The sequence below is a fragment of the Mytilus trossulus genome, chromosome 4, assembly GCF_036588685.1.
Source record: "Mytilus trossulus isolate FHL-02 chromosome 4, PNRI_Mtr1.1.1.hap1, whole genome shotgun sequence".
In the NCBI taxonomy this organism is placed as follows: Eukaryota; Metazoa; Mollusca; class Bivalvia; order Mytilida; family Mytilidae; genus Mytilus; species Mytilus trossulus.
Window position 1 is genome coordinate 48818090 of NC_086376.1, and position 144179 is coordinate 48962268.

A 144179-nucleotide genomic window follows, 5' to 3' on the forward strand; every position below is an offset into this window, starting at 1 on the left:
ATCATTCAATACTCTAAATATAGCTGACCTATAGCTTATAGTTTCTAAGAAACAGACTTATTCAAGAAAACTTAACATTGACCAATGAACCATAAAAATGAGGTCAAGGACAGATGAACTATGCCAGACAGATTTTGGTCTTTTCTGGATAGTTGTCTCATTGGCAATCATACCACATCTTCTTTTTATATGTACAGCTTACAATCCTTTTATACGACACATATCGTTAACCTATTGCTTATAGTTTAAGAAAAACAGTCCAAAACACGTAAACTTAAAACTGAGCAATGAACTGTAAAAATAAGGTCAGGGTCAAACAAAACCTGGAAGACTGACATTTACATTATAAAATATGTCCATACACCAAATAGTGTTGACCTATTGCGTACAGTATTAGAAAAAAGACCAAAACTCAAAAACTTGACTTTGACCTCTGAACCAAGGAAATAAGGTCAAGGTTATATGACACCTGCCAGTTGGACATGTACACCTTAACATCATTCCATGCACCAAATATAGTAGACTTATTGCATACAGTATGAGAAAAATAGACCAAAACACAAAACCTTAACTATAATCACTGAACAATGAAAATAAGGTCAAGGTCAGATGACACCTGCCAGTTGGACATGTACACCTTACAATCCTCCATACAAGTGTACAAGCTTTAATAACAATGTAACCTCAAGTTTTCTAAATATATTATTAAAACCCCAAATAAAAAAAAATGATGCTTAGAAACTCCAAAGATATATGTCTATGACACAGATTATTTGTACTGCAATAAATTTATCATTGCCCAATATATGCTGTACATTCAGATACACATCAGTGATATACAATTGCAAAGATGGAATAGGGTGTATAAAATTTGAAATATGGAATAGGATGTAAACAATAAGAATAAAAATAACTTCAACGGAAAAAGTAAAATCACAAAAATACTGAACTTAGAGGAAAATCAATTCGGAAAGTCCATAATCACATGGCAAAATCAAATTACAAAGCACATCAAAAACGGATGGACAAAAGCTGTCATATTCCTGACTTGATACAGGCATTTTCAAATGTAGAAAATTGTGGATTAAACCTTGTTTTATAGCGCTCACTCTCTCACTTTGATGACAGTCTCATCAACTTCCGTTATATTTACAATGATGCGTTAACCAAACAGACACAATAAATAAACTAGTCAAAATTTGGGTACAGCAATCCAGCCTTATAACAGGCGAAGATTATACTGTCCATGGAATACCAGTTGTCTAAAACCTCAACAAAATTACAGAAATAAATTGGTCGTTCTCTCTAAGAAACGTTTTTTCGGTTTATTGTGGAGAGTTGTCTCATTAAAAATCATACCACATCTTCTTATTTACCTATTAGCACTTTTTCCAACCTTTAAATTCAATTTAATGGAATTGATAGTACTCATTTAAAGAAAGAAAAGTTTGAAACCATTTTTCAAACTTTTGTCCGCATTAAATGCAAGATATATTGTTGCTATACACTTTACCAGTATAGATAAATAGTTGATAGGTTCTTTTCCTCTTTAAATGGTTACTAAGAATTGTGATCACATTCACTCATGACTTTTGAGGTAAGATCTATGTATTAATCCATAAAGTCCAAATTCAAAACATGTCTGGTTACAAGGTACTTTTGTATCAAATAAGTATGGTTGCTTATCACTTTAAATGTCAATTTGACTTCTTACAGTTGCCCTGTAATAATGGCTGTAATCGTCCTGAATATTTTTCACATATATTGTATGATTATTTCTCTTATCATTTCTAACAAGGACCAAATGATATACACATCACAAATTTTTTCGTACTTTCAGTCATCAAATCATGGCATTTTTTTCACTTTAATCCATATGAGCTACCAAGAATGTGTAATGGTATTTCTGCTTGAGATTATTTTCATTCTTAGATAATTCAAATGAAGCACATTCAAAATATAAACAAATGTATTTCCTACATTTAGAAAAAAGCTAATACATATTTGATTAAAGATTAGTCAAAGACTGCTCTGTAACACCCACTGAATTACATTTATTTTTAATCAGATTAATGTTGTTATTTTATTTCCCATTAAACGCATGAAAATTTTGTACTTGGCTGGTTATAACAAGTTTGTTTGGTGTTAAATTATTTCCCCGTTTGAATGTTACAACTTTAAAGGAAAAAATGGATGAATTATTTTAAGTAACTTAATTTGACATAAAGCGTTGGTATATAAATAGGAAACTTGTTGTAATTCTGGTCAAGGTGCTGAAGCTGCACCATGGAGGGAATCAAATTTAATCTGTGCCTCTTGTGTATATTTACATGTGACGTCTTGGGTAAGCAAATTGTTTTTATTGACCATAGTAATTGAACTCATTTTGGTTGATTAATATTGACTAATTGAAAGAAAATGCATGACCAAAAAATTTTTACAGTATAATTTCATTCCCCTATTTGCTATTTTAGGCTTAGAAATTAAGAAATAAATTTGGAAGGGGTTTACAAAAAAATGTCAAGTAACACACTGTCCACACAGGGACTATATTCGTTTACAACGAAAATTCAAATGACGAAAACTGTCATCTAATGTGACGCTGTGTTCCCTGATCTAATATCATAAAAAGCAACATCACATTTGTTGTAAAAGATTGATTTTACATGTGGAATATACGGCAAACATATGTAGATATCATTTGCAGTATTTAAATATTCCTGGTATAGTTAAAGCTGTGAATTTTTGAAATACTAAGCCTTTTCTACCTCAGGAATAGCTTACCATAGCTGTATTTTGCAAAACTTTTAAACATTTTTTGGTCCTCAATGCTCTTCAACTTCGTACTTTTCTTTGGCATTTTTAACATTTTTTTTTATTCGAGCTTCACTTATGGGTCTTTTGTAGACGCAACGCGCGTCTGGCGTAGATATTAAATTTGAATCCTGATATATATGATGAGTTTATTTAATTATAACTATACCACAATACCACAGTTTATCACTCTTAGAAATACCATCTGTTAATTTTGTTTTACAAGAAAAAGCTAATCAACCTTCACTTCGAATATCCTATTTTAACACTTCTATTCAAACATATAAGTTTCACAAAACCTTCTATTTCTATTATACTAGAACACACCCGTGATATCGCGGGTCCGTGACTGAATTAAAGTTGATAACTATGTGCAAGCCTTATTTTAGTATTAGTATTGTCATCTGATAAAGTCATGCCAATTAAAAGATACACAGTTTTTTCTGCTTTCAAATCTTTCTTTTTGAACCCGTTGAACTGAAACTTATGTATTATTGGTAATATTGATTATTTGGAAAACAAAAGGTCCTGCAATGGAGTATGTTTTAATCAAAAGCATTGTCCTTTATTAGTTGAATATAAATAAAGTACAAAATTTCGTATACATTTAAAAAAAAAAGAAAAAAAAAGGTCTTCATAACAGAAATTTAAACATGTAAATTCCAACTTAAACGTCCCTATGCGATATACTCTTTACTACCCAAAACGATTTTGGTCTTCACAAAATATACATTTATATTCATGGAGCGCAGTTCTTTCAGTAATGGTAATTTTTCTTTTCTACGTTTTTGTATTTTTAACGGTAATTGTTTATATATTCCAAAGGTGGAATCTTTCAAATTATTCGAACCTTTCTTTACAGGATCCCGCATCTCAAAATTAAATTTGTAAACTTTACTAGGATTGGTCTATTTTTTCGGGTTTCTTTATCAATCTAAACGAATCCCGTATTGTAATCTTACTTGCAGGGTTTTCAATTTTCAATTTAAGTCTTTACCACAAAATTCCAAAACTACATTCTAGCACAGATCTGTTTGATTTTCCACAATGTTGTAGAATATAATATCATTATTATTATTACGGACATCAGTTAACTTGTTTTGTAACCTATCATTTTCCTTTTTTACTTGGTCTATTGTTTTGCTCAATTTATTCATCATTCACATGGTTGTTTTTCAACTTCTTTGCTAATTTTCCAACCTCAGTTTTAAAATTTGATAGAGAGTTTTTTGTGCTTCAAACTCGTAATTGATCTACTGTTTACTTGACTCTATCTGACCAAAACGGTCGTCTAATGTCTTTGCTGTTTTTTTCTAGTTTTATCACTTTTGAATTAAAACTAGTTACCTACATGCCAATTTGGTCTTATTTGTTTAACTTATTATCAAATCTTTATATTCTACTAAATAGTTTGTCTATCCACTGTGGTCTTGTTGCATAGTGGAATGAGTTTGGGGCGATACGTGCTGTATAGGCATAGGAATCATTTCAGTGTTTGGCTTTGAACACATCTTTTGACTTTTACTTTGACTAGGAAACATATTATTTACATTATGGCAGAACAAGTAAGTGTCTTGTGAAATGTTAGACTGATTCATATAGTTCATCTTTTTTGTGCAATACATAAACTGTTTGAATCGCCGTTATCAAAGTAATTACTATTTAACTGTTTGTTTATATTTGTAATGTCACCTGTTTGTCGCTTTCCTTAGGACATTTGATTGAGTTTAAATTTTTTGTTTCGTCTTCTGTTTCTTTGGTTTCTATTCATCAAAATGGTTTTAACACTATTGTCACTGTTGTTACTTACGTTATTTCTTTTCTGTCCCTTTTTTGCCATATTCAACATATAAACTCATAGCTTTGTCTCTCGACTAAAAACCCTGCCTGTTCATTAGATATCACGTGACGGGTGATTGAATGACAAAAAACACACGTGTATGAATAGAAAACTGTCATTTATTATGAAAATGACGAAGAAGTAACAAAAAGATAAACATATAGAATTAAAACAATAAAATATATTCATAAACAACATTAACAACTTATGTGTTCATAATGACAAAATCTTATTATTAACTCGATGGGGTTACACTAGTCTTGAAGACAACACTCACATATTGTATAACATAGTAAAATGTATAAATGTCCTTAAGGGGCACTAGCTACGAGATATATAAATATGATTTTTTTGGTTCAAGTAAAGTAATGAAATAATAATTCTTTTTAAGCAGCCAGTATGGTTCAATTTTGCCAAGCTAAGACACACTGATAATGAGTTATTCACTTGCAAGTGAAGAATTCGGTTTCATCGTTTCCGTATCATGTGAACTTTAATTTAAACCTTGGCTTGAGAGCGATAACACATGCGTTGTGCGTGATCGGTTATATTAATGCAAATGATGTCAATATTGAAAGTAAAATAAAGGTAAATCACTTGATTGACTGGTTCGAGCCACAAAAAAAACAGTCTTATACAGGTAAAAAATATGATTAATATACATTTGTAATCTGTGTTCGTTATAATAGCATTTTTCACAGAGTTTATATGAGTGCGGAAAGTTAATAATCAAAATTTATGAGATTCCAAACTTTCATGACAAAAGTTGCGTCTAAAAAAGTTACCTCTGTTGTTGTCAGTTTATTTTTTTTATTTATGAATTTGAATGTCCATCTGGTATATTTCGCCCTCTCTCTCTGAGAATTGAGGTAAATAGGTATAAAGTTGCATGAACAATTGGTGTAAACGCAACAATTCATTTATATAATGTGTTAAGTTAGTGATAGAAAAAGATTTTGTATATTTTAAATATTATAGTCTGAAATAAATTATATAAATGTTTATTCCACTGCACAATATCATCTGGTTTTAATTAAGATTTCTCATAACCCGCAATCTTTATACGTGTGCATGAAAACAAATTGATTGGTAGAGGGATCTAATTACAGCACTAACAACATTTTTCAAATGACTAAAAAAGTAAAAGGTATATTCTAACAAAATGCATTCAATTTGACAAAAAGGTCGAACAACTGATTTTCTTAAACTCTGCTAACTGTCATTGGCGATTGCCAAATAGATTGATCACGAGATGTACATGTAACATGGATCTTAATTATTACTTCAACACCAAACAGAAAAACAATAAACTTACAGAGAAGAGGGTATAACGCAAACATAAGGTGAAAAAAATGTGTAAACCATATCCGGATTTCGACAATTAATGTCTCCTCATTGATGTTAGGGGTCGAAACAGTATTTAGAAGCCCATATGATAAACCTTATTTGAGGGTAGACTCTTGGATTTTAAAGAGTCGAAATCGGATTAACGGTTCATATAAACCCAAAGGAACATATAATACAAGCCCAAACGAAAAAATATAAACAAGTCACAATTGAAAACAACGTTCAAACCTTGCATCACATTTCTATACGTATGAATGTAAAATACATTTCTTGGTAAAGGGGTCTAAATACAGCACAGACAATATTTTTCAAAAGACGAAAAAAGTGAAAAAATGTATTTTTAAAAACGCATTTGACTAGCACGTCGAATAACTTATGTTAATTTGGCAATCGCCCCTGGCAGTCAGTGGGGTTTAAGAACATTAGAATTTATTTTTTTCACGTTTTTTTTTTCTTTCGAAAACTTGTTTATCCTATATTTAGATCCCTCTTCCAAGAATTTTTTTTAGCATGCGCGCTCACATATAAAAATTGCGGGTTTTAACCAACGCAATCATAGGTTTGAACGTTGTTTTCAATCAGACTTGTATATAAATACAGTTATGCAGGTCAGTTATTCGACGTGCTAGTCGAATGCGTTTTTTTCGAAATATAAATTTTCACTTATTTTTGTCTTTTGTATATAACTCAGAATACGTTTCCAAGTATACTAAGTCTCTAAACTATTTCTTAAATTTTGAATTTTTTATTTGTACCAGGTTTTTTTTTTGCAAGGATCTATTCATTTGACAGGGATGAACAAGTACGCAGTTACCTCCAGCGAACTTACCTTTGTCGACATTTATTTTTTTGTTAATTAGTACCCATCTGCTATTTATTTGTGATGTTTTAATACGCAGCTTCTGTTATAATTACTCTACCGTTGTTAAATTTGGAAAAATATACCAGCTTTGATTGACATGTGGTGTGTCTTGGAAATGTACTGTCACGCAATTGTTGTTTTTACATCTGAACTGTCGTCACCTTTGAAATTTCAGAATCGTGCCAGTTCGTATCGCACATTACTATTTTTATCTGAAGCATTTCTTTGAAGTCTCTGTTGTTAATAGCTGTATAACTTTATACTCCAATTTGACCGGTACAATGGGCAGGGCTTGACTATTGTATTCTCCAGGCCTCGTATGTTCGTATGTTCTAGAAAGTCACTCTTGTTTTGGATCTTCGTTTTTTAGATTATTCCATTGATGTGAGTCAATGTGTAAAATTGTCGGATGCGTTATATGACACTTTGCACACGTAGCATTGTGTTGGCAGATAGCAAACATATTCCTTTTATTTTCAAGAAACGTTTCTTCAAATCCTTTAAAAAAAAAGTTATACGGTTGTCAAGTGAATGATTCGTTACCTTGCAAATTAAACATGGTGTCATAAATACAACTCTCATAGTTCTTGTAAATCCGACTGGACTCTTTCTCGTGTAACACTCAACTACAAGTACTGTAAACCGACTTATTTTCGCGGATACTTTATTTCCCTTTCTATTCAACTTCGCAGCGATATAATTTCGCGACTTTCTTAATTATTTTATTTAGTTAAATAAGGAAAGATCCAAGTTTTACAAATTCTCGACGATTTATATTCGCGTAATTTTTCTACTCGCGAAAGACGCGAAAATAAATCGCTCGCCAAAATTAGTTGGTTTACAGTATCATGCAAAGGGAAAATCAAGAAAATAGTGAAAGTTTCAAACAGAATCCTAAAAAATATTTAGAATAGCAATTCAAATCATTATCCCCCCTCCCCCTAAAAACTACAGCCTTAAAATAAACTCCCAAACTATGATACGTTTATGAATCTTGCAATTTAAAAAAAACTATATTTTTCAGGTTTTTCAAATGGTAACATATACAACGCTCATGGCTCAGCTTATGCAGGTATGTTATGCTTTCATTTTTTAGTTTTGCTTGTTTTAAATTTCACGAACTAAGAATGCCTATCTAAGTTTGTTTACATAGTAACAATGTTTACCAGGCAAAATGAAAGAGGAAACCATCTTTTAGTTTTAAATGCATGAATAATCAATACATTTTTGGAAAAATAAATTTATGGAGTGTTCGAAGAAGAAAAATATTGCTTTGAATTGAAATAATTGTATGTGTAATCGTGAATCGGTAAATGTGATGAATATTTTCAACTCTACTCCTCGACGTAGACGCAGTCATGGTCATCTCCTTAATTATACATTGTACATCACCTACTCTGCATGATGTCTCTATTAATTTCTTGCTGCCATTTATACATAGGCCGTTAGGTATTCAGCACATTCGCACCAAACTTTATTTATTACCCTTTTCTAAACTTCATTCTCTGTTCAATTTATGTTTGGAAACCACTGCTACAAATTCTCATTCAAACCAATACAAATTTATAGGATATTGCAAGTCACAGACTTTTCAAGTCAGTCTGCATTGGAAAGATGAAAAAGAACAAATATCTTTCCTTAATCTTTCATTTGCCAACAAAGGTCTCGATGGCGTCAACTTGGGCAATATCCTTCATCATAAATTAGTTCAATCGAAAATACCTCCTTCTTTCAATGATCAGTCTGTACCAATCATTTTTATACCTATACCAAACCTTTTGCAACTAAAGTTTTCAATACAAACAGGTTTTGCATGATCTCAATGTTGACGACTTCAAGTCTAAACCTACTGGTTGCACTTGTGCATGTTCCCAATTTACATATAATCCGGCTGGCCACGTTATAACCGGTGATCTCAACATTGTTAATAACACTTCCCTACGAAATGTGTTATCAAAGGTCTGAAATATGAGCCTAAATCCATTAATCGGAAATACAACTTTAAAATTTTGATGGATTCAGCCAAGCAATGGGCTAAGCGCGAGAAGGAAGGTGTAGACACTGTTTCAGAATAGATAAAAGTAGTGAAGTCATTTATTCAAATCAGAATTAAGAAACTAAATGGGTATATCAATGCCCATGCTACGTCAATCTTTAAAGACCCAAAGTTTGCAAAATACTTATCCTATCTCCATGATAAATATGTTGTTGTCCCCGAACGGTTTATTGCTGGGTCTTTCGAGTGCTCCACGAAACCTTTTTCTAAATTATTAAAATCTATTTTATCGGCAATCAAAGACGGCCTTCAAAGTTTTTGTGAAACTGACTATTCACGCGGTGGCGTGAATCAGAAGTGGATACTTAAAAATTCCAAAGATCTTTTAGAGTACATACAATCTAACTCTCTTTCATCTTGTAATAGTATTAAAACATTTGACTTTTCTACACGTTACACAAGTATTCCACATTTCAAACTAAAAGACAAATTGAAAGAGTTGATATTGCTTTGTTTCATAAACAAGAATGGCCAACGTAGATACAAGTATCTTGTCTTCGGAAGGGAAATATCTTACTTTGTAAAGGTTTACTCTGATTCAAACACAACATTCTCTAAAACTGACATTATCAAGATGCTTGATTTCTTGATTGACAACATATTTGTTACGGTCGGAGGACGCGTTTTTCAACAGACTGTCGGCGTTCCAATGGGAACAATTCCAATTGAGCCCTTCTTCTTGCTGACTTGTTTCTTTATTATTATGAGGCTGGCGTCATACAGGAACTTCTTAGGAAGAAAGATAAGAATTTAGCGATATCTTTTAACTCTACTTTCCGCTATATAGAGGATGTTCTTTCACTTAATAATTCAAAATTTGATGACTATGTGGAACGCATCTATCCTAACGAACTAGAGATAAAGGATACTACAGATACAGTTAAGTCGGCTTCATATCTTGACTGACATCTAGAAATTGACAATGAGGGTCGGTTGAAAAAAAAAACTTTACGACAAAAGAGATGATTTCAGCTTTCCAATTGTGAACTTTTCCATTTCTAAGTAGCAACATTCTAGCAGCACCTGTATACGGGGTATACATCTCCCAATTGATACGATATTCCCGTGTTTGCATTGCCTATAGTGATTTTCTTGATAAAGGGTTGCTGCTCACAAGGTAGCTATTAAACCAAGAGTTCCAAACGGTGAAGTAAAAATTATTCCTTCGTAAATTTTACGGACGCCATCATGAGTTGGTTGACCGTTATGGAATAACCGTTTCACAAATGATATATGATATGTTCCTTACGTCGTAACTACAATCCCCTTCCCTTTCATGAATGTGACCTACCGAATTAGACTATTTATCGGATTTTTTATTACATAAGCAGCACGACGAGAGCCACATGTGGAGCAGGATCTGTTTACCCTTCCGGAACACCTGAGATCAACCCTAGTTTTTGGTGGGGTTCGTGGTGCACATTCTTTAGTTTTCTTTGTTGTGTCATGTGTACTCTTGTTTGTCTGTTTTTTTCTTTCATTTTTTGCCATGGCGCTGTCAGTTTATTATCGATTTATGAGTTTGACTGTCCCCCTGGTATCTTTCGTCCCTCTTTTGTAGTAGATTTTGAAATAGTTAACCATTGGTTGTTGAATTACATGTTTGTACGATTGTCATGTATTTAAAAAAAAACTAGTTCAATTATTTGAGAGAAAAATTAGACACTAGCTATAAGTATATATGAAAAATAAAGTATGACTTTTTTCAATAAAAGTTAAATAATGAAATAAAATGTTATCACAGAGATATGTCTCGCTTTTTTGTGATGTCAACAATCTTAAAATAAAAGAACCATGAACCATGACTGAATGTACATTGCTAAAAAATGGAAATGGAAATAAGATGTGCCAATGCTTATACAACTGCATACTAAATACATCATAAGTAGTTCCCTTAGAACAAACCTAATCACAAACTAATACATGTTAACTAAGCAAAGCAAAAAGTCAATAGACCGTGAAATAGGGGGCGGGCAAAATATTCTTCATGGAAATGAGATGTGCCAATGCTTATACAACTGCATACCAATTATCATTAACTTACCACTAGTGGTTGCTCATAAACTGACCTAATCACAAACTCATACATGAAAAATAAGTACAACTTCAAAGTCAATAGACCATAACGGAGGGGGCGGGACCAAATAATCTTCATGGCAATGGGATATGCTAAAACTAATACAACTGCATATCAAATATCTGTGACCTACCACTAGTGGATCACCACTAAATACCCAATCACAAACTAATACATTGTTGACGCCGCCGCCGATGCCGGACACAGCATACCTATGTCTCGCGTTTTGGCTCCATCAAGCGAGACAATAAAAATTCGCTTTTAGCAGCCATTTTGGTTCAATTTTGTCAAATCAAGCAAAGAAACATTGTTAATGAAGTATTCACTTGCAAGTGACTAATTTGACCTAATTGAATCCGTATTCATGTGAATTTCGATTTGACCCTTTGGCTAGGGATGGATAACAAATGGATAGTGTGCGTATTTTGGTTATTTAAAGGTAACAATGACAACATTGACAGTGAAGCAAAGGGAAATCATCCGATCCAAACAAAAGCATTCTTATACAGGTAGAAACGATATGTTTGATATATTTTTTATATCTTTAATGTAGAATTGATTGATTGTTGTTTGCTTTACGACGCATTAGCACAAAAAGGCTACTATCGCGGCGATATAATATAAAATTCAACAGACCGGCACGATTTCACTTTCTATTAATTTATATATTGATATCTATTTTTTTATATTGCTTACATGACCATCAGAGGTGTTCGTTAGTTAATTAGAAAGCGTCAGGACTAAAGTATACACGAAACGAAGCTACATATTACCAAGTACATGCCCTGTAATTGTTTATTTTAAACTTTTGAAAATTCTAATAAATGTTTTACATGGTTATAAATCAAATATAAAAATTTGAGTCAAATCTGTGAACAAGAATTTGACAACTTGTGCCTCTTTAAGATCATTTAAGAAAAGGTTATTTTCATTAAATGATCCAATATTAATGCTTGTATTAATTATATTTTGTTTGTGAAATGGATAAAATTACTTTTGCTGTAGAATTAAACTATTTATCATTACAGGTGCAAGCGCTGGGGCTTACAACACACTGCCTAAAGCATATCCATACGGTAAGGTTACTAAGATAACTATATATGTTGGGATTAACTTTTATAGTTTTATATTTTTCTGGAAATCTAAAATTAGTATACTATGGAGCGCATTAATCCTCAATTTGTAATACAAACTCATAGACAAGTAAATTTTGGCTCAAAATGATCTAGACATATTTCTCTTTCACCAAAAGTTTCATTTCTGCAAATTTGTTGGTTAGAAAGATGGTAATGGTATACCAAACACTATATCAATGGTAATGGTTATGGTATACCAAACACTATTTCAATGGTAATGGTATACCAAACACATATATCAATTGTAATGGTATACCAAACACATATATCAATGGTAATGGTATACCAAACACTATATCAATGGTAATGGTATACCAAACACTATATCAATGGTAATGGTATACCAAACACTATATCAATGGTAATGGTAAACCAAACACATATATCAATGATAATGGTATGACAAACACTATATCAATGGTAATGGTATACCAAACACTATATCAATGGTAAAGGTATACCAAACACTATATCAATGGTAATGGTATACCAAACACTATATCAATGGTAATGGTATACCAAACATTATATCAATGGTAATGGTATACCAAACACTATATCAATGGTAATGGTATACCAAACACTATATCAATGGTAATGGTATACCAAACACTATATCAATGGTAATGGTATACCAAACACTATAGCAATGGTAATGGTATACCAAACACTATATCAATGGTAATGGTATACCAAACACTATATCAATGGTAATGATAACCAAACACTATATCAATTGTAATCGTATACCAAACACAATATCAATGGTTATGGTATACCAACACTATATCAATGGTAATGGTATACCAAACATTATATCAATGGTAATGGTATACCAAAGACTATATCAATGGTAATGGTATACCAAACATTATATCAATGGTAATGGTATACCAAATACTATATCAATTGTAATGGTATACCAAACACAATATCAATGGTTATGGTATACCAACACTATATCAATGGTAATGGTATACCAAATAATGGTATCAGTTCTTGTGACTTTAAAATATTTGTTTATCGTGCAATGAAACTAAAATAAGGACCATGCATTGACATTTCCAAAGAAGTGCTTGTTTATACTGGTGCATGGTATGATCCTATTTGCAGAAATAATTGATTTAAGGTTCCGTTAACTTCCTTTTTTGACTGTCCCAATTCTTATTGATTAAATATTATACAACTTCTGTGTTTGAAAAAAACCCACCTGATATTCACCGAGGCCAACGACCGAAGTGAATGTCACTAGGTTTTTCAAAAGTCTGTCAGATATTCGGACTCCTCTGTGTTTTTTCATACATTACAAGATAAAATATTTTTCTCCATACATCCCATTTACCTTTTCATATAAGACTTAATAGCTCACAAAAGGTCATTTAACAAAATTTAACCAGATTTTTTATTTCCTTTCTTTTGATTTGAGGCTCAAATAATACCGCTGCGGAAATAAGGTAAAAGTCTAAGTAAGCCTTTTCCCGCCATATTTAATAAATCAAATATCTCGAAAAGAAGATCATCACCTATCAATATTTTTAGCTTATTTTGATCCTTAACAAATACTGTTCTAGATTATAATATCAATTTTAAATTCGTGATTTATTTAATTTCACCTAAGATCACCTTAGTACACTTACAACACATCCTTAACATTGTTTTTTTCTCGTTGGCTCTATTCAATAAATCTTGAATTGACATTTCGTTACTATTAGAAGTTAACTTATATCCACCTTTATATGGATACAATAGCTGTTCGCAACATATATTGATAAACAGCTTAATTGCAAAAAGTCTTAAAGTGACTTGTACTAGAAATGCACAAAACAAAATATGTAACATTTCTTCTTGATTTCATGTATTCTTTTGATGATGTTGAAACCTTTTAGACTTGCTTTTGCCTTCTACAAATTATATTTTGTAGTGTAATTATATGATCTACGCCCGTGATATTTATCGTTGGTCAATTTTTAGACATTATTTGTGTTTCAGATTCCAGTTCAGCTCGGGGAGGAAGTAACGAGTCTACTCTAACACCGTTAGGTTGATTTTCTAGGCACTTTATATATTTATCTTAGGTATATAGATGATTGACCAATGTGGACCTTATTCAGTTCAAAATTCCGTAGACTTCTTTTTATAGTCTATTGAAGGAAAAGTGTTCATCATCATCTAAAAGGAGTAGGTCCAGTAAGACCCTTTTTTGGCCCCAAAATATAGCAGTTTTACAAAATTGTTAAAATGTAAACTTTTAGTTATCTATTGGACAGTAGAATCCTTCTGCTACATAAATATGGGCTGATTTTGACAATACGGTGAACATATACCGGGTACTAGCACCATTAAGTCATGCAAAATAACTAAAATCTTCCCAGTTCTAGCATTTTAGTTAAATTTTAGACGGTTTTTGTGTAAAACGAAAGTGGCCGCATTTGTGTTCCTCCTTAATATTGAAATATAAGTTGTATTTGATGATAATACAAAACATATATAAGGATGAGGATAAACACGGATGCGGCCACTTTCATTTTTGACAAAAACCATCTGAAAAGTGACATTTTTCGGCATATTTGGTAGATTTTTCATATTTGAGCTTGAATCGGATAGTTTTTAATGACTAAATCAGTTAAAATCTTTCAGATAAAACTAATTGATTCAAATGAAATAGACGCCTTAGTGTTTAACAAATGGTCATAATCTTTCGTCAGATGAACCTGAAATTTGAGGCCAAAATCGGTCCTTACCAAAACTACTCCTTTTGCGAATTTTACACACTCTATGTTCTATTTGAAATTGTATTTATCGACCTTTTTCCATTTCAAAGTTATGGTCAGTTATACGGAATTTTGTTAAAAGTTGACGACTGTTAAAATTAGCCATGGCTTTTACACTTTCGGACACGTAAGACTATATCCCAAGGTTCTGGTAGCAACAATTGGTTTCTCGATGTTAATTTGACATTTTTGAACGTTGTTGTGTGAAAGTTTTGATTGATTTACTCGGAGCTTTACCATTCTAAGGAAAACGTTTGGATCATATATTATTTTTATTATTTGATTGGATCGTATTTACATATAGAATGTTTTTATATTCAAAACCTGAGCAGAAATGTTATATAGTAACATTTGGATTCATCAAACTTTCTTTCAAGCACTTGTTATTTTTTTATTTTCGAATGTCGGAGGCCCGCTTGACAGTCTTCCGAAAGACCAAAACATTATATAACCTAAATCAACATATCAAAACATAACATCATGTCTTTTTTAACTTTTGAAACCAACAACTTTAAAACATAACAATATTAATCGCTATTTTACGAAATTTTCATTGGATCTTATTGACTGATAATTTCCTTTCTCAGTACAACACAGTGTTATGAAAAATTATCGCTAGAAACTAAGGGCGCACGTGTCCGTTGTCAATTAAAATAACAACATCGTCATTAGTTAAAGAGCGATAAACAGATTAGCGTTGGTCATATCAACTCGTTTGCTTTTCTTACTTTCGCCTTGCCGGCTCAAGCGAAAAAATCAATCTCCTCGAGATGATCGATAATCTATAGATATAGCTACACAGATATGAACACTCACTGTCCTACATTCTGGTGACTCCTATATTTTTGCATTACACCAGATTTTTTGACCCAATACAATATTAATGTATGTCAGTATATATCGTTCAATTATCTGGGAAATTCGTCTTTTTGGCAATCATACCATTTTGGTCTTAGATGATTCTTTTTATTAGTTGTTATTAGTTTTAAAGTAAATGTCAGTAATTGCGAGTTCACTCAAATCTGTAATGAAAAGTAAAATCACAAAAATACTGAACTCAGAGGAAAATCAATTAGGAAAGTCCATAATACATGGCAAAATCAAATAACAAAACGCATAAAAAACGAATGGACAAGAACTGTCATATTCCTGACTTGGTACAGGCATTTTTAAATGTAGAAAATGGTGGATTAAGCCTGGTTCTATAGCGCTAACTCTCTCACTTTAATAACAGTCCCATCAAATTCCGTTATATTTACATGATGCGTTAAATAAACAGTCACAATTGATGAAATAGTCAAAATATGGGTACATCAGTCATCATTTTCTTCCTGCCACGTCTGATGTATTTTTGTTAGATGTTTTTGAACTTTTGACTATTCATTGTCGGTCTTACGTTGTACTGTAACATCACTGTCCAAGATTTAGGTAAGACTACTTCAACCCCGTCACATTCTGTATGTGCCTGTTCCATGTTAGAAGCATAAAATTTAATGATTTTCGTTTGTTGTTGTATCATAAAAAATAAAATCACAAAAATACTGAACTCCAAGGAAAATTAAAATCGGAAAATCCCTAATCAAATACTGTGGATTCATTATTATTCGTTGGATACCAATTTTCGTGGATTTCGTGGGAGCAGTGGAACCACGAAATTAAATGTCCAACGAAAGACAAATTTTATCATGGCTTGTATGTAGACTTTGGCAAAACCACGAAATCAAATATCCACGAACATGTAAGTTTTCCTCAGTCCATGAAAATTGGTACCCACGAAAATAAATGAATCCACAGTAGCAGTAAGATACATATATCATATATGTTTTTTTCGGTCATTGTTTTGTACAGAAATCAGTCCAGATGTTTTCTTGTTTTCTTTTTTTTACATTTTTTTCATTTTGGGTCCCTTTATTTATCTAACTTTGCTGTATCTATTTTGTTTGTTATCTAAGGCCGTACGATGACGTCTAAGTCATTTGGTCTCCGGTGGAGAGTTGTCTCTTGGCAATCAACCAAATCGTCTGAAATTCTTATATAAACATCTTGATTCTTAAAACTAACATTGTGGTTTTTTTTTGTAGGAGCAAAGCATGAACCAGTATACAAACCTGTGAAGACAAGTTATTCGTCACCATATAAACCACCAACATACCAACCACTCAAAAAGAAACCAATGGACTATAATAGTTCTCCGCCAACATATGGATCAAAGACAAACTATCTTGCAAAGAAGCTGTCATCTTACAAACCTATTAAGACAACATATAATGCAAAGACAAGTTATCCACCAGTTTATAAACCTAAGATGACTTATCCTCCAACATATAAACCAAAGCCAAGTTATCCAGCAACTTATAAAGCAAAGCCAACTTATCCATCAACGTATAAAGCAAAACCAAGTTATCCTCCGACTTATAAAGCAAAACCAAGTTATCCTTCAACTTATAAAGCAAAGCCAAGTTATCCTCCAACTTATAAAGCAAAACCAAGTTATAAAGCAAAACCAAGTTATCCTTCAACTTATAAAGCAAAGCCAAGTTATCCTCCAACTTATAAAGCAAAACCAAGTTATCCTTCAACTTATAAAGCAAAGCCAAGTTATCCTCCATCGTATAAAGCAAAACCAAGTTATCCTTCAACTTATAAAGCAAAGCCTAGTTATCCTCCAACTTATAAAGCAAAAAAAACAAGCTATCCTCCAACTTATAAAGCAAAAACAAGTTATCCTCCAACTTATAAAGCAAAACCAAGCTATCCTTCAACTTATAAAGCAAAGCCAAGTTATCCTCCAACTTATAAAGCAAAACCAAGTTATCCTTCAACTTATAAAGCAAAGCCAAGTTATCCTCCATCGTATAAAGCAAAACCAAGTTATCCTTCAACTTATAAAGCAAAGCCTGTTTATCCTCCAACTTATAAAGCAAAACCAAGCTATCCTTCAACTTATAAAGCAAAAACAAGTTATCCTCCAACTTATAAAGCAAAAGCAACTTATCCTTCAACGTATAAAGCAAAACCAAGTTATCCTTCAATTTATAAAGCAAAACCAAGTTATCCTCCAACGTATAAAGCAAAACCAAGTTATCCATCTACGTATAAAGCAAAACCAAGTTATAAACCAAAACCAAGTTATCCTTCAACTTATAAAGCAAAGCCAAGTTATCCTCCAACTTATAAAGCAAAGCTAAGTTATCCTCCATCGTATAAAGCAAAACCAAGTTATCCTCCAACTTATAAAGCAAAGCCAAGTTATCCTTCAACTTATAAAGCAAAGCCAAGTTATCCGTCAACTTATAAAGCAAACCCAAGTTATAAAGCAAAACCAAAATATCCTCCAACTTATAAAGCAAAGCCAAGTTATCATTCAACTTATAAAGCAAAGCCAAGTTATCCTCCAACTTATAAAGCAAAACCAAGCTATCCTTCAACTTATAAAGCAAAAACAAGTTATCCTCCAACTTATAAAGCAAAAACAAGTTATCCTCCAACTTATAAAGCAAAGGCAACTTATCCTTCAACTTATAAAGCAAAGCCAAGTTATCCTCCAACGTATAAAGCAAAACCAAGTTATCCTTCAACTTATAAAGCAAAACCAATTTATCCTTCAACTTATAAAGCAAAACCAAGTTATAAAGCAAAACCAAGTTATCCTTCAACTTATAAAGCAAAAGTAACGTATCCTTCAACGTATAAAGCAAAACCAAGTTATCCTTCAACTTATAAAGCAAAACCAAGTTATCCTTCAACTTATAAAGCAAAACCAAGTTATCCTTCAACTTATAAAGCAAAACCAAGTTATCCTCCAACTTATAAAGCAAAACCAAGTTATCCTTCAACTTATAAAGCAAAACCAAGTTATAAATCAAAGCCAAGTTATCCTTCCACTTATAAAGCAAAAACAAGTTATCCTCCAACTTATAAAGCAAAACCAAGTTATCCTTCAACTTATAAAGCAAAACCAAGTTATCCTCCAACTTATAAAGCAAAACCAAGTTATCCTACAACTTATAAAGCAAAACCAAGTTATAAAGCAAAGCCAAGTTATCCTTCCACTTATAAAGCAAAAACAAATTATCCTCCAACTTATAAAGCAAAACCAAGTTATCCTCCAACTTATAAAGCAAAACCAAGTTATCCTTCAACTTATAAAGCAAAACCAAGTTATAAAGCAAAGCCAAGTTATCCTTCCACTTATAAAGCAAAAACAAGTTATCCTCCAACTTATAAAGCAAAACCAAGTTATCCTCCAACTTATAAAGCAAAACCAAGTTATCCTCCAACTTATAAAGCAAAGCCAACTTATTCATCAACTTATAAAGCAAAGCCAAGTTATCCTTCAACTTATAAAGCAAAGCCAACTTATTCATCAACTTATAAAGCAAAACCAAGTTATCCTTCAACTTATAAAGCAAAGCCAAGTTATCCTTCAACTTATAAAGCAAAGCCAACTTATTCATCAACTTATAAAGCAAAACCAAGTTATCCTCCAACTTATAAAGCAAAACCAAGCTATCCTTCAACTTATAAAGCAAAGCCAAGTTATCCTCCAACATACAAAACAAGTTACCCTCCTACATATAAAAAAAAGATCAGCTATCCATCACAATATAAAGCGAAGACAAGTTATCCCCCATCATATAAACCAACAAACAGCTATCATTCTCAATATTAAAAGTGTTAATTAAAATATTCACATTACTGTTCTACACATTTTAACGTTTGTGTTGATGAGGACATTTGAAAGTAATACATAATCGGGGTTAATGATTTGTTATATTCAATCTTTATGTTTGTGATTGGTTATGTTCTTGATGTTAAAAATAAATGTTTATTCTCTTCTGGTTGTGGCCTGTTATGCTTTTTCTAACACGAACTTCTAATTCTCGTATAACGCAAAACGAGGTGTGATATGTCTTATATTCTTGTCAACAAAGATTTATTATTATTTTTTTACTAATATACAAAACACTGACATGTTTTACCATTACATATTTTTTGGTCGAAAAAGAAAAAGAAACGCACACCAAAATAACAACATAACAAGGTTCAATTAATAGCGAAATTGACATTGACTCAAGTGCACCAGTTATTTTGACTATTAAAAACAAAGAAAGTATAATAGTTTGTGTCTTATGGGTACATCGCTACACAATAAAAAAAACAACAAAAAAACAAAGATGACATTCACACATATAACTTTGAGGTATACTGCAAAAAATATTGAATAAACGATATTATTGTATAGCAATATAGTATTTCCCACAGAACGTAACCAAAAGTTAGCGTGCAATAAATTCTAATATTGCACTAGTGCAATATTTCTTCAATATTAATTACGTCATCAACGACAAAATCTTAATTTAAACCATTATTTACTTTCAAGCTCGTGCAATATAAAATTCTACTCGGGACAATATTCCCCAATATTCATGCAATAACCCTATATTATTTATTATCTGAAGTAAACACCAAGAGTCAATGCTGAAAGGAAAAGCAGTACTTATTCTAAAATGCAGATGAGTAAAACTCGTACAAAAAATAAATAAAATAATAGATTTTTATCTTAAACGGTACCACACAATATACAATTCTTGTTATGCTCAGTGCAGGCCCAATAGACCATCTAGGCTCATATTAAAGAATAAATACATGTGGCGACTCATGTGCATATTCTAATTCCACATATTATCATTGGGCATGCTTTTAATTTGCTTTTACGTGAGATGAAAAACAACGAACATGCATACATTTTAATTTATTTCACGGAATTTGAATTTTCGTATTTCTTATCTTATTCAGACAAGACAGTAAGAGTTTGGCATGTGACTATGAAGTATGTTACTCGCTAAGGCATTTTGACGAAGCAATAGTCATCAAAGGTACCAGGATTATAATTGTAATACGCCAGACGCGCGTTTCGTCTACATAAGACTCACCAGTGACGCTCATATCAAAATAGTCATAATTAGTATGGCGTTCATTATCACTGAACTAGTTTATATTTGTTGAGGGGCCAGCTGAAAGACGCCTACGGGTGCGGGAATTTCTCGTTACATTGAAGGCCTGTTGGCGACCTTCTGCTGTTGTTTTTTCTATGGTCGGGTTATTGTCTCTTTGATACATTCCCAATTTCCATTCTCAATTTTATAAAGCAAAACAAGTGCAAAGTTGAAGAGAATTGAGGATCAAAAATTCAAAAAAAGTTGTGCCAAATACAGCTTAGGTAGTCTATTCCTTGGATAAGAAAATCCTTAGGTAATCAATTTATAAAAATGACCATTCCTGTATAATAATTGGATTTATTCAACTTGCTTACGGAAAGGAGTAAGGGCCGATGTTGGCCTCGGGTTCATCTGACGAAAGATTTTGGTCACTTTTGAAACACTTAAGTATTTCAGTTGATTAGTTTATGTGGAAGATTGTAACTGATTTAGTCATTAAAAACGATCTATCTAAAGCTTGAATAGGAAAAATCTATCAAATATGCCCAAAAAAATCACTTTTCAGATGTTTGTTGGTCAATGAAAGTGGCCGCGCGGCATCCGTGTTCATCCTCAACTTTTGTATATGTTAGTATTATCATCAAATACAACTCACATTTCAATATTAAGAATGAACACAAATGCGGCCACTTTCATTTAAGACGGAAACCGTCTCAAATTTTACCAAAATGCTTAAATTGTGTATATTTCAGTAATTTAGCATGACTCAGTGATGCTTGTACCCGATATATGTGCATTGTATTGTCAAAAACAGCCCATTTTTATGTTGCAGAAGCATCCTACTTTCCAAAATATAGCTAAAAGTTTACATTTCAACAATTTTGTAAAACTGCTAAAGTTTGAGGCCGAAAAGGGGTCTAACTGGACCTACTCCTTTAAAATGTTTTATGAGACCAAATTAATGTTACGTATATATATAAGAGGTCCTAATGAAGCTTGTGTGTTACACAACCCCTCTTTTAAGTTCAGACAGCTGTGATTAGGGGTATGCAAATAGTTGAAGGCATCAAGAAACCAAAGTATGAAGGTATGAAATAAATGCATCTAGATCATATTTAGCAAACACAGTGCCCACATTTATATTGAGGCAGGTCTATTCAATTTAAAATCAGCCCTTCGTTAATTTTACGAGCGCCATCACGAGTTGGTTGACCGTTATGGAATAACCGTTTCACAGATGATATCGGATATGTTCCTTGCATCGTAACTACAATCTCCATCCCTTTTCATGAACGTCACCTTACGAATTAGACTATTTACCGGTTTTGTAATAACATGAGCAAAACGACGGGTGACACATGTGGAGCAGGATATGCTTACCCTTCCGGTAATGTTGTGATGTTATGCTATTGTTTCAGAAAAAGGCAGAAGGTTTGGGCCCATTAAAACGTTTAATCCCGCTGCAAATGTTTGCACCTGTCCTAAGTCAGGAATCTGATGTACAGTAGTTGTCGTTTGTTTATGTAATATATACGTGTTTCTCGTTTCTCGTTTTGTTTCTATAGATTAGACCGTTGGTTTTCCCGTTTGAATGGTTTTACACTAGTTATTTTGGGGCCCTTTATAGCTTGTTGTTCGGTGTGAGCCAAGGCTCCGTGTTGAAGGCCGTACTTTAACCTATAATGGTTTAATTTTTAAATTGTTATTTGGATGGAGAGTTGTCTCATTGGCACTCACACCACATCTTCCTATATCTATAGACTAGCTTCTCAATTGTGAACTTTCCATTTCTATGTAGCTACATTCCAGCCGCGCCTGTAAACGGAATAATTATAGCCAAGAAAAAGAGTTAAATATCATAAAAAAAACACCAAAGTCATGTAATTGCAGAAATTCCGAATACACCTATGGCCCCATTTCACATGTCATAACAGGAGACCTTAACATCGTTCGCGACCGATAGTTAAAATCATTCCTCAGTCAAGGACCTAAATATCGTCCCCTGTCAATTTTTAATTGTAATGAGTGTCGTAATATCATCCACGACTCACTCCGTACCTAGTGTTTGAAATTGGTAAAACGGGAAAAAAGCTGATAAAAAATCTTTGGACTCCTTATTTAATTCAGTAATGAAGATAGTTGATATTCGAATACAACTTTTTTTACTCTTAACAACCCTATTTCACGTATCAAGCATAAACTCAAAGAACTAGCCAAGGAATTTGTTTTGTCCCGGCTGATAAAGCTGCTATAAAAGAAATATCATTATTGTTTGACGTAAATTTTATAGAGAGGTTCTGCAAAAGGAAATCACCAATTCACCAACATTCCCACTGACTTCATTTTCAGAAAACGACATCTGTAACAAAGACAAACTTTTACCTACTTCTTTACAAGCAGAACCAAATAAAATGAAAGTCCCAACTATGTACTGGCTTCCGAAGCTACACAAAAAACCTTACAAATATAGATTTATTTCATCTTCAAGCCATTGTTCCACTACTAAACTGTCTGTTTTACTTACTAGTACACTGTACAATAAAAAAAAACTGATAATAAATTGTTCAAATAAGGCCTTTGAAAATAGTGGAATTAACTACTTTTGGAGTGTCAAAAACTCGTTGGAAGTACTTGATAAATTCCTATCGTTAATTATCCATTTTTATATGGTGATGTTCCTTGTCCATCTTATGGTGTTTATATATCTCAACTTGTACGATTCGCTCGTGTATGTAACAACGTATTAGATTTTAGCGAGAGAAATTTATGTATTACTGAAAAATAATTACACCAGGGTTTTCGATATCACAAACTAGCCAAAACATTTACTAAATTTTATTACCGGTATAAGGAAATAATTCGTAAATATAACTCAACATGCAGACTTCTTGTATGTTCATGCATTTCACATCCATTTTTTATGGTAATATTCTTTACAAAGCACAAAAATATCAGTATTCACCTAAAAAGCTTACTAAACATTTAAACAGACTTATTAAGAAGAGACATAGTTACGATACTGTTGTCAAGTCATTAAAGATTGCATATTTTGGCTTTAATATTGATTCAATTATAGGGTCTTTGCATCGGAACTAAACACATTTATTTAAAAAAAAACAGTTGTTGGAATGACACGGGTATGTTCTTCTCATATATTTTATGATAGTATGATACTAAACCCCTAACGGGAGGGATTGTGCCTGATATTCATATGATGAAGACATAATCTTTCAATCAGTTTAATTGAGGTCTGGAGCTGGCATGTCAGTTAACTGCTAGTAGTCTGTTGTTATTTATGTATTATTGTCATTTTATTTATTTTCTTTTGTTACATCTTTTAAAATCGGACTCAGAGTCTTGTCTTGAACTGAGTTTTGTTATGCGTTTACTTCTCTACATTAGCTAGAGGTATACTAGGTGAAGGATAACATGTTTAACCCCACCGCAATTTTGCACGTCCCAAGTCAGGAGCCTCTGGCCTTTGTTAGTCTTGTATAATTTTAATTTTATTTTTTTTGTGTATAATTCGGAGTTTAGTATGACGTCCATTATCACTACTAGAATACATATTTTTAGGGGCCCGCTGAAGCCAGGACACCTACGGGTGCGGGAATTCTCGCTACATTAAAGACCCATTGGTGGCCTTCGGTTGTTATCTGCTCTATGGTCGGGTTGTTGTCGCTTTGACACATTCACCATTTCCGTTCTCAACTTTATATATCATCATGTTGGAATGTATTTTCTATCATAATTTCTTTAATAGAGGGTAGCTATCAAACATTGAGTTCAAAGTGGTGAAGTCATCCCTTTGTAAAATTTTCGGACGCCATCACGAGTTGATTGACCGTTATGGAATATCTTTTTCACAGATGATATCGGATATGTTTCTTATGTCGAAACTACAATCACGTCCTCTTTGAGCGATTGCAACCTACATAACTAGATTTATAATTACTGATTTTTTACTAAAATTAGCAACACGACCTTGGCACATGTGAAGCAGGATATCTTACCCATTCTCGAACACTTGAGACCAGTTTTTGGTGTGATTTGTGTTGCTCAGTCTTATTTTTCTATGTTGTGTTTTGTGAATTATCGTTTTTCTGTTGATATTTTTCTTTTTAAACGTGGCGCTGTTAGTATAATTTCTTCTCTCGAGTTTGAACGTCCCTCGTGTATCTATCGCCTCTCTTTTATAGATAAAAGACAAAACAAGTACTAACATCGACTTTAGCGGTACTCCTTGAGTTTTACGAATACTTGATATAAATGCTATGAAAGTAATGCAAATGGAAATAAAACACTTGTGAGGGTACAACAGCCAATATTGAAAGTACAATGACATTAAGCATTAATTTCCGAATTTGTATAAGAAAGAAACGATTGAAATATTAAATACAATTTTAAACCACAACTTTGTCTGATATGATATATAATGAAATATCAAAGAAACATCAACAAACACGCTTAATTATAAATAATATGGAGAACACATTATACAGGTGTTGAACAAAAATGGTCCATTTTATAAAAAAAAACTTCGAATTTTGTTACTTATTTAAACAACCCGCATCATAAGCAAATCAAAATAACTAGTACTTATAGGACAGCATATAAAAAAAACAGCTTGGTAATGTCGTAAAGGAATATATTGAAACATATTTTGATAGAAGGTGCAATATCTTGTCTCTCCTGTATACTATTTCAAAGGAAATTTTGGGTTATTAGAAAAGGTTAATTTTAAGCTTATTTTTCGTAGCCAATAAAAGATGGTCGAAAGATACCAGAGGGGCAATCAAACTCATAAATCGAAAATAAACTAATAACAACATGGCTACAAAAGAAACAGACAAACAACACAAATCACAACATAGAATAAAATAAAGACTAAGCAGCACAAACCCCACCAAAAACTGGGGGTGATCTCAGGTGCTCTATAAAGGTAAGCAGATCCTACTTCACATGTGTCATCCGTCGTGTTGCTTATGTTAGTAAATGCTGCATCCTCTACACTGTGCACAGTGTTTTTGTGTGGTTTTTTTTTTATATATAATTGAAAACTTACTTGTGTTTGCTACTTTTTTTCGAAACAACAAGCTTTTTAAATTGAACAACGCTAAACTTTTTTGAAGACTAAGTAATACGAGAAAATAGACCTATCAAGGTAAAATCAGAGCTTGGATATTTGGCTGTTTCAACTGCCATTTAAGAAATGTGTGCTGCTTTTGCTTTTTGGTTTTACACATAGAAAGTCAAGGTAACCACTCATATAATTTATGCTGTCAGATGCACCAAACGAAATAGTACGACATTATCGATATAATGAATGAAAAAACATCAAATCATTGTTACCAAAACTAACAACAACACGGTATGCGACCCCTCTCAACACAGACTGAACATAAATGTTGACACCAACCAAATTTGAACAAATATAAGATTGATATGTCTCCCTTTTGCAGGTTTGACAATAAAAATGAAGATGTCATGGGTCTTTAAAAATATAATTCACTTATTTAGTTATCCAATTGCTATACTTTTTTAATGTTGGATCTTTTGAGAACTTTGCTTTTCAGTGTAATTTTTTTATCATGACAAATATATCATAAATGTGCACTTCAGATATTAACATCAAGTCCCTGCTTACCATCTATAATGTAATGTTACACATTTATGTGTCTGAAAGTTATCAATAAATCTTGAAAATCTTGAAAACTTATACAATACAAATACAAATACAAGTAATTTAATTATGCAATGAGCACCCCAAAGGAGCAGAAACATAAATTCCAACACAAGCACAAATTAAACAAAACACAAAATTCAATATGGATTGGTACAATATTGATAAAGTTATTAATAATTGATATAAAATGGCATAGGGAAGGGAACATAAAAACAGATGCATATAGCAATGAAATAGATATATCACAAGTAAAGTGATTCAATTTAAGTATTCAACAATTTGAACTTTTCATTCTTTCAGTTGCATATTAATGTATATAATTGATTATATATATAATGATCTTCAGAGGACATTAACCATATCAATTTTTTAACACATTTTAGCTGATCAAATAAATAACATGTATAAATAACATTTAAACAGAGAAAAAATATATATCTAATATTAATACTATAAAATTTTACACAACACATACACACAGAGACATAATACATTATATGTCTGATACAAAGTTTCTCTTTCATACATAATTTTTAGAACAGAGACATAATCATTGAATATGTTAAGTTATATCTTTGCTTAACTTTCACAGGTTCTCTCTATCAAAAGGGTTATTTAACTAGAATTTCAACCAAATAGATACCCATTTTCTTTTCTTAACAATTAAAAATAAGTTAAGTCCTTTATTAACAAATGGGGAACTCCATCTTGGTCCTGTAACCCAATTATTGTCCTTTGGTTTACAAAACAGCCCCTAGTGTGGACAGTGTATAACTTGAAAAAAATAATGTTTCTTTTGTTTTAAGCTTAATATAATAAGGAAAGGGGATAAAAATACCTGTAATAAAAGTTTTAATTAAGGTTTTGTAATTAATCATGAGGGGATGAAATTGGCTTGAAGAAGTTGATGTTTTCAATTAGGCCAAAATACTACAAATATCACAGAGAAATAGTTGTGATAGAATCACTAATACAAATAACTTCTTGTTGATACATCACATAAATTGACAAAGGACTAATCTATCAAGAATGCATTTTGTTGTAACTTGAGTTTTGGTCAAATTTTCTTAACCGTTTGTAACAAGTTACTTTTGTTAACATCCTTAAAAGTTTTTGTGTCTAGGGATTCAATGTATTCAATTTTTTGGCTGCAGAACATTTTGAATCCTAGTTTGCAGCCATTGGTTTTTGTCATACTTTTATGTCCGAAAAATGCATAAATTGTTTTTTGATATTTATATACCCCTACTGTGAAGCTTTGACTGTGCTCTCATACATGATTTGTTTAAAGTAGTTGTAGCGGTAAGAACCAGAATTTCAAGGCTATTTTTGGCATTATAGTTATCCTTTAACAGTCTGCAAATAAGTGGAGACCAATGCACAAATCCAATGGTTGTTATTATACAGTTTACACTAGTTATTGTATAATGACAATTATCCACATTAACTTTATAACTACTGCAAGCATAAGTTATTAGGACATATTTTGTCAATGATCCCTTTCATTGGGTGGTCTGTATGGTACACCAAGAAGTGTCATCACAGATTCTTCAGTGGGAGTTGGTATTACAGTTCCTTCATAGATCTTCTGTGTTCCCTAGGAATAAAATGGAACATTATCAACACTGTGTATAATAAATTAATTTAGAAATTAATTATAAAGATGATACTGTCTTTACATTGTTACTAAGTTTTTATTCAGTAATCATTCTATTCTATAAAAGAGAAGGAAGAGAGTTGAGTGCTCACAAATCATCCAGCCACATCCTTGTTGTGCCTGTTCCAAGTCAACAGTCTTTAATTCAGTGGTTGTCGTTGGTTCATATATTGTTTATTTTTGTAAATTTGGTTGTTATCAATTGGGCAATTAGTTTTATAGTTTCAATTGTTTCACATATTTTCATGTAGTGTTTCTAATAGCTGATTATACTTCTGCATGTAGCATGATTTGACTTTTTCCTATACTACTTATGGTCGCTAATGGAGTCTTCTGATTTGTATTCATACCCTATATTCTTATAGTTTAATAAATAAATTATAGATTTTTCTCATTGTTGAAGGCTGTTTCATTACATAAATTTGCTTATATCTAAATTATTTGAAATCTGGTGGAAATATAGTTGTCTCATTGGCAATCATACCTTATTTTCATTTCTGTTACTACAGACATAAGTGTGACAAACTATTGAGTTAATTTAAAGTTACGTTTTATAGTTGGAACTTGAGTTAAAAATGAAGTTAACTTTGAATTAGAGTTTAGTTTATAATTGTAATTCAATCAAGGTTAGAGTTTATATTATGAGTTAGTTTTGAATTAATTTGAAACATCTGGCATTTAACTTTTCTGTAAGTAATTGTTCCTCAATGCTATTCAATTTCGTACTTTGTTTGGCCATTTCAACATTTTGGGAATCGAGCACCACTGATGAGTCTTTTGTAGACGAAACACCCTTCTGGCGTAAATACAAAATTTATTCCTGGTATGTATGATGAGTTTATTTAAAACCACAGCCACTGCTGATGGAGTTTTAATTCCCCAAGGGTATCACCAGCTCAGTAGTCAGTTCTTTTGTGCTGACATGAATTTTAATTGATATTGTTATATTTATAAATTACCTGGTAACAAAACTAGAGATAAATTAAGTCCATTTATAAGTAAAATACAAAAACAGGTACAAAATTTTATTCTAGAGATTAGCGTTTGATCACAAACAACATAAACAAGCTTTCATTCAAGTTTGATACAAATCCAGGGTAGTTTAAGAAAGTTATAATAAAGATAAATAAAGCTAGCAGGAGCCTGTAATTCAGTGGTTGTCGTTTGTTTATGTGTTACATGTTCGTTTTTCGTTATTTTTTTTACATAAATAAGGCAGTTATTCTGGTTTGAATTGTTTTACATTGTCTTAACAGGGACTTTTATAGCTGACTATGGGGTATGGGCTTTACTCATTGTTGAAGGCCGTACGGTTGTTAATGTTTATGCAATTTTGGTCTTTTGTGGATAGTTGTCTCATTGGCAATCATACCACATCTTCTTTTTTATATCTAAATTAGTTTTTAAAACTTTAACAACGGATTGAATGTAAAAGTTTCCTGGCAGAAAAACTTCATCCATTTATAAGTAAAATACAGATTTGATTTTTATTTTACAAAAATTACTTCTTGATACTATCTTATGATCATAAACAGCTTAAATAGATTCTGTCCAAACTTGGTAAAAATCCAGGATAGTTTAAGAAATTTATTGAAATTTTAATAAATTTAACCACAGAGTGAATATTGATCAATATTTGTGGACACCTCCTATACAACGACGACTTTGAAGGAATGTAGGATTGCTATGTCTTCAAAATTTGAAGGCTCTGCAAAAAAATGTTAAACCCAGACTGTCCCAAGTCAGGAGTCTCTGGCATTTGTAAGTCTTGTAAGATTAATTTTAGTTCATTTGTATATTTCTGAGTTTAGTATGCCGTCCATAATTACTGAACTAGTACACATTTTGTGTAGGGGCAGCTGAACCACACCTTCAGGTGTGGGATTTTCTTTCTGTATTGAAGGCCCATTGATGGTCTTCTGATGTGTTCTGCTCTTTAGTAGGGTTGGTGTCTCTTTGACACATTCACTGTTTCCATACTCAATCTTGTTTACAAAGAAAACTAAAAATTCAATCAATAAACCATGAAAATGAGGTAAAGCCAGAAGAGCCTTGGAAGACAGACATGTGAATCTTTCAATAATCCCTTACACCAAAGAAGAGGACCAGACTACTTCAACTTAACATTGACCAATGACCTATGCAAATAAAGTCAAGAACAGATGGTACTAAACTCAGAACTCTTACTCAAATTTAAACCATTCGTTAAAAATAAATCCATTTCACATTAACAATACTGCAATTTGAACTCAAAAGCTTAAAAACTGTAGTTCAGACATAGCATAAATATATAACTTACATGTTAGAACATAAACAAGACCTGAACAGAGTGAAAAACAATAATCTATACATCACACAGAAAAACTGAAGATTGAAGTTTAACCATAAGATTGTATACAGCCAACCTAATAAATTTGTATACAGCCAACCTAATAGAGAGCGGTGGTGTAGTGGTTAGTGCATCGGACTACTAACACAAAGGTTCCTGGTTCAGGAACTCAATTTTCGGCTCTCCCTTGACACCATTTGCGAGTATGGTCTTGAGGAAACGATGATAGTCCGTCGGACGGGGACGATAAATGGCTGGCCCTTGTTAAGAGAGAGCCATATCTCTTGCACGTTAAAGACACCCTTGTAGATTTCGAAAAAGAGTAGGCTAATGCCGCTACCAGGCAGCACTCGCACCCGCAAAGTGGAAAGGGATTAATATAAGTTGTAAAACTTGTTTCCCAATCCACTATAAATAAATATGTTTAAACTAACCTAATAAAAATAACATATTTGAAGTAATAGAGGCTACAACAGGGCTAGAAGCTCCTGGCTTACTAATGATACGTATCATCTTTATCAGTGACAAATGAAATCACCTCCTAATTTCTTAAATATGAAATCATTTTATCAATGTATATTTATGTTTTCATGTTATGATTTGAAAATTAAGATAAATATTTACAAATACCTTTCTAACGACATCTTTTCGTAATGCATGGTTCGACAGTGACATACCACATTTCTTTGCAAGGTTCCGAAGAGATCTGTTGAAATGAGCTGAACCCGTAAAGTACACTAATGCACAGGCATACTCATCATATGGGACAATAATTATATCTAAACGCCGGTGCTGTTAAGAAAAATAAGAAAACATTTACATATTCAGGTTCTCAAAAATAGAACAATTTTCCAAATGAAATAAAAATGAGTAATACACTTGTATCTTTTAAAACAAAATGTTACAAACTGTTCATCAATTGTGCAAATTAAGGATTTTGAATAAAAAAGCATATTCACCTGAGAAAGTGTTATTCACCGCACTAAACGTCACATGCTTTTACATTAAACATAATGGTAAAATATTTTATTTGAAATTTGTTTTGGTATATGTTTGACATTAAATACCTTTTCTTCTCTTGGAATATGGAATAAAACAATTACTGTCTTTTGTTTCAGTAAATATGGGGTTAAATTGACTTTTGAAAAACTTATATTCACTTCGGCCGTCGGCCTCAGTGAATATCAGTTTTCGAAAGTCAATAAAACCCCATATTTACCGCATCAAAAGACAGTAATTGTATAATATTGTGTTTAATATATCATTATAATACTGCATGTACTTATAAATATGTTATTATTATTTTGAAGACTCTCAGGAAGATTAATTTTAACTAATGGGATCATCCTCTTGAAATAAAGATTATTTATTTATATATATTTATTTATTTATCTTATTTATTGTTACATTATAATGTAACCGTAGTCAGTCAGTGACTTTATTTGTACTGTTTTAACAAAGAACACTTACTAATCTATTTTTGCCAGGTAACTTACAAACTCCTAAATATTTCTGTTGATTACCATCGTTTTCACTCGACACTAAATCATCTGTTATAAATCCTATTCATAAAAGAAAAAAATATTATTATTTTATTAGAATTTGTATGTTTGTGTGTGTACACCATATACATTAAACCTATCTGCATACCATAGCCCCCCCCCCCCCCCCCCCCTTGTAAGTGACATAACTTTTTATTAAATGTCTTTGCAATTTTGGGACATTTGGATGGATAAGGTTACAACGTAATATCCCTTTGCTAAGGCAGGGCAAAAAGAGAAAAGACGGTCAGACAAACAATAGTACACCAAACACAACATAGAAAATTAAATACCGAGCAACATGCATGATCCACATCGAACTGTAACACAGGTCCCTTCAGGAAAGTAGAGGCTCTCAAGAACTCTACCTTGGATTTTGAAATCATATAAAAAAAGATAAAATCATAACAGAGACTTAAGTAATGATTGAAGCCAAATTTGGTTTAATATTGCATTCTATTCTGTGGTTCTCTATTGAAAAGAAAACTTCAGTATGTATTTCTCATAGGGTCCTATGTTAAACTCAGTCCCCCACTGGCAGTCATCTTGGATGGTGAATCAGCTACAAAGTAACAACACTCGGTCAGCACCTCATAAAAAAAATTCATGCTATGTTTGGTTTCATTTCATTCAGTGGTTCTCTTTAAGAAGACATTTGTATGCATTTCTCATAGGGTCCTAGGTTAAACTTAGTGCCCAACTGCGGACCATCTTGGATGATGGATCGGCTACAAAGTAACAACACTTGGGTCAGCATCTCATAAGGAACATTCTATGTTTGGTTTCATTCCATTCAGGGGTTCCCTAAAAGAAGACATTTGCATGTATTTCCAATAAGGGTCCTATGTTAAAATAAGCCCCCTGTTGGGGCCTATCTTTGATGATGGATCAGGTACAAAGTAACAACACTTGGTCAGAATCTCATAAGAAATATTCATGCTATGTTTGATTTCATTCCATTCAGTGGTTCTCTAAAAGAAGACATTTGTATGTATTTTTTCATGGGGTCCAATGCTAAACTAATTCCTCTGCTGACATTTGTATGTCAGTCAGGGATACTACTTGTACAAGTTATCTGCAAAGGGCAGATAATTTAAAATTCTATCAGAGCAAAGAAATCATAAGAATTCAATAAAAGAGGATTGGATGACTTTTTTACTTCTACAAGTAAAATAATCTGAATGTCTAAGGGACATAACTCATGCAATATTTTTTTTCACCTATACAAGTAAATAAAATTCACTTGTACAAGTATCCTTCAAATTAACTTACATAAGTATATCAATATTACTTCTTCAAGTAATTAAAAATAACTTGTACAAGTAGTACCCCTGACTGTATGTATTTCCCATAGGTTCCAATGTTATACTAAGTCCCCTGCTGGCAGTCATCTTGGATAATGAATCAGCTACAAAGTAACAACACTTGGTCAGCACCTCATAAGGAACATTCATGCTATGTTTGGTTTCATTCCAATTGGTGGTTCTCTAAAAGAAGACATTTGTATGTATTTCCCATAGGGTTCTATGTTAAAATAAGTGCCCTGCTGGCAGCCATCTTGGATGATGGATTGGCTACAAAGTAACAACACTTTGTCAGCACCTCATAAAGAACATTCATGCTATGTTTGATTCCATTCCATTCAGTGGTTCTCTAAAAGAGGTTCAAAATGTAAAAAGTTAACAATGACTACATACAACAGACACAAAGTGATGAGAATAGCTCTCTTGGCCCAAAAGGTGAAATATGAGAAAATTGTACATATTCAAAACAAAAAAATACTATCTACTCTTGGTTGGGTGTAACTTTTAAAATATAAAGAATGAGTTTGGTAGTTTTGCAAAGAACTTAGCATATATCTAAGAAAAAATAGGCAGAGATAATTGTATAACAATTAAGATAACAGGATTCTGCAAGAACCAATTTAATCTAGATCAAGTACTATGAATTACACTCCATTAAATTCGTAAAATAATAAACAGTTCTAGTGTATACAAATATTGGAAAAGAATTGTGTTTTGCTACTTTTTCCCAAAATGTTAAGCTCATATAAACCAGCTAAATCAATCCCAACCTTCTTTTTAGGGACCCTGATGATACAACTGTATAGAGATCCACAAAAAAAGAATACTCAGACAGGCTATATTCAGAAAACCAGAAATTCCTAGATTTTGGCCCCTTTATGGCCTTGTGTTCCTAAACAGTGGGACCATTATCCAAAGGTACTTGTCTTAAATTTGTTTCCCCTATATACCTTATAAATCATAATCTTTCAGTCAGTTTAATTGATGTCTGGAGCTGGCATGTCAGTCAGTGTTCCAGCAAGGATTTGAAAATAGAGGGGCACGTTTTTAAAAAAGGGCACTTTAGCGCGTTCTCACTGAAAAAAACCCAAATACTTCATATTACCACATAATGACATATTTTTAGCAAGCATGTAGCTAAGTTAAATACTCTATACTATCAATACAAGTTTAAAAAACATTTATTTAGAACATATAAGTTAAAATCAAACTGAGAGCACTAATAGTCATTACTACATGTATATTCATTTCTCTTTCAGAACTACAGATTTTTTCAAAGAGGAGTTCAAATGCAAATAAATATTATACAACACTGACAAGTCTTCTGTTTTTCTTTTTGAAGAAGGTTGTCACACATTGATCAAGAATTTTTTCAAATTTAGTTTCATCACAGTTTAATTTTACAGTTAATATTTTTGTTAATGTCTATGTTTTCAAGTTTGCCCTGTGACTTGTCTTTATCAATTTGACCTGAGAGCATATTTTCTCCACCTCTGCTGTACTGAGAGGTTGTATTATTGCAACACTGAATAGTCTAAAAGTCTTTGTCAAAATATAACCAGGAATACTGTTTCAACCAATTATTATTTATACCAATTTTGTGTTTCCCACTAGGATTTCTTGTTCGTGTGGAGGAAGGAAGTGTAGGGTTAGGATTTTCTTGAGTTGCTTCATTTGCTTGTACTGTGAAAGTACTTTAATTCGTGGGTATCAATTTTCGTGGTTTTAGCAAAATTTACATGTTCGTGGGTTTTTAAATTCGTGGATTTTAGTTTTCTTGAGAAAAAAAAAATGAAAAATTTAGAAAAGAAGGTTACAAATAGTCTGGATTGAAGGAAATTGCAAAGTAAACATTGACCGTGTAAATCGTAGTGATAACACTAATCAACCCATGATAAAGTGATCAACGGACTAAAGACCATCAAAGGTGTAAATGAGGCCATAAACATGTCACCTTAAGAAAACAGTAACATAAACAAATGCCATAAACGTAAATTGAATTGTCAAATAATTCTTATCAAAATCAAGCCCAGCATGAAATTATTATTTCCCATATGTACGAGAACAGTGATGATATAAAATGAACACTTTATCAAACTAGCAATACAATACCGGAAATCTGATCAAAATATTTTTTTTGAGAATTTAAAGATCAAAAGTTGTACATTTTAGGTTATTAAAGATTAAATGGGTATAATCTTGCATGCAGTTGTAGTTCTGTTACTGCCATTAAAGTATTCTCAGATTTGACGTCATTCAATATATTCTCTAGATCATATGAGTATTCAAACCTTCCGATGGGGATCTGTCCGTGTCTTGATTTGGAAAATGGTTGTTTTATTTCGTTGGACACTTAAATTCGTGGATAAGGTCATCCACGAAAACCACGAAAATTGGTACCCCACGAACAAAAGTACTTTCACAGTATTTGTGGTTGTATAGGAGTTTTGGCTGTCTCAATTACAATTTCAGGTGTCTCATTTCCATCATTACTGAAAGAAGATAGGGAGAGTGGAGTAAACTTTACATTGAAAATTGTGTAGGTTTGGTTGTGAATTTAAATAAGAGTGCCAATGAGACAATAGTCTTTTAATATTTCGATCTGGAGAAATAGATTAATTCAACAAATAAGTTTGTCAATTCAACCTGTGCCATAACCCCCAAAATCAATCCAAACCTCTCTTTTTAGGACATATGGAACATTGTGGTTTTTAATAGATACACAGATATTGACTGATAACCCATTTATTTTATTATATACAAAATTAACCTGTAAAAGCTTACCTTGTTCTTTAAGTTTTGATATGAGCTTATAAAATATGCCTTTGTGTGATTTTCCATCCGGATGTGTAACCAATACATCAACATCTCCACAAGTAGATTTACCACGTCTGTACGATCCACAAGCTTGAGATATGATTTCTGGTTGAATGGTTTCTACTGTCTTTCTGACCTGAATATAATTTAAACTGGTTTCTTTATTCTAATTATGCTAATATAGATTATCTCATATATGTTATGATGGTATGATTCTAAACCCCTAACAGGAAGGATTGTGCCTGATGTTCAAATGATGAAATCATAATCGTTTAATCAGTTTAATTGAAGTCTGGAGCTGGCATGTCAGTTAACTGCTAGTAGTCTGTTGTTATTTATGTATTATTGTCATTTTGTTTATTTTCTTTGGTTACATCTTCTGACATCAGACTCAGACTCCTCTTGAACTGAATTTTAATGTGCGTATTGTTATGCGTTTACTTTTCTACATTGGCTAGAGGTATAGGGGAAGGGTTGAGATCTCACAATCAGTTTTAACCCCACAACATTTTTGCACCTGTCCCAAGTCAGGAGACTCTGGCCTTTGTAAGTCTTGTATTATTCTAATTTTAGTTTCTTGTGTATAATTTGTAAATTATTATGGCGTTCATCACTGAACTAGTTAATATTTGTTTAGGGGTCAGCTGAAGGACGCCTCAGGGTGCGGGAATTTTTTCGCTACATTGAAGACCTGTTGATGACCTTTTGCTGTTGTTTTTTCTATGGTCGGGTTGTGTCTCTTTGACACATTCCCCATTTCCATTCTCAATTTTATGGTAAACATTGATATACTTTTTCATAATTTTGATTTTGTGGTGTTGATTGAGTTATGTGACGGACAGTTCCTGGTTCTGTTTTACTTTTTTTGTCTGCTGTCCAACATTGTTTTACGTGTTCCTTGTTATTCTGCGGGTAGCATGTGGAAATGTACTGGTGTATTGTTTATTTGTATATTTCTAGGTGCTGAATGTTCTTACATTCTTTTTATCTGTATGTTATGTTGTCATTTTAGTGGTATATTCAACATTGCCACAAAATCATGAGGTTTGGCTATCCACAAAACCAGGTTCAACCTATCATTTTACTTATAACTGCCCTGTACCAAGTCAGGAAAATGGCAGAACTTTGTTATCTAATAATTCTGTGTGTGTTGTAGTTTTGTTTTTTTGTTGCACTTCAGTGTGTCTGCTGTTTCATTGTTTTCCTCTTATAATAGTGTTTACCTCAGTTTTAGTTTGTATCCCTGTTTTTTCTCAATCTAATCTCAATCTTAAATGATCACCAAACGAAGCTACATATTATCGAGCCAATGCTGTGTGAATTATTTATTTTATACTTTTAATAATATGGATAAATGTTTTAAGTTGTTAGAAATCAAATATGAGAATTTGAGTCAAATTTGTGAACATGAGTTTGACAGCTAGTCCCCCAAAAAAATTTGTTGTTCCTGCTTAAATACCAGTTTTAATCAAAGAGGTTAAATTGGTCCCTTAAATAAACAAGAGTGCACAAGCTGCCTTTACTAACCATTGATTTTATGTTAAAAGTACTAGATATCAAGCTTCACTTCAAGTTTCACATATATTGAACATGATCCAAAAAAATGAGATCAAGGTCAATAAACCAAACCAACTGACAGACCTAAGGGGGGGCCGCTCCAGTGATTCCCTATATAATCAACCAAATTTTTCCAATAAAAAGAGGGGTAGACCCCCAGGGCCCTCTGGATCCACCTATGGTTGACCTATTGGTTATAGTTTAAGAAAAACAGACCCCCCAAAAAAACTTAACACTGAGCAATGGACGGTAAAAAAGAGGTCAAGGTCAAATAAAACATGCCAGACTGACAATTACATTGAAAATATGTTCATACACCAAATATAGTTAACCTATTGCATGCACTTTCAGTAAAAAGATCAAAACATAAAAACTTAACTTTAACCACTGAACCATGAAAATGAGCTCAAGTCTAGGTTTAAACTTGTTTACTGATCCATGAAATAAGGTCGAGGTCAGATGAAAACCATGAAAATGAGACCAAAGATAATGGACATATGAAATACAGAAACTTCATAACATAAGGGATGATATATAAAAAAAGTATCAAGTATCAAGGTCTGCCTTCTAAACTATTAAGCTTTTGAGAAATTAGCTGAAGCCACTGCTGCTGGTTCACAATCCCTGTCGAGTTTTCAGTGACAGATGTTACAGATTCGACAAAACATTTGCACAAAAAGCTAAACTAAAAAAAAAAATATATAAACATACTGTTTTCTCAATTTCGCCAGCTTCTTCTCTTGACATTCTATCTAAAATGTCATCATAGTGCTTCAAACCAACTTCTTGTTGGTGTGTCAACTTTGCCTTTGTTTTGAGATCGTCTAGTGTTTTAAATCCCTGTTACAAAAATACTTAATAATTTTAAAAAATGTTTTAATCCTATTCATATAATTGTAAAGTAGGAATGTTTTGTTAGCCTTTAACCCAGCAGTGATGTCAACTAGTTTTGTAAGATCACAATCCACCTCTTTAAAGTCACAATCAGTGGAATACCAAAAGTTACATGAAAGAACATTCAGGGCACCTGTATTCATACATCAGACCTAACTGCCTCGAAGTAAATTGCTTTGCTGGGTTTAAGGTTGTCTGCAAGTTGATATTGTAAAATATCAGTTTTGATTCACAATATGAAGCTTTTTGTCGAGTGAGCTCAGAAAACAAGATAAAGAAGCCTTCATATTGTGTCGAGCAGCTGATATTTTACCCGATTTATCGGGCTGTATTTGCATCTTTTGAAAGTATTTTCTTAGTTACACCTGAGCAACCGGAAGTTGAATTTATAATGACAGGTCAAACATTATGATGTCATTGATATGTCCTGGTCAACATTATTAAGACTGGGTCAACGTATTTGACGTCACAACAGCTGTGATATGCAATTTTATCATATACTTAAAAGAAAGTAATGCTATAATTGTACCCCATGATAAAACATATTAGTAAATATATTTATTCATTGAATTTGAAGAATTGCCTGAGAATTGAAGTGCCAAACAGCAACAATGGCACATGGTGGAAGACCAGAAAGACAAGCTCCTCCAGAAATATTTTACAATGAAGATGAGGCCAGAAAATACACATCAAACACTCGAATGATTGAAATACAGAATCAGCTGTCAGAAAGAGCTATTGAACTACTGGGATTACCTGAAGATCAGCCATGTTTTATATTGGATGTTGGGTGTGGTTCTGGACTAAGTGGAGAATGTTTGACAGATAATGGACATTGTTGGATAGGTGTGGATATTAGTCCTTCCATGCTTGACGTAGCAGTAGATAAAGAATCTGAAGGAGATCTTGTGTTGAGTGATATGGGAGAGGGTATGCCCTTCAAAGCAGGAACATTTGATGCAGTTATTAGCATATCAGCTTTACAGTGGTTATGTAATGCAGATAAGAAATATCACCATCCACCAAAGAGATTATTTCAGTTCTTCACTACATTGTACACCTGTCTGTGTAGAGGAGACAAGGCTGTATTTCAACTATATCCAGAAAACAGTCAACAGTTAGAATTGATAACACAACAAGCAATGAAAGCAGGCTTTACTGGAGGTCTAGTTGTAGATTTTCCTAACAGTACAAAGGCTAAAAAAATGTTTTTATGTTTATTTGCTGGAGGTCAACCACAGCAGCTCCCAAAGGCACTGGGTACAGAAGGTGCTAATACTTCAAAAAATCAAGTAGCTTACAGTGATAAAAGACAAAATTTTAAACAGTTAAGAGGTAAAAACCCAAAGAAGAGTAGAGATTGGATTTTAGAGAAAAAAGAAAGAAGGTGGAGACAAGGAAAAGAAGTTAGACCTGATACAAAATACACAGGAAGAAAGAGGAAAGCAGTGTTTTAAAATAAATTCTTAATTCATGAACTTTTATAATGTGTGTCAGCTGACTTGGCTGATGAAGAAATGTGACTGCATATTTATCAATTCTGGAACCAAAAAAATTGCTACAAACAAATATTTTATTGATATACTTTAATTTTATGAAGATATTAGAACGCCGGTTTTGGAACAAAGACTTTAGTTTGGCTTGAAATCTGTTTCTTATTTATGGATTAAAACCCCTGCTTAATTGTTATCAGAAACAACCTTGTTAATTGGTAATGTTAGATATTACAATAAATGCCTTTATAAGAAAAAAAAAAAAAAAGAATTGCCTGAGCCGTGTGATATGACTTTTGTTATCAACTGCTTCCAGTTTATATCAACTGCTTCCATTTCAAACCAACTGCTTCCAGTTATTATGGCATGATTTGCTGTAACGTAATCGTGTGACATTTCAACATCATTCGGCCAATTCTTAGGAAATATGTACCTCAATGGCATCTTTTTTTATTATTAAAATATATGTAAAAAATAACACAGTTGAATAAAAAGAAAATATAAGGAATCAGAAAACATATTATTTAAAAAAAAATCATAACAAATATTTTTTCAAAGTTTAATAAAATAACCAGATGTTCCGCAGGGCGAAGCTTTATACGACCGTAGAGGTTGAACCCTGAAAGGTTGGGGCAAGTATGGACACAACATTCATGCTGGATTCAGCTCTAAATTTGGATTGTGATTAAATAGTTGACACAGCAAAGGTTTCTGACACAGAATGAATGTGGTCTAATGAACTTTAAAAAAAAAATTTGCCTTTGAGCAATTCACTATGCTGTTGAATATTAATCCTCTCAAAAAAATGTTTGAAGAAATTTTCTTTTTATTTATAAAATCTGAAATGAAAAAAAAATGACCCCCCAATTTTTTTTTCACATCCCCCTTTCCCTTATTTCAAAACTAATCCCAATTCAAATTTCTAATGAAGTTTGCAACAATAACTACTCATTTAAATACATCATAAAATATTAAAATGTAAAAAAGTGCTTGTTATCACTGACAATGACTGAATGGTAAAGATGGTTTTAATCTATCAGTTGGTAGTAAAAGTGAATATACATTGTTTATTGTATAAAACAATGATTTAAGTTGATTCAACTACTATTCTGGACAAAGAAAGATAACTCCAATTGAAATCCAATATTGGAATTTCTTGCTATTGCACAATATTGTGCAATTAGAAATTTCTTGCTATTGTGCAATACTGTGCAATTAGATATTTCTTGCTATTGTGCAATACTGTGCAATTGAAAATATTTGCTATTGCACAATACTGTGCAGTTGAAGATTACTTGCTATTGCACAATACTGTGCAATTGAAGATTTCTTGCTATTGCTGAATTTATAACTATGCAATAGAAAATTTCTTGCTATTGCACAATACTTAAAATAATAATTTTGGATCCTGATTTGGACCAACTTGAAAACTGGGCCCATAACCAAAAATCTAAGTACATGTTTAAATTCAGCATATCAAAGAGGCCCAAGAATAAATTTTTGTTAAAATCAAACTTAGTTTAATTTTGGACATTTTGGACTTTAATGTAGACCAATTTTAAAACGGGACCAAAAATTCAGAATCTACATACACAGTTAGATTTGGCATATCAAAGAACCCCAATTATTCAATTTTTGATGAAATCAAACAAAGTTTAATTTTGGACCCCGATTTGGGCCAACTTGAAAACTGGGCCAATAATAAAAAATCTAAGTACATTTTTAGATTCAGCATATCAAAGAACCACAAGGATTCAATTTTTGTTAAAATCAAACTAAGTTTAATTTTGGACCCTTTGGACCTTTATGTAGACCAATTTGAAAACGGCACCAAAAATTAAGAATCTACATACACAGTTAGATTCAGCATATTAAAGAACCTTAATTATTCAATTTTTGATGAAATCAAACAAAGTTTAATTTTGGACCCTTTGGGCCCTTTATTCCTAAACTGTTGGGACCAAAACTCCCAGAATCAATACCAACCTTCCTTTTATGGTCATAAAACTTATGTTTAAATTTCATAGATTTCTATTTATAAGAACTAAAGTTATGGTGCGAAAACCAAGAAAAATACTTATTTGAGTCCCTTTTTGGCCCCTAATTCCTAAACTGTTAGGACCTAAACTCCCAAAATCAATACCAACCTTCCTTTTGTGATCATTAACATTGCGTTTAAATTTCATTGATTTCTATTTTAATACTTAAACTAAACTTATTGTGAGAAAACCAAGAATAATGCTTATTTGGGCCCTTTTTTGGCCCCTAATTCCTAAACTGTTTAAACCAAAACTCCCAAAATCAATCCCAACCTTTCATTTGTGGTCATAAACCTTGTGTCAACATTTCATAGATTTCTATTAACTTAAACTAAAGTTATAGTGCGAAAACCAAGAAAATGCTTATTTGGGCCCTTTTTGGCCCCTAATTCCTAATATGTTGGGACCAAAACTCCCAAAATCAATTCCAACCTTCCTTTTGTGGTCATAAACCTTGTGTTTAAAATTTCATAGAATGCTATTCATTTTTACTAAAGTTAGAGTGCGAAAACTAAAAGTATTCGGACGACGACGATGACAACGACGACAATGACGCCAACGTGATAGCAATATACGTAGAAATTTTTTTCAAATTTTGCGGTCGTATTAAAATAGTTTTGTCTGTATGTCTCTTGTTGAAGTATATAATAAAAAGAACATAACATGTCATTTTTCATATCAGACCCCTTATCAGCCCATGGTCAAAGTCATCCCTCGAACCTGTCGGCTTCAGGACTGATATCTTGACCTAGGGCTGAAAAGGGGTCTAATATGAAAAATGTCATGTTATAATCTATATTTATTAAGAGCTGAGCAGAAAGATATAGACAGTTGGACGACTGATAAACAACTAATATCAAGTCAATAATATTGTCTCCTGTACATATAACTAATATCAAGTGTATACTAATGTTTTATGTATATTTAACTTTTATTCTATACTATTGTCTTGTGTACATATAACTAATATCAAGTGTATACTAATGTTTTATGTATATTTAACTTTTATTCTATACTATTATCTCATGTACATCTAACGTTTATGAAGTATTCTATACTATTATCTCATGTACATCTAACGTTTATGAAGTATTCTATACTATTATCTCATGTACATCTAACGTTAATGAAGTATTCTATACTATTATCTCATGTACATCTAACGTTTATGAAGTATTCTATACTATTATCTCATGTACATTTAACTATTATGAAGTATTCTATACTATTATCTCATGTACATGTACATCTAACGTTTATGAAGTATTCTATACTATTATCTCATGTACATCTAACGTTTATGAAGTATTCTATACTATTATCTCATGTACATCTAACGTTTATGAAGTTTTCTATACTATTATCTCATCATGCTCATGTACATCTAACGTTTATGAAGTATTCTATACTATTATCTCATGTACATCTAACGTTTATGAAGTATATATCAACTTGATGAACAAAGAATAATACAACACCTGCTGATACCACTGTCGACTTGTTACAGCACCAGCACCCCAAACATTGCTGAAAAGTTCCAATGTTTTAATCTCTTCGCTAGATTTAAATTCATCTAACTTCCGTAATCCACCACTTTCTATAATTTCCCAAATTTTATCAGCCAGTTTTGCTCCGATGGCCGGTAAAGACTTTGCTTCCTGTAAAGAAATAATGTGACATTCCATAAAAGGTTCTTTATTTCTGATTTTTTAAATTCTATAGGCAATTTTTCTGCATACATTAGTTTATTGCCCATAATTCTCTTTTCTTTATTTTTATTATGTTTAAGTCTCAATTGTTCTGCATTTTTTTAACCTATTTTTCTCAATCGTGTACATTTAGTATTTTTTGTTCATCATAAATCATCCCATATACCAAATATAGTTGGCCTATATTGCTAACAGCATCTGAAAGCAAACTTTACTATGAAAACAAAAAATAATACCATGAACCATGAATATGAAGTCAAAGTCAAATAAACACTGTCAGATAGTGTGTTCACTATGCAATTATTCAAAATACCAACGAAAATTGAACTATTGCTTATAGTATCTGAAAAAGAAAGCTGATAACTTTATTAATGAATAACTTAACCCCAAAACTTGGAAACAAAATAACTTGGAAACAAAATAATCTGAAATCTTGTTTTTTTTTCCACCAATACAGGGTAAAATATTTTGCCTCATAACACCCATTTTTCTAAAATAAAAGGCTTAATAAGCTCATAAAAGGTCATTTTCCTAAATTAAAGCAGGTTCTTGATTTGAGACCCAAATAAAACCAATGCAAATGTAAGGTATAAGTCTGAGTCAGCCTTTTCCCACCATATTTTAAAACTCAAATACCTCAAAAAGAAGCTCCATGACCTATCAATACTTTTAGCTTATTTCGTTTCTTTACTGAAACTCTTTCAACTAAAAGCATTTTAATTTCTTATTTTCAAAATTTCACAGAAGTACATCCTTAAAAGATATCAAAAATTATACACTAAACATGTATGCCATCATAATTTTGTACTTCATTTTAGAATATTATATTGCATTTATTAACCTCAACTATTGTATAATTTGTATTTATATTGTATGTTTCTCAGAATGCATGCACCTGTTCATTTATTATGATTTTAATTTAATACCAGCATACCTCCCAAGTTGTGATTTGCTTTGGGTGTTTCTTGAGAACCTGGATTGCTTTCTGGTATCCAAAAGCTCTCCACTTGTCACTTGTACTTTCATACTTTTTCACCATTTCCTGAATTGAATGAACATGATGAATGAATGAATATTTTATTTGCGAAAGCATAAATAACATGCTATGACATTGAAAATACTTGTTATCAATGTTGCAAATAAATTAAAGTGGCATTAATTTCAAAGGTTATCAAAATATGAAATAAACCTCATTTTGTTCATACATGAACATGCATAAAGTAAACTTTATTAAGGGCATATGATACAGTTTTGATCCCATATTGACATTTTTATAAAAAAAAATCCATTTAAACTATTTTTTACCTGATTAAATCAAATATGTTTTAAAAAAAATATATACCTTCATGTGCTACTTTTTGAGTAAGATGAGGTCAAATTTGTATATTTGCTCAAAATCTGGATTTGTGGCCGTATTTTCCCTTTCGAAAGAACCTTTTTTTGTTTTAAAAGATAAACACAAGTTGTTTTTTTGTTAAATTATTTGTACTTTCTGTATTTCATAAGTATCTTATCAATTTATACATTTTTTATTCAGAAATAACTCATATTTATCAAATGTTCATGAATTTAGAAAAAAACATCATTTTTGCTGATATTTATTAAATTTTAAAATAAATTGCACTATAAACATGATAAACATTTTCATGGAAATTGGCACTCATAACCAAACCAAATGGCATTTTAAAAAAGAGGGGTCCTTGAACTAGTTTTCAAGTTAGATAAGTTTGAATGATAAAAATCAGTGGAAAACTTTTATCTTTTCCCTAAAAGTCATAGTTTGACGAAGCGAAAATAGCAATTTACATTAGCAACGAAATTACCTCCCCTGTAACTGTATCATGTGCTCTTAACTGTTATGAAAAATCAATATTGAGTTGTAACCTTATTAAAAACTAATATAGATTATTGCACATGCTCATTTATGAGCTTTTTCAACATGACATGCCCAGTCATGATTCATCTTTATTATCCTTATATTTCAATATTTGATGATTAAGCTGATCAACATGTTTAATAAAAATTTACAAAAATGTATATTTCCATACATGATATGATATGTAGGAGTTATACAAACCTCTAATTTTTCTGTAATATGGCTGTTGAGATTAGGTATTGGGTTCAAAGAAGACTGTGCACAAACCCAGTTACCTTTCTGAAAAAAAATAAGAAGCTCAAATATACTATGAATATGTATATAAACCTCAATAATTTAAAACAAGACTAATTGCTGCATACTTCATTTTGTACTTAGACAGACAAGGATACAAAGTTCCAAGACTGGCAACTTTGTTCATTGTCTTCCTAAATGTCATATATATGTCTTTACATTCTTTCACTAACAGTGTTCTCAGTGTTTCCCATTCTTCAAGAAGAACTTCTACAATGTTTTCACTTCAAACTGACTTGAAATGTTTGTCTAGAGTCTGAAAAAATATTGTAGTGCAGGGATTATATGTCTAAAACTACAGTTGAATAATCATACTGTATGTGTATGATCCAGCTTGATAAATAAAAATGTTTCAGAGGAGAAGATTTTAGTAAAAGTTAACAGACGAAGATAGATGCCAAATGATGAGAAAACAGCATTTGACCTTTCAGGTCAGGTGAGCTAAATAAAAAAGGTGAACATTTGAAAAGAAAGCACATGAAATCAAATAAAAAAGTTCCTAATTTCCATTTTTTTTTTATTGTTTTGGTATTAAGTACATATATGACTTTCATTTTCACTGTTCCAACACACATTTTTTATTAGCAGAAGTTAATTCAATTAATTTTTATTTTATACCTTCAACATGCCCTCAGTTGATGGAACAGAGACTTTTCGATTGAGCTTTACATCATCATCACTTGTTTCATATTCACTACTATTACCACTCTCACATTCATTACTCCTTTTTTGTTTTGATTCATGCGGATGAATTCTACTTGGTGTACAAACAGGAGCCACCTTAAGTGTTCCTGAAAATGTTGTTTGTTTATTTTCCCTCACAGCATCTTCAGGGTATATCTCAAATGTTTTACTGACATTTTGCACATCGGTTTTAAAGTTTAGCAAATTTCTGTTGATTATAAAGTTGTCTATGTTAACTAGTGATTTTTCTCTAAAACATCTACTAAGCCAATTAGTGTTAACTACATTAATATGACCAGGAATTGTTTCAACTTGTAGAATACTTAGTAGTCTTGTTATATCAATCTTTTCTTCCACAATTATATATGTAGTGTCTTGAGTCAGCTCATCGGAGAAAGACCCTCCATATTTCTTTAGCTGAGTTTTGAAGATTTTCATTCTGGCATTTTCAATTCCTGCCTTCATAATGTAGGCATTGACACCATTCATAAAACTGTAATTTACTTCTGTCTCAAAATGTTTGGGAAGTTTCCTTTTTTTACTGTCCATTGTGAGTAGTTAAAAAAAAACAATAAATAAATAAATAAATAAAAACATAAATAATACTGTTAAAACAAGGAATCGGAAGTTGTCCAAAGGTTTACAAATTTTACAAAGTAGGGTCGGAAAAGGCTCTCCGTGTTTCACAACGAGGATGTACATGTGAACTCGTACCTTCGGCAACTCGTACTCAACCAAATCGTACCCTATTTATCCAACTCTATATAGTACCTAATATTTGTTTTAACATAATTTATACTGCTTCATTTGTAATGTTATATTTAAAATACAATTGTTATTATAATTTTGTAATTGATTTACTGATAGGATTTATATTTCAAACAAATCCTTAAGTTTTGAACAATCCATCTTTTTATCGGAATTTTTCAGTTTGTTTTTGGGATATTATAAAGGTTCTTGTATTTCTCGAAAAATACGAAAAATACGAGAAAACATAATATCCCCAAAACAAATTCATATATCCCGAGAAAAAGATTTGAAATGGTGTTATAGGTGTTGTAACAGCATACAATAATAAGGTTTAAAATATTTATAATAAATTTAATGAGTGAAGATTTTTTGTCTTTAGAATTATTTTGAAAAAAATATTTCAAATAATTCACGTCCACTTGTATTTTTATCCGACTGATGAGTAAAACCTTTTCCAACTATTTTTATAGTTCGTTCTTAATATGTTGTACTGTTTACAGTTATATCACTGTCCCAGGTTAGGGGGGTTACATTCAGTGTCTTATCGGGGTCTTTTATAGCTGACTATGCGGTATGTGCTTTAATCATTGTTGAAGGTCGTACGGTGACCTATAGTTATAAATGTCTACAGGTGTCATTTTGGTTTTTTATGGATAGTTGTCGCATTGGCAATCATACCACATCTTCTTTTTTTATATTAATTAAGGCATTCATATTTAATAAAATAACACGCGATCTTCAGAAAATCGATTTTTATATCTTGTATTTTGTGGGTACCACGATTTCCCGAGAACTACGAGAACAACATAATATCCCGAAAACAAGATTATATATCCCGAGAACAAGATTTTTTATGGTGTTATATGTGTTTTTTTGCTTAAATAAGTGTAACAGCATAAAATAATTAAGGTTTATGGCGTTCATAATTAATAAAAGTACACGCAATCTTCAGAAAATAGATTTTTATGTCTTGTTACTTATATGCAAATTCCTTGTTGAAAACAATATGGCGGACGTTATATTTTGTAAGGTAGATGCATCAATGACACAATCATCAGTACATTCAGTACATTTTATAAACCTGAGACTACTATCTCCGTATAAACGGATATTTCATTTCCTCTGACATTTTGGAAGAATAAGCACCAAAATCGTAAATCACTTTTTATATGCAAAATGTTACTAAAATAATACCAAGCCGTTGTCTTCATATTTCTTTGATGAACAAAATTTGAGAAAATTGAAATTTTTGTATTTTGTATTAAAACCACACCAAGCTTTAGTTTAAAAGGAGATATTTGGAGAAAATTGTACAGTAATTACAGCATTTAATTATATCATAAGAAAACAATATAATTACTAAGATTTTGAAAACATGTTATTTTAGTAAAAACTTTGACGAATCATAATTTATTTCATTTTGTTAACAATAACAATAACGATATAAATAAAATTTATTAACAATAGAGACATATAAAATATTGTTTTAGAAAATAGAGTGTGCCATATATGTTACGTTTTTATTGAAGATGAAGCGCATGTTTTATTAAGATGTCCTCTTTATGACGATTTTAGAAACCATTTATATCATGTTGCTGAAACTTTTAATGATAATTTTAATACTTTAGATGATAATCAAAAGTTAGTGTTTTTATTCTCAGATGTAAATATGATTCGTGTGTGTGCCAAAACCTGTCATTTAATTTTAAAAAGACGTAGGAATTTTATATATTGTACATAGTATTTTATTTCATATTATGTATTATTATTATCTATGCATTTTAATAGTCTCTTATAATTCTGTATAGAATGGCTCTCATTTTATTTAGTGTTATTTTACAATGTAACTATTGTATAAAGATTGATTGTACTTGTTGAGAGATGAGACTTTAATAAAACATTGAATTGAATTGAATATAATTAATTAACAACAATCAGTTTTTATATGAATGTTTAACATTTTTTTTAATAAAATCTATTCCTGCAGTACATTTGATACTTTTCTTTTCTGTCAGTTCTTCTAAGATCTTCTAATACTTTAATTTTCTAAAGTTGTCTACCTTTAGAATGTCCGCCATATTGTGTTCAACAAGGATTTTGCATACAAGACATAGAAATCGAATTTTTGACCTGAAATTGCATTTTTATTGAATAAAAACGAGTATTATGTCTTATTAGTATTCTTTATTATCGTAAAAAATAGTAAATACACAATAAAAACACCTATAACACAATTAAAAATCTTGTTCTCGGGATATATAATCTTGTTTTCGGGATATTATGTTGGTCTCGTAGTTCTCGGGAAATCGTGGTACCGGTATTTTGTTATATGTCTTATATTCATCGAATGACAGGACCAAATGAAAAATGCTAATAACTTTTTCGTTTCTCAAAGAATTTATCTAAAATTTGAAATTTAATAAGACGTTTTCATTTCATATATCGATGTAAGAAGAAAAAATAGATTTCCTTTTTTCTAAAACGTTAGAAAACGTGACTTGCGTAACGCCGATAATGACAGGGCAAACATCGACAATGACAGGACCAAATAAATTTCTATTTACTTTTTTATTTCTCAGAATATTTCTCTGAAATTTGAAATATAATATCATTAGACCAATTGATTATTCCCGGGTACATAATTATAAGAACAATATAGGAAAAAAGTATTAAAAGCGTGCATGTGGTTATGTGACCCGAGATCACCTGACCAGCCTGATTATAGGTCCGTTAATTTCTTTCTTATTTTACTAAAATTTTTATCCAAAACATGATATTTCTAAAAAATAAACCTCATGAAAAACATACTTTTTAGTGGGTAAAAACTTGACCTAGCTGACAAATGTACGTTGGCGGACAGAAAATCAAAGGACAAAAAGAAAAATCATGCAGTCGTTTAAGTCAGGAACTTTCTATACTACTTTCTACTTTACTGTTCTGAAAATATTAAAAACAAAAAACAAAACAAAAATATATGTGATTTTAAATACTGTCATCACAAATTATATTGGATTGATCAAATTATTGATCATTACATGTTATTTATGGGTTATATCAAACCTTTTGTTTGTTACCTTATAATTGTGATTAAACGTGTCAAATTATGACCGGTGATTAAAACCAGAGACATATAATTGTATTATATGTCTCTGTTAAAACCATAATAAAAACTTTTTCTCGGGATATAGATCTTGAATCTATACCAGTGCCCATACAGAAACAGCCAGTTAATAACACAAGTATACAATGGCTTAAAAGATCTCCGGTCCCACCCCTTACCCTATCCCCACCCCTTCACACAACCCGAATATCAAATGGTCATGTTTGCTATGTGTCGCTGTCGTCTAAGCTACCTATCAAAAAGGAAGTGAGTGGTGAAAGAATGTCAGAAGATTTTCCCATTCCCATTTCCAATGCAAAAAAAAACCCCAACGGACATGGACCTCTTCTAGGTCACTACCGTAGAACAAAAAACACGCCCTTCATGTATCTTTTTCAGGTCCAGTCATTAGTGTAACCGGAGGAAGTTACAGAAAAGAAGGAGCATATGGTCCTCGGGTCAACAATTAGTTCTTGTCAGTCCTCGGGTTAATAATTAGTTCTTTTCAGTCCTCGAGACAAAGCACCAACATGGAAGTTTGTGCAGATTCTGTACTATCAGCAGTTAATGCAGAAAAAGGAGGTTTGTTTTTTTGTGTGATGCAAGTAGATTTGTGGTTTTAATAACCGTTTATTCTAGTTTGTAGTTTGTTGTCAAATGAACAACGGGCACAGCTTGGGGACATCTGTCTGATGAAGTTATATAGCTGTTACAAAAAGAAGTATTCATTATTTATAATACTTTGATATAATTACATTTTTTAGCTAGGATCACACGATTTTTATCAAGTTTTTATTTAATTTACCTGTAGACGTTATTGTGAGACCAGTGTCATCATGAATGAGGGGGAGGGGGGGATACCTTTCTGCATGTTTGTGTTAACCTGTTATGGCCCCTTTCAAGGTGTTGTTAACTGTTATTTGAGATCAATTTATTGAAGCTGATAACTGTTTTTAATCCTGTTTGGTAACTGTTATCAGCATAATGCATTTTTTGTTAACTGCTATCAGCATTTTTGCAGTTTTTGTTTAATAACTGTTTTTGCAAAATTTGAGGTGCTGTTAACATGATAAAGGACCCCCTTTTTTATTTTATTCATTGAATGTTCAAAAATGGAAAACAACAAGTTGTTATTAAACAAACTTGGACTTCAACTGATATGAAAAACTGCAACCTGTAGAAATATGGCAAGGGACCTCCTTAGTGCACTAAGAACAAACATATGCACTATATAATATATATTATATGGACCTGATGGAATGATACAGCTGTCACAAAGGACATAGATATAGGAAGATGTGGTGTGAGTGCCAATGAGACAACTCTCCATCCAAATAACAATTTAAAAATTAAACCATTATAGGTTAAAGTACGGCCTTCAACACGGACATGGCAATTATAGAAATAGACTTTGTAAAAATACATAATTTCAAGTTTTATAATTATATCTTTTTTAATTAGAAAGTTATTTAATGTTTTCTTGACATGGGCCTCAATCAGTTGATTGTCACCTGTGTAATGGGTAGATATTCATGTTCAATCAACCTTGATCTGTTTATAATCCACTTGTTTACTGATTAAACATGTATATGTACGCTGCTAGATTAGAAAGGAAACACACGGCCACGGAAAGCTTTATTTTTGTGAGGCACAGGTGGTCGTGTGGTCTAGCGTGAGTACTGCAGTGCAGGCGATTTGGTGTCACTATCAGGGCCGTAACTACATTGAGGCAAATGAGGCAAATGCCTCATGTTAGAAATTTCAAAAAAAAAATTGAAACAAAAGATTGTCTTCATATATCAAATTGTTTTCACGGAAAGTGTCTTGCAAGAAGCAAGTTCTCTTCACTCTCTGGTGTCGCCCCTGCATGTTTTTTCGTGATCCATGTTTCTATTTTTCTTTTAGTTTTCAGAGTTGATGGTATTTTTTTTGTACTTCTGTGTCCCGGGTTTGTCTTTTGTTCATTTGTTGTCCTACTTTATGACTATAGTCCGAGTGTTGATTTTCATTTGTAAACGTTTGAAAAAAAAACCAATGTATTGCCATATGACCTTTTACATTGAATATGGGACTTCTCTTACACTGAGTTTTACTGTGCGTATTGTTGTGCGTTTGTTTTCTACATTGGCTAGAGGTATAGCGGGAGGGTTGACATCTCAAAAACATGTTTAACCCCGCCGCAATTTTGCCCCTGTCCCTAGTCAGGAGCCTCTGATCTTTGTTAGTCTTGTATGAATTTTTAATTTTAGCTTCTTGTGTATAATTCAAAGTTCAGTATGACGTCCATTATAACTGAACTACCCGGTAGTATACACACATATTTAGGGGCCAGCTGAAGGACGCCTCCAGGTGGGGTAGTTTCTCGCTACATTGAAGACCCGTTGGTGGCCTTCGGTAGTTGTCTGCTCTATGGTCGGGTTGTTGTCGCTTTGACACATTCCCCATTTCCATTCTAAATTTTATTAAGCAGTACTAGTACTTAAAGTATAATACTGCACTGTAACTATATATATGTAAATCTAGTCATAAAAAAAATCACCAAAGTCTTAACACAAGACAAGAACAGACAGACAGACAGGTCCGGTATTAATGATTATGAGAATTACGATTTTTTTTCTTTATCCTATACATATCGCTCTGTTAATTTTGTTCCCAAAACCTAAAAGTCTTGATTACAATGAAGCTATGTTTTTTATATGAGACCAGAATATTGTCGAAAAAAATAGCTAAAAATTATTTGCGTTTCAATGTAAGAAAGAGTCCAGGAAATGCTCAGAATGCACGATTTAGCGTTATTTTTCTCAGAGCTTCTGGGGGCCTTAGGCGGCCCCCAGACCCCTCGCCCAAAATTTTTCGCCTCACTATTAGAAGAGGCTAGTTACGGCCCTGACTATATCTCAGTAGCATGGGTTCGAATCCCTGCGAGGGAAGAACAAAAAATTTGCCAAAGCAAATTCACAGATCTAACATTGTTGGGTTGATGTTTAGACGAGTTGTATATATACATAATTTACACATCCATGTATCACCATCATTGCTGTTGATCCGATGGATAAATCTGTTGTAGAGTTGTCACTGACTCAGACGTACTTATAAAAATCAATTATTTTCTGTGACTGTATGATCACGGACATTATCTAAAGAACATATTGCGACATTTCCGACAAGACCCATTAACTCTGTAATTGTTTTTGCAGGGGGGGGGGGGGGGGGGGGGGGGAATGAATGGCTGCTCATATTCAATCTTTTTTACAGAAGAGTATCCACAATGCACTTCACTGGACTATTATTATGATAGTAGAATAGAATGTTATACATATGCATGAAAATTATATATACATGTATGATGTAACTGTTATATTAATATAGTATATATTACAACAAACCAGTGTATACTAAGGTATACTCTGGAACTATTGTTACATGAGTATAATAGTCCAAGGTGAATTGATGTTTTTCTATGCGAAATTTGTAATTTTTTTTATCAATTTTATAAACATATAAACAATACTTTAGGGCCATTTCAACCCATCATGAACCTTTTACTTTCTGAAATGACATTGAGAAGTTATTGAACTTTATTCTTTATGAATGTGACAGGCATATCATGTGCTCATGGCACTGGTTTTTTGTTAATGATTGTATTTTCCTCTTTATAGAATCAAAATAATTCATGGAAACCAAAGACATGATAGATTATTTCTTAACTAACTACGAGACATGTTCAAAAACTATATTTGTTCTAATTCAATGCCATTTCTATTACAGGGGCAATACGAGTAGAATTGTGTAGCAATTTGGCAGAAGGTGGAACCACACCATCAGCTGGTAAGCAAAACCATTGATAAATTTGACCTTTATTGTTGGGTAAAGATTGCATTCAAAATTACCCTGGGTCATGATGCATGTAATGTTACTGAGTTGATGATATTTTAGCACTTCCTTTGATTGTTCATGCAATAAAGTGGTGATAATTCTTGAAATCCTATTCAGTCATTGTCAAGCAATCTTTTAATGATATGTTATAAATAGATATATGACAAGTCTAAAAGGGTACAACATCCTCAAAAATGACAATAAAACGAACAATATGTTAGTCTAAGATATTTCGGATAACATATATCTTTCATCTGTTGATCACAATGTAAAATGAATCGTGTCAATCTATTCTAATTATAAAACTATTAAAATCTTAAAATTTATACACAAAAAAAACCAGTTAAAACGAACATCAGAGACGCTGGTACAATTTTAAGATTTCCAAACACGACGTAAAGACTGCAAGGATATGCTAAATTAAAGATAGTTATTTGTGATATGAACTGGCACAACTATAACATTCCGAAGGTGATGACATGTACAGTCAGTGGCCTGGGCCCCCACTCATGAAAATTTCTAAATCTGCCACTGATTAGTAATGTGCATTTTTTGCAAAAACATGAGTGTGTTGATTAAGATGAATCTTTATATTGGTTAACCAACATCTTAATGCATTTTATGTGATGCTTCTGTGTTACAATGCGAGTTCACAAACTTGATGAATGAATTTATTTTCATCCAACAGGATACCATTCTGATTCTTGGGAAATTCGACTTTTGCCATAAGGATTATATTTAATAGGACTAGGATTTAGTGGTATATTATTTACTTAAAATTAATGTGAGTTATAAGTCATGTAAGTAAAAAGTCTGTGTGTCAGATTGTCAGGTGTCATCTGACCATCACCTCATTTTCATGGTTCAGTGGTTTAAGTTTAGGGGACGACCATTTGATATTCAAGGGGGGGGGGGGGGGGGGGGGGGGGGGGGGGGGGGGGGAGGAGGATTTGTTTTTGATCAGTTATTTATTTTTGTAAACTGAGAGGACAGATTATTCATTTTCTGCACTATTGAAGCATGATTTTTCATTTTCATTAAAGCAAGGGACTGATTATTCATTTTCACAACTATATTTATGATATTCGAAAAACATACAATTTTTATTAAAATATTTGTTAATTATGAATAATACATGTATTGTTTTACATTGTCTTATTGGGGCCTGTTATAGCTGACTATGCGGTATGGGCTTTGCTAATTGTTAAATGCCGTACACGGTGACCTATAGTTGTTAATGTCTGTGTCATTTTAGTCTTTTGTGGATAGTTGTCTCATTGGCAATCCTACCACATCTTCTTTTTTATATAGTCAAGTTATTGTGAACCATTTAATCAAAATTAATCATTATCTCCTGCAAAAATTTTAAGATTCAAGATTTTATTCATAACCTTGGACACATATATGTGCACAAAAGGACAATATATACAAACATATTAAGATAATACATAGTACATGGATTGCATACATACATAGTATTAAAGTTTGGTTTTACCTAGCTTCTAAAGTCTTTCAAAAGTATTGTTATAAGCATATTTCGCCAAGCAGAGCGAGGCAAAATTTTTTTTGAAGGGTTTTGGAACCGCTGAAGGCCGAAGAAGCTATAGACCTGCTGAGTAATTTATTTTCAATACATTGCAAGTCAAGTAATTTATTTTCAAACTACCAAAGAACATACCATTTATTTTTGTGATTATCAAGGCTGAGTTATTTATTTTCAAAATCCTCCTAGCCCCCCCCCCCCCCGAATATCAAATGGTCGTCCCCTTAGTGTTTGTGTATTCGTTTATTTGTCTTAGCACTGGTCATCCATTTATAGTCCGGACTATCATCGTTTCCTCAAGAACATACTCGCAAATGGTGTCAAGGGAGAGTAGAAAAATCAGTCCCTGAAATTTTCATCCCATTTAAACGGTAATCGAACCAGGAAACTTTTGTGTAAGTAGTCCGATACACTAACCATTACAACATGGCTCTCTTGAAAAGCTGTTCTCCGACACACAAAGAACTTTGCACCAGCAACATCTATATGAAAATTCGAATTGTTAACATTTAGATTGGCCAAATCAAAATTATCTTATAACCCCTGCAAAGATAATTGTAGGAGTTCAGAGAAACCACTTTGTCTGTCTATCCATTTCATTCCACTTCATGTCTGGGGCATAACTTGGGAACTATTGAACGTAGCCATTTTAAGATATATGGAGGTTTATGAAACTTAGTATGTAGATTTATTATGGGTTTGTGTCATATATTCTTACTTTGACTGACATTTGACCCCTATTAAACATGTTAACGTATATCGTTTTCCAATGTATGCTCATTAATCCTTTCGAACAATTAAAGTAATAGGTTAACCAAATTTGATATGCAGTTTCATAGACTTTTCAATTGTCTTTGCCCCCTGTGGTAGCTATAGCAAATTAGTTAGTACTTAATTTTAGAATTAATTGTTGCTGTCGTTTATTCAAGGACTTTTGAAGGTGGTAAAATCACGTTTGAAGATTCCCATATATGTGATGCTGCGACCACGTGGTGGCGATTTCTTCTACAGTGACGATGAATTTGAAGTCCTAATGGAAGACTTGAAACTATTGAAGACTATAGGAGCAGACGGATTTGTGTTTGGTTTTCTTAATTCGTATGTTTAAACAACTTTTTATTGACACTCCACAAATATATCCATTCAGTGTTTAATGACCTATAGTTGTCAATGTCTGTGTCATTTTGGTCTCTTGTGGACAGTTGTCTCATTGGTAATCATACCACATCTTCTTTTTTTATATTTAAAACCACACACTAGTAACAAGGATTTGTATGTATATATATATATGTGGTGACAAAACACAAATCCTTGGTTAATTGTCATCACTTATTGTCTGTCCCATTCATTCTGTAATCTTTCTAAAAATTGATTCCTATGAAATAATATACAAATTTCGATTGTATACTTATTGTTTATGAGTAATCAGGTAGCTTATTTGGTACATGCCGTCAGACAGGGATCACATGGCCTTTTCCTCGTTTTATGAACCAGTGGTCAAGATAATGTATTCATGGTCAATTGTGTACCTGTGACTGGTTTTCCATCGGATTCCTTTGGTAGAAGTTAAAAGATCTTTCAAAAAAATTACCACAAGGTTCCATACACCAAAAGAAAAAAAAACAATTAACTTAATGTTGACAAACATGAAGGAATGAACCATGAAAATAAGAAGATATTGTATAATTGCTAATAAGGCAACTTTCCACAATAGACAAAATGACGTTGACGTAAGCAGCCATAGGTAGGTTGTTGTGCGTATTTATAAAAAAAAAGAAGACCAAACATGACTAGTGTAACACAATCCAAAACGAATTTGAAAGACAAACAAAAGACAACTGTTAAATCGAAGGATACTAACTTTTGACAGACATATATAATACTAGTATGCGTCGGATTCGTTTTCTGACACAAAACCCTCCCCTCCCCTCACCTTAAATATTGGTATAACGCTTCACTATTTTTCGTAGTTCATCTATAGTATTTACTACACTGTAGAGAGTCAATACTGAAGTTGACGTTCATGATGATGTGCTCGACTGTACTAAGGTTGTCAATGTTGCTGTAGAAGATCGATGGTTCTATACCACTATGTCAAATATACACATGTTTGAATCGGACATAAATTAAAGTGTTCAAGTGTTAAATTTTAAGAACCTTCTTCAATTGGTCTGCACTAAACAACTAATGTAAACGATAAATATTTATTATCAACAACCTTGATATCAACAATTTTAAACAGAACTTTAATAGTTTTAAATAATCAAACAGCGCACAAGTCGTAAATGCCACAACTGACCGTGTATTGAAATAAGCCCCGCCTCCCCAATAACCTAATATTGAATATACACGGTCTCCACGAGGTCGCTTTTAACCAATCATGTTCATAGAAATGTATAGGAGGTAAGATAAACCTCACAAAAAGAAAATACAATGTAGTTATATATGTAAACATATTCTTCGATATTATAAAAATAACAAATAAAGAAACAGAAAACTATCGTTTCTCTATCTATTAGAAAATGTTCCGTCGACGTGTCGGATATTAGATACCATCGAGTGTAAACATTTTTTGCCGGTGTAGTTTAGACACAGTGACGTATTCTGTTAAAAATAATAACTTTTATAGTAAAACTATCCTGGATTTTCACCAACCTTAGAGAAAAGTTTTAAAAGCTAATTAAAAGATAGTATCTATAAGGAATTTTTGTAATTACAAGACTAATGCTGAACTGCGAGATGTGCATATATGTATGAGGTCTTTTTTTTTTTTGTTCATTAGGAAATAAGCAGGCATTGTACATTTTCCTGTTATGTAATTTTTGAAGTTATCAAAAGGTGTACAGTAGCTGTTTCTAGAATATTATAAAATGCTGAAAGTGTCATCTTTTTCTTTTGATATTTCAGAGATCAACTTGCTTGGGTTGTCATGTGTTGCATTCCTTTAATGAAAATATGTTGTCATAATTAGTTTGGCCTAAAAAAAGTTTTTTTCTACTCAAATGCTTTTATGCTTGATTTAGGAATGGCACTATAGACAAAGACCGCTGCAAAGAAGTCATAGGTTAGTTTTTATACGACCGCAAAAAAATTTGCTTCATGTAGTGCTATCATGTCGTCTGCGTCGTCGTGCGAAGACATTTGGTTTCCGGAAAATAACTTTAGTTTCAGGGAATCGATCTCCATAAATTTTTACCAGAAGGTTCAATATCATTAAAGGAAGGTTGGGATTGATTTTGGGGGTTATGGTCATAATAGTTAAGGAATTAGGGGCCAAAAGGGGGCCCAAAATAAGCATTAAATTTTGTAGTTTTCAAACAATAACTTGTGTTTACATGTAGGTGTATGAATCTCTCTGAATATATACCACAACGTTTCCATACCATGAAGGGTTGGTATGATTGACTTGGGGAAGGGGGGGGGGTTATGGCTCAACATGTTATAGAATTAGGAGCAAAAAAGGGGAAAAACTACGTTTTTTTCTGGTCAATGGACAATTAAGACAATTTAAAAGCAGTGTAAGGCAGGTAATTAAAAAACATAAAACATAAAATTTGGGGTATGTTCGTATTTACCTCCAGAACACTACTTGTTAATTATGTATAAAGAAATGTCAGGTTTTGGACTAATTGCTAAAAAAGATTGTTGTTAGTTGTCAATTTTTTCCAAATTTCTCAGATAAAAAAGTTTTGAAAGTTTGAAGAAGAAATCTTTAATTGCACAATATTGCGCAATAGATTTGTAAGATCTGACATTTGTTTTGTGTCAGAAACCCATATTATATGAAAAATTTGATCACATTCCAAATTCAGAGCTGTATCAAGCTCATACTGGCCGCAGCTGTTCAGGGTTCGACCTCTGCGGTCGTATAAAGCTGCGCCCCGCGGAGGCACCTGGTAAACATATTAGAACGTTGATTGAAAACATATGCTTCCCGTTTTCTATTTATGTTTTTCCTATTGAAAAGGGCAAGTTCTGGTTGAGTTAGTATGAAAACTTATTTTACATTGATTTAATTTTGTTGTAGCCAGCTTTTATATTATTTTTTTAATTTGAAGTGTTCAAGTTAAGGTGTGTGTTTTCCTCCATCTTTGATTTTGAAGTAGAAGAGTAAAATTAGTCTAGATTTTTAACGAAATGTGAATCTTGAGAGCAAAATAGATATAACAATAAATGAATTTTATGAAGTTTTTTAAAAGTTTTCTTGTCTGTATGTGTTATGTTGAGGTATATGATAAAAAGAAAATAACAGCTAGGTCATTTTTCATATCAGACCCCTTCTTAGCCTATGATCAAAATCATCCCTCGAGTCTGTCGGCTCTTGGGCTGATATCATGACCTAGGACTGAGAAGGGGTGACCCGGGTCTGATATGAAAAATGCCATGTTATAATCCATATTTATCGGTCCTACTAAATAGCACCCGGGACGCCCGAGAGCGCTCGGGTAAAGAAAAGGCGCCCGGAGAAAAGCAAAAGCGCCCGGGGAAGAAAATAATAATATTTTATAACAATTGTAGATATTGTTGTTGCACTTTAACATTTTAGATTTCAAAAGTGTATATAAGTAAGGAAGCCGTAAATATAAACAAGAGCATATTGAAGAATCATGAACAAAATTGTCCTCGATTAAAACGTATATTTCGTTATTTACAATTTTTTTTTTTATATAAAACCCACTGTTTAAACTGCGGCTGATAATAATGTGTAACTCTTTTAATTTTATAAAATTGATACCTGTGAAATTTAAGTTGTTTTGGCATTTTTTCATTTTGATATCGTTTTTGAAAAACATGTCTTTTCATGTCTAACATTTTATAAATCTTCAGCATAATCTGTGATCCATTATTATCTGTATTTCGAAGCAGTATTCATATATTATGGTTTGAATTGAAACATTCATAAAATACTTGGTTTTTCTCTTTATTACTGTACAAATGTCTATTATCTAAATTTGCAAAAAGACTTGTCTAAAATTTAAAAAGAAAATCAATGCGCATAACTTATTATTTCATCGACACAAAGTTGTCTCATGCCAATACAATTTCTATATATTTTCCCCGGGCGCTCTTTAGTATAGGACCTATATTTATCAACCCCTAAGATAAGATATTCACCAAATCCAGCTCATTGTATCAACCTTATCAAAAGTCCATTATTATTAGTTCAACAGTTTTATCTCCAAATCACACAAATGAATCAACTTTAAATTAATTACTTTGAATATTTAAAACACAAACATTCTACTCTTGTTTTTTTTCAGATGCCATTCGGCCTTTATCAGCAACATTTCATCGTGGTAGGTAGTTGACATAAGTTTATAACAAATAGATATTTCATAAAGATTTGAATCTCTATTAAGAGCGTGTTTGATTTTTATGCTCGAGCACTAACATATATATTGATTTACCCGTGTCTATCTTGGCCACTTAGTGTACTTGGTTTGTTCATGCAACTCCTCCATCAATTGACAAGCTAAAACCTTTATGTTATGTAAGTTACATATAACACTATTAATTTCTAAGTTTTGCACAGTGACAGGATTAAATTGTTTTATTTTTGGGGGAAGTTTTCAAGCTGGATCTTTTATATTATACTGTGAAAATGTGACCTACCGAATAAGACTACTTACCGGATTGGTTATAATATTAGCAACACGAGGGGTGCCACATGTGGAGCAGGATCTGCTTACCCTTCCGGAGCACTTGAGATCACCCCTAGTTTTTTATAGGGTTCGTGTTGCTTATTTTTTTAGTTTTCTATGTTGTGTCATGTGTACTATTATTTGTCTGTTTGTCTTTTTTCATTTTTAGCCATGGCGTTGTCAGTTTTTGATTTATGAGTTTGACTGTCCTTCTGGTATCTTTCGTCCCTCCTTTACTAAAGATGTGCGTATTTTCAGAATTTTGATGTTCAAATTTTAAACAAATAACAGGATGTTGACCTTGTATCTCATTATGTTGACATTTATATGTATGCATGGTACTGTTTCAACTTTTGGTACATGGTTTGTTCAGCAACTCCTCATACAGTTTTCAAGCCGGTTAAATTTTATATTATGCAGGGTGTTGGTATTCATAAACTAAAGATATGCATTTTATCAAGAAGGGTTAGCTGGACAAACTATGTATCCTATGTTGGAATGACACACACAAATTATAAGTACAGGGGAAATGCAAATTTTTTATCATAGAAAAAAAGTGGTGTGTGGCATAATGAAAATAAACTGATCAATCAGTCAACATTGAACAAGAACAGTTGTGAACCATTTATTATATATATATTTATTTTTTTATATATTATTTGCACTTCACTCATATGAACAATATTTTCTTTCAGCAATAGACACATCAGTTGATATAATGACAGCATTGGAAGTGGTGATAAAACTTGGTTTTACACGGGTTTTAACAAGTGGAGGCTGCTCAACTGCTTTAGAAGGTCTTCCTGTTATCTCAGAAATGATTTGCAAGGTAAAGATATGGCATGTATTCAAATATTAAAGTTGAAAAATACATTTTCAATTTTTTTTTACAAAATTACCAAAACTCAAATGCATGTATGTACTTTCAATGACTGTTTGTATACAGGCAGGAATTATTTAAAAAAAATTGCTGTGTAATTTTAAAGAGATAAATTGAATGTGTGTTCACACATGACATTGGTTTATATGGATTTCCTGCAATTATGCAGCAAACAATTGTGACAAGCTTGCGGCAAATCTAATTTGCATAATTATGTTTGCAGCAAGATTGCCGCAACCTTCATTTGCATGGTAAAATGGTTGCCGCAAGTTTGCAGCATAGCTTATTTTTTCGGTAAAAATAGAAATTCATTAAAAACCCCTGGAATTTAAATAAATTTTAAAGTTTAAGAGATATTTTTCAGGCTAAAGGAAGAATTATAGTTATGCCAGGTATGTCTTCATATCTTTAGATAGATATTATGATTTGCTTACATTTTTTTGATTCTATGATTTGTTTACATTTTTTTGATACTATAATTTGTTTACATTTTGTTTTGATACTATGATTTGTTTACATTTTTTTATTGATGTTGATAATGATGTTTTTTAAGCCAATCATATTATTGGAATAATGTGTTATTGTATTATCAACATATAAGTTACTTTATTTAAGAATTGAATGCTTCTTTTTGTAAATTTATTGGGTGGTAAAAGCGTTGACCGAAGTACATTTTGTATGAAGCGCGGAAGCGCTTCATTCTAAAAATGTACGCACGGTCAACGCTTTTAAAACCCTATAAAGTTTCAAAAAGAAGTATTCAATACTTATAATTACATTTGTTTAGCTAAAATCATGAAAACACGATTTTTATCCAGTTTTATTTAATCCACCTGTGCACTTTTTTGTGGCACCTCGTGTCATCATGCATGATAAATGTTATTGTCTGATGCAATTGTTTACGGAATAACATGTTAGCCAATCAGAATAACGTATTATAATGAAACTTACATCTAATGTAATTATATAAAAATAAGGTAAGATTTCTTTAAATTTTTCGAAAACTAAGAATTTTCTTATCCCAGGCATAAGTTACCTTACCAGAATTTTGCACAACTTTTTGGAATTTTGGATCCTCAATGCTCTTCAACTTTTGTTTTTGTTTGGTTTATAACTATTTCGATATGAGCGTCACTGATGAGTCTTATATAGACAAAACGCGCATCTGGCGTACTAAATTATAATCCTGGTACCTTTGATAACTATTGCCAATGAGACAACTATCCACCAAATTTGAAATGAGGTGGTTGAAAGCAATATCAATTATAGGCAACGGTATGTACAGACTTCAACAAGGAGAAAAAACCCATATCGTGCAGTCATGCAGGTATAAAAGGCCCTGACAAAATAAATGTGAAACAATTCAATTGAAAATAAAAAGACCGAATTTATACCCAAAAAAACCCAATTTATGAAAAACAAATATGACATACATGAACCAACAACCACAACTGAACTACAGGATCCTGACTTTATACATAATAAAGAAAGTATGGTTTATGTTTGTGTCCCCTTACTTGGGTCAGTGGTATGACAGGAGAAAATAAGAGCAAACTGTAAAAAAATAGTTGCAAATGGTTTAACCCGAAAGGTCAGGCATAAAAACAACTTGAATAAAACAACGGATTCAAAGCTCCAAAATAAGAGTTCATGTAATTGAAGTTACAAAAAAGCTAGTTCAAATCAAAGTACAGCTAATAAAAGAATCATGTTCTACAGACTAAATTATCAAGCATTTCATATCCAAGTTCTTACATTGTGTAAAGAAGACATAAACAGTTTTGGAATCTAATGACAACTCATTAAAAGATGTAATTTGAAAATCTTTAGAAGATCTGAATCCCTGTATCATTTACTTTCATATTCTCATACTTCAACTCTCTTTAATGCATTCATTTATTAAAGCAAAATCACAGGCAATCCTTATATTTATTAGTGTAAAATACCTATTTGTATAAATAACTGCAGCTGATGTTTATTAAAAAAAAAAACAATCTCTGTGTCTGAACCTCTTTAACACTCCTAATGAAAGGGGTTTTTTTTAATTTCTCTTTTGTTGAAGATTACATTTTATATTAAAACCTTTTTAAGGTGGAGGTATAAATGAGAACAACATTTCAAGAGTTCTACAACAGTCCAAAGCCAGGGAATTTCATTGTTCAGCTAGAACATCAAGACCGTCGTTGATGCAATTCCAAAAAGCAGGCATACCAATGGGCACTGCATTATTCCCACCAGAATATAGCACAAAAGTAACAGATGTGGCAAAAGTTCAGCATTTCATTAGTTTGTCAGAACTGAGATGATTGTTTTATGGATATGGATTAATTATGTTCTCTGGATAAATTGTTGGCCTTGTCCTATTTGCAATGTGTCAGAACACAATGCAATTGCCTGCCAATTAAAATGATCGAAACTTATATAACATCTAAGGTGCATTTATTTGAAAATATATAATTTAATATTGGGAACGTTTTTAATTTTTATTTTGTCATTTCAGATACAGTTTATGCAACAAAAGAGATGATTTCAGCTTCCTGATTGTAAACTTTATATTTCTATGTAGCAGCATTGCTGTAGCGCTTCCATACAGAGTATATATCTCTGAGTTGATTAGATATTCCTGTAATTGTATATCTTATCTGCTTCATGATTTTTGTCGAGCCTGCAACTTTTGTTGCAGAAAGCTCGACATAGGGATAGTGATCCGGCGGCGGCGGCGGCTACGGCGGCGTTAGCTCACTTCTTAAAAGCTTTATATTTTAGAAGCTGGAAGACCTGGATGCTTCATACTTTGTATATAGATGCCTCATGTTACGAAGTTTCCGTCAGTCACATGTCCAATGCCCTTGACCTCATTTTCATGGTTCAGTGACCACGTGAAAAAAAAGTTCAGATTTTTTGTAATGTTGAATTCTCTCTTATTATAAGTAACAGGATTATTATATTTGGTATGTGCGTACCTTGCAAGGTCCTCATACTCGTCAGACAGTTTTCACTTGACCTCGACCTCATTTCATGGATCAGTGAACAAGGTTAAGTTTTGGTGGTCAAGTCCATATCTCAGATACTATAAGCAATAGGGCTAGTATATTCGACGTATAGAAGGACTGTAAGGTGTACATGTCCAACTGGCAGGTGTCATCTGACCTTGACCTCATTTTCATGGTTCAGTGGTTATAGTTAAGTTTTTGTGTTTTGGTCCTTTTCTCTTATACTTCATGCTATAGGTCTAATATATTTGTTGTATGGAATGCTTGTAAGGTGTACATGTCTAGCAGGCAGATGTCATTTGACCTTGACCTCATTTTCATGGTTCAGTGGTTATAGTTAAGTTTTTGTGTTTTGGTCTGTTTTTATTATACTTTATGCAATAGGTCTACTATATTTGTTGTATGGAATGATTGTAAGGTGTATATGTCTAGCGGGCAGCTGTCATTTGACCGTGACCTCATTTTCATGGTTCAGTGGTTATAGTTAAGTTTTTGAGTTTTGGTCTTTTTATCTAATATCATATGCCAAAGGTCAACTATATTTGGTGTATGGAAATATTTTATGATCTATATTTCAGTCCCGCACGTTTTATTTGACCATGACCTTAATTTCATGGTTCATTGCACAGTGTTAAGTTTTTGTGTTTTGGTCTATTTTTCTTAAACTATAAGTAATAGGTCAACTATATTTAATGTGTGAAGCATTATTAGCTGTGCATGTCTGCCTGGCATGGTTCATCTGACCTTGACCTCATTTTCATGGTTCATTGGTCTTTGTTTAGCTATCTTGGTTATTGTTAAGTTTATGTGACAGTTGTAATAAAGCTTTATACTTACGACTATCAACATAATATCAATGATTAGTAAAGAAGGCGAGACATTTCAGTGTGTGCACTCTTGTCTTGATAGAGGGTTGCTACTCACAAGGAAGTTATGAAATTAAGAGTTACAAGTGGTAAAGTTGAAATCATCCCTTCATAAATTTTATGGATTGCATCAAGAGCTGATTTGAAATTATGGAATGTCTGATTATCTGTATCACAGATGAAAACCGATATGTGCCAATTGTCGTGACGATAATGCCATCCCCTTTTCCTGAATGTGACTTGCCGAATTACTGGGTTCATGATCTGCTTATCCCTCTGCAGTAACTGATATCACCCCAAGTTTTTTGTTGGGATCGTGTTGCTCAGTCTCTATTTTTCTATGTTGTTTCTTTGTTTACTTTCGTTTGTTTATATAAATATAAGAAGATGTGGTATGATTGACAGTAAGACAACTCTCCAAAAGAAATCATGTTTAATAAACATAAGAAGATGTGGTATGATTGACAGTATGACAACTCTCCAAAAGACATCAAATGACACCGAATTTAACAACTATACATGCTATGTGTCACTGTTCGGCCTTTTAACAATGAGTAAAACCCATATGGTATAGTAACCTATAAAAGGCCCCGAAGTGACAAATGTAAAAAAAATCAGACAAGAAAACTAACGGCCTGATTTATGTACAAATTAGATACGGGTAAACAGACATGTACACACTAAATGAGGCGGAGTTAAACATGTTTGTGCCTTACACTTTATCTCATTATACTATTTTCATAGTTTACAGGAACACCATATGAAATTAGTCAGAATGCAAGTTAAAGTGATACTAATATGTTGTTTTGTAGCTCTTGATTTACAGCTCCATATTTCAGAATTTTAAGAGGTGGATAACCCATATCTGCATTTCAGATGCTTTATGGTCTAGAGTTACCGTCATCAGTATATCTGATGTCCTTTACATTATTCTTTTAATCTAGTGAATGCTTGAATAACTAGAGTTTTTGTCTCGCTTGACAGAGTTAAAAAGCGAGACTTGGGTATGCTGTTTCTTGGGAGGCAACGTCAACAATATACCGGTATTAGTCTGTAATTAGGTCTTGTTTATGGTGAACAACTAGTGGTAACGTAATGATAATTGGTATGCAGTTGTGGCATATCTCATTTCCATGGAAATTATTTGGCTCTGTCCCCTCGGTCATGGTCTAATGACTGATTTTTTTCGCATATTGGTCCCTGTGAATTTTTGTCTAACCTTCGAATTTTGTAGAAAAAGCGAGACATAGCGATCCTACATTCCGTCATCGTCGTCGTCGGCGGCTACAAACATTCACTCTGTTGTTAAAGTTTTTAAAATTTAATAGCTTTCTTAAACTATCCTGGATTTCTACCAAACTTGGACAGAAGCGTTTTTATGACCAAAAAGCTAGTATCTAGAAGGAAATTTTGTATAAATTTATTTCCTGTTTTTCCGTGTTACTTATACATGATAGTAGTTTTTCTTCCAGTTAAAATTGCATACGATCTGCAGTTAATGTTCCTAAATAAAGGCAACTGTAGTATACCGCTGTTCGAAACTCATAAATTGATCCGTGTTACAAACTAAAACAGAGGGAAACTCATCAAATATAAGAGCAGCACAATGACAAAACAGAAACACAACAAGCACAAAATGGCGACCCATTAACTAGCAGCGAGGTAAAGTTTATTTGTGTTGCACTATTACATGTATTATCATGGGCGGGCCAATGATTTTAGATTAGGGGACATAACCACTTAAATCAGAATGAGATGCTTGCTTGCAAAAATATTCTTATTTTAATGGGATCCTTTGTAATAAATATATATGGAAATACGGGTAGGGGCCTTCTTGACCTGTCAACGTATATTTGTATATATAATTATACAAAATAATAAACTAACCTTTTGTTTGAAGCAGTATTTTTATCTTTCATTAAGGCAACACCCATTAGATTTCCGGGAGGGGGGGGGGGGGGGGGGGGGTCATCAATATATTGGAAGCGTTAGGGTGAGATGTAGTCCAAATAATTATGACGTCTGGCAAGGCTATTTTAATTTTTTTCTTTATGGTTGTAGGAAGGCGTCCCAGAAAAAATTAAAATAGCCTTGCCAGACGTCATAATTATTTGGACTACATCTCACCCTAACGCTTCCAATATATTGATGACACCCCCCCCCCCTCCCGGAAATCTAATTGGACTATTACTCAAAATTCCAATGTTTGTAATAAATATTGAATCTTGATACAGAGTGTCATCAGTCTTTAAAAACGATGGATATGTTCAACAACCGTACTCTATTGGAAAAACTCCATAGTGAGATTTATCTATTGAATGAAGAATTTTACAAACTATTTGATAACATGGCAGCGATTACAGATCGCAATGAACAAATTGGGTGCATGTTAGAATTAAAGAGATTGTCAAATGAAACCTATGTTCTTAGTGACCAGTATAGAAAATTAAAGGTGGCTAACGAAATTGACCAATTGGAGGACAGGCAAATGGAAGACGCCCTCGACAACCTACCAGAATTGAGCAGCGATGAGGATGAAGAAAAAATTGAGTAATATATCAGCTTGATGGATTTTACAAAGGTCCTTTTAAGGACCATCAATATTTTCAAAAAGATCTATCATTGTTGTTCACTTAATTACCCTAATTCCATCCCCCATCCATTAATATTAAGTTCCAAAAGGTTTTGCCAATTAGAAAACCAATTCGATGTCAAAATTTAAAATATAAAATTACCAAATGTAATTTGCATAAACATATTTAATTCCGTAACTTAAATAAAAAGAAAAATGAATTAACAAAACTTGACACGCGTCGGACGTTGATAAATATGTTAAAGGTGATAATCCATGATTAATTGCAAATAACAATTAATAATGTGCTATATACATTTTGAATTAATGAAGCCTATCTCGGTGATGAATAGAAAACAAATTCAATATCAAAATTTAAAATATAAAATTACCAAATTGTAAACTTCATGAACATATAATATATAAAATTACCAAATTATAAACTTCATTAACATATAATATGCCGTAACTTAATAAGAAAGATGAATTAATAAAACTTGACACGCGTCGTTAATAAATATGTTAAATGTGATAATCAATCACTTATCAAAAATAAAGCCGTCCTCGGTAAGAAATAGAAAACAAATTCAATGTCAAATATTTAAAATATAAAATTAACAAATTGTAAATTCCATAAACATATTATATTCCGTAACTTAATAAGAAAGATGAATTAACAAATTTGACACGCGTCGGTGATAAATATGTTAAATGGGTGTCTTCCTCGAATGCCAACATTTTATATGTTACCTATTCCTTGAATGCCAACAAAAATATTTCAATAGATGTTTGTATAAGAACAATAGGTGTTTTTATAACTATCTAAATGATTTTATAAGTATTAAACTGTAAAACTTAATTAGAGAACTTGATAAAATTGCAATATTTAATCACTTTTTTATAAGAAAATATAGAAGATTTTGGGGTTAAAAGTATCATGAATTCTATAGATTTAAGAATTAAAAATATTTTTACTACTTTTTATTAAAATAAATATTTTGGGAATGGAAATATTTCTTAACATAAGACATATTTCAAAAAAAAAGAAAGAAATTCTAGTAAAATACAATTATTTCAAACTAAAAAAAGGATATTAGAGATTTTATCATCTAAATCCATATCATATTGAATATTTTATTAGTAAATATAAACTTTATAAACTTTTTTGATTGAACAATAATTTGTTAAATTTAACACTTGTAATAGACTGTTAAATGAAAATGGCTTGTATAAAATATTCAACAATATTCACATTTGAAGATTTTAAAAAGTGCTTTTTTCAATCTGCTTATCTGTTTACTTTAATATTGTTTTCTGTGTTCTTTGTCTGCAAACAAAATTATAATTCAAAGAGTTCTTTTTATGCTATGAAAAAAGTATGAGAATATACAAAGTTCTGAGAAATTCCATCAAATAAAATAGGAGAAAGTTACAGCACACAAAACTATAGAAATCATGATTGAAAAAGCATCAACGTCCAAAGACCTAGTGATGCAACAATTTCAAAGTTTAGAGAAGAGCATATTGGTTCAAGCTGTTGAATGAATTTTCAACATTTTTAAAAAGATGAAAGTCAATGTGATTTAACTACCTGGAATTTACCTTTCTGTTTAATTAGAATGATTGTTTTGAAAAGCATCCACTTTTGTTGTGATAACTATTGCACCTATTCCTCGAATGCCAACATGATTTTACAGGTTAATTGTCGGTGGATCATAGGATGTTGGCATTCAAGGAATAAACCGTTAAATGTGATAATCAATAACTTAATTATCATAAATCGCAATTAACAATTGTGCTATATACATTTTGAATTAACAAATCCTGACACGCGTAAGTAATAAAAAGATTATACCGATTCAACAGATTAAGAAAAGCGTATGAAACAAAATTTACAAAAAAGTTGTGCAGAATTGCAATATTTTTTTTAATATATATAAAAACATAAATTTTTTTAATAATATAAAAACATAAAATTACCAAATTAAGACGAAGTAAGCCAGGGCCCAGTTTCACGAAGCTGTCTTAGGACTAAGACATGTCTTAGGATGGTCTTACGACATATCTTAGTCCTAAGTGGGTTTCACAAAGTGGTCCTAAATTAGGACATCTCTTAAAGTTGGTCATAAAGTTAGGACAACGCGAGAGGTGTCTTATGATGGTCTTATGATAGTTTTACGTGTATTTATACAAATTACACTTATTTTTTATATTAATTTTGAAAAAATATTTTATAATCATCTAATTATCTATTCTCCTGTTCCTGTTTATAACGTTATCTTTCTAGATTGACGGATTATCATAATTTGTCAACAATGTAAATTCGATGTATAATTGATATCAAGATTGCACGATTTTATCCCTTAACCTTTTATAACCAATAAAGTCGTAAATGAATTCAACTCACTTGTACCAAAAAAATATCATTTTATATTCTTGTTTTCTTAATTTTTCATTAAAAAAAATTCATATTTATATTGATGTGTTGTTTGAAGATAATTTATAAATAAATGACTTTTACTTTTTATTTTGCAAATTATGTCATTTATATTGATCAATACGTTTAGAATAATTTATGGTAAGACATACTACATTTTCATGATTTTTTTCCGTAAATCATATTTATATTTGAAAATTTAAAGAACTTGAGACAGGTTTAGGATGTCTTAGCTAAGATCATCCTAAGACAGCTTCGAGACGAGGTCTGAGATATGTCCTAGGATAGTCATAAGAGGATCATAAGACATATCCTAAGATATGTCTTATGACATGTCTTAGGATAGCTTCGTGAAACCGGCCCCAGATGAATAAGAGTAGGTTGACCCTACTTCTTCTTTCAAACAGGTCAAACAACAGAACGTAGAACAGCTGGATGTTACCAAGAAATCGACGTCTTGTAATGATAACTGTTGACAGTCATAGTGGTACCATGAATTGCAAGAGTCACACTGAACTGAGTTCTTGGAGCAGTTCTGTCTGCAGTCACCACAGGGCCAAAAAATCGACCTTTTTAGGTACGAAACTTTGCGTTTTGGCATTTTGACTTTACTGATTAACTTTGAAACTTTATAATAGATTTAGAAAGATTTTTGAAATTTTTTTCTTGTTCTATCAATATATACCCTTTGGTCAATATCTTTAAATTTTGGAGCCAATCGTAAATTTGACCAATAATATTAACAGGAAATGAAATATTGTCCACTTATTTTCGTCGGAAGTAAAAGATGATCCAATAACATTTACAGGAAGAAATTGTGATTCCAATACTTTATGGTTTCACGTTTCCATTGTCTAACACAAGATTTGAGACGTCGCTAACAGAACAAAAATGTGAAATGACTTCTCCTGAAACATCGTTAAAAAAACAAAAAGTTATGTAGGACTTCTTTTAAATTTCCATTTCTTTTGACAGCGTGGTTGAATTATAGAAGCCATCCGTTCTTTTTAAATTTTGACATAGACCTCATTATAAAGTGGGTTGTGTTTGTTTAATTACTCTTAATAATGACCATAACATAGCCTGGCTTCTGTTTTACAAGCATTATTAAAAAAAAAGATTTATAAAATTATATAAGTAAGTATAAGGAAACACATTCAAAGATATTGCATGATAATTGATTAAAATCGTGCTAAAGGAACTTTATGCATTTCAAATAGAATTTAAATATATATTCATAATATTAAAGTAATCAGTCTAAGTCCTCGATCTCTTTCCGTCGGTTAGATTTTGATATTTGTCTCTTGTCTTATTTTTAGTAAAACTATTTTATATAAGAAGAAGAAAGAAATGAATAAAATATATAATATATATATTTGGTGGTTTGCGGAGTTGTCATGTTATAGACTTTCCTTTCCTGTTTGGTGTGTTCAATGTAGATATATTAGATATTTAAACTTTAATTCAATATGATTTGTTGCATTAATAACTGACATAATATATTAAGGTCACAATTAATACAATAAAACAAACAAAAAATCAAAAAAAAATGCGCTGTTTAGCGATATGCGGTTTGCGATCGGTGATGAAGTTTAGATTTCCCGTCTAATTAATATTAGTTCATGGATTTTTTAAGTTATTTTAATGGTATGTTGCATATTTTAGTTGTTTTTTTGTTTGTTTTTATGTTCTGTGGTATATTTTTAGTGTTCTGTGGTATTCTGTGGTATTCTGTGGTGTTCTGTGGTAAAAAGACGCTCCGGTACGGTATTTCAGGTCTTTAGTGTGACCCATATAATTGGAGCCGGAATACTTTAGGTATGGGAATAAGCTTTTTTATTGTCGTTTTACACGTGGATTGCAGGAAGTAAACAACTGAACTGATACGTCTTTTTTACTACAAAAACACGGTAGGTTTATGTATTGTGCACGATTGTTCGAAATCTTCATAAGTATTCACGAACACTGACTTGGACTGCCTGTAAAATGATTTATTTTAAATCTTTAAATAAGGCACTCAAAAATTATTAGGCTAGTTTCTTTTTGACGTCAACTGCAGTCATAAGCCATGACTGAGTAGTCTCAGGCCACGATAAGGACAATATGTTTTCTGGTCTGTACAGTATATACATTCAACGTTTTTTATCAGATATTTTTGTACTATCAATGTTGGGTTTCAACGTTAACATTGATAGTAAAAAAAAATTATCACATAAAGTATATGTTAGTTATACGTCCTTGATGTTCCCTATGATATAATCTTTCTTATTTTAAGGTCTCACTAGTCCAAATAATTATGCCATTTTAGTACAGCTTTTGATAAAAAAAAATTGGCAAAATCAAAAATAGCCTTTCTAGAAGGCATAATTATTTGGACTAAGGTTCCACTAAAGACAGTAAAGTCAAAATATAGGACACTTCACATGCTTCATGAATATATCTAAACTTTGCCTATATTTTTCAACATAAAACGAATAAAGTCCTAAACTATGGGAGCATATGTTCATTTTAACATTTTAACCTACTTGAAATATACACACTTTGTAAATTGTAAATAAACTTGAAATTATTGAGGGGGGGGGCATCAAATTATCAAAAATATCTGGAGGCTTGCTAGATGACAAGCATTGTTTAAAATTAGTATGTAGAAGTATACTGTTACAAATGCACATGAAATTCAGTACAAGCTAATGTTGATTTTTCAGAAATTGTTTTAATTTATGAGTTTCAGTTTATTTCATGCATCTATTAAAGTGAACGAATCTCTTAGGTAGGTATATATACAATACAGAAATTGGACAAAAATGCCATTGAAACATATTTACGTGCAGTGTTCCAACTAGGTCGTTTTCAGAGGGCGCGGCGCCCGCCCTTTCCCGAATGCCGCCCTGTGCCCTTTTTACAGTTTCCAGGGCGCCCTGCCTTTTTTGAAGATCGATTGTATATTTATTTGTTCGTATTAATATGATACGCTAATTACTAAATTTTACCTGGGGAAAAGTTTATGACTTTGTTAACGACCCCAAGCTAATCACACATGACAAAGATATAGTATCAAAATTTTATGATTATTAAGTGAGTTATTTCCTCTTATAACCATATACATTGTAGAGTTATATCCTTGTAAGATTGTTTGTTGACATATGAATATATATATATATATATAGTAAAAATATTAGGTTCATCATAACAAATGGATAAAACTAGATATAATTATATAAAAGTTAAATCATGGAAGTATTATATTTACAGGAACTCCAACAAGCGGACTTCAAACGTTTATAGTGCGATGCCGCAAATTCCTTAAGTATCTGTTAATTAACTCAACATGTCTTATGGATGCATGGGTTCCGATCAAATTTTTGGAACTTCGTGAATGATCGTAATTACGGAACATTACAAAATAACCGGATGTGTACTTAATTGTCAAGGAAATAACATTTCCGACCATGCATGTCACGACTGTTTTCACCAAATAAAAAAACTAAAACTAAAAAAGTGAAGAGTAAAAATACTCACAAGCCATAATCATTTCAGTTTAAGTTGCAATCAATTTTAAAATAGTAAGATTTTTATTCATGAGAGGGCAGTTGGCTAAACACGCGTAACTGTTATATACATGTTAGGCTTGCAAATCATAAAATTATCATGTATAAAAGTTTTTATCAGTAATTGTTATCGCGTTTTACTGCTAACTTTGACAAATAATTTAATGAAGTGTTTAATGAAAGAATTTCCAACAAAAATTTAATCCATAAGTTGGCCGGGGGTACAGGGTTAAAGAGCTTTGATTCGAAAAAAATATCAAATATTTTGATTTATTGTTTACTGAAAGTCCAATGGCAAATATTTCATGCAATTAAACAAGAAACAGAAACATAAATTGCTGAGCATACGGTGTAAGATGTTTCAGAACTTTTAAGCTTTTTAACACATAAATAAATTCTAATTTGGTTTCCATGATAACAAAAAATAAACTGCTTAGGGTCTATCATGGTGATCGTTCTTTAGATATATTGAAAGTCATCCGTAAAAATAAATCTGTCAGTTGTCATCTAGTAATCTCGGACTAGATTGAATGTTAAGGTTTGTTTACAACTTTGAAATTATCATAAAAGGTGTTACAATTAATTTGCATGTCTCGTAACCTGACATTGCTATGTAGAGGTCATCACATGCGTGAAATTATTAACCCCTTTTAGTCTTTAAAACATATTTGATAAATAAGTTAATAATATTTTGCGATAGAGAAAACCATAAATATTTGTGTTACACTCTATAAAAGTTTACAATCTTTAACTTAAAATTTGAGTTATCTGGCAATATCTGGCACACTACACGTGCATCCCATTATTTTCTGCAAACACTCTTCTTCAGAAACATGTAATTTTCATAATCGGATATTTACCGATTTCCAAGTTCCAATGATTAAAAGATACTCAACAAAACTAAAAATAAGGTTGCCCTCTTTCCGAATTCAATTAATTTTCTTATGTTATTTTGTTAAATATGGGCCAATTTTTTTCGATCTTTTCAGCTTTGTTCTTCATTTATTGAATGGACACAGGTGTTGTTATTCATGTGGCGATTTACAAATAACCATGGGAGTTTCCGTGTATATTTACATTGGTAGGTAGATAAGACAATCGATATCAAATCACGTGATAAGACCAGCTTCAGTTAAAAGAACAGGCGAAGGCAGCATCACAGATACCCCACAAAGGAGTTATCACGTACTTGACAAACTGAGTCGGAACCTTTTATTTTCTTGCAGAAATCAGTGGGATGGGAATGTGCTAATTTTTCGTTGGAGTTCCTGTCAATATAATACTTCCATGGTTAAATGCATTAAATTTTTGCATTTCAAAAAGATAAAATCTTTTGTGGATTTTAACATGTTTAATGGGCATTTTTAGCTCACCTGGCCCTTTTAGCTCTTCTCATCATTTCATGTCCAGTGACATTGTCCATTGTCATCCTTAACTTTTTTACATTTTGAACTTCTATATTAATTTCCTGTTTTCCCCATATAAAATGTATTACTTTTTATCATATATTTAGTACAAAATACAGCTATTTTGTATATTTGATAAAGGTTCGTTTTTCCAGTCTGTATCACCTACCCTGTATCACATACCCCGTATCGCATAGCTAAACCCTTATCTCATACCTTTTTTTTTTTTTTTTTTACATGAAGTCAAAGAAAAAATTTCCTCAAAATAGGTCAATTTTTTGAATGACGTCATTGTTTGGTATGTAACATCACGAACATCAAGTTTTCATATTGTATGTGACATCACGAATATCAAGTTTTCATATTGTATGTCATGTATGTGACATCACGAATATCAAGTTTTCATATTTTTTGGCACACTAAATGCAACTATAAAAAATACAAAAATAAACAAATTTTTTAAAACAACAGCACGCAAATTGTAAGGTAACCCAGGTGCTTCGAATAAATAATTGAGCAGTTATTTTATGGCTTTGAAACAAGACAAAAGCAGAACTGAAGGTAACTTAGTGATATGGATCAGAAAACAGTTCATATAATATAAAACCCTTCTGTTGAAATATATGATAAAGCGTATAATACATGGCAAAATCCGTATCACATGCCGTATCACCCTCGACCAATATCATCCCTTGGGCTGATATTGATGTCTCGGGATGATACGATGTATGATACAGATTTTGCCATGTATTATTCTCTATGTAAATGGACTTAGTATTTTTACTCTTTACAATTACATACAGTCATGACAGTGTGCAGTTTTGAAAACATTTATTATATTCATAAACATGACAAAGCAGGTGAGACACTGGGTTCCTCAGAACTCTTATCATGCTTATAAATAGTGAATATAAAAGTTTCATTTAAAAAAGATATTTTATTTGATAAAATTTATAGATTTACATGTATATGAATATTACAGTTTAAATGTTTTAATTTCATTTTTTCAGTTTTAAAGATTTCATGAACATGATGAATATCATGATTTACATATATACTAAGACATGATAGAATGATTTCGTGACATATTGACATATGTTTTTTTTTAAACTGTAATTAAACACATGTACATGTTCCTCACATCTAATTTTAAACATCCATCATAGATTTGTATAAGAAATTTACCTGCTGTTACTGTAGTAACCTTTATACCAGTTATTGAAACATGTAACATACAGTCAATGTATTACAAAGATATGTTATCATAGTTTTATGATAAGTTAATTTCTGTGTTATGTTGGTCTCTTGTGGAGAGTTGTTTCATTGGCAATCATACCCCATCTTCTTTTTTTATATTGGTTTACTGATTTTAAGTTTTTATGACGTCCTCACCAGGTAAGTTAAGTGCAATTAAAATTGAAAAAATATCCTTTTAAACATGTTAAAGGTGTTATTTCATTTATAAACAGATGGAAAGATATGTTTATGTTCTACCTCGCTATGCCCGTCTAAACATAGCATTATACATAATACATTATACAAAGCATAATACATTTTACATTGTATTTCAATCTACTAAACTGTATAAAGTTGTATCTGCAGTTATCATGGTTATTTAGATCTAGGTAATCTTTTGCCTCGAGACTTGTGATTATTGAATAACGTATCATTTAGTTCTTAAAACTTGCATAATTATCATTTTCTTTTTGTAGAGATTTAAAATTAAAAAGTTGTGATCATCAATGGTCCTAGAATTTTAAGAACTGAAGGCAAATATGAAGAAAGAGAAGCAAGAAAAAGATATATCAGAAGTGTTAGCACAAAAGAAACTTGCCAATAAACAGGAAAACAGGAGGCTATTTGTACTGTTCATTTCACTTGTCCTAGACCTTTTGTCTTTCACCTTAATTTTGCCATTGTTACCCTCCTTGTTGGACTATTACGGTGAACATGACAAGGTAAGATTTATCCTTCAAAAAATTGTACAAATTCAAAATAAATTTTAATTTTATATTAAAGGAATAAGAATACTGGTTTATATTCCATTATACAGTGTACATGCTAATAGGACATTTGATCAGGGATGAACCAATGATCTAAGGCTGGCAAAAATAATCTTTCAGATTTCCATCTACCTGTAGATAATTTTATTTTAGTACTGTCAACGGAATTAAAACACTAAACATGCTGAATCCATGGAATGTGTTTTGATTGATTTACAAATGATTTAGTAATCTCTGTAGCATGATTTTTTAAAGCTGCCTCATGCTAGCACTCTTAGATTTGTGTTCTTTACAAGGAATGATAAGAAGGCGCCATTGTTATTAGCTAGCAGGCTAATATATTTTCTTTAAAACTTATCATTGCTGATCGGACACTTTTTTCATCCCCCTTATTCTGGAATACAAAAATAATGACCAGAATAACCTTAAATGATTTTCAAACGACATAAAATATTTGAAGTTGCACACAGGGAACTGTGCTCAATAGAAATCTGTATTTATTTTTTTATCCCCTGTACTTTTGGCTAAGATGTAAAGAACAATTATGTATGAATTATTTCATCGCCCAAAATCTCCATAAGGTACAAGAAGTATTGCAGTCAATAGTTTGACCTCTTTAAATCCGTATTCATGTGTCCTTCAATTTAACCCCTTAGCTAATGATTGGTTACGCATGCATAATTAATATTCAGACTCAGACAATAAAAGATACATGAGCAAAGAATGTCAACATTGAAAGTGAAACAAAGGTGAACCTTTTCGTTAACTGATTTGAGCAAACAAAAAATCTTTCTTATTCAGGTAAAAAGGGTAAATAAACTTTTTTTAACCTATACTACATGTAAATGAAATCAAACAGACCTATACAAATCCAATTCACCAATTTGCAGGACTTGAGCCATTTCAATTGATATTTTAACGTGTGTCTTTCTATGTTGTGATGTTACACTATTGTTTCAGATGAGGGTGACAGTTGGTACCTATCAATATGTTTTAACCCACTGCAAGTGTTTGCACCTGTCCTAAATCAGGAATCTGATGTTCAGTAGGTGTTGTTTGTTGATGTGGTTCATAAGTGTTTTTCACATTTTTTTCCACACTTTTCCCATCACTTTGCGTCCGTCGTCGTTAACTTTTACAAAAATCTTCTCCTCTGAAACTACTAATTTAACCAAACTTGGCCACAATCATCATTGGGGTATCTGGTTTAAAAAATGTCCCAATGACCCGGTCAACCAACCAAGATGGCCACCATGGCTAAAAAAAGAACATGGGGGTAAAATGCAGTTTTTGACTTATAACCCAAAAACCAAAGCATTTAGAGCAAATCTGACATGGAGTAAAATTGTTTATAAGTTCAAAATCTATCAGATGAATCGGACAACCCCGTTGTTGGGTTGCTGCCCCTGAATTGGTAATTTTAAGGAAATTTTGCTGTTTTGGGTTATTATCTTGAATATTATTATAGATAGAGATAAACTGTAAAAAACAGTAACAACAACAACAACAATACTTTATTTTAAGAGGTTTACACAGTTAGCTATATAACTAATCTTCCCTGAGGCCCTCGTAATGAAAAATCAAACAAAACACAAACATATACTAGTACACTGCATACATACATTAGCATTAAAAGTCAAGTGTGATAATAATGTTCAATACAACTTGATAAAATGTGATGAAAAAATAAACATGATGACATGATCAGTTTTTAATATTATTTATACAGCTAGGTTGATGTCAATAAATGATCTGTTATTTTGTATTTGAAAGAATTAGTAATTTGTAATATTTCTTAACGGTATTGGCAAATTATTCCACAAGAATGGTCCAGAATACATAAAAGATTTTTTGAATAATTCTGTTTTTGGTTTTGGGAGTATGAGGTTTCCTTGAACAGCATTTCTCAAGGGGTACGGATTTCTGTCTGAAACATAATGAAACTTGTTAGTAAGATATGATGGGGCATCATTATTAATGCACTTAAATGTCATCACTAACTTATGATATTTTATTCTCTGTTCAACTGTCATCCAGTTTAAGTGTTTGAATAAGGGTGCAGGAGGAGCGAATGGGTCTGTTTCTAGTATTAATCTAGCAGCCCTCTTTTGCAATTTTAATATCCTTTTTAAACCCTCACTGCTACAATTACTCCACACTATACAACAATAATCAATAAGTGGCAAGATATAACCATTATAGAATAATTTTCTGCAGTCTAGATTTAGAAATTTTTCAAAATAATGTTCAGCAAAGTAAGATTTACAAATAAGTCAGCATGACCGAAATGGTCAGTTGACCCCTTGAAGAGTTACTGACCTCCTTTAAGAGTAACTGCCCTTTATACATGTTATAGTCAGTTTTTAACAATTTTTCGTAAAATCTTAGTAATCTTTTACAAAAATCTTCTCCTCTGAAACTACTGGGCCAAGTTATTAATAGATAGAGATAATTGTAAACAGCAAGAATGTTCAGTAAATTAAGATGGACAAACACATCACCATCACCAAAACACAATTTTGTCATGAATCCATCTGCGTCCTTTGTTTAATATTCACATAGACCAAGGTGAGCGACACAGGCTCTTTAGAGCCTCTAGTTTTATATAGATTAGTTTTCCCGTTGGAATGGTTTTACACTAGTCATTTTTGGGGCCCTTGATAGCTTGCTGTTTGGTGTTAGCCAATGCTCTGTGACCATAATTTGACCTATAATAGTTTGCTTTAGTAGATTGTGACTTAGATTGATGGAGAGTTGTCTCATTGGCACTCATACCACACCTTCTTATATCTATATCATGTATATGTAAGATGACAATATTTTTAAAACATTTATTCTAAAACAAACTTATTATTAATCCCATGCATGTTATTCACCAATATGATAGTTTAATGTTACCAGTTATGTAAAAAGAACAAATCCCTGACATGAATAGATACATGATTAATGTTGTACATGTAACATGACAAGTGATACAGTACATCATCTGCATGGGTACCTTATCATTCAAAAGGTAGATAACTCTGTATAATGTAACAGCCTTCATACTGTAATATCAATAATAAACATGCATAGATATATATATAAGTCATAAAAATCATATTTCTGAAGCCATAGAAGCTGAAATAAAGAAAATTTACATGCATCACAATATTTATAGGTCAGTTTTAAGGGAACCACTATTGATAGGTCAATAATATTTAGTAAATGTAGTACGCAGTTTATAATTATAAATATTGGCACATTTAATTTCATTGCCATGGTGATTATTTGGCCCTGCCTCCTCATTCATGGTTTATTGACTTTAAAACTTTTGCATTATGTTTGTGATTATCGTCAGTTTAAGGGGAACTATTACATGTATTACAGGTAAGTCAATGATATTTGGAATTCAGAGTCTAATCATTGGTAAATGGATACTGTTTGGCCCCTCAGACATAATCTGTTGACTTTGAAACTTTAACATAATTTATAAGATCAGTTTAAGGGGTTTTAAGTCAAGGATATGTTCTTTGCAGTTGTTTTAGCATTGTCTTAGAAATCCTTTTTCACTGTTCCTTAAATCATGGTTCATGTTAAGGTATTGCTATTTTGATTTCAACATTTGCTTTTTTACATTCAATATATACATATGTGAGACATTTGAAAATAAGTAAATTGGTCGTTCTACTCAATAAGAGCAAAGAATTGTTGACTCAGTGATCATGGTGATATAATTATGTGTCTGAGAAGTACATTTCTGCTTGCAGCCTTATTTTGTTCCTAGTTAAAATCCAACCTTAAAATTATGGTGCATCATGTTGGTTTGATATTATACAAATTAGGGAACATACTCAAAATTGGAGTCTGAAAGATATATCCTCTGAGAACATTGAAATTGTACTCACTCACTCACCTTTAAGAATGAAGTTTAGCTTGTAAATGGAGAAACTTTTTGCTTTATTCTTGCAATTTTTTTTTCAGGGAGGACTTTATAAAGTTATTAAGGATTCTGTAACAGGATTTAGAGAGTTTGTTGGAGCACCAGATACTCACAGATGGAATTCTGTTCTCTTTGGAGGTATACGTTTTTTTATGCATTAAGTTTTACCCAGCTTTATATCAATCTGAACATCCCTCATTCAAACATGTCTGAACTTCAATCCATACAATGTACGATCTGAAAATTGGTTTCCGTGATCTAACTTTAGTTTGATTGAGCACAATCAAATGTTATGAAACTTATACACAATTATTTTACGTGACAAAATACAGAACAAGTAAACTTTGGGTGGTGTCTTTTTTACTTGTTTACACTTACTTCTTTCATGCAAAATATACAAATGCAACCAATAAATCAATTATCTGGTTGTCTGCATATTACTATTGTAAAATATCAGCTGGTCGCCACAATATAAAGGTTTTTGAACTTATAAAAAAAGAAGATATGGTATGATTGCCAATGAGACAACTATCTCCACAAGAGACCAAATGACACAGAAATTAACAACTATGGTTACCGTACAGCCTTCAACAATGAGAAAAGCCCATACTGCATAGTCAGCTATAAAAGGCCTTGAAATAACATTGTAAAACCAAAAAAACATGAAGACTAATGGCCTAATTTATGTACAAAAAATGAATGAAAAACAAATATGTAACACATAAACAAATGACAACCACTGAATTACAGGCTCCTGACTTAGGACAGGCACATACATACAGAATGTGGCAGGGATAAACATTTTAGGGGGAGCCCAACCCTCCCCCTTTTACATTGTACCTGGGACAATGGTATAACAGTATACTACAAGAACGAACTATAAAAATCTGTTGAAAAAGGCTTAACTCATCAGATGAATGAAAATACAAATACTACTTTATACAAGTGGAGGTGGTGGTGAACTTGTTCGCTTTGCTCACTCGACAATAATCTTCATATTGTGACTCTCAGCTGACAATATAATATTTTCTCAAATTCTTTTTATCCTTTTCCTGACCTGTTGATTATTTTCATTTAATCAATGTGTGTTTTTAGCTCACCTGGCTTAAAAGGCCAAGTGAGCTTTTCTCATCACTTGGCGTCCGTCGTCTGTCGTTGTCCGGCGTCGTTAACTTTTACAAAAATCTTCTCCTCTGAAACTACTGGGCCAAATTAAACCAAACTTGGCCACAATCATCATTGATGTATCTAGTTTAAAAACCAACAAAGCTGGCCGCCATGGCTAAAATAGAACATAGGGGTAAAATGCAGTTTTTGGCTTATAATCAAAAACCAAAGCATTTAGAGCAAATCTGACAAGAGGTAAAATTGTTTATCTGGTGAAGATCTATCTGCCCTGAAATTTTTAGATGAATCGGACATCTCGTTGTTAGGTTGCTGCCCCTAAATTGTTAATTTTAAGGAAATTTTATGTTTTGGGTTATTATCTTGAATATTATTATAGATAGAGATAAACTGTAAACAGCAATAATGTACAGCAATTTAAGACTGAAAAATAAGTCAAATGACCAAAGTGGTCAATTGACTCCTTAAGAAGTTATTGTCCTTTATAATCAATTTTTAACAATTTTCATAAAATTTGTAAATTTTTACTAACATTTTCCACTGAAACTACACGGACAAGTTCATTATAGATAGAGATAATTGTAAGCAGCAAGAATGTTCAGAAGATGTACAAACACATCACAATCACCTAAACACAATTTTGTCATGAACTGTCTGCTTCCTTTGTTTAATTCACATATACCAAGGTGAATGACACAGGCTCTAAAGAGCCTCTAGTTTTTTATTTCAATGGTCATCATTTAGATTATGACTTCAAATTTTCTTGCTTTCCTCTGAATTTCCTTTCATTGTGATGTCATGAAAAGAGAAAAAAGGGGACCATGCCTGGTTACCACACATCATGATTGAAAGAACACATCTTTTTGTAGATCATCCTAAAAGAAGGATTGAGATTGTCTGCATGTATCGTTTAAAAATCATTATGGAAACAGATTCCAACCCATAATCTTATACATATGCCATATATTATTTATCCACTCACAGCGAGCCTGGTATTTTAAATTTGTAAAATTTACCTTGTCTCAAGTGGATAAATATGGTTTTACACTGGATTCATACATGTAGTTGGAATCTATATATATCAGTTTTAAGACAACCTGATAATTGGTACATATCATTTCAATATTATATTTGTAAATCATACTTTCATTTCTTAATTTCAGGTGTCATTGGAAGTCTTTTTTCCTTCCTTCAGTTTTTAGCCTCCCCTATAGTTGGCGCAACATCAGATGTGTACGGAAGAAAGCCTGTTTTATTGCTATCTTTGGTTAGTGGTTTATATTTCAAAGTTATATATCTAATAATACAATAGCAATGTTAACATGATAAACCTTTTCAGTATTAATTGTTGTCTCACCTCAACAAAACTAGGAAGTACTGGCTATGTCGACCCTGCTATCAATGTTAGTGATCTAAGGTAAGTTAAAAACACTGATGGGTCAACAATTATACTTTGTACATATGAATTACAATTGGTACATCTCATTTCAATTTCTCATTTCTTCACCGAACAATCGTAGTCATAGTCTATAGACTTTGATACTTTTGCTGAGTTTAAATGTTAAATTTGTGATTAGAGAACCACTTATGGTAAGTTAAAAAATAGTGTTATTGACTCACTGCGTCTGTATTGGCCACAATATAAACTTGAGGATAGCTGTGTTGACCTTAAGACTGGAAGATAGTTATATCAGTTCAACCCTTGTCCTTCTATACATTTGTATGATTGTCCCAAATTAGTTTCAATTCAAAACTTTAGTTTATCTCAACCAAATGAAAATGGAACTTATCCACAATGCTTGTTACGACCAAACGCAGATCAACTTCAAGTCTGGGTGATATCACTTTCACCCTTCTTTACTTGCAAGTCAATAACTCAACCTTCTTCAATCTGTATTTATGTGACCTCCAATTTAACTTCTCAGCTGTTTGGAGACAGGTTATGCATGTGCAGCTTGGCGTGTTTAGCTTTTTAAAGAAAAAGAATGTAAACATTGAAAGTGCAACTAGGGTAAAATATTTTGTTGACTGATTTAATCTACAAATTCATTCGTAAAATCATAGCTATGGTAGATAATTGTATGCCCCCTTTTCCAAGCAAAGGGGTCATTAAGTGTGACCCTTGCCTTAACCAAATGTTATGAAGCTTATTACCATTACAAGGCATTAAAAGTAAAATCACTAAAATACTGAAATCCGTGGAAAATTGATAAAGGAAAGTCCCTAATCAAATGGCAAAATCAAAATCTCAAACATCAAAAGAATGGATAACAACAACATATTTGTGACTTTGTACAGACATTTTCTTATGTAGAAAATGATTAACATGATTAAGACCAAGAAGGTTGTAAACTTACCTGTAAATGCCCTGATATTGATTTTATTACTGTTACATAATAATGCAGACAAGATGGATTAAACCTGGTTTTAAAGCTTGCTTAACCTCAGACATTGTATGACAGTTGCATCAAATTCCATTATATTGACAACAATGTGTGAACAAAAGAAACAGACAATTTAATATAATAGGTAAATATGTCAAAAGTAGGGGTACAGCAGTCAACATTGTATTAATTAGGATATTAATCACTATATAACAAACAAATATGTAATAAAGAAGCACAAAATGGCATACAGAACAAGCATATTAGCAAAAATAAAAGACAAGAATACACAAATATACCATAGTACAATAACAATACAGGATGTATTAGTACAGAGCCACGTCATATATGTATAAATGAACATAAAATGACATATTGTGTATTTTTTGTGAAGTGAATACGGAATAGGCCAAGTAGGCTTTCTCATAATTTAGCATCTACCATCTGTTGTCCACTTACTTGTGGTCAATTAACTTTTACAAAAACTTTCTCCAATGAAGCTTCTTGGTCTTAATAATCATTGGGCAATTTAGTTTTAAAAATGTGTTAGATGACCCTTCTAGTCAATTAAGATTGCAAACATGGCTACCTAGATTTGTGTCAACTTAATGTTATGAAACGTATACAGAATGCTTATTACAACAAATCTCAGATCAAGTGACTTATATATTGTATGCTTATCATGCTTATCTTGTGCTATAAATGTAGAAAATATTGTATGAAGTCTGAAGAACCTTGGTAATATTTTTTTGAAATTATTAATCATTTCAAAGCTGCAAATGAAAATTTTGTATTGTTTGAAAGATATTATTAATCGATTGTTAATTTATATTTGTAGGCAGGTGTTGCAGGATCATATGCATTGTGGGCAGTGTCACACAACTTTACATTGTTTGTATTAGCTAGAATTATAGGAGGATTAAGTAAAGGGAACGTTAGTTTATCCACTGCTATTGTTGCTGATATTTTACCCCAAGAAAAACGGGGCAAAGGAATGGTAAATATAAATGATTACTTAATAATAGTGACATTGAGTTCGCTGTCATTTATTCATCATTAACGCACTAACTTGTCTCAGAAAAAAAATATATATCTGTACATTAACCTCATTTTAAGGTATACAGATGTGATCTTTTTTCTGAGACAAGTGCTTGTGATCATCCCGTGACCATCTTGCGGTCATCCTATGTTCAGTACTTTTAAAGTTTAATTATACCCCCGCTTTAAAAAAGGGGGGGTATACTGTTTTACCTCTGTATGTCCGTCTGTCCGTCCGTCAGTCAGTCCGTCCCATGAATATTTTTTGTCGCATTTTTCTCAGTAACTACAATAAAAGGATTTCTGAAATTTGGTTTCAGGGTTTATCTAAGTCAGCTATACCGTGTGATGCGTTTTCAGATTGATCACTTGACAACTTCCTGTTTTCCGAACACTTGTATGATTTAACACATGATAGCCAGGTTGAAAATTTTTCGTCACACTTTTCTCAGGAACTGCAATACAAGGATTTCTGAAATTTGGTTTCACCGCGTGATGCGTTTTCAGATTCATCACTCGACAACTTCCTGTTTACCGAACACTTGCATATTTTTACACTATTTATTTTTTCGTCGCATTTTTCTCAGGAACTACAATACAAGGATTTCTGAAATTTGGTTTCAGGGTTTATTGAAGTCAGCTTTACAGTGTGATGTTTTGCCAAACACTTGCATAATTTTACACTATTTATATTATCCACTTGCGGCGGGGGTATCATCAGTGAGCAGTAGCTCGCAGTTTCACTTGTTAAATATTGCATGTATTGTAAAAGGTGTTATTTATATGATAAACTTACCTTTAAATGCCCTGATAATGATTTAATTACTGTTGCAAAATAATGCAGACAAGAAATTGAAATTGGAAATGGTTGGCACCAGAGATATCTCCAGCTTCCATATTGTAAACAGATGAAATAAAAAATCTCAATTTGCACTTTTGTCCCTGATTAATAAAAACCTCACAATAATTCTGAATTCTGAATTTACAGTTCTGTAGCGCTTTTCACAAAAAATCTTAAGATACATTTTACTCTTAAGAGTAATCTTAAGATTTTTAGGTTTAAAAAATCTTAAGTTAAAGTAAATCTTAAGAGTAAAAACTATCGTAACTTTAAGAGTGCTATTACCCACTCTTAAGTATATATTTTACACTTAAGAGAAATCTTAATAGAAATTTAAGAATTTAAAATGGCTGCTATATATTTCTTTTAATATTATGAAAACAGATCAAAGAGTTTTAAGAAGAGATCACGTTTTTTGCGACGGGACCTTGATTTGTTAAATAATGGCCATTCAATTGCACGGTATCGTTTCCCAAAGCAGTCTATTTGGATGATTTAGAGATGCCATTAAAAGAACTCCCAACAAATCAAATGCAATCCCTTCCATATTCAAGATGTATAACAAGACTAACAACACAAATCAAACTTATCTTCCTTCTATAAATGTGCAAATTTGGTGCTCTCTATCACGTCCGCTATGGAGTGAAACATAGCAAATTATGTTACACCAATCCCAAACACTTACACACAAGCAAGACTAAAGGTTGTACATATATTAAGAACGTTTAAGATCAATAAACCTATTTTCCAAAGCCTTAAATTTGTCAGTCTGATTATTGTACACACAGTTTCAGAAATGGTCACATTTGGGATGAGATATGAGGGTACTCGGAAAAAGGGGGAATTGTCAGATGTCTTTCAAAGCCGGACATATAATTTATTTTTACAAAATTAATTCAATGTTTCTGTTTCAGTCATGTTTAAAAAGGTAATACATTGCTTCTTAAATGTTTGTTTACAATTAAAAGACATGATGGGTTTCATGAAAACACTTGGTATTCTGCATATCTGACATTAATTTCCATATACAACTTATACAAGGTACATTATATATAAACGTCCCATGTCCTTCCTTAGAGCTGAAGATTAACTTCTCTAAAATAGGGTCAGACATGTTGATGACGAGTGAAAATCACAATAATAATCGACGACATTCAAATAAAAACAGATAGAAAACCTATAACCATCAACTAATAGATCTGGGAATATTGTCATCTAAAATTTAACAAACCTTCCACTGACTAAAGTGTTTTTTTTTTCAATAAATATTATTATAGAACAATATATATATAGAATTTTATTCATAATAGGAACAGATTTTAAAAAAAAAAGGCGAAAGATGCAAACAGGTCAATTAAGCCCAAAGGTCGAAAACAAAACAATTATACTGTGACGAGTAATAAAAAAAACCCACACAGGTCTCCACTTACCCCAACATAAAAAAACTTAAAAACTAATCAGCAACACCCCTCCCCCCTTGTTTTTAAGCAATGATGGCTTTTTTTACACTGCATGCATTGAAGAACTATTGGTGACTTTCTGCTATTGTCTGTTCTATGGTCGAGTTGTTGTCTCTTTCACACATTCCCTATTTCCATTCTCAATTTAATTTTTTAGTATGTATAGTTGTTTTATCAAAATTCACGCTAAATGAACACAATTTTTTTTTAAATATATGGATTTTGTCCAGCGTCCCATCGTGATATATGATTATCACATTCATCCGTTAAAATCAATGTTTCCATTCACTTTAGCTCTCGCAATTCCCAGTGTTGAGTACACTCCTTGCAATATCCTGTGTACAAATTGTTAATCACATACAGTCATACAGATGTTCAATTCGTCCAAGCATATATATCCCAAGTTGACAAAATCTTTGAAAAATCTTGCAAGTTGCAGTGCGTAATTTCTGCAACAGTTATGTTCTGAATAGGCAGTGGCTATTTTGCCGGAACCTCTTAGGGGCTATTTTACCGGCTCCAGCAAAACAGCCTCTTTGACGCAAAATAGTGATTTACATAGAGTTTTAATATTTTGCCAGTCTTAATTAAGATTTTAATAGAAGTATAGACATTAAGAATAAAAAAAATTAGAAACATATAATACAATAAACTGTATCTTTAAAAAAATGATGGGTACCGTATAAAAATGTATTTATTTTACAATTCACAGGCTACAGAAACATTAAATATAGATGTTGATCGTAGTATTCATCCCTAATTGTATTCTTGCATGTATGCTTAAAGTGACATTTACTTCCACACGGTACCATATCTTTCTTGCATTTGCACGTCTTGTTTGTTCACGAACATTTTCCGTTACACCTTTTACTGTTTAACTTGCAAGTGACAAGCTAACACATTTATAATATTGTTTTCCAATTCTTCTTTTTCTTCTTTCAGTTCAGAGTCGGACTCTTCTTGAGTGTATAAATGAGTCTTGCTCGTGAAATCATGAGGCCTTCCCTTCTCACTTCAATGTGCTTAAACGGCCGTTGGTAACTTAAGTTACCCACAGCCCAAGATGGAGCTGCCTGGCTTTGGTTAGGAAGTTTGCTCCTATATAATTACAATTCCATGAATACAAAAGAAATGTTCAGTAATTAAAAAGTTACATAAATCTTTTAGAGAAACTCTGCAATGTAAAACGTGGTTTGTTACTACAAAATAAACGATTACAGCACGATTTGCCAAAAAACTTATGATGTCCGTAACTTCAAAACAACTTGTCCGTAGCTTTTTTCCTTATACCAATAGGGATGTCCGTAACTTTAGCATGATGTCAGTAACTTTCAAAGAATCTTTATTCGTGGATCAGAATATTTTAAAAAAGAAATGATAAATTACAAAAATACCGAACTCTTAGGAATATTCAAACGGGAAGTCCTTTATGGAATGGCAAAGCCAAAAGCTCAATTTAACACACCAAATGAATGGAAAACAACGGTCATATTCCAGCCTTGGTACAGGCATTAAAAAGTAAAATTACAAAAATACTGAACTCTGAAGAAAATTCAAAAAGGAAAGTCCCTTATCAAATGAAAACATCGAAAGCTCAACTGAATAACAACTGCCATTTTCCTGACTTGGTACAGGCATTTTCTGATGTAGAAATTGTACGGCAAAATTAATGTGTCTTACATTCTATTGGCTTTATAGATTGTTAACTGCTTAAGTTTTAGATGATAAATCATAACAGGCAGGTTATTAACTTCACCATCTCCAACTGTAGAAATTACATTAAAGGGGAACTAGCTAAGAAATATATAAACCAGATGCTCCGCAGGGCGTAGCTTTATACGACCGCAGAGGTTGAACCCTGAACGGTTGGGGCAAGTAAGGACACAACATTCAAGCTGGATTCCGCTCTAAATTTGGATTGTGATTAAATAGTTGACACAGCATAGGTTTCTGACACAGAATGAATGTATTCAAATGAACTTAAAATTTTTGTTTTCTCTTTAATAGAGCAATTCACTATGCTGTTGAATATTAATCCTCTCAAAAAAATGTTTGAAGAAATTTTCTTTTTATTTATGAAATTTCAAATGAGAAAAATTTAACCCAATTTTTTATTCACATCCCCCTTTCCCTTATTCCAAAACTAATTTCAATTAAAATATTCTAATGGAGTTTGCAACAATTACTACTCATTTAAATACATGATGTAAAAAAACTGCTTGTTATCACTGAATTGTAAAGATTATTTAAATTTATCAGTTGGTAGTAAAAAGTGAATATACATTGTATATTGTATATAACAAAGATTTAAGTTGATTCTGGACAAAGAAAGATAACTCCAATTAAAAAAAATTCTTGCAGATATTTCTTGCTTACTATACTGGACAAAGAAAGATAACTCTTAATTAAAAAAAAATTTGCTATTTCACAATATTGTGAAATTAGATATTTCTTGCCATTGCACAATACTGTGCAATTGAAAAGACTTGCTATTGCACAATACTTAATATAATAATTTTAGATCCTGATTTGGACCAACTTGAAAACTGGGCCCATAATCAAAAATCTAAGTACATGTTTAGATTCAGCATATCAAAGAGGCCCAAGAATTTAATTTTTGTTAAAATCAAACTTAGTTTAATTTTGGACCCTTTCCACTTTAATTTAGACCAATTTTAAAACTGGACCAAAAATAAAGAATCTACATACACAGTTAGATTCGGCATATTAAAGAACCCCAATTATTCAATTTTGATGAAATCAAACAAAGTTTAATTTTGGACCCTTTGGGCCCCTTTTTCCTTAACTGTTGGGACCAAAACTTCCAAAATCAATACCAACCTTCCTTTTATAGTCATAAATCTTGTGTTTAAATTTCATAGATTTCTATTTACTTATACTAACGCTATGGTGCGAAAACCAAGAAAAAAGCTTATTGGGTCCCTTTTTGGCCCCTAATTCCTAAACTGTTGGGACCGAAACTCCCAAAATCAAAACCAACCTTCCTTTTGTGGTCATAAACATTGTGTTTAAATTTCAATGATTTCTATTTACTTTAACTAAAGTTATTGTGCGAAAACCAAGAATAATGCTTATTTGGGCCCTTTTTTGGCCCCTAATTCCTAAACTGTTGAAAATAAAACTCCCAAAATCAATCCCAACCTTTATTTTGTGGTTATAAACCTTGTGTCAAAATTTCATAGATTTCTATTAACTTAAACTAAAGTTATAGTGCGAAAACCAAGAAAATGCTAATTTGGGCCCTTTTTGGCCCCTAATTCCTAAAATGTTGGGACCAAAACTCCCAAAATCAATACCAGCCTTCCTTTTATGGTCATAAACCTTGTGTTAAAATTTCATAGATTTCTATTCACTTTTACTAAAGTTAGAGTGCGAAAACTAAAAGTATTCGGACGACGACGACGCCAACGTGATAGCAATATACGACGAAAATTTTTTCAAAATTTGCGGTCGTATAAAAACTGAAGTAAGAAATTTCTTTGTTCAATTTTAGAATAATGAAAGTGAAATAGTGAAATAATAATTCGCTTTTAGCAGCCAAAATGGTTCAATTTTGTCAAATTAAGCGAAGAAACATTGATAATAACTCATTCACTTACAAGTGAATAAGTTGACATCATTAGGTCAATATTCATGTGAACTTCAATTTAACCCCTTGCTAGAGATTAACAATGCATGCATCGTACATGTACTGGTTATTTAAAGAAAAAGAATGTCAACACTGAAAGTGAAACTACAGTAAATCATTTGATTACTGGTTTCGATTCATATAAAATCAAATATGAGAATTTGAGTCAAATTGGTGACCACGAATTTGACAGCTAGTGCCCCTTTAATTAATAGTGAACATATGAAAATCACCTTAGGAGGTCAATCATTAGCAGAAATACATAGATCAGATACTCATAAGATTAAATCTTAAGATTTATCTTCAGATTTTTTGTGAAAAGGGCTACTGTATTATTGCTTCCAACTTAAAGCATTACCCTGTCTAATGCATATTTGTTATATATTTCAGGCTTTAATTGGTATAGCATTTTCCATTGGTTTTGTATTTGGACCATTAATAGGAGCAGGATTCTCAATATGGGCCAGACATCAAGATGGTGCATTTTACGTGGTACCTGCTCTCTTTGCCTTATCTTTAGCTGTGATTGATATTTTATTTGTCTTCATTTTTTTCGAAGAAACACTGCCAGTGGAAAAAAGGGTAAGAGTTGAAGTGAAAGGACAAAGCATTGAAAATTGTAAACTTTTAATATGTTTAGAAACAAGAATCGTATTTCTGGATTTACCTTCATGGAGAACCCTCAAACCCAAACATTTGAAAGCTGATGATCTTCCATTCAATTTGGACAGTTTTGTGGATTTTCCCAGAATACTGTGGATTCATTATTATTTGTTGGATACCAATTTTCGTGGATTTCGTGAGAACAGAGGAACCACGAAATTGAATGTTCAACGAATGCCAAATTTTCTATAGGTGTGTATGCAGATCTTTCAAAAACCACGAAATTAAATATCCACGAACATATAAGTTTTCCTCAATCCACGAAAATTGGTATCCACGAAAATAAATGAATCCACAATAGATGGACTCAAACTGTCAATTTTGTGCATGTTGCAAACAAAAGGTAGGTAGTCTGTTTCAGTCTGTTTACTATGTACTGGAATTTGATTGAACAATAAACATTATCATTCATGTCAATTTTTATTGTCAAATCAAATACCGTATACATATAAAAAGGACTGAATCCCCGCCTACCTATTGTTTACAGACATTCAAGCAAACATATCAAGCAAGTTGATCAAAGGTTTACTTTGCCTACTTTTATAGGAGAGCTGTAATTATGATTTTAACCATTATTTTACATGATTTCCAAAGCAGCAGTGAATACAGGTGATCAACACAGGCTCTTGAGAGCCTCTAGTTTTTTGTTGTAGAATGTCCATTAATCAAGAAGCTCATTTCAACAACACAGGCTTTGTTGAGCCTCTAGTTATAAAACGGTTGACATGTCTTTTATTCAATTAGGGTTGTTTTCAAATATTTACATTAACAAGCTTGAGTAAACATTCATTTTTATCAAGGTTTCTCTTTCTTTCTATATCACGTTTTTGGTGCATGTACATGTATAATTACTTATTTTGAGCACGGTTGTGAAAGTTTACACTTATCTATTTTCAGGCACAATCTATAGCCAATGGATGGCAAGAAAAAGCACATTTAATTAATCCAGTTTCTTTGTTCAAGTTTTCATCTGTAACAAATATGTCACAAAAAGGTAAACACTATTTATTTTTGTATCAATACAGATAGATAATTTGCTCAGTTGTTGATATTTCAGGACACTGGTTTGCGGATATTAGTCCAATCAAACTAAGCTTTTACCTCAAACTATTTGCAACAGAAAATGTTTTAGTTCGTATCTATAGCATTAAGCCCTAAATATACACAGAAAAAAGTCCCATAAAATCTAACTTGAGGAAAACTTAAAATCAGCATTCTTAATTTCCTATAGAAATTAACATTAGAAGAGGAGATAACTCTGCAAAAATGAACCTTTTTTGTCAGTTTTTGGTCGTTTTTCTTAAAATTCATCTAAAGTATTGATGGGATAATAAGTATATAATCGTCTGCTCATGAATTGTACAAAACTGAAGAGTGATGGGAATTTTTTTAATTGTTTTGTGCATTTTTCATTGAAGAAATTGCAAATTTGATACTTTGTGACCATTTTGAAAAAAATAATGTGAAAAATTGGTATTGTTTATATCTGTTTAATTTATTTGTTCAGCATCTACCTTGTTCAAAGAAATTTTTAACCACAAAAAGAAGAATATATGCTTAATTTGATTATTATCTTTATAAAATTTGAGATTCTTTACCTTGACATGTTGCAAATATCAGTAAATGGTCAAGGAAAGAATTATGAAATCTAGATTGTAGCTGGATAAAAGATAAGAAAATACCTTTAAAGTTGTTTGTTATACTATAAAGATGGACAAAATATCAAGAATCAATACATTCTGTTGAATAGAAGCGGTAAAGGTGTAATTTTGTTTCAGTTTTTATTGATATTTATGCCTTTTTCACAGAGTTATCTCCTGTATTCAATGCAAATAAGCAAGTAAGATTTTGTGTATATTTGTGGTTAAGTTAAAAACTTCTAAAAATATTCTGTTGCAATTACTTTTAGGTTAGAGTCAAATTTATGCTAGATTAACTGGACTTTATTTAGTTCATGTATTTATTTAATAACAATTTTTGGAATGATATTCTAATGAAACATCAACCTTACCATTTTCTCTGTACATGTATTTTTCAAGTATTTTTGTCTCACTTTTTTTTTTTTTTTTCATCAAAAACTGAATTGTATACTGAATCTCATTATGCATTAAAGGTAGATCATAAGTATATACTTTTTGAGATAGAATTTTCTTATACTTTGCCAAAATGAAGACTTTACTATCCTTTTTAAAAAAAAAAATTATAAAAAGTATGGGTCACCATGCTATTTTCCAAGCTGTGCGTAAACACATTTGTGTGTATATAAAAAATCTATGAAATAGAATTTTTAAATTAAATGTGAGAAGATAGGTTTTATAATATATTTAAAGAAAACAAAACGAAAAAAATGGTTTCACCAAACTTGTTTTCTTTTTGTAGTCGTATCTGGCTGTGCTCACTGAAGCATTTTATTTTAATATTGATGAGAATTTTATGTTTGACTAAACTTAAGGATGTTCGCTGCTCAGTTTCAAAATAAATAACTTTTCATAAAACTAGTACGTATTGATAGGGAATAGAATGATGAATCCAAAAAGCAAAAAAAAATTAGGGGTCAATGTGCTTGTTTTCGAGGTATTTGCCATTGCAATTTTGGCGGGAAAATTTTCTCTCTTGATTTTTCATAGCTTTATCATTGACCAGTTAATGTTCTCAAATACTATCAAAAAATGAATAAAATTTTATAAGACTTTTACAAATGACTTATAATTATACACGTAAAAGATTTATAAAAAGAAAAATGGGGGTTCATGGGCAAATTTTTTTAAGGCATTCAAATGGTTAAAACCAGAGGATTCCAAAAATATGACCAAAATTCCAAAACATGACAAGCAAACATCCTTAAGCAAGCACCTTTATGATTTTTAATCTGTTGTCTGATTTTTTTGTTGGTTCTAAGTGTCAACTGTACCAGTTTCTACTGTTGAGAATAGTTATAAAATTGCACAGGGCAGAGAAGTGATCATGTTTTTGAAAGAAAAGTAGAAACATACTTTTTTTAGACAAAACATGGCCAGTGTTGTTGATTTTGAAATCAAGAACAAATTGTCAGTTTTCATATGTATGCTCAATGTATATAACAGTGTAAAAAAAGATATAATGTCAGTATTTTTTAATCAAAATGTAAAACACTAAAATACTGAACTCAGAGGAAAATCAATACGGAAAGTCCATAATCACATGGCAAAATCAAATAACAAAACGCATCAGCAACGAATAGACAAGAACTGGCAATATATGTATACATTTATATCCAATTCCATTTATTAATATATATATTTTCTCCTTTCAGATAACCAAACAATGCAGAAAATTGGTGTAATATACTTCCTCTACCTTTTTTTTTACTCTGGACTGGAATTTACATTGACATTCCTTACTCATAACAGATTACATTATGATAGGTAAATTAAACTGTGCTTAACCACAAAACAATTATTATTTAAGCATTGTACATTGTATTACATCATATCTAATTTTAGAGAACAATTAATCATATCCAATGTTATTATATTAAAGAGTGTTTTCCACACTTTTTTTCATCATGCTCGAAGATATATTCAATATTTTATTAAAGTCTTACTACTTGTAATACATAAATATACAGTACATACAGAGAATATACACTGTGACAATATAAAAAAGACAATACACAAATATAAAATACAAGTACCATTCTATTAAGAATTATGAGAGACTGTAAAAATATTTATAAAAATACATACGATTATTAAAATAATTTCATTTTAAGAATATAAAAAGGTATTTCTTCTCTTTAAAATATCAAAGCAGGTTTTGGCAATCATATCATAACAATGTTTTTAAATAAATAAACAAATTTATCATCATCAGAAAAATCATTAAAATCTTCATTATATTTCCTAGCTATGCTATATAGACAAAAGCGTAAATCTGCATATAAAGGACATGATAGTATAACATGTTTTTCGTCTTCTATGTTATCATTACACATAAAACACACTCTTTTGTCTACATTTTTATTTTCATAAAAGATAAATTTTTAGATAAATATAATTCACTTCAATAACTTTCTTTAAACAATTTATTATAAGTCCGCAATTTTTTAACCAACATCTTGTGTCAATATTCTATTTTGCCAGTTTTCTATATACTTATCAAATAAAAATTCTTCTATCTGCGTAATATTTTGTTTACACAATACATTATTTAAATCAGTATACAAATCTAAATTACATTCTTTAAACTTGGACATAATCGTAAATTATTCACACTGTTTTTAGTCATGCTTAAATATAATGACTTGATATTTACTTTTTGTTTACACCATGACACTGTTTTTAGTCATGCTTAAATATAATGACTTGATATTTACTTTTTGTTTACACCATGACAAGTTTTAGAACAAGTTAGCATTTTGTTCCAGTATAATGTTATTTTTCCCCGGTAGGGGACTATTGATTGCCATGCAATACTCTCAGAATGCTTGTCTATTTGGGGATATACAGCGGGCATGTGGCTGCAAAACAGTGTGTACATTAACATGTAAACACTTTGAGGATATTAAATTAAGATATGCTGTTCATGCGAAGTTCAATTTTCATGATTTTAGCTTTTCTCGTTGTTAATTTTTTTACCTTTTAGTTAGTAAGTTATATACTTATTGTATGTTTGATTGAGTATTTCCCTTTGAACAGAAATTGTGATTTGTAAATATCATTTTCATTAGATAATTAGATAATAATCTATTTTTATTAAAGAATATATATATTCTTACATTGGTACCATTGGATTATCAGATTTATCCAATTGAGATAGTTTAAATTATCAAGTTAAAAGTCAGAGCCTTGGCCAACATTTAATCCAAATCCAGTCATATAACTTAATTAGGCTGAATTATAAAGATATCTATTCTTACATTTCAGTATGCAGCAGGGGAAGATGTTTTTCTTTATTGGAGCTGTGATGACGTTAGTTCAAGGTAACAATCCATGTCTTTTTCATTGATTACAGTTTAGTGAATAATGGAAATAAAAAGGTTTTGTATATTACTGTAAATTCAGAAATTAATGAGAGGTTTTTATTTTTGCGAAAAATGCGACACAGTTGTAAACGCAATAATTCAAACTCGCATTTTGAAACATTTTGCATGAATAAAACAGGATTTTTCTCAACATCGAAAAAATTAAAGTCGCATTTTAGTCAAAAATCACAAAATCCCAATAATAAATGCACGCAATAATTTCTGAGTTTACAGTACTTCTGACACAAAGTCCATACTCTCACTTGTCAAAAGCCACAGCACTATGTTCTTCAAAGGTCATATTGAAGAGTTCAATAGGCAGCAATGATACACATCTCACTGCAATATCAAGATGGCACCATGCACAAATTTGAGCATTTCTTTGCTAAGTGTGTATAAGCCCACACCTGCGTATTATTATGCAAGAAGCTGTCATAAATTGCATAACAATGTCATTATAAACCAATAGGATACAAATAGATCTATACAAATATGTAGACCACCATTGGAACAAGACAATTGTTGTATATAACTGACCATATTAAAGGATATGATAAAGGAATATTATAATGCAAATTATTTTATTAGATTGCATATTTGTTTTGAGTTACGTCCCTTGATTGAAATAGATGTGTTCCTACTATTTTTGATTCTTTCATAGTTTTTATAAACTTTTTTTCCATAATACTATGCTGGATATTCTTCTTTTGGATATTTCTAAACTCTGTTTGGAGTTGTGAGTTTTTCCTTTCATTTCAACATATAAACTTTAAACAAAGTGATTGAAAAAACTTAACATTACACAACCATTACTAAAAACAACTCATGTCATAAGTAGTGTACAGGAGTTTAAATGATATGTTAGATTTGGACTTTGAACTTTGCAATGCTGTAAGGCTGAAATAATCTGCAGACTAAATATACAATTGATCATAATAATAAAGGGCAGATCGAAACGTATACCAAGTTATAAAAAAATACCTTGTTATTTATAATTAGCTCAGAAGTCTTATTGCATAAATGATGAAAGTGAAATACACATTTTGGACAGCGATTCTTCATTGATAGCAAAGTCTTTTCTTATTATTGGTTTTAACGTCCTATTTTTGTGGAATGTAAGTGTGTTAAGTGTCCAAGTAAAAAAGGATTTATGCAGCTCTATTTCTATTGTGAAAGTATCATACTTTTTTTAAAACTTATATGAAATACATTATTTTGAGTGCAAGAGCAAGAGTGATATATTTTTTATGGACTTTCATGTAAAAGTTTGTGCAAAGGAAATGTATTTTAAATCACATCCAATATATATTCTATTTTACAACAAATTTGTATTGTTTCAGGTGGTTATGTAAGAAAGATTAAGTCTGGAACAGAAGTCAGAACAGCAACAATGGTAAATATAATAAAATACACATAAAGATGTACTATCAATTGAATCAGTGTAAAAATATAAAAATAAGGAGATAACATATGATTATCAATGAGACAACTATTCACCAGAGACCAACGAGTAAAAATGTAAACAACTAGGGAGCACCTTATAGCCTTCAACAATGAGCAAAGCCCATACTCTATATTAAGCTATAAATAAAGGCAACAGTGGTATACCCCTGTTCAAAACTCATAAATCCATGGACAAAAAACAAAATCGGGGTAACAAACTAAAACCGAGGGAAACTCATTAAATATAAGAGGAAAACAACGACACAACACCAAACGCAACACACACAGAAACGGACAACGCATCAGACAAAATACCACGAGAATAACAAATATAACATCAAAACCAAATACATGAATTGGGATAGACAAGTACCATGCCACGTCTTATCTTAATATCTCAAAAATAAGAGAAAACAAACGACACAACATTAAAATGCAACACTCAGAAATGAACAATAATATAACAATGGCCATCTTCCTGACTTGATACAGGACATTTTTAAAGGGGAATAAAAATGGTGGGTTGAAACTGGTTTTGTGGCATGCCAAACCTTGTGCTTAAATGGCAAAGTTATTTATAACATTGAAATGACAACATAATATTACAGGACTACAATACAAATAAATAGGAGAACATATTAGACAAAGAAACACATGATTAATAGATAACAAAAAGCATCAGGTTTAAAATGCAATACGCCAAAAACGCGCCTCGTCCACACAAGACTCACCAGTGACGCCCAGATATAAAAGATCAAAAGTGAAAAAAGTACAAAGTTGTACAACACTGAAGATCAAAAGTTGAAAAAGGTTGTGCCAAATGTGAAACAATTTAAACAGGAACAACATATGGCCTTATTTATGCTTAAAACAATAAATAAAAAACAAATATGGCAAACGGCAACCAATGACATCAATCATGGCAATGGACCCCTGACTTGAGACAGACACATAAAGAATATGGTGAGGTTTAGCATGCTCAGTTAACCTACAACAGGGTTGAAACAGCAAAAACTGTTAAAACCAGTTGGAAAAGTAATTCACTGAAAAAACCAGCAGAAACAAAAACACAGATAACACTAAGTAATGCATTCCACTACCAGCAGTAAAGATCCAGTGCTATAAAATTAAAATAGCATTTACAGTAAGTGATAGACACACATATGCATGGTCTTCAGGAATGATCACAGGACAATGAAATAACCATATAATATGTATGGTTCTTTTTTCTTGAAAATGGTTGAGATCCCCTCCCCTGAACCGTGTATGTTCTTAAATGGGACAATAAAACAAATCAAATCAAATGTAGTGGGAGTCCCTTAAAGTCACCCCCACCCCTTGCATGTTTGAGAACTTGTGAATAGTCCAGATCCCCACCCCTTAACCTTATATATTTATGTAGTATGGGACAATTTAAACAAATCAAATGAAATATAGGGGAAGACTACAGGGGTCACCCCATTCTTTATATATGACTTCAAACATTTTGCGATTGTATATTAGTATCACTTATAATTAGTATTTGTCATTGTCAATGTCGCCCAAAGACATTTGGTTTCTAGACAAAAGCTTTGATATAAGTAAATAAAAATCCATAAAATAGAAATGCAAGGTTTATAACCCCAAAAGGATGGTTGGGATTGATTTTGAGTTTATGGTTCCAACAGTTTAGAAACAAGCGGTCAAACTAAGTATTTTTCTAGTTTCCAGACAATAACTTGTCCATTGGTTATAATCCAGGAACTGAAATAATAAACCATGTTGTTGTCCATCAGATTGTCTTTTTTTAATTTTATGCTGACAGGCCAGACATTTCTCTGTGTCAACAGTTTATTAGGAATACAAAGAACTTGTATCATTTCTGAAGAAAAAAACCCAGTTTTTATTAATAACCAATGTAAGGTGTAAAATGTTAATTTCAAAGAAAGCTACATTATCATCATTACTAAGATTGTCTGTGTGAAATTGTTAGCAGTGTTTTGTATTTTTGATTGTTTTATGACAGGTAAAGATTTAACTGATTGTTTTGTATTTTTATTACAGGGCATGACTTTACTTATACCAGCCTTTATTATTATGGCTTTTGCATACACAGCAAGTATCATGTACATTGGCCTTTTTCTCTTTGCTTTTGGTAAGTGACAAGATAAAGAGCCTGATTTAACAATAAGGCAGGTGAACTCCAAACTTTAGGATTATCAAAATGTTCAATATGAAATAAGGTATAGCCAATTCAATGAGACAACTATCCACCACTGACCAAGGAGAAGAAAAAAATATATGGTATATGACTCTGACATAACAAAACTAAACAAAAAGCAACATCCTGATTTATTACATAACAAAACAAAATTGATTAAAGGCATCCAATGAAAAACCTCTAAGTTACAATCTCCTTACTTAATTAAGAATAGACACACAATTTTTGGTCAGTTTTCATGTTTTTCCCCAAAAAACTTCAAAACTGTTTTATCAAATAAGTAGAAAAAATTATCAGCTACTCACTTATGGTAAGTAACTGATATTTTGTATGTGATTGTATTGGCATTGGTTCATCTCATTTTATAATGGAGATTATTTGGCACTGCAAGCTCAGTCCTGAACCATTGGCTTTGTTAATTTAGCATAGAAATAAATGTTAAACTTGTGCCATTTAGATTTCAACATTTGCATTAAAGTATAAAAATTACATACAGGTCAGAGATATTTTAATGTCAATAGTATTATTATGTTAGTATTTATATGGCATATTTAAACATCTGAGATTAAAGTTTCTTGAAGCCTTTGTTATAAATATCGTTGGTGTTACAGCTTCAGCAACAGTAGTTCCCTGTTTAACAACTTTGATCTCCCAGTTTGGCAGAACTGACCAAAAAGGTGTTATCATGGGAGTGTTTAGATCCCTTGGAGCTTTAGCTAGAGCATTAGGACCAATTATAACATCCACTAGTAAGTAGACTTTGGGAGTGTTTAGCTCCCTTCGAGCTTTAGCTAGAGCATTAGAACCAATTATAACATCCACTAGTAAGTAGACTTTGGGAGTGTTTAGATCCCTTGGAGCTTTAGCTAGAGCATTAGGACCAATTATTACATCCACTAGTAAGTAGACTTTGGGAGTGTTTAGATCCCTTGGAGCTTTAGCTAGAGCATTTGGACCAATTATAACATTCACTAGTAAGTAGACTTTGGGAGTGTTTAGATCCCTTGGAGCTTTAGGTAGAGCATTAGGACCAATTATTACATCCACTAGTAAGTAGACTTTGGGAGTGTTTAGATCCCTTGGAGCTTTAGCTAGAGCATTAGGACCAATTATAACACCCACTAGTAAGTAGACTTTGGGAGTGTTTAGATCCCTTGGAGCTTTAGCCAGAGCATTAGAACCAATTATAACATCAACTAGGAAGTAGACTTTGGGAGTGTTTAGATCCCTTGGAGCTTTAGCTAGAGCATTATGACCAATTATAACATCCACTAGTAATTAGACTTTGGGAGTGTTTAGATCCCTTGGAGCTTTAGCTAGAGCATTAGGACCAATTATTACATCCACTAGTAAGTAGACTATGGGAGTGTCTAGATCACTTGGAGCTTTAGCTAGAGCATTAGGACCAAATATTACATCCACTAGTAAGTAGACTTTGTGAGTGGTTAGATCCCTTAGAGCTTTAGCTAGAGCATTAGGACGAATTATAACATCCACTAGTAAGTAGACTTTGGGAGTGTCTAGGTCACTTGGAGCTTAAGCTAAAGCATTAGGACCAATTATAACATCCACTAGTAAGTAGACTTTGGGAGTGTTTAGATCCCTTGGAGCTTTAGCTAGAGCATTATGACCAATTATAACATCCACTAGTAAGTAGACTTTGGGAGTGTTTAGATCCCTTGAAGCTTTAGCTAAAGCAATTATGACCAATTATAACATCCACTAGTAAGTAGACTTTGGGAGTGTTTAGATCCCTTGGAGCTTTAGCTAAAGCATTAGGACCAATTATTACATCCACTAGTAAGTAGACTTTGGGAGTGGTTAGATCCCTTAGAGCTTTAGCTAGAGCATTAGGACGAATTATAACATCCACTAGTAAGTAGACTTTGGGAGTGTCTAGGTCACTTGGAGCTTTAGCTAAAGCATTAGGACCAATTATAACATCCACTAGTAAGTAGACTGTGGAAATGTTTAGATCCCTTGGAGCTTTAGCTAAAGCATTAGGACCAATTATAACATCAACTAGTAAGTAGACTGTGGAAGTGTTTAGATCCCTTGGAGCTTTAGCTGGAGCATTAGGACCAATTATAACATTGAATAATAATGACTTGGAGCTTTAGCTAGAGCATTAGGACCAATTATAACATCCACTAGTAAGTAGACTTTGGGAGTGTTTAGATCCCTTGGAGCTTTAGGTAGAGCATTAGGACCAATTATAACATCCACTAGTAAGTAGACTTTGGGAGTGTTTAGATCCCTTGGAGCTTTAGCTAGAGCATTAGGACCAATTATAACATCCACTAGTAAGTAGACTTTGGGAGTGTTTAGATCCCTTGGAGCTTTAGCTAGAGCATTATGACCAATTATAACATCCACTAGTAAGTAGACTTTGGGAGTGTTGAGATCCCTTGGAACTTTAGCTAGAGCATTAGAACCAATTATAACATCAACTAGTAAGTAGACTTTGGGAGTGTTTAGATCCCTTGGAGCTTTAGCTAGAGCATTAGGACCAATTATAACATCCACTAGTAAGTAGACTATGGGAATGTCTAGATCACTTGGAGCTTTAGCTAAAGCATTAGGACCAATTATAACATCCACTAGTAAGTAGACTGTGGAAGTGTTTAGATCCCTTGGAGCTTAAGCTGGAGCATTTGGACCAATTATAACATTGAATAATAATGACTTGGGGCTTTAGCTGGAGCATTAGAACCAATTATAACATCCACTAGTAAGTAGACTTTGGGAGTGTTTAGATCCCTTGGAGCTTTAGCTAGAGCATTATGACCAATTATAACATCCACTAGTAAGTAGACTTTGGGAGTGTTTAGATCCCTTGGAACTTTAGCTAGAGCATTAGGACCAATTATAACATCAACTAGTAAGTAGACTTTGGGAGTGTTTAGATCCCTTGGAGCTTTAGCTAGAGCATTAGGACCAATTATAACATCCACTAGTAAGTAGACTTTGGGAGTGTTTAGATCACTTGGAGCTTTAGGTAGAGCATTAGGACCAATTATAACATCCACTAGTAAGTAGACTTTTGGAGTGTTTAGATCCTTTGGAGCTTTAGCTAGAGCATTAGGACCAATTATAACATCCACTAGTAAGTAGACTTTGGGAGTGTTTAGATCACTTGGAGCTTTAGCTAAAGCATTAGGACCAATTATAACATCGAATAATAATGACTTGGAGCTTTAGCTAAAGCATTAGGACCAATTACAGCCCGTAACAGAGAAGTGATCGAATTGGTGTGTCTTTACCGTCAAAATTAGCTTCGTTATCAACAAACTTAATTGAGTAGTGACCGAACTGTTGGTACTTTAATGTTAAAAAGATTGACAATGCTGACAAACTTTCATGTGTTGATAATAAAGTTTAATACCGATAATATTGAAAATAATTCTAATAATATGAAACAAAATATGTCCATGCACCATTCTGATTGGGCGAAAAGAAGTCATTTCTTCAAAGTCAGAACAGAAAAAAAAGGTTTATGGAAGGACATCTTGATAGTATTATTTCCTTTACAATTTTACCCAAAACTAAAAGAAATATACTGGTAAACAATTAAAAAGGTGTTTGATAGGAATGAAGTCCTTTATTTTTTCCGAATACAATGTGTACCGTATGTGTGATTGATTTGAATTCAATCAATAACTTTGAAATGTTTTCTAATATGTATACACAAAAGGGAGGACTGGTATTTGTCCTTCTGTTAGAATATGTCTTCGTCCGTTTCACACGACAAACTTTTTTCTTGTACAGTTTAAACGGGAAAATTTTGTTGAGATTTTTTTTAATATGACAAAATGACCAGCCAAACTATTTCTTGCAATGGCACACACAGAGAATATTTTTTTTAGTAAAAATCAGTAAAAAATAATTCTCCAAAATATACCATGGCCAGAACCTGACAGTTTTTAGCAGTGTCCAAAAAAAAATCGTCTGGAAAACTGTGCTTGCTGTCATTTTTGATGGTTAATGCAACATTTCACCTATTAACCATAAACAACATAGGTTCTCAATTACTAAAAAAAGTTCTATAAGATAGTTTCAAATCAGAGTAAATATATTAACTTCCTTACAGTCGAGTTCTCTACAGTTCCTTAAAACAACAATTATTATTATTTTGTAAATTGGGTGCCGTCTCCCTGAACTTACTAACACTTGAGTCATATCTTTTCATTTTCATATTTTTTTCCCTGTTTGTCTCTGATGTTTTGATTGTTGGAACGATTAGTGGTATCTAACAATATTTACAAAAACTTTATGAGAATTATGAATATTTCTTCTCTGTCAGATATGGATCATTACCAATGATAAAATGAAATGCCGTACATCACATCTTATAGAGGTCTAAATTTCAAATATTCGTCAATAACTTAAGATAAAGAGCAATTTTGTCTTTAACATTTCAAATGTTAAAGAGTACATTTGTATTTTTTGCTTCGATTTGAAAGAAAATTATTTCAGTTTTTTTCTGTGACAAAGTACAAGCATAACTGTACGGTTACCTATAGTTGTTAATGTTTGTGTCATTTAGGTCTTTTTGTGGATAGTTGTCTCATTGGCAATAATACCACATCTTCTTTTTTATATGTCGGTATTGCAACAATGTATGATTGACATAATCCCGGGGAAATAATAAACAGATAGGTATGAAAAAGAAAAGATATGGGATATTCTGTATCAGGCGAAAGAAAAACTATTACAGTGTTTGAATCCCATAAATATTCACAGTGCAAGCAGTGTATAATAAATAATCGGTTATTTCTATATATTAAATGAATCTGTATACAGTGATGCAAATAATTCTTTATAACAACTTTCAAAGAAACAATGTATAAACTACAGCATTATAAACTACAGCATGTACAGTGCAATTCGTTCTTGTTCTATGTAAACGTAAGCTATATTTGCCTTTTCATGGAAACCAAAGTATAGAGATTATATACGATATAAAGAAAAAAACTTCGACTTAAACAATAAAAACTTACACATTGGACATGAAATATTTTGTTGGGGAAGAAAATTAAATTATGTCACTTCTGAAATAAGTTTGTCGATAACATAACTTATTCTGACGGTAAAGAAACTCGAATTCAATCACTACTCTGTTACGGGCTGTATAACATCCACTACAAAGAAGACTTTGGGAGTGTTTAGATCCCTTGGAGCTTTAGTTTTAGCATTAGAACCAATTATAACATCAACTAGAAGGTAGACTTTGGGAGTGTCTAGATCACTTGGAGCTTTAGCTAGAGCATTAGGACCAATTATAACATTGAATAATAATGACTTGGAGCTTTAGCTATTTAAAGCATTAGGACCAATTATAACATCCACTAGTAAGTAGACTTTGGGAGTGTTTAGATCCCTTGGAGCTTTAGCTGGAGCATTAGGACCAATTATAACATTGAATAATAATGACTTGGAGCTTTAGCTATTTAAAGCATTAGGACCAATTATAACATCCACTAGTAAGTAGACTTTGGAAGTGTTTAGATCCCTTGGAGCTTTAGCTGGAGCATTAGGACCAATTATAACATTGAATAATAATGACTTGGAGCTTTAGCTATTTAAAGCATTAGGACCAATTATAACATCCACTAGTAAGTAGACTTTGGGCGTGTTTAGATCCCTTGGAGCTTTAGCTAAAGCATTAGGACCAATTATAACATCGACTAGTAAGTAGACTTTGGGAGTGTTTAGATCCCTTGGAGCTTTAGCTTAAGCATGAGGACCAATTATAACATCAATAATAATGACTTGGAGCTTTAGCTAAAGCATTAGGACCAGTTATAACATCGAATAATAATGACTTGGAGCTTTAGCTAAAGCATTAGGACCAATTATAACATCCACTAGTAAGTAGACTTTGGGAGTGTTTAGATCCTTTGGAACTTTAGCTAGAGCATTAGGACCAATTATAACATCCACTAGTAAGTAGACTATGGGAGTGTCTAGATCCCTTGAAGCTTTAGCTAAAGCATTAGGACCAATTATAACATCGACTAGTAAGTAACTCAGTTAAAATAAGGACAAAACAGGCATGTATTTTACTTGTTGTTAATTTGGTTAACAGGCATTGACTTTAGTTTATGCGAATAGACCTCTCTGAAGTTTTAACTGAATGAACAATACTAAAAAAAGAAGGTTGGAATTGTTCTTGGGGAGTTATGGTACCAACATTTGGTATTGGGGCCAAAACAAGTATTTTTGTAGTTTCTGGACAATAACTTGTCTGTAAGGAATGTGTAATCATGCAGGGATGTTTTATTATGCTTTTATCTTCGGGTTTGTACCAGTTTCCTGGGATTTGAAGAGCATTTCAAAAATTCTGAAGTCAATAAAAAAAGTTTACGCTATCACTTCCATACTTCATAAAACGAATTTCAACACCTATTAACTGTAGAAAAAATGATCAATTAGCAAGACAAGTTTTACAAACAGGTTCACATTGGCAAAATCATCAGTTGACTTCCTATTAGAGTTATTGCCCTTTGATGATGACTTTTACCAATTTTTTTGCATTTTTGTCTTATATCTTGAAAATTATAATAGATTGAGCATTTGGTTTTAACTTATCTTATTTGTTTTTCTCTACATTACAACTTTTTTTGCAGTCTACTGGAGTTTGGGGGAAAAGGTCTGTTACATTTTTGGTGCAGTTTGTCTTCTGTGTCCACTGCTTATGTTGAGGATGGTTATAACCACAACAAAGAAGAATGTATGATAGAAGAATGTAAATCTTATAACATTTATCAACAAAAAACATCTATGCAACAAAAAAGCCTTGTGATATTTTTACAGAAAATATAATTTTATGAATAAATATTAAAAGTTATCTGAATATTGTTAATTTTTAGCTCACTTGACCTTAAAGACCAGATGAGATTAATGCCATCTCCTTGTGGTCATCATCTATCTGTCATTGGTGTACACTTATTTAAAGATTTTCACCTCTGTTATAACTGTACCAATTTAATTCTAACAATTTAATTCTAACAGACTTGGGATGAATGATTCTTTAGTTATAGAGTACAACTTATTTATGCCCCCGCTAAAGTGAAGGGGGCATTTAGTTTTACCTCTGACTGTCACAACGTCCCAAAAATTGGTTTACGTTCTTTAACATTGGTTTGCCACAACCATATGTTATGAAACTTATACACAATGCTAAATACCACAAAATACAGATCAAGTTTGAATTTTGGTGGCATCACTTTAACTTTTCTACAGTTGTGCCCCTTTTACATTGAAACAAAAATACGAGTTTTGTTTTGGTTCCCTAACTTCAGTTAGCCACAACCATATGTTATGAAACTTATACACAATGATCATTACCACAAAACACAGATCTAGTTTGAATTTTGGTGGCCTCACTTAAACCATTTGAGAATTATGCTCTTAAATTTTAAAGATAAAAAAAAAATGCTGATTTTTTTCCTTTCTGTTCTCTTACTTAGGTGTGACATGGAAAAACTCCACATTTGTTGGGATTTCATTTTTGGCCATTGTGAAACATGATATTCATGGTCAAATATAGAACAAGGCAGGTTTTAATTTATATCTAAAAAAAAAGTTTATCTCGCAGGGTTTAATTGAACAGCCGATCAAAAGTTTATCTGACAGGATTTAAATGATCAGCAGGTCAAAGTTTATCTGACAGGGTTAAAATTATCAGCAGGTCCAATTTTATCTGACAGGGTTTGAATGATCAGCAGGTCAAAGTTTATATGACGGTTTAAATGATCAGCAGGTTAAAGTTTATCTGACAGGGTTTAAATGATCAGCATGTTAAAGTTTATCTGACAGGGTTAAAATGATCAGCAGATCAAAGTTTATCTGACAGGTTTTTAAAGTTCAGCAGGTCAAAGTTCATCTGACGGGGTTTAAATGATCAGCCAGTCAAAGTTTACCTGACTGGGTTTTAATGATCAGCAGGTAAAAGTTTATCTGACAGGGTTTTAATAAACAGCAGGTCAAAGTTTATCTGACAGGGTTCTAATGAACAGCAGGTCAAAGTTTATCTGACAGGGTTCAAATGATCAGCAGGTTAAAGTTTATCTGACAGGGTCAAAATGATCAGCAGGTCAAAGTTTATCTAACAGGGTTTTAATGATCAGCAGGTCAAAGTTTATCAGACAGGGTTTTAATGAACAGCAGGTCAAAGTTTATCTGACAGGGTTCAAATGATCAGCAGGTCAAAGTTTATCTGACAGGTTTAATGAACAACAGGTAATAGTTTATCTAACAGGGTTTTAATGAACAACAGGTAATAGTTTATCTGACAGGGTCAAAATGTTCAGCAGGATAAAGTTTATCTGACAGGGTCAAAATGATCAGCAGGTCAAAGTTTATCTAACAGGGTTTTAATGATCAGCAGGTCAAAGTTTATCAGACAGGGTTTTAATGAACAGCAGGTCAAAGTTTATCTGACAGGGTTTGAATGATCAGCAGGTCAAAGTTTATCTGACAGGGTTTAAATGATCAGCAGGTCAAAGTTTATCTGACAGGGTTTAAATGATCAGCAGGTCAAAGTTTATCTGACAGGGTTTAATGATCAGCAGGTCAAAGTTTATATGACAGGGTTTAATGAACAACAGGTCATAGTTTATCTGACAGGGTTTAAATGATCAGCAGGTCAAAGTTTATCTGACAGGGTTTTGATGATCAGCAGGTCAAAGTTCATCTGACAGGGTTTAAAGATCAGCAGGTCAAAGTTTATCGAACATGGTTTAATGATCAGCAGGTCAAAGTTTATCTGACAGGGTTTTAATGAACAGCAGGTCAAAGTTTATCTAACAGGGTTTTAATTATTAGCAGGTCAAAGTTTATCTAACAGGGTTTTAATGATCAGCAGGTCAAAGTTTATCTGACAGGGTTTTAATGAACAGCAGGTCAAAGTTTATCTGACGGGTTAAATGATCAGCAGGTCAAAGTATATCTGACAGGGTTCAATGAACAACAGGTCATAGTTTAAATGATCAGCAGGTCAAAGTTTATCTGACAGGGTTTAATGAACAACAGGTCATAGTTTATCTGACAGGGTTTTAATGATCAGCAGGTCAAAGTTTATCTGACAGGGTTTAATGAACAACAGGTCATAGTTTATCTGACAGGGGTTTAATGATCAGCAGGTCAAAGTTTATCTAACAGGGTTTTAATTATTAGCAGGTCAAAGTTTATCTAACAGGGTTTTAATGATCAGCGTGTCAAAGTTTATCGAACATGATTTAATGATCAGCAGGTCAAAGTTTATCTGACAGGGTTTTAATGAACAGCAGGTCAAAGTTTATCTGACAGAGGTTAAATGATCAGCAGGTCAAAGTATATCTGACAGGGTTTAATGAACAACAGGTCATAGTTTAAATGATCAGCAGGTCAAAGTTTATCTGACAGGGTTTAATGAACAACAGGTCATAGTTTATCTGACAGGGTTTTAATGATCAGCGTGTCAAAGTTTATCGAACATGATTTAATGATCAGCAGGTCAAAGTTTATCTGACAGGGTTTTAATGAACAGCAGGTCAAAGTTTATCTGACAGGGGTTAAATGATCAGCAGGTCAAAGTATATCTGACAGGGTTTAATGAACAACAGGTCATAGTTTAAATGATCAGCAGGTCAAAGTTTATCTGACAGGGTTTAATGAACAACAGGTCATAGTTTATCTGACAGGGTTTTAATGATCAGCAGGTCAAAGTTTATCTGACAGGGGTTTAATGAGCACTAGGTCATAGTTTATCTGACAGGGTCAAAATGATCAGCAGGTCAAAGTTTATCTGACAGGGTTTAATGATCAGCAGGTCAAAGTTTATCTGACAGGGTTTAATGAACAACAGGTCATAGTTTATCTGACAGGGTTTAATGATCAGCAGGTCAAAGTTTATCTGACAGGGTTTTAATGAACAGCAGGTCAAAGTTTATCTGACAGGGGTTAAATGATCAGCAGGTCAAAGTTTATATGACAGGGTTTAATGAACAACAGGTCATAGTTTATCTGACAGGGTTTAAATGATCAGCAGGTCAAAGTTTATCTGACAGGGTTTTGATGATCAGCAGGTCAAAGTTTATCTGACAGGGTTTAAAGATCAGCAGGTCAAAGTTTATCGAACATGGTTTAATGATCAGCAGGTCAAAGTTTATCTGACAGGGTTTTAATGAACAGCAGGTCAAAGTTTATCTGACATGGTTTTAATGATCAGCAGGTCTTCTTAGTTCATCTCCTAATGAATTTTCAGAATGATGAAAAATATAACAGATTGATAGAGAGAAAATATGAACATTAGAAATGACAATAATAAAAGGGCTACAAATAAATCAACTACCTTTTAGGAGTTGTTGCCTTAAATTGATGATTTTTAGTTATTCAATCACAATACAAATTTAGAGCTGTTTCAAGCTCTAATGTTTTGTCCATTCTTGCTCTACTGACCAGGATTCACATGCTATAATATTGTTTGTAAAATACAGCCGTAAATTAGATAAAACAAAAAATTTCTTATGTTAACACGAAAAGTCTTACACATGAATTAAGCTTAGGGATCAAATAAACGAGTATAACGATTCAGGTCATGTGAAAATGAAAAAAAATCTGACGAAGTGTATGAATTATTTGAAGGCACTGCTGGTTACGGTTACATTGAATTGTAACAATAATAATAAAAATATATTGTTATATTGAAGAAAACTTCAAATGTTAGATAATAAGATTGACATCATTTCATGTTTAAGATACTTCTGATAACTTTCCTAAAATTTTCAGGTCATTAAATCATTTACCAAATTTTATCCAACAACAGTTTTCACACTTTTAACCAGGCTCTTAATGCGAGGGTGTGTTCTAGTACATACAAGTATGCAGTTGAATGTTAATGTATTCATACGTCTATGCACTTGTCTTGAAAATAGTTTGTATCAAAACATCTGTCACAATATTGTGCAACATTGTATAGCATGCCTCATTTACCTTGAGAAAAACATTAGATCATAATTAACATTGTAATTTAGGTTCACTGATTTTAGTTTGCTATGGCTTAGTTAAATGGTTTCTTGTGATTTGTTTTCCAGCAACAATAAAGCTGTACTTTAAACATATAAGCAGGTGACCTGTGATTATGTCATGAAATAACACAGAGCGTTAGTTGTCGAGAAGACCGTATCACATCTTACTTTGAACTTAAATTGACGAAGTTCTCATATCAAGCTTTCCCAATTGTCTTTTATTAACGCACACTGAAGAAGTTTTCCCGTGGGAATGTTTTTAGGGTGAAAGTAAATTTTGCATACAGTTTGTTTTGTTATGATGACTGTGCTGACAGACTTATCAGACAGAATGCAAAAACGACTTTTAACTCGCTGATACAAAATTATTCTTATCTACATTTTCTCTAATGTCGAAGGAACAATATTCCAAAAACTTTATAACTTTTTTCATTGTATTAAACATTATTAATGATTAAATAAGCATGAACCCGTTCATGCAAAAAATCAAATAAAGGCACTCACGAAAAGATTTTATGAAATTTCTTTGATTGTATACCACTGGAAAAATAGAAATAACGCTTTTTGAATGGTGTGCATCCGAAGTACTTTTTCTAGTTTATCTTCTAGCAATTCTTAATCCCAAAAACGTCAAGGCCAATAACTTTTTAATACACTAATACTTGAGTATTATGACCAAATGGAAGGACAAAGAATAGCCATTCAGGAACAGTGTTACCCGAAGAGGATGAAATCCTAAAGAGGCATTATCTACGAGATATTCTTTTCCTGAATGTTGATTATTTTTATTTAATCGTCTGATCTTAGTTCTTCATTGGTCAAAATTCGGTTATGACGTCGAATCTTGCTTCCCTGCGAATTTCGTATTGTGACGGCTTGAAAAAAGACTGATAGGATTTTCTTTATGAAATCAATTTGATGATCCATGTCTTTGGGAAAAAAATGAACAATTTCATTCAGTCAGGTCAGTTGCAGTACTAAAAAGTAAATTCAAATTATATTAACAATTTAAAGTTCTTTGACTTCAATTATTAATGTGCCAAATATTTAATTGCAATCCAAATTCAAGCTTAAATATTATGTCTATGTTTGACCAATCTGTTCAGGGTTGGATCCAGCTGCGCTCGGAGAAGTAGTTTATACGGTCAAAAAGCAAAAGTGTCGGACATAAAGCAAAAGTTATTAGACAAAAAGCAAAAACGGACAAAAAGAAATTGCAAAGTACAAAATCGAATGATTTTGATGAATGACGTTAATTTTTTTCTAAAACTGACGGTAACAATATTTATTTGAAAGCTATGACGAATCACGATAAAGGTATATTCTTGTGTTCAGATAGTTGTATTGTAGCAAATTCTTTAATATGGAAAGGTTTTGGGTAGTTTTTCAATTTTGACTTTAACAAGAGGCCCACTTGGGTAGATTTCATTGAAAAAAAGGGGAGTAAACTATCGAATGTGCTTCAATCAAACAGAAGGAAAAAATAAAAATGATAGATAAGAATATAAATGAGAATACATACTGAGGTGACAAACCTCATAACTGTGATGTATGTGGTAAACGTTTGTTTGGGCAAGATAAATTACAGAATCACACGAGAACACACACAGATGACAAATTTCATGTAAACGGTTTAGTCGGCTTGCTGGTTTACAAAGACACACGAAAATGCATAGTAAGTCAGTAAGTAAATAGTTATTAAAGTGTCACATATTGATTGACATAAATATAAGCAACATTATATTAATATATACACATAAAACAATCAATTAAATATCCAGCCATAAAAACGACTTATTAGACACTAAAATGCTTAAAATTCTATAAAAATTTCAGATATATTCCGTAAAAAACGAAAAAATCACTATTAAAATAAAAAAAAAAAAAAAATCACTATATTCAATAAATATATATATAAAAATTGTCGAAATCTGACTTTCCTGGTAAAATTAAAATAATAAAACTCTGAAGCTAATAAAAATTTCAGAAAGAGCTATTAAACAATTTTCGTCGCCAGAAAAATTTATATCAAAATTTGCATAGGAAATATTACATATTATAACAGTTCATAATTTCAATAAATTTATTATATGTAAAGGCTGTGAAAAATTTGAATTAATTTTGAACATTCATGAAAAAGGTTATACCGAATATCGTCATAAAGTGTGCATTCCATCAGAAAATGTTTTTCAGTCTCTACACTGCAACTTTCACAAAACAAACAAAGTCTGTCTTCTACGGGTGTAGGCGGCCTGGTGTATCTGCCAGTTTCGTGCGCTAGCGGTAGAGCCCCAGAGCGAAACAGAGCCATTATAACACGACTTTCCTGTTAAGAAATGTTTAAGGTGCTCGTGGGTACAAAAATTTCAGCAAAAAAGTAAACTTTTATTTTTTCATTACAAATTTTATGTAATACACTATTAGTTATTACTTTATGATATGGTACAAAAATCAACCCAAAAAACAATTCGGTTTGGCCCCAGATGATTTTTAAAATGTCTAGATCATTGAAAAGCTCCAAATCATCTCCCTTTGATGCAAAAAATGCCATTTTTTGGCATAAAATTTGAAATATCTTTTTTAACTCATCGGTGACCTATATTTTTTATTATTGTTTTCAAATAAGCTGTACATAAACTAAATAATTGTAAAAATTAAGCGATTTCTGTAATTAGGTTATTTTTTCATTTTGATATTACCTCTATTTCTCCTATTAGCTCAACAGAAAGAAGGTCATTAACAAAAAGTATGCTTCTTCCGGAGGCAGATTGTGAGTGAAATGAACGGTGACCCCATTTTTTTATTTCATTTTTCTTTTCAGTATATGATAAAGTTCATTTATAAGAAAATATAGCAAAATCCTATATTAGAAAAAAAAATGATTTATACCCAGGAGCCCCCTTAAAAGCACATAAGGTTCTGTTTTCACACATTGTTTATAACATCTGTAAATGCGCAATTTGTTTCCGTTTTTTATATTACGACGGTCATCAAAAAGCTCTTCATACCATTCTGTGTTGTCCAGCTCACATAGTTTTTCACTTATCATATGCATAACTGATTTAGTCGATAATGTTATGTCATACGTCGGATCCTTTAGTCTGATCCGATCAACAATCTTATGCACTTCAAATGACCAACCCTTTCTTCTTCTAGACGTCCATCTAAAAGTTTTGTAGGAAATTCTTTGTTGGTCAGTACGGATCAATTTGCACAAAAATCTACAATAATTTATTCGTTGTTTGGTTATTGGTGAAGTCCATCCCATATCACCGCGTGAAGCTACGTTCGATGTGCGCTTTCCCACCTATAAGAAAAATTTACATGCTCGGTTTTGTACTGCTGATATCAACGATTTTGTGCCCCAGATATCACTACCATAAAGTAAAGTTGGTTCAACAACGGACGTATACAGTTTATTGTACACTTTAAAAGTCATCCCTCCCATGGATTGAGTTTTTGTAATTCAAGCACCCAAAGCACGGCTCGCTGCTTTGGCCAGTTCTTTTGCATTTTTTACGAAAGTTAAATGTTCGTCAATCCACACTCCAAGGTATTTGTATGAATCAATGTAGTCAATATTTTTTCCAGAATATCGGAACGTAAAATCTGAACGTAAGAATGACTGTGGACGGAAATGGAAAATTTTAGTTTTGCCAATGTTTACGGATATCTTCCATTCGGGGCACCATTCGGTTACTACATTTAACATACGTTGTAGACTTTCTTTATCTGGAGCTATTAGCGCTATATCGTCATCGTAAATCAATAAACTGAGACGGAAATCATCAATATGCACTCCACATTCTAGAGAGTTTATACGATCTGCCAAAGTATTGATGTAAACTGAAAACAAAGTGGGCAATAGGATATAGCCCTGTTTTACATCGGCATCTACACTGAACCAAGGGGTCTGGTCACTATTGATACGAACGGTACATTTTAGGTCATTATACAAGGATTGAATCGCAGATAAGAACTGTCCATGAACACCCACACGTTGTTATTTAAACCACAGAAGAAAATGTTCAACGGTGTCAAAAGCTTTCTTCATGTCTACAACGCATACATAAGTTGACTTTCTTGATATTTTTCTGTCGTTCAGAATAGAATATATACAGTTCAAAAACATCATGACTTTAACGTATGTGGTATAGGGTTTAGCCGAAAGAGTAACTTACAGATACACATGAGAACACATACAGGTGATAAACCGTATGACTGATTTATGTGGTAAAGGGTTTATTCAAAAGAGTAATTTACAGTTACACATGAGAACACATACAGGTGATAAACCGTATGACTGATTTATGTGGTAAAGGGTTTCTTTCAAAAGAGTAACTTACAGATACACATGAGAACACATACAGGTGATAAACTGTACGACTGATTTATGTGGTAGAGGGTTTAGCCGAAAGAGTAACTTACAGATACACATGAGAACACATACAGTATGACTGATTTGTGTGGTAAAGGGTTTATTCAAAAGAGTTATTTACAGTTACACATGAGAACACATACAAGTGATAAACCGGATGACTGATTTATGTGGTAAAGGGTTTATTTAAAAGAGTAACTTACAGATACACATGAGAACACATGCAGTATGACTGATTTGTGTGGTAAAGGGTTTATTCAAAAGAGTAATTTACAGTTACACATGAGAACACATACAGGTGATAAACCGTATGACTGATTTATGTGGTAAAGGGTTTATTCAAAAGAGTAACTTACAGATACACATGAGAACACATACAGGTGATAAACCGTATGACTGATTTATGTGGTAAAGGGTTTATTCAAAAGAGTAACTTACAGATACACACGAGAACACATACAGGTGATAAACCGTACGACTGATTTATGTGGTAAAGGGTTTATTCAAAAGAGTAATTTACAGATACACATGAGAACACATACAGGTGATAAACCGTATGACTGATTTATGTGGTAAAGGGTTTATTTCAAAAGAGTAACTTACAGATACACATGAGAACACATACAGGTGATAAACCGTATGACTGATTTATATGGTAAAGGGTTTATTCAAAAGAGTAACTTACATATACACACGAGAACACATACAGGTGATAAACCGTATGACTGATTTATGTGGTAAAGGGTTTATTCAAAAGAGTAACTTACAGATACACATGAGAACACATACAGGTGATAAACCGTATGACTGATTTATGTGGTAAAGGGTTTATTCAAAAGAGTAACTTACAGATACACACGAGAACACATACAGGTGATAAACCGTACGACTGATTCATGTGGTAAAGGGTTTATTCAAAAGAGTAATTTACAGATACACATGAGAACACATACAGGTGATAAACCGTATGACTGATTTATGTGGTAAAGGGTTTATTTCAAAAGAGTAACTTACAGATACACATGAGAACACATACAGGTGATAAACCGTATGACTGATTTATGTGGTAAAGGGTTTATTCAAAAGAGTAACTTACAGATACACACGAGAACACATACAGGTGATAAACCGTACGACTGATTTATGTGGTAAAGGGTTTATTCAAAAGAGTAACTTACAGATACACATGAGAACACATACAGGTGATAAACCGTATGACTGATTTATGTGGTAAGGGGTTTATTCAAAAGAGTAACTTACAGATACACACGAGAACACATACAGGTGATAAATCGTATGACTGACTTATGTGGTAAAGGGTTTATTCAAAAGAGTAACTTACAGATATACATGAGAACACATGCAGGTGATAAACCGTATGACTGATTTATGTGGTAAAGGGTTTATTTTAAAGAGTAATTTACAGATACACATGAGAACACATACAGGTGATAACTATGACTGATTTATGTGGTACAGGGTTTATTCAAAAGAGTAATTTACAGATACACATGAGAACACATACAAGTGATAAACCGTATGACTGATTTATGTGGTAAAGGGTTTATTCAAAAGAGTAATTTACAGTTACACATGAGAACACATACAGGTGAGAAACCGTATGACTGTGGTGAATGTAGTAAAGAGTTTAGTCAAATAATCTATTCATGGGATCACAATAAAACACGTTCAACCTAAAAAACAAACTTATACAGAGCCGTAACTACCTATGAGGCAGGGCAACTGCAGTTCCCCTGAATTTTCTACATAAATTTTTTTTTGAAGTAATAAAATGAAATATTGACAATGTGTTCACTAAGAACTTGAATTTATTTTATAAACAACACAAGTTTACAGTTTTAACAGTGTTGTCATGATACGTGATATATCTGTCATTTTCTGGATTTTTGATCGAAAGTGAACCGTTTCAGTATTTGGGGTTTCGTGTGGCCGTCCGTCTGTTGTTCAGTATTCGTACGAGAACACATATGAAACTTTGCTTTCGACAATTTTAGATGAAACTTAACTATTCACATTTATTTAGGGGCTCAATTAAGCAGAGGAAGTTCCCTTAGTATTGTGAATCTTTTATGATATCGGAAATTCGTTACCGGCTGAATGAGCTGTTGGGTCATTTTTTTTAACGTCTCCCGATCATACGAAAACATTGTAATCAATGCCTTAGTATTTAAACACTCCCATTCGTTGTAGCAGGGACTTTATATACTACATGTCAGTATATACTAGTATAGAAAGTCATTAGTTGTAGTTGTATACATGTTTGTTCAGCTTTCAACAATATTGAAATTCAAGGTCCTCGATAAAAAAAAATATCTTGCGTTCTTTGTTTTTTTAACTCGTTAGTTTGATTTCTAACATAAATATCTCTAAATACAGAAAATAATTGTTTGAATAAAAATTGCTTTCAGGATCCAGCAATACTGATGTGTCTTCAAGAAAGCGTAGAAATCGAAGGGTGATTTTTAGCCATATTGAGAAAAAAATCCGCATGTATTAATGTTAATAGAACGGCCTTCGTGAAGGAGCCTTAGCTCACCCCGAACAACAATCTCAGCATGTTTTTGCATAACAAATTGCTTCCAGGTTCAACCAATTCTGATATGATTCTTAGAGTAAGGAAATCGAAGAAAAACGGGTCATTTTTAGACATTTTACTTAGAGAAAAAAAATTGGCGAGGGGCCTCAATTGGCGGCCCCCAAACCCCTGCCTTCCATGAGTTCACACCCTAGTTACGGCCCTGTTATTGTGACTTCGAAATACGTTTTAGTATGTTATCACTCAAATATGAGAATTCGGTGAACATATATTAACAGCTAATGTCCCTTTAATTTTTAAACTTATCAAAGGAAACGTAGTACCAGAGCTTTAACAAAGAGCTGCTAAGACCAGTGCTTGAAAATGTTTTTGAGTTATCTTTCTTTAAACAGTTTTTCAGCTAACGAACAACGACACTACAGCAGTATGTAAAATTGTTTTTTTACGATATTTTTACAACAAATTTGCGACTGAAATGAAGATTTGTATTTAAGCATTGGAATGGAGATAACAATATAGTCACTTGACAAAATAAATCATATTGTGATTCGCAGATGATACTATATACAATTATTGGCTTTTAATGTGGTTGAGGGAATTTCTCGCTACATTGAAGACCTGTTGTTGCTGTTGGGTTTTTTTCTACGGTCGGGTTGTTGTCTCTTTGACACATTCCCCATTTCCATTCTACATTTTATTGATACTATTCACATAAAGAGATTAACACACGAGGGGGAAATAACCAAGACGAAGTCGCGAGTGATAATGTAGAATAAGACTCGATGTACCTCGATCGGAATGTGTATTATTTGGCAGTTCCGGGTCGGCTAACTGGAAGATAGGTTACTCGCTGTTGTTAAGTTGCTACATAGAAATGAAAGTTCACAATTGGAAAACAAGATACATCTCCTTTATCTTACAGTTTTATTATCAAAGAAAATTGATTGTCAATTCTAGTTGTTGTCTAGATGAAAACAGACAACTGTATATATGGTATCCTTTATTTTAAGTTTGATGGGGTATGTGCGTAAAACAAAATCATCTTACTTTGCATTATTCAGTGAGAGGACATCATCTATATAGCTGAAGTTGATATTAAAGGATAAGCTAGCTAATTTTTTGTATCCTATCTCTAGAAGATTCTGTATGAAGTATACCTCTTGTTGGTAAACAAAGCAAGGCATTAAGAAGAGGAACACGGTTGGTTCTCATGGGAATGTCGAGTATCTTGATAATGTTAGTTTACAAAAAGTATGTTTTATCCCTCTCTAAAACAAGATATTTGTATCTACATTGTCCATTCTATATTATGAAACAAAACGGGACCACTTTCCTTCTAGTGTATTTTGGGGATGGGTAATATTTATGTAAAGGTTAAACAATTCAAATGTTTTGATAGTGTTGCAAGAGAAACAAAATAATTAGATGGAAAAATATCTTTGGACTTTTTTTGTAATCACGCTTTCCCCAAAGTAGAAGTTTCACAATAACTATATATATATATATAGATAAATCCCGGCTTTTATTCAAATTGATGTTAATAAATGAGAAAGAGATTTCGTGGAGCCCTCAAAAGACTTAGTAATATACTGGTGTGTGTAGGACAACTATGTTTGATTTGGGTATCTAACAAATAGCGAAGAAAGATCCAGTTCTTCGTCTTTGATTCAAATGTTGTAGTTGTCTTTTGGTTAATTTCTGTCGTTGGATTGTTGTCTCAATGACCTTACTCTCACATCTTTTTTTTTTTTTTTTTTTTATCTCAGTACAACACCCCGAACTCTTAATTCGAAAAATAAGTAATCTACAGGATGGTGTTGTTTTATACTTGACGACAAATCTAAACAATTTTAATAGTCGTCAACTTTCTACAAAATTCAGAGTACATCATAAGTGACAATTACTTGTAAATTGAAAAAAGGTCGATATCAAAAACAAAAAAATGAAAGAGAACACAGAGTGTGTAAAGTTTTAGATGATGAAGAAAACGTTTTCCTTTATTGCCAAATCAACATCAATATATTAGAAATCCCCTTAAAATGCAATTAATACCCATTAACCTAATTTTATCAAACCCTGAACTTAAAACTACTTTAAATCCCAATAAAGATGTTGTGTCTAGCGTTGTAGGCTATATATTTTAGTAATGAATGGAATTGCGAAAATAAGGTTCAAATTGGTCAATTATCTGCATACTTATAGTATATTTATAGATTATTACATGTCATTTTCCATATGGCCCTGGTATCAGCCCTAGACTCCCATATCAAGCCAGAGGGCTTTAGCCCGAGGGCTTGATATGGGTCGTGGGCTGATACCATGGACCATATGGAAAATGACATGTAATAATCTATTTATCACATATTTACAAGCAGGAGAAAACAAATAGCTTACACCAAATTATGTTTGATATTTCATCAAAAATCAAAAAGATATTCAGTAACGCAAAAAATAAATAAATGTATCACTGTCAGTTAAAAAAAAGTTCGTATCACAGTAGGTTGTGAAAAGTTTCAGAAATAATAAACAATAGAAATATCAATTCTAAGAATTTCAAATATAAAACGACTTTAAAGTGTTACATTACAAATGTTAAAAAATGCTTAGGAAGAATCCTATAATATATAAAAAAAAAAAAGATGTGGTAGGATTGCCAATGAGACAAATATCCACAAAAGACCAAAAAATACACAAACATTAACAATAGTAGGTCACCGTACGGCCTTCAACAATGAGCAAAGCCAATACCGCAACTCATTCCAATGTGGCGTCATATATTTTCTAAATTCTTCATGACGTCAAAATTTTACGGTCACTTTTGTGATTTTCACTGTTGATTTCTACTTTTTTCTTCTACAGCACATTTGTAATTTTCTAAATTTCTTTTCATTGTGTTTAACTTGTTTACAATAGCCTTTGATTGACAGGTTACCGGAAGTTAAACTCGGGGGCTTGATATGGATTTCGAGGGCTGATATCGATATCGGCCCCGAGGGCTGATAACCAACATTGACTTCCGGCTATTATTGGCCATGCAAAAACGTACATATCAGTACAAAATATGTGATAATATATAGAGAATAATACATGGCAAAATCCGTATCATATGTTGTATCATCCCGAGACATCAATATCAGCCCGAGGGCCTTTAGGCCCGAGGGATGATATTGGTCGAGGGTGATACGGCATGTGATACGGATTTTGCCATGTATTATACGCTTTATTATATATTTCAACAGAAGAGTATTATATTATATGAACTGTTTTCTGATCCATAGCACTGGGTTACCTTCAGTTCTGCTTTTTTCTTGTTTCAAAGCCTTAAAAAAACTGCTCAATTATTTATACGAAGCACCTGGGTTACCTTACAATCTGTTGTTTTAAATATTTTGTTTATTATTGTATTTATTTGAGTGTTTTGTATGTTTATAGTTGCATTTAGTGTGCCAAAAAATATGTTGTAAAAACGTAATGTTCGTGACGTCACATAGAATATGAAAACTTAATGTTCGTGACGTTACATACCAAACAATGACGTCATTCAAAAAATTGACCTATTTTTGGAAATTTTTTCTAAGCAAAAAAAAACTAAAAAAACTGACTTGATGTATAAAAAAAATAAAAGGTATGCGATACGGATTTTACCATGCGATACGGGGTATGCGATACGGGTTTAGCCATGCGATACGGGGTATGCGATACAGGGTAGGTGATACAGACTGGAAAAAAGAACCTTTATTAGATATACAAAATAGCTGTATTTTGTACTAAATATATGATAAATATTATTAATATTAACTTGACTTTTTTTCATGTATTGTATCGATTTCTTGTCACTTGTGTATATTATGTTTGCATTTTAACCCTGACGGTTTCAAATTTTGCAATACACGTTATTTTTTTTATTTAAATTGAATGTAATTGGGTTGTAAAATCGTTGACCAAAGTACATGTAAATTTTGTATGAAGCGGCGCTTCATTCTAAAAATGTACACATAAGAAGCATTATAATGACATTTATTCATGAACACACGATATCGGATAAGTATACTTTTTTTCGTTTATTGACCTGTGCACTTATAATTGTGGATACGTGTATCATCATGTATGTTACAGTTCATGCAATTCACTTTGAAATGAAGAATGCCGCGAGATTGCTATTAGCCAATCAAGATAATGTATAATGAAGAAACATGATACATCTAAAGTAATCATTTTTCAATATGAATTATTTCATGTACACATATCAAATCTTTATTTCATAGATGACAAATTAAGTTTGTTCTTATTGGTGATACAAATTGGCAGATTTTGATTCTGTATTTGAATAAAAAAAAACGCTCATAAATCTAAAAACGCACACATGTACGTTTGTGAAATCAACCTTCAGAGGAATAAACAATGTTTTTTTACCGTGTTCGGGACGTAGCACTTCTTTCTGCTGCATTTAATAAAATGGATGACTGCGAAGATGGATAAGTCATAATGTCTGCTAGAAATGAAAATATTATTTTTCCTTACGCCTCAGTGAGAGTAATTTAGAATAGACGAGTATGTGTGAATGACAAATTATTCTTATTTGCTCTTGAAAGGAAAATACCACCCCTGACACAAACGTTAAAGTTTCTAGATAATGATAAGATACGGAAGGTTAATGGCAGGTACTTCGACAAAGTACTCATAATAATTTAGACAGTGATGCAAATAACACTTAAATTGTTGGCAAAGTGTAAAAACACGTGTAAGTTAACGGCCTTAGATCATTTATCAATACTGGAGGGCTGATAACATGGATAATACATTGTTTATCAAATATGCAGATATGCAAAGGAATTATAATCAGACAGTCACGCTTGTACAAAAGAGTTCCGATTCTTTTAAATTAAAACAATAAATTCACAATATAATATAAACTACAGTTTAATAATAACATATATTAAACAATACAACACAAGCATATTACACACACACACACACCAACACACACATATGTATATATATACATATATTTTAATTTATTAATTTTCAAAATGTTTTTAAAAACTTGTATTTGTAATAAATTTATTTATTTATCAAGTATATTCTTTTTCATAAAGTCAGAGTGACAAAACTTCTCCTCTACAGCATTTAGCTTTTTAAAAGAAACAGCAAGATTTTTCAAAGTAATTATATTTTCTGTTCTACAAGACTAATTAATGTGTCTCTGTTACAATTACTTTGACACCATAATGGTAAACACATTCTCCTTATATAAGCCAATTTGGACAAACTAGTACAAAATGGAATTCATCTTCTATTTCATATGTATTACAAATTTTACACGACCTATTTTCCCTTGATTGATTTTCATCACATGTCTACCTTGTTGATAGTTAGCTTATGGTTTGAACATATAATTGAAAAAAGTCACATCTATGGTTATATGACAGTTTCTGTATATTTTCATTCATACACATATAATCCTTAACTTTTGAGTAAAATGCACACTTTGATGAGTTACCAATGAAATCTGACCAAGTTTGTAAGTTTCTGTCTTAAAGTCTCTGTTTGAATAAATGTATAAACAGTTTTGTATCTCCAACACCTTGATTTTCCCATACAACACCGGTACCAAATCCATTTAAGGAATGACAGACACTTCCTAATGCAAAATCTGATGGATAAAACATGGCTTTATAACTTGCTAGACAAGTTAATGTCCTATGACAGTGTTGCAGGGAAAGCGTGTGAGAACCTTTATCTGGTTGCATATTTAAAAACTATCAAGATTTTATTTGTAGACAACATATTTTTTCAGAGAGTGTAAATGCTTATCAAGAAAGTTCCCGGATTAACCTAGTCTCCAATACCGTCTCACGTTATGAATACGGAAAATGAATTAGATAAAGTATCTAAATGATCATTCAATTATTCAAATCAATATGAAATAGAATAATATTCTTATCTGCCTCTGACATAAATGAGTAAAATGCTACTTAAATTAATACTCATGAATGTATGCATTCAATTCCAACTATTTTTTTGCAAAACAACAATACAATTCAATGGTATGTCGTCTCTTACGTGAGTATTCGTGTAGTTAAGTTATACCTGTCGTTCCATACATGACGTATCTTCACATCAGTGTGTTAGTTTAAAGTATTGAAGTGTCAAGCGAATCTATTTTACAAGATTACAATATTCCATTGGAAAGAAATACCGATATAAAGCTACTATTTTTTAATTCAAGACATAAAATGGTAAACTCGATAAACTAATGATATATTTTTTTTATTTTCAAAGCAAAGGAAGTTGGACAAAAAGCAGATGATTTAAAAGAATACCACAACATAATTTCAACTTTGCTTTTAAACTGACACACGTGACACTGATACCAAGAAAGCCAACGACCAAAACGGTCAATATTTTTTATCTCGAAAAATTTACTTTAAAATGATGTTTTATTCTGCCCATGATCATATAGATAAGAATGTATTATAATTACTATATCAATCCATTTAAAAAAATGGTGAATGGCATGTACATTACCGATGAAATCGAAACAGATTTTATGAAAGTGATTTCTACCGGACAAAGGATAATTTTTTTTTATCCATAAGACTTTCATAGCTGGCCAATGTCGTTAATAAAAACTAGACTAGAAACATTTGGAACTCAACGTAAGGACACAACAGATATTTAGGACAATATCAAAAAACAATACTGTGGATTTTATATGAAAAAAGAAAATAATAAGAATAAGATTTTAAAATACTCTGTCCAAAGGTAACAGAGAAATATACAGAACGCCAAGGATATTCAAAACGGAAAGTCCCTAACCAAATGATAAAATCAAAAGATCAACCATTAAAACGAATGCAAGATTGCTGTTTTGCACTAAATGCAAGAAGTCCTCACACCAACACCACAGACCAAACTCAAAAAATGTCTTGTAATTTTTTTCGAATCCAAGGGCCAAAAAAATGTGCTTTATTCTAAGTTTCACGGAAATGGAATACATACAATCTAATATTTAATATTTCAAGTTATTTAACAGAAACACAATATCAGGTTTTATTCTATTTAAAACGTTTCCTGTTAACAAGTGGTTTTCACATAATGTTGACCTCAAAGTTACTATTTATTTCAAATATTTAAGACAAAATGACAAATTTTAATAAATGAAATTAATTATGTTCATTTACTTTGCAATTCAGCGAATGGGAAAAAAATGTAACTTTTCAAGAACTTATGGATAAGCAAATAAAATAATTGTAATATTTAATTCAATTGTAATTCAAGCCGATGATAGATGATAGTTCACTGTGAGCAGGACTATTTGACAGGTGTTTCGTTTAATCCCTCCCATTACATACAATGATCTTTAATATGTTTCTATTGTAAAAAATGAAGTCTCCAGAGTGAACATTTCACCCATTTGCTCTTTGATTAATGTTTGTAAACATTTGTGATGTTTTCGAGTGTTTATCGTTGTTATTGTTCGTTAATGAGTTTTAGAATGCAACATTAGCTTCTTTTTATAGCTTTGATTTAAAACTATCGTTCCAAGACGAAATGACAATAAACACAAATTGTGAACAGATTCAACCCTATAACAACTTTAATTAAAATGTCAATTTCATTGTGTCGATATCAATCAAATAATTGGAAAATGAGGAAGTTACAAAATGAAAGAAAAGTGGATGAAATTCCGGGATTATTGTCATTAAGTAAGGGTCTGAAACGAACACTTGGTTGCTGATCTTTTTCGAATAAGAGATAATAACAATTTTATTAGGAAGATAACTTTTAATCCCTTTAACAAGTTTTCTTCATGGTTAATTTATTTTTGATTTTATTTGTAATTGGATATGTGAAGTGCTGTATGCCAACCTTTTCACATGAAAACCGTTGGTGTCCACATAAGACGAGTAATACGATCAGGTTAGACCACAGTCATGACGACGTTTAGCTTTATCCAAATGACCACACTTACTAAGAGTCATTAGAACCGAGGAAAGAAGAGCAATAACTGTTTTTATCATATGTATTATAATATTGTCGAGTTTTCATTATGTTTGTTTTGTCTATGTATTTGCCATAACCAAAATTGGTTTTTGTTTGTTTTGCAAATAAAGAATAATACTAAGAAAGACTAATCAAGGGAAAAAACATATTGCTAAAGATAAGAAAACTTTTATTAATTTTTAACCCAATTTTTCGTTAAAACGTCAGAAACCAGAAGCTTGCAATTTTTTTCTTCTTCTTTAAATGATTTTTTTAAACAATCTGAACGTTTTTGATTTCCAGATTGAAGATAGTATGAATGTTTTGTGATACACTATATACAGGTTAAAGATTGAAATGTTATAAAAAAAATGATGTCTTAAACCCTAGGATATAGCCAGAATTAACTTATTTTTTGCTATAAATCCTTTCAGACCTGAAATAGGACTGTTATTCATATCATTTGTTATTAGGATTTATCACTATTGATCACTATTTCTTGCATTTTGATGCATACACACAATTTTAAATGATTTTTTTTTTGGGGGGGGGGGGGGAGGTATGCTGGTTTTATGATAAACATTTTCACCAAAAGCAGATATCTCATTTAAACGGTGTAACTAAAAAGTTTCCAACATTCACAATAGTTTCTCCCTTAGCAATGTGCAAAAGAAAACATTTATGTTGAAAATTTAGTGAAAAAATCTTAAAAGGAAGTAAAAGCTGTAACGTAAATGTAAAAAGTGTCTATGGTGTACCCTTATAAAAATAATTTTATGAAAAACTTCCTGAACTTTGAATTATGAAAATATATGGATTGTAGAAACATGCACTAGGAACAACATATACAACAGGGGAATGGGGCACTTATTTTGTAACTAATGCTAAAAATAAATCTCTAAATCATTGGTTTCCTATCAATGGTGAGACCACTTTGACAAAACAACACCATTGACCAGTTTAGTAACACCACTGAATATATCATGACATTCAGGATTTTTGTGTGTGTTTCTTTCATGTTTAACAAGCGAAACATCATATTAGTTATGAAAAAACAATACTCATTTAACAATGTTTTAATAATATCATGTATTAAATTTACAAAGTTTTCACAAACTGGTGTATGCTGGTAACACCAATGACACTATTTAGTATTGACTTTTTAGTTATTGATGTTAATATGTTATATAATTTGAGATTTTTTAGCCTAAGAATCTTTTTTTATTTTTATTTTGCTCAGTGTTCTTTGTTTTGTGTTCAGTACTTGATAAAGTAAAATTTGAAATTTGTCGTCAATGGTGATATGTTTGTTTCATTGGAGTTAATTAAGGGTCAGTGGTGTGACTATATAGAAATGAAATAATTTTTATTAACAAATGAAAGTGTTTTCATGTCTTATACGAAGGACATGCATTATCTAATCATACAATCAGTATTCGACATTTTACATATATTCAGTTTAAAGGTATTTTTTAGAATAAATAAAACGACAATAATTATGAAAGCTAACTTTTATACAACAATTTATTATGAAATTTATGTTTAAATAGCATTCCTAGATATAGGAATAATGTAAATAAGTAGTAATTTTAATCTAAACAACAAGTTGGAACCGTTGTTAGATATTTAGCAACAATGTTTAATACCTAAATGCATGTTTTAAATTGGAAACACCCTGGACACGATTCTATTAAAGGATGACATAAACTTGTTAAACTTTAAGAAACTCTTCGTTTTTCCCATTGCATGTTTCTGAATAAAGTTGCTACCTTACTATGGAATAGAGGGACACATTTAAATGTTTTAAACAATGACATCATTTTTCCGAATATTCCCTCATCAAAATATGCATGTTTTTTTTTTTTAATAATTACCAATATTGGGATAAAACTAACAATACGTATTCATATAAAAATTATGAAATTAGTGGTCACAAATTGATACCAAATTTAAGGGGATAATATCATTTCTGAATACATATGATTAATAGACATTTTCGAAAACTGTTTACTTTTATGTTTACATTGATGATGGGAATTACAGATAATTCTATAGGGGCCTTCTCAAAGTATACGTCAATGTTGACAATTTCAAAAGCGAATATCGTATTTTTTATTTGAATCAGCCAAACATGTCGTGATGTCTGCATACAAAAGCAGCACAGAAATTTTACAGAGGATGTCTCAAAAGACTTCCCATAACCCCATATCATCTCCAATTGAATGTTAAAAAGTAACTCAATATTCTGTGATGGAGTAATTACAAAAAATAAGGATATGTTCGACACCTCCCTTTTGATTTGTCCGATTTTGTCTGTATTTGTTCATGTATAGGGTGTCATAAGAAGATATCTATAAGGATACATTTTATCAACAAGTAAAATATTCGTTCAGGAAAGTCAAGCTCAGCCTCATCATAGCAAACTTTTGTGTGTCATTTTGGTGTTCCAAAACCACATAATTTTGCATAAATTATCGATATTCTGAACAATAAAGGTAATGAGGCTCATTCAGTGGCCTGTAAATTTCCGTTCAGGTACCGGCAATGGCACCCACTGTCATTGAGATTTTTTTTCTCAGTTTCTATTTTTTCTTTACATTAATCTGGAGATGACCTCTTTACCAGATAAAAAAAATGTTGATAAACATGGGAATGCATCAATTATTTTCAAATACACTTGAAAAACATAGTTTCCCTCCCAAGTCTCGACGAAAACTTGCCTAAATGAAATTTGACAAAACCTCACTTTTGGAAATGTCATCTGGGAATAAAAAATAATAACAAACAAAAACAAGCTGCAGTGAAAGAGGAGTGCTGGCATAAAGAAAGTTCCTGCAGTGGTAAAAAGGGATGACAACTATCTGACGAACATCAGCCCAGAAATAGTGATGTAAAGAAAAGGAAAAATTTACCAAAACAACATCATTGATGTAGTAAGTTACAAAAAATCATCTGAGCTATGAGAATTGCATGGCAAAGAAAATTCCTTAATCTATTGCAAGCGTAGGGAATCAGCTCGTCTTCCAAATAAGACGATTACATACAGTATCAAATACTGATAACAAAAATATTATTTCATTTTGAAATTAAAATCATTTCTCTCATTACACATGCAACCACATCTCTGTACGAACCCTATAAAGTGTCCCGGTAAAGAGAACAAAACATTTATAACAAATCAAACTTATCAACCAAACAGATGAAAAATATCGACTGAAACAAGGCTGTGTGTTTTGTCTCTGACACTTTCCTCTATTCTTATGAATAAGGTAAGCTGGTAGCCAGTATTTTGGCCGTTTAGATCTTACAAAATTTTGAACTGTTAAATGTTTGCTAATGTTGTATTCCTTTTTTTGGTAAATCCGCTTTTTAAATACCAGTAGTTGGCTATTGCACATTTCAATGAGGATTTAAGGACCTTCAATCACACAGCATAATCACAGTCACGTGGATTAAACTGAAAGCTGAAAAACATTTACTCGACGACAGTTCGTACGTATCATAGCCTACTCAGTGTTACGATCATTAGTTACATTTGTACACAAGTCGTTACAAGGATAAGGTATACAAGTCAGCTTTTACATAGAATAACTCAGTCTACAAGGACAAGTGCTAGCTGTAGCAAGTATTTACATAATTAAATAAAATATGTCCATGTAATAGCAAAATGACTATTCATTTAATTGCTAGTTTCTAACTTTTTGTATTTTTTCTTCTCCTAAAGGCATATATAGTTGGTGTCAGACTTTTGGCAGTCTCTGCAAAAATGTTTTAGCTAGTTCTGACTCGAGGAACAAATATCTCTTGACCGTTTGTCGACTTCTAAAAGAATTTTCGACTTGATACAGTATTTAGGTGAAAGTCAGCCAAAATGCGTTTGCATTGAAGATTGCTTTACGTTTTTCTGAGACAATAACATTTATACAATTATAATATTTTTGTGATAAGAGATATTGAACTTAAAATATAAAGATCTATAATTTTTTTTATAGGTTTGTGAATTAAGATTAATTAAAGCAGATCCCGCCTAATGTAAGCAGCATGAAAAGTTTGTAAAGCTATACCTAATTTAGCTTTCAAATTTCTTTAAAGTGTTTTAATGATTATACTCATTCTGCATATGTTAAGCAATATTATGGATGATGTCGGCGATAACAAGTCTCTGTGCAGACTAAGAGTCTGACGTGGTTACAAGCTCGCCACTTAAACAGTTAATAAATCGTTTTAGAATCCTTTTTGGTACTTTTCTGCGACATTACTCCACGAATGTTCAAAGGTAGAATCATTCTTATGTATCTAATTGTCACTTTGTACTTTCACAAAATTCACTTTAAATCTACCTTGATTAAGTTATTAAAATGTGATACATTTTAAAAGATCATTTCTTCATTTTTTGCTTTTATATAATCCAGTTAGTTAAAACCCACAGACACTATAATTTGTCACATTTATATGATTTATACAAGAAAGTTTTCAACCATGTTAATTTCAATCAAAATTAAATCTTGCAAACATTTTAATATTACAAATCAAAATAATTCATGAATACTTAATTTTAAATAAAACCGTTTAAGGTGTAAAACCACACTTAACTTATTTATAAAGTAGCAATGCAATTAGCTTCTTTAAACATTCATACGAATGTTCAGTTGCTGTTATTAAAGGATAAAATTATAAAATGAAATAGTAACGTGTATGTCCTTTTTAAACTACTAATGCGTACTAAAGAGTAAAACTAAATTTTTCAGATTTACTGAATAAGATCTGATAAACTCTTCATAGATACCAGGATTAAAATTTAATATTTACGCCAGACGCACGTTTCGTCTTCAAAAGACTCATTAGTGACGCTCGAATAAAAAAATTGTTTAAAAGGCCAAATAAAGTACAAGGTTGAAGAGCATTGAGGACCAAACATTCCAAAAAAGTTTGGCCAAATACAGCTGTGGTAATCTATTCCTGAGGTAGAAAAACCTGTGTTTTTCAAAAATTCAAAGTTTTGTAAACAGTTAATTTATAATTATGAACATATCAATGATAATTCAAGTCAACACAGAGGTGCTGACTACTGGGCTGGTGATACCCTCGGGAAATATATCTCAACCAGCAGTGGCATCGACCCAGTGGTTGCAAATAAACTCATCATAGATACCAGGATTAAAATTTAATAGTTTAATCTGAAAGATACATTAGGTACTCTTTTTATTTAAAATAGTTCAAACATCAAATTAAAGATAAGGTATTTTGAACGATTTTTGACATAAACTCTGCGTTTTGATTTTCAAAAGTTGCTTTAAGACATGCACACAAATATATCTTCTATACTTCTAATTTGAGTGTCGCTTCTCTTCCTACAAAAATAAATTAATCATCATGCCTCTGTGTCCTATAGGTAACATGCATAGTCCCATTTGTCATCCATTCTTATAACTATTCAGTTTGAGTTATTTTGGGAGAAAAAACGAAAATAAAGGTGTTAGACCACCAATTAAAAATACCTGTCTGTTCAACCAAATTTTGCTATTTTCACAGCTTTCTAAATATTTAACCTCAAGTTTAACTTTATAGAAACCAGGCATATCCTAAATTGTGCATGTATCAGCTTTCAACGTGCGAATTTTCAACATACCTTTAAAGCCTTCTAACAAAAACACTGACCTTCGAACAGAGGTATTCAAAATTAATCCCTTTTTCTGTCTATTCGAAATGATATAAATAATGTGTGCACACTCCAGAATAACCTGCTACACAGATTATTCAGTGAGTACCACATTTTTATGTTATATCTTCATAGACAGAAAAATATATTTCAGACATTCCTTAAATATTTAAAACTTATCAATCGAAAAATCTAATTCTAACACTGTTGGGTGTCATTTTTAGACTTGTATGTATATTTATATTTACATGTATACGATAGATAGATAATTCAGCTAATCTGTAAAACTTCCATCTCTATGCCTTATACATGTTATATATCATGTACTGTGATACCACGCGATGTAAAAACTGACGAGAAAAGGTAACACCCGACCACCGAAAGCTTTAATATTGTAGAGACTAGGTGGTAGAGTGGTCTTGCTCGTCGAACATTATATTTTTAGTAGAATATTAAATTCGGATTATTTTGCTCTGTGGAAAAAAAATTTGTAAATACTTCTTTCCAAAAAAAGAAAATATAAATCTTGGAACAAAAATTTTACTTTGCAAATTGAACAGTTCTCTGGCAAAAGTTAAACATTTATTGTATGAAATAATTCTTGTTTTCTAAAATTTATTGCAATCCATGCAATTTTATCAGAGAAAGATTCTGATCTGAAATATGAAGATGTCTGCAAATTTTATCAAAATTGTCAATCCAGTTTCAAAATGTTTTGAAATAACTGCTGATTGTGTTTTTCTGTTGAAAAGAAAGGAGTTCGTATGCCACAAAGTACTCGAATATTGTATAATCTCTTAATAAAACTTGTTGGATAAACGCCTGTATTAAAACTTTTTGGATAGAAAAGTATCCAGAATTGGAACTTTCAAAGTGTTATCTTTTTCAAATTTACATATTTTGACTGGTGAGTGCAATGAACTTAATTTTCAAGTACTTCTTAGAACTTTGTTTACTTATGTTAAACTTTTAGAATGTAACATGTCTAGATAATGACACTTGTCCAGTGTGTGTACGATCTAGAAAAGATTTAGAACAGTTGTTTATCAATTGTGTTAATCTGTCACAATTGACGGATTATCTGAAGGATTTTTAATAAATTTTATGTGTAATGGTGATTATACCTTTGTAAATACGCTTGATTTTGACCAAGCGATGCTAATATATATATAAAAAGAAGATGTGGTATGATTGCCAATGAGACAACTGTCCACAAGACCAAAATGACACATACATTAACTACTATAGGTCACCGTACGGCCTTCAACAATGAGCAAAGCCCATACCGCATAGTCAGCTATAAAAGGCCTCGATATGACAATGTTAAACAATTCAAACAAGAAAACTAACGGCCTTATTTATATATATAAAAAAATGAACGAAAAACAAATATGTAACACATAAACAAACGACATAAATAATTGTGTGGCGGGGTTTATGTTAGCGGGATCCAAACCCTCCCCCCTAACCTTGGACAGTGGTATTACAGTACAATTTTGTGTTTTTTAAAGAAAAAATACGGTTTTAATTTCTATTTCGTTAATTTTATTATGAGTATAGCAGGATTTACGTATCTATAAAAGAAGAAACTTCTCATTGGTGAATCATCAAGCTAAACTCAATTTAGTAGACTATTTTCAAAACATTGTTATGAAAATACATCTCTCACTATTTTTATCTTTTAAATCAGAGAAATGAACATTTTTAATTAGAAAAATATTATATATCGGACAATCCCGTTATCAAAATAACAGATAACCATGCAGAAATATTGTATTGTATTTTAATTTTAAACTAAACTAGTTACATATAAAAATTACATTGAACTTCTGTTGTTTTCACTTTATGCCAGCTAACAAATTTGATCTCTTTATTTTAATTACTTTAATAGTATAGGTATATATTGGGTACTACGCGAAAACATTGTACACTATTTTTGAAATACCGAGAGTCCCCATAGCTTCATCCCACGTGTAAAATTCTACACAGCTACTTTTGCATAGGTACAATTTTAGTACCAAATATCTGTAGTATTCGAAATCTTCTTTCAATATTCAGTACTATTGTGTTACTTAATATTACAAGTAAATTTCCAGTACTACAGATTTTTAGTACAGAAATAGAACCTATGCAGAAGTAGCAATTTACCACAAAAGAATAACCGCGCAGTACGCCACACGAAGGATGTTATATTTGCTTTCATTTGATGGCGGTCTCGAGGCAAAGCAAAAACGACCAGGAAAAATAAAAGTATCATTCTTTCTTATTTTCAGAAGTGTTAGAACAAAATAAATGTATTGCACGAAGGGTATCGCACTATACATATAAAGGCAACAGTAGTATATCGCTATTCGAAATTCATATAAAATGTATTTCCAACCAGCAGAAACAGATGAACCCTTGCAATATCTTCTCAAACACCCTACTCAGTCAGTTTCCGTGTCACATATTTTTAGTCAGGATAAATCAGTCAGAAACAGGATAAAAACTTAAATCGACGCTTTTCAACCCTATAAAATTACAAAACGAGGCATTCGTGTTTTATACTTACACTTACATTTAAAAATCATGAAATAAAGAGTTATATCAAATCTTGTCATTTGTTTTTTTTTCTATACCTGGTTATGACATTCTCGTGGCAAATACTTTATTTATTGAGAAACACACTATGATTTTGGAATACTTCGCGATTGTTGTCACCCAAACAAAAGTACGTTTTCCTCTGACAATTGCATGTTATGTAATTATATAGAAATAGATTCATATGATAGAAATAGACCTAATGCCAGCTTCCCAGACAAAGTGTCCATATATTTTGAAGTACATGGTTCATCGCAAATGTAATGTTTTGCACATGCAGAGTACCAGATTTCGCATTTCACAGCAATGAGGCATTCATTAGATCAATGACAATTTTGTCTCTAACTCTGCCCTTTTCTTCAAGTATTTTAGGCATAACTACATGTATAGGCTAGAAAATCTAGTAGAAAAATTGTCATATTTTCAAGTAAAAAAATGATATATGCATTTTAGCTCTAATATCACAAAGTTGAAGCAAAGTGTAATGGAATAGCATATATAGTTTTTGTATCGTTGTTTGTTTTATTGTAAGCAAGGATGAAAACACACCTATTATCAATATATAGTTTTACTGCCTTCGCACAAAAACTCCGTATGCTATCTGAGCACATGCGTACAATACTGTTTGTCTTGTTTGTTTTATGTTAAAGTTGTTACTGATTTTTTTTTGTTTTTTAAGAGTTTTTTTTTTATTTACCCAGCAGGGCTATTTGATTCGTCTCCAGTATTTATCTTATACAGTTTATTTATTAATTTGATTATATAGATCACGACATTGACTGTCAAGCCAGAGGAACAAAATGGCGTTAAAAAATCCTAGAAATAGCAGGTAATATGGCTCCAGCTCCAGGAGCATTGTTGGTGTACCATTACCATCGTCAGGAAGAATCCAAATATATTGCCAACTGAACATTATGGAAAGAAACTTAATGAGTTGGAAGATACGTAAAATTATTATTTTCAAATACTAGTAATGATTCAAAGAACTCATCCTTGACATATTTCCAAGAAAAAAAACAAATTGCATAAAAAATGTGTGTTCTTTAAATGAATATTTATTTTTAAAACTAAACTAAAGGAGTATAATACAACAAAAATAAACCATAACTGAATGATACGTGTATCCTCTCAAATCATAAGTTTTAAGCGTCAAGGAAAAAATACGTAAAGGAGACGTATCATTCGTTATGGGTAGCTATCATAATATGTCATAGTGTAAATGTTTCGAGAAGGCATTAATATATATAGCATATTAATATGGGGCACAAGTTTTACCATCATCCCAACCAACGATGAGGTTCCTTGTAGAATCATTCCAGATACATATCGTGTGGTCGAATTTTGCTTATATTACTTCCAAACAAAAAGTTGAAAATGTTACTGCTAGAAGAGCTTTTATGGTCATATATATGCTACAAATTCTGTCATACATGTATTTGCCACTCGATCAAAATAATGAAATTGAGCACAAGAAAGTAATAAAATCATCCTTTTCTGTACGGTTTTACAATGCTGTCCAATCAACATGAAATTCAAAACAATTTTCAGTACAAAATAATATGGTAATGACCCAAATGCTTATAGTGTCCTGAACATAAGGGATTATGTCTCATAATTTGCAGATTTTTACAAACTATGCACGTTTTTACGTTTAAAATCTACAATTGCATCTTTTCATACAACATCCCTGCAAGAACTTGCAATTTTAGTTGCATAATCAGATTTTGCAACGTACTGTTAAAATCTATTATATAACCAAATGCAAATGAGCTGTTAAGAGGTCTGTATCATTCAATTATCAAGTTTTGTGACTTTTCAGCTACAAAATAATAAAGTTGGAATTCCCAGATCCCTTTTTCGAAAATATATTTGAAGTTTAAAAAAAATACTATGGCCGCTATACTTTTTATTGCTTATTACACTACTCTTAATGTTTGAAAAAAAACTAAACCTGTCTCATTATTAAATAAATTTTAATGTCATGGATGAAACTGATGAAAAGTAAATTGCATCATTTGTTATTCTTTGATATAAGCGTACCAATTGGTTCTGCATGGTACGAGTGCTACCTAACAGATATTAATATTTTGTAAATTGCGTTCGATTATGTGCTTTAGCACGAGGTAAATGGTCCGTGTCAAAACTATCCGGTATATTTAAAGCATTTACCATTAAAAAGCAACTTAGTTATACCCATGCTATTGTACGAATAAATATGTTGGAATCATTAGTTAATTTAGTCAGCGCATCAACATCAACTCTCTTTGATGTCTTAATTTGTCTAATGCTTTTAAAATACGTATCACAAACAACTAAAATGTCGTAAATGAATGCAATATCAAACGTGGTCACGCTCCATCAATTTTAAAAGTGAATATTTGTATACCGGGATCATTTATTGAATTTATCAGTCGTTGAAAATTGTAAAATGTTATCATTTGCTTTAAGTGACACACTACTAGAAAGCTTGTTAGTGAAAGTAGTCCCCAGACACCAAACATAATATAAACAGCAACTTCATGCAGAACTCATTCACTGGTACTTTGAATATATTATTTCACTCATACAGACAATAAAACTCTAATATAAAAATTAACAATGTGTCGTTAATTCAAATTCTGATCTTTTATAACTGTGAATATGAAGATTGTTTAGAATACGTTATGTAATAATAAAAAATTACATCGAACTTGTACAGTTTGTGACCAACATGTATTAACACAATAAACATAGATACATACATATCAAACATATCAAACATACACAATAAAAACATCATCAAAAATTTATAAAAACGAACAAGCTTCTAAAATTCCCCTGCCATCAGTTCTAATGATTTTTTCAAGAAGGATCATAACTTATTTGTTTGTAAAGGCATTGATAGATATAGTAAATAATGATTTTTTTTCTTCTTCATCTAAATATTTAAAGTTTTTATTTATAGTACATATGTGTTAAACCGTCTAAAAATGAACTAAAATGGTAAAAATTATGAAGATTTCAGTAATTTAGTATGATTTAATGATGCTAGTAACTGATATATATATATGTTCGAATCCCGGCGAGGGAAGAACAAACAATTTGCGAATGCAAATTTACAGATCTAACATTGTTGGGTTGATGTTTAGACGATTTAAGCATTGTATTGCCAAAAACAGTATGTTACAGAAGTATTCTACTTTCCAAACATTAGTTTACATTTTAACAATTTTGTAAAACTGCTATATTTTGGTGGCAAAAAGGGGACTTACTGAACCTACTCCTTTAGTGATTAATCTCTTTATCTCAAAATTTGATATATTTAGATAAGATTCTAATTTGCATATACTATGTAAATAAAATTTACTTTTATCATGAATGTTTTCAAATCTAGTTTCAATTAAATCTTCATATCTATTTTTCATATTAACTTTATATCGTTTTTTTTAAATTTTATTTACATCTTTTATGTCCTTACAAGTAGAAAGAATATTAAGGTCAATATTAGTCTCTTCAACAATATGTTTTGCATATTCTACTATGAATAAGTTCTCGTTAAATCTAAAGAAAAAGCTTCCTTTATCAATGGATTAATATTATTATTAAATAGTCTAGCTAAATATAAAAGGGTTTGTGTTTTAATAAAACATTCTATAGACAATCTTCCTAATTCAACTCTTGCTCCTGAATTAGATGCATTTTTCTTATTCCTAGAGTAGATTTACAAAATTTAAGATGCATGTTTTCAAAAGGGGTCTGCCTGTAAAATCAAATTGATGAATTTGTTTTCCTGAAGATACGGCTCTGTTTTTTTGGCTCTATGAAAAGAAATATATGTATCCAAATATGTTACTTCTGTATTATAGGTCATAATGCGTTTTGCTAAAGAACCAAAAAGATTATTTGCGACTTTTATAGGTAGATTAATCAATGATTTAGTATAGGATTTTATTGCAAAAAATACTTTTTTCACCTTTTTGTCAGCTCTAAAGTACTTTGTGATAAATTTCCCTTACATCTTATCAACATTCCCAACAATGAATATTTTGATAGCTTTATTTTCATAGTAAATATGTGATGTTTCACCATTTTGTTTGGACTGACTGAAAATCATGGAATTTGTTTTGTTTGTATTCAAAGAGAGTTGCAATTTGTTATAATATAATTTAACATTATTTAAACGGTTTTGAAGACACTCTTTCGATTCTGACAGGATTAAAAGATCATTCGCAAAAAGGAGGCATCCCATCCCACCATACGATTTATAAGCTTTAGGGGACTGGAATCATTTCCCTCTTCGTATGACCATGGAAGTTATATTTAAATACTACTTCCATGGTATGACTTATTAAAAAGCGAATCTTCATTCTATAGAAATTGTGGGTAATCATCGAAAGCTTTCGGGATTTTCAATTTTATAATCCTATTAATTTTAATTCTTTGCTTATTGAATTTTGATCACATACAAAGTAAAGATTCTGTAATGGGATTTGCCTTCTCATGACACTATTACTACTTGGACAAGGATTATAAGCTAATGAGAGCCATTAGGTTCTATTTAATTTCTTTCAATGAAAAACGGCTATTTAAAGAAATGAACAGATTAGAAGAACTAAAGCGGAAAATTTTATGATGGAGGACATTTTACAAGCGAATGAGAATTTAATTTCCAACACAATAGTTTTATTCCGGTTATTTACTCCTAAAAGTATAAAGGAAGTGGACCAGCAACTTACTTAATATCCATAAAATGTATCAAAAATTTGATTTTGTCTACAACAAGCAAAATCTCGTTCTTATTAATTGCATTTTACCCTTTACGTTATTCATTGTTTACGCCATTCAATCCAAAACGGTAGGTTATGAGCAAGGCTAATTTTTAGAATTAATGGGGTTTTTGTTAGTAGTCAATTATTGGAAAATTGGCAATACAATTTAGCCCGCAGTCGTATATTGGCTATCATTTGTCTAGCGGAAAGTGAAATGTATGGCGATTATAACCGGATGATATGCCAAATCGGAAACGAAATTGATTCAATTAAATTGCAAAAGACGCAAAACATTCGTCTTGAGTTGTATGATTATTGTCAGCTTATTATGAAGAGGAAATCAAACAGCTTTCCGCATGACAAAAACTACAAAACCTTCTTTTTGCTCCTGGAAAATTTTATTTGAGCAAAATATATGAATCGTGTGTGTGTTATGTTAACAAATTTTTGAAAGAAAGAAAGAAAATGTATGCCCTCTGTGCAATCCCCCATTTTTTCAAACCCAGAACCTGTTTTTATCAGTCCAAATACATAATAATGGACATATTTCATCTATAAACAACTATAATATGAAACAAAACAATATAATAATGTTAGCAGATAAGCAGTGAATGATACCAGGTCATCTCAGTCCACAGACCATTTCTGCTAGGCTTAAGAATATCTACGAAAAAGGCGGAAAAAGGCATTTTAAAACCATCACCAATAAAAGTCTCTTTTAAAGAGGGACAAAAGATACCAGAGAGATAGTCAAACTCATATATCGAAAATAAACTAACAAAGCCATGGCTAAAAAATAAGATTACAAACAGACAAACAATAGTACACAAGACACACCATAGAAAACTAAAGATTAAGCAACACGAACACCAAAAAGGGTGATCTCAGGTACTCCGGAAGGGTAAGCAGATCCTGCTTCACATGTGGCACCCGTCTTATTGCTCATGTTATTACCCGGTAAATAGTCTTATTCGGTAGGTCACATTCATTAAAAGGGTTTGGTAGTATAGTTTCGACGTAAGGAACATCGATATCATCTGTGTAATGGTTATTCCATAACGGTCAAACCAACTCGTGATGGCGTCCGTAAAATTTACGAATGGATGATTTTTACTCTACTTTTAAGCATCAACCCTACATCAAGGAAATCATGATAGGAAACACAAGTCCGGGAATATAGTATCAATTGGGAGATATATACTCGGTATGCAGGCGCTGCTGGAATGATGCTACATAGAGATGGAAAGTTCACAATTAGGAAGCTGAAATCATCTCTTTTGTCTTAAAGTTTTGTATTCATCCGACCCTCATTGTCAATTTCTAGATGTAAGTCAAGATATGAGGCAGAGTTCACTGTATCTATTGTATCTTTTAGCTCTAGTTCGTTGGGATAGATGTGTTCAACACAGTCAATTTTATTTTTCTGATTACCAGTAACAATAATGATATCTAATAATATATAGACATGTTCATCATAAGCCGATACCGCAACCAAAACCGATACCGATACTTAAACTAAGAATAATAGTGAGGTAAATGGTAAATGTTTATAATTTCAGTTAACTTAACCCTTTAAATCCATTATATTGTTTGAAATTTGAATACATTAGATGGAGCATATATACTTCAATTCATTAATTCACATGAATCTATTAAAAAGCAAAGTTACATTCAACCATTTTTAGATACACTAATGCAAGTAATATACAATTCAAGATGCTGATACAACTTAGTTTTGATGTACAGTAGTCATAAAGTAAAGGAGGGTTTGTCGCAGGGGAAAAGATGCACATAGTTCTACAAGGTACATTATCGTTTCGACTATTCCTATAAAGAGAACCTTTCACTTTTTAAATCGTTCTTTCTTATAGAATGTTCTACATAAACTCTTCTTGGACGAATCTTTCCATAGACAAACTTGCGCTGATCGACGATTACAGCATTTTGATTGCATATCTGCCTAACAATATATGGTTTTGCACTAGGATGTTAAGATGGATATATGGTATCGCTAAGTAGCCCAGCAGTCAGCGCTGTACTGATATGTAATATCATTGATATGGTCATGTTATAAATTCACTGATTACAAAACGTTTGAATTTTTGGAATACTAAGACTTTTTTCTAATCGATTGCCTAAGCTGTATTTGGCAAAACTTTGAGGAATGTTGGACCTCAATGCTCTTCAATTTCATACTTTAATTGGCCTTTTTTTGGGGGGAGGGGGGGTTATAGCGTCACTGATGAGTCTTTTGTTAACAAAACTCGCGTCGCCTGGCGTAAATACAAAATTAAATCCTGTATCTTAGATGAATCTATTTAGTTACAATCATGAGGAAACGGTTATATCTCTTATGGAACGATTGCATCCATATCTAAATGGATTGGGCTCGAAAGTCTTTTCTACATCCAATGAATTTGGAAACTATTCAAAATAACAACATCAGTCTCTTCATTCCAATTTGACCTTTATTTTTGTTTTCAAAAAAGCTGTGAAAGTAACTTAATTAATGAAAAACCATTTCTTATTTAATTTTTGGAATGTGTTGTTGTCTTTCCCGTTAATGGGACTAGCAGCATCAAATAAAACATGCGTGTCCTCTGAATATATATTGATTTCTTAGTCTCAATATATTATTTTGAAAATCGAATAAACTTAACCATAACTGTACATCACATTTTAGATATTTTCAATATAGCTTTAATGATATTTAATGGAATATATCACAGACTTGTGTCGGAATCAAACACATTTTGTTTGGATGCGAAAAGTCAAGCAGATCTTTCAACAAAGTTTTATATCGAGCGCGCCAAGTCGAATTCATATTTCAATTGATTATTAATTATGAATCAATTCCTACTGAAAATTATCTTAATATTTTCGTAATTTGGATGATTTTATTTTTACTATTTCAATCTTACTAACCTCTTTTTTGTTTAGTACAGTGACAATTATAAAATCACACCAGTAATTATAGTCGGAACGATATTGCACCTATTCTAGAATTATGTACGGTTCTTTCTTTCGACGAACCTTGTTTTGTGATAAACGTACTTCATAAATAAATTCGTATCAATAACTTCATTGCATATTAATTGCATTAGTATATTTTTAGTACTCGTTGAATTTGCTACCGTTGAATTTACCTTTGCTTTTTGTGTAAATTGATGAATTGAAGTTATATTCCATCT

General features: G+C 31.9%; 5 protein-coding genes across 7 annotated transcripts; 4 read left to right on the forward strand and 1 right to left on the reverse strand.

Moving 5' to 3' along the window:
* Positions 1 to 2253: 2253 nt before the first annotated feature.
* On the forward strand, positions 2254 to 19746 carry LOC134715434 (adhesive plaque matrix protein-like). The gene is made up of 4 exons (XM_063577606.1): positions 2254 to 2344; positions 7888 to 7935; positions 12025 to 12072; positions 16985 to 19746. The coding sequence occupies exons 1-4, from the start codon at positions 2287 to 2289 to the stop codon at positions 19573 to 19575; spliced, it is 2745 nt and encodes a 914-aa protein (XP_063433676.1). The 5' UTR covers positions 2254 to 2286; the 3' UTR covers positions 19576 to 19746.
* Positions 19747 to 26575: 6829 nt separating this feature from the next.
* On the reverse strand, positions 26576 to 47367 carry LOC134715435 (DNA polymerase lambda-like). Of its 2 annotated transcripts, XM_063577607.1 has the most exons (9): positions 46660 to 47367; positions 45949 to 46026; positions 44806 to 44913; positions 43641 to 43820; positions 38448 to 38576; positions 36147 to 36315; positions 31988 to 32079; positions 31148 to 31309; positions 26576 to 28128 (listed from the first exon to the last, which is right to left on the reverse strand). In XM_063577607.1, exons 1-9 carry the CDS (start codon positions 47272 to 47274, stop codon positions 28021 to 28023), a joined length of 1641 nt encoding a protein of 546 aa, XP_063433677.1. In that variant the 5' UTR covers positions 47275 to 47367; the 3' UTR covers positions 26576 to 28020. The 2 variants fall into 2 exon arrangements, with proteins under 2 accessions (XP_063433677.1, XP_063433678.1); XM_063577608.1 differs by lacking the exon at positions 38448 to 38576.
* On the forward strand, positions 39225 to 40273 carry LOC134715436 (probable 18S rRNA (guanine-N(7))-methyltransferase). Its single transcript, XM_063577609.1, has one exon. The coding sequence runs from the start codon at positions 39242 to 39244 to the stop codon at positions 40085 to 40087; it is 846 nt and encodes a 281-aa protein (XP_063433679.1). The 5' UTR covers positions 39225 to 39241; the 3' UTR covers positions 40088 to 40273.
* Positions 47368 to 50955: 3588 nt separating the features above from the next.
* Positions 50956 to 64987, forward strand: LOC134715437 (copper homeostasis protein cutC homolog). The gene is made up of 8 exons (XM_063577610.1): positions 50956 to 51157; positions 54344 to 54403; positions 56924 to 57092; positions 59018 to 59058; positions 61256 to 61291; positions 62332 to 62465; positions 62881 to 62908; positions 64608 to 64987. The coding sequence occupies exons 1-8, from the start codon at positions 51106 to 51108 to the stop codon at positions 64820 to 64822; spliced, it is 735 nt and encodes a 244-aa protein (XP_063433680.1). The 5' UTR covers positions 50956 to 51105; the 3' UTR covers positions 64823 to 64987.
* Positions 64988 to 73139: 8152 nt separating this feature from the next.
* LOC134715438 (major facilitator superfamily domain-containing protein 10-like) lies at positions 73140 to 108918 on the forward strand. Of its 2 annotated transcripts, none has more exons than XM_063577613.1 (13): positions 73140 to 73294; positions 78051 to 78296; positions 82305 to 82401; positions 84552 to 84655; positions 86611 to 86769; positions 93151 to 93342; positions 94321 to 94417; positions 96716 to 96827; positions 98328 to 98383; positions 99766 to 99818; positions 101912 to 102002; positions 102680 to 102817; positions 108698 to 108918. In XM_063577613.1, the coding sequence occupies exons 2-13, from the start codon at positions 78114 to 78116 to the stop codon at positions 108805 to 108807; spliced, it is 1392 nt and encodes a 463-aa protein (XP_063433683.1). In that variant the 5' UTR covers positions 73140 to 73294; positions 78051 to 78113; the 3' UTR covers positions 108808 to 108918. The 2 variants fall into 2 exon arrangements, with proteins under 2 accessions (XP_063433683.1, XP_063433682.1); XM_063577612.1 differs by having other exon boundaries at positions 102680 to 102755.
* The last annotated feature ends 35261 nt before the right edge of the window (positions 108919 to 144179 follow it).

What these genes read in the sequence shown, in the direction of transcription:
- LOC134715434 (XM_063577606.1), top strand. Translation starts at nt 2,287, where the DNA reads ATGGAGGGAATCAAATTTAATCTGTGCCTCTTGTGTATATTTACATGT. An exon ending in ATTTACATGTGACGTCTTGG is followed by an intron (nt 2,345 to 7,887) that starts GTAAGCAAATTG and finishes TATATTTTTCAG; the next exon opens with GTTTTTCAAATGGTAACATA. An exon ending in TCATGGCTCAGCTTATGCAG is followed by an intron (nt 7,936 to 12,024) that starts GTATGTTATGCT and finishes TTATCATTACAG; the next exon opens with GTGCAAGCGCTGGGGCTTAC.
- LOC134715435 (XM_063577607.1), bottom strand. Translation starts at nt 47,274, where the DNA reads ATGGACAGTAAAAAAAGGAAACTTCCCAAACATTTTGAGACAGAAGTA. An exon ending in CAACTGAGGGCATGTTGAAG is followed by an intron (nt 46,027 to 46,659) that starts GTATAAAATAAA and finishes ATTTTTTTTCAG; the next exon opens with AAAGGTAACTGGGTTTGTGC. An exon ending in TACCTGGCAAAAATAGATTA is followed by an intron (nt 31,310 to 31,987) that starts GTAAGTGTTCTT and finishes TTTTCTTAACAG; the next exon opens with CACCGGCGTTTAGATATAAT.
- LOC134715438 (XM_063577612.1), top strand. Translation starts at nt 78,114, where the DNA reads ATGAAGAAAGAGAAGCAAGAAAAAGATATATCAGAAGTGTTAGCACAA. An exon ending in CACTGCCAGTGGAAAAAAGG is followed by an intron (nt 93,343 to 94,320) that starts GTAAGAGTTGAA and finishes ATCTATTTTCAG; the next exon opens with GCACAATCTATAGCCAATGG. An exon ending in AACAAATATGTCACAAAAAG is followed by an intron (nt 94,418 to 96,715) that starts GTAAACACTATT and finishes TTCTCCTTTCAG; the next exon opens with ATAACCAAACAATGCAGAAA.
- LOC134715436 (XM_063577609.1), top strand. Translation starts at nt 39,242, where the DNA reads ATGGCACATGGTGGAAGACCAGAAAGACAAGCTCCTCCAGAAATATTT.
- LOC134715437 (XM_063577610.1), top strand. Translation starts at nt 51,106, where the DNA reads ATGGAAGTTTGTGCAGATTCTGTACTATCAGCAGTTAATGCAGAAAAA. An exon ending in CCGCTGCAAAGAAGTCATAG is followed by an intron (nt 59,059 to 61,255) that starts GTTAGTTTTTAT and finishes GTTTTTTTTCAG; the next exon opens with ATGCCATTCGGCCTTTATCA. An exon ending in ATCAGCAACATTTCATCGTG is followed by an intron (nt 61,292 to 62,331) that starts GTAGGTAGTTGA and finishes ATTTTCTTTCAG; the next exon opens with CAATAGACACATCAGTTGAT.